Raw genomic sequence first — 144,179 nt, 5'->3', positions numbered from 1 at the left:
GATGCAGAAGCATCAGGCCTTGTAATGCCGGATGATGTTGCGACAACATCATTAGACATAGCAGGGGGGCAAAAAAACACAGTTGACAAAACCACATTGACAGAACATAATCACAAAGTGATAGAAATACAACATTATGCGTTGATAGGTAAGCTTTGGGAGGATATCAGCTGCATGGAACAGGTTGCAAATGATATGTCAACGCGATTGAAGAAGTTAATGCGCAGCGGCGATAGAGATCTGCGTATGCTTAAAAGAGTTATTAAAGAATACGCTGTGGCATCGATGAAATACAGCGATCAGTCAGATGGAACATGGACATTCATAAGGGAAAATTTATTTGCAAAAAAAAAAAAATGACTAGATATGATTGGACGTGGATTTAAATGTGATGAAATTAAGTTATGCTGGCAGAAAATAAAAGCTGATGTAATGAGAAGTTCTGTTGTAATGGGCGTTTTGTCACGCTGTAGGAAATTAAAAGTGAAACGTGCGATAAAGCAGTTATTAAAATTGCGTAAACATAGGGTTACTGGTCGGGTGTTGGGTACACCTGTTAGTGACCATGTTGACAGCGTAGCACATTCATCAGCGCCGGCAATAGAACCCAATCATGCACCAGCAGCAGTTGTTGAACAACTGGGATCACCCATAGTACCCAGGCCACCAACACCTGTTAATAACAATGCGACACACCCTGTTTTTTTAGAATCTATTGATAGATTTGAAAGGCATTACCCCAATTTCAGGGCATCTGAATACCATCATCATTTCAGGTTTGTCAATTTGGACCGGGTAACGTCATTTGTAGACGCTGTGCAGTCAATACACGAGGCTATACAGGCAATGCTCGATGATTATATGCATGAATTGGATCCTCACAACCGCATACAGCTAAGGTTGGACGGTGGTGGACTACATAATGCCATCTATTCACACCGTAAACCGCATGGTTCATTAGACGCCATCGGTTTTTTGAATCAGATAACAAACATGTTGCAAAGTAATGCTGAGGTTTTATTTGATACAGAGTTGAAATTTGTGATCTCTGTTTTCAAGAATCGTGCAGGTGGCGCCCTGACGGGGCGGAGCCTACAGAGGAATCCTCATAGCCTAATAATTGAGAAGCGTCGGCGCCAGTTATTTGATTTTAATAACACCGCTAACAATCTGTGTCTGGCTGCTAGTCTCTGCAAACTCCTGGACAAAGATAATGCAACGGACCACATGATTCATGAGAGGGCTCTAGAGCTTCATAAAGCTTTGAAGCTACTTCTTGATAAAGCGCTCGGCTTTAGCGACATTGCTTTTTTCGAAAAACACTTAAGCGCGAAAATTAAAATACTTTATCACAACAATAATTCTTGCCATTATTTTTGAACAGACAGCCAGTACGATGAAATTCTTTTCATATTATGGCATAATGACCATTTCTACGGTATATTAGATATTAAGGCATTTGTAGGAGCCCATTTTTTCTGTACATATTGCCACACAGCGTATCACCACAGAAATAATCACACTTGCCTTTTCTTTTGTAAAGCATGCCTCAGGCAGGATTGTGTTGATACAGGAGATGCTGCTCTAAGGTGCTCCATATGTAGAGTGTTTTGCAGGTCAACTGTATGTTTAGAGGCGCACAAGCCTCTAGCCTTGTCTCACAAGATACAGTGTCTAAACAAAATCTATTGTGATAAATGTGGCAAGTTTACGACCCCCAAACACAAATGTGACGGAATGATTTGCCCCATTTGCAAGACAGTGGTTGCAGGTTTTGCGGGTCATTTGTGTTACATACAAAACATAAAACCCGCGAAACCCACTAAGAATTACATTTTTTATGATTTTGAGTGCAGTCAAGAAAACAATATTCACGTGCCAAATTACTGTTACGCTCTAACACTAGTGGATGATAAATCCTGGGAGTTTAAGGGTGTTGTTTGTATTGAGGATTTTGTAAAAACATTCATGAGAGCAAAATTTGAGGGGTACACATTCATAGCCCATAATGCCGGTCGTTATGATGCGTACTTTGTTATGCGACAGCTGATTAAGGAGAAATTTAAGATCGATGTGCTGGCTCAGGGTGGTAAACTGTTGTGTGTAACAGTAACAGATTTAAAGATAAGATTGATCGACTCTTTAAATTTTTTGCCCATGCGACTCAGTCGATTACCAAAAGCAATGGGTTTTGAGGGTTCCAAAGGTCATTTTCCACATTTTTTTAACACTGCCGCTAACCAAAATTACATAGGTTCTATGCCCTCAATAGAGTATTTTGGTGTACAATACATGTTAGCTGAAGATCAAGCAGAGTTAACAGAATGGTATAAAAGTGCCAAACAAGTCCCATTCAACTTTCAGGATGAACTCGCACGCTATTGTAAGGAGGATGTCAAAATTTTACAAAAAGCATGTAGCTCTTTCAGAGACGCTGTTATATCTATGATGGAACAAGAATATGTAACAACGAAGAAGAAAGGTATTGTCGTTGCTAAGAGGCACATTGACCCCTTTCAACTGACGACCCTGGCAGCTGTCTGCATGGCGATGTACCGGAGCAAGTTTTTACCAGAAAATACCTTGGCGCTTGTACCGGGGGATAACTATCACAAAACTCAGAAGCGATATTCAACACCGGCCATACAATGGTTGATGTACATAGAACACCAAGAAGGTATAGAAATAAGACACGCTTTACAAAGGGGTGAAAAGAAAGTTGGTAACTATCACCTTGATGGTTACGCCGTGATTAACGGCGTAGCAATGGCGTTTGAATTCCAAGGTTGTTTTTACCATGGCTGTGGTGCATGTTACAACGGCGATGATAAAAACAAACTGACTAAAACGACCTATGGTCAACTGCGACACAAGACGCTAGTGAGAATGAACTTTCTTAAACTATGCGGTTTTCACGTACGTGTCATTTGGGAATGCGAATGGAAAAAAATGGTAGAGTCTGATGCGAGTCTACAATCTTTTCTGAAGGGTAAAGAATTACCCGAACCACTGGACCCCCGAGCAGCGCTTTACGGTGGTCGTACAAACGCCATAAAGCTGTATCACAAAACACAGCCGGATGAACAGATTCACTACTATGATTTTACCAGTCTGTACCCTTTTGTCAACAAAACCAAAATGTACCCAATAAAACACCCACGTATAATCTATCGAAATTTTGGGGATGTTACAAAGTATTTTGGTATTGCCAAAGTAAAAGTGTATCCACCACGGGGTCTTTTCTTTCCTGTTCTACCTGTTAAAATGCGTGGAAAACTGATGTTTCCTTTATGTCGCACATGTGCTGAGTCTGGAAAGACAGAGCCTTGTGTCCATAGCGATGAATGCAGGGCAATCACGGGTACGTGGTGTACTCCTGAGTTAAAACTGGCTGTAGACAAGGGTTACAAAGTGTGTAAAATCTATGAGGTGTGGCAATTTGATGAACGATCTGATGATTTGTTTTCAGGTTACATTAAAATGCATCTTAGGGATAAACAAGAGGCTTCTGGTTATCCCGATTGGTGTAAAGACTCTGAGAAACGCCAGGCGTATATAGACGCCTATCAAAAAAATGAAGGTGTGTCTTTATGACCCGATCACATAGAAATCAACACCGCAAAAAGACAAATTTCAAAATTGTTTTTAAACTCCTTATGGGGAAAGCTTGGTCAACGTAATAACATGCCCAACACATGTCTAGTGTCTGACCCCGACAAGCTTTTTGAATACGCGTTTTTACCGCACTATGAGGTGTCTGCTTTAGACTTTATAGATGATAGTACCGCAATGCTTAATTGGAGATATGCAAAAGATCATTACTCCAAAGCTTCCAATACAAATATATTTATAGCTGTGATTACAACCGAGCATGCTAGGATTGAATTATACAAACTATTGGATCGATTACAAGAACGTTGTCTTTACCACGATACAGATTCTGTGATTTTTGTCAGCAAGCCCGGTGATTGGAATCCACCATTGGGTGATTATCTAGGTGAGCTGACTAGCGAGCTGCCAGCGGGTGCCCATATAACAGAGTTTGTCTCATCAGGCCCCAAATCATATGGATATCGTCTAAACAATGGAAAGACTAGTTTAAAAGTTAAAGGTATAACGCTCAATGTTGATAATGCGCAACACATTAACTTTGAAAGTCTGAAAGACCTGGTCTTAGATTATCCGTTAAACCCCGAAGGTGATGATCAAAAAAAAATTGTGCTCCGTCAACCCGGTATAGTCCGATTTAAAAAGTACTGTCAGATTGAAACGCGCACGCTGCAGAAAACGCAAAAGTGTGTTTACACTAAATGGAGACTTACAGATAACTTCACAACAGTCCCGTTTGGGTATTAGGATGGATGTCCGGTTACAACACCCCTTCTCATATATTTTAGCAGGCCCCTCCAATTCGGGTAAAAGTTATTTTGTGAAAATGTTGCTGGAAAATGCACCTACGCACATATCACATGTGCCTGATAATATTGTTTGGTTTTATGGCTGTTGGCAACCTATGTACGATCAGCTTCTGCGTGATTACCCAAGCATGCGTTTTATAGAGGGTCTACCTGAGACTTTTAACGATGACCAACTTTTTCCCCTTGGTAGGTTTAATTTAGCGGTTGTTGATGATCTGATGGAGTCAGCTAGTAATAATTCTGAGATTGAGAAAGCATTCACAAAGTATGTACACCACAGAAACCTCAGTATCATGTACCTAGTGCAAAATGTCTTTTGCCAAGGTAAAAAGAGCAGGACGATACATCTAAACACAAAATATATGGTCCTTTTAAAAAACCCATGGGATAAATTGCAGGTGACGACGCTGGCTAGACAAATGTACTCCACTAATAGTCGGTTCTTTCTGGATGCATTCCAAAATGCGACATCCACACCGTATGGCTATTTACTGGTTGATTTAAGAACCAATACGCTTGACGAATACTGTTTACGAAGCGGTTTATTTCCACCGGCTGAACCGGTGGCTTATGTCATTAAAAAGAGAAGCTCTAAAAAGCTATAAACGCACAACTTTTAGTCATTTATCATAGTTCTATCAGCCGTGAACATGTCAGCCAGGATAATCCGTAATTGGTTGCTTTTAAAGACGCTAATAAAGGTGACACCGACCCAAAGAAGTGCTATTTTATCCAACGCTTCAAACGATTTGGTGACTGCCATTTGTGAGATATCCCTCAACATACTTAAAGGTAAAATACCATTGTCACAAAGACAGTAGAAGTACCTTAAAAAGAAGCGGGATCTTATTAAATCTCTTTGTAATAAGAAATGCACCATTGGTAGAAAGAAACGTTTGGTGAAACAATCCGGGGGATTTATTGGGTCGTTGCTTGGTTTTGCTATTCCATTAATAACAGGACTTCTGACTAACCGCTGATGGAATACGCTGAGAAAATGTATTTGGTGCCCCAGCGACAGATAGAGCGTTTACAAAACAAACCCAATTCTGATGACATACGTAAAACAGCCACACAAGGTCTAGATGTAGAGATCGTAAACATACTACAGAATAACAATTTATCAGAATATGAAAAGGCAAAACGTTACACAGCCGCTTTGCAGAGGTATCTGGTCCTGAGTAAACAGACTGATGGTGAAATGTCAACTTTAACTCTTTTATCACCTGGTACAAATGTCTTTGATAAAACAATTAACCCTGCACATCCGGATGCTGCCGATGATGTTTATCATGAAATACTGAGTGATGTTAATGCGTGGTATAAAAAAAACTGTGAAATACTATTGAATAAAATGTCACGCTCTAAGCACATAACAAACTGGAATGCTAAAGGCGAGTTTCTGTATAAAGGCACAGCTGTACAGGGTTCCAACATGCTGGATTTAATAAGAAGCATCACACAAAACCATAGCGTGATGAGTCGTAAGATGCCGACTGGCTGGCCTGAATTTATGCGTGCTTTGTCTGAATTAAATGTGCCATCCATATTTGTTAGTAATGCGTCAACTAGAATGTACCTAGACCGTTTAAAAGCAGAGGCGAACGATGACTGTGATGTTGCTGTATCATCGCCCGCGCCACCGCAAAACCTTAAGAAAAGACGTATAAATGTTTTAAGTTCACCCGGCCTAACAACGCCGCATGGCTACTTACTACCTAGGAAAAGAGCCGTAGATCTGTTTCAGGAATCACCGTGGTTGACATTCTAATGTATAACTAATGTTTGTTTGTTTATTTATTTATTTTTGTAAATTTGTGTGCTTATTTTGTACCACAATGTATGTTTTGTATTTTTACTAAATTATGTCAAGAAATCACCATATTTGTAGTTTTTATGCATAGAACGCATAGAACTGTAATAAATGACATATTATAATAATGCATCGGCAATAGATCTGTAAATAAACTTTATGATCTAATAAAATGTATTCATGATTTAGAAAGACCCCGTTTTTTCTTTATTCTAATCAGTTGTCTTTGAAAGAAACTTACAAACATACAACAGCATAAAGATTAAAAACATTGATGTTTATTTTCAAATAATCATAGTTATGACGCATTGTACATAAAATGCATCAAACACACTGGTTATTACAACAAGTTACACAATTCTGAATATATTTATCTGTATAATGACTCAAACAATGGCTTCTTGGCATACGCCTTACAAAGTTTGAAACTAAACGGTCATTACATTTTGTATCATTACTAAACTGTGTCAAGAAATCATCATATTTGTAGTTTTTACACATAAAAAATATAAAGTTAATACAGTATTGACCGCATACATCGCTTGAAAAATCTTTTAACCAACGGTTTTGGTGACAAATACTTTTTGAATTAGAATGTAAAAACTTTATGATATTCTTTGGGAAAATGTCACTGTCCGGCGAGAGACCGTAGGAATCAAAGAAATAACAAATGCCATCTTCATTAAAATAAACAGCCAACCAGTGTTCGCCAGGCTGCCCACTGCTATGCGTGTTGATTACAAATGCACAGAGGTAATACGTCAGTTTATCGGCAGGCAACAGATCACACGGATACGTTCCTTTAAAAATATGCCGTGTGCTTTGCGCAGCGTACAGAATACAGTTTATCTGTAATGTGTTCATTTTTCAGCAGCGTGGTGTTAGTTTATTTCATTTATAGATAATCGTACAGCACATCGCGCCTTTGATTAATCTCGATGATGTTATCATATAGAGCATATATTATCACATTGACTGTCCTGTCCAACGCTTCTGCAAAGCGATATTCAGCACGTAGATTGCCCGTTCTTATCAGGGAGAGGTGTTCTCCACATTCCTGCTCCGGCGACAGATCAAAAGCAAATAGTGTGTAACCTCTGAGGTACTCTTTGCGGTCAATCAGTATACCATTGTCAGATTTCTGCTTATTTGTGATCTGTATGAGTGACATATACTCTCTTACAGCATTACCGTGTTCAAAGTCTGGTTGAAATGGTTTTGCAGGGTGCGGTGTTCCATCCAGATAAAGGGACGCAAAACTTACATTTTTATGTTCAAAGCAAAGGGGATTCCGGTTATGGATTCCTGAAAATGCTTCGTTATCCACAAAGCCGACTATGACGGTTTTCGGCACTTGACCTAAAAATAGATTTTCTAGATTAAATACTCTACTGCCTGCTGGTACCCTGTAGATTTTCATCCCAACGCGGTCAATTGCGTATTTCGCGTTGCCGTTTAGCAGGGCCTGTGCGTGCCCAATCCGCACGGCCGGTGAGACTTGCACTCTTTTCACGAACAGGGACGCCGCTGTGATCTGGATTTTAAAGGCATCCGTGTCAGCCGACATTAAGCAGAATGCGTCTTTGTTTCTGGTTAGTTTAATCTTCAGGTCAACGGCATTTAAAATTAGTTTATGTTGATGAAAAAGGTCGCAGTGAAGCGGTCCTAGCAATTCAACCGTGCGACTCTGCTCTGTCGCACCTGCTCATTTTTTGAACCCCGTATTCGGTCTGTCCAGCACCGTGTTGTTAAATTCTCCAGCCGAATCTTTGTAAAATAATCCTGTTGTGTGCTTTGTTGACAAAGCGTCTGAGCTGTAATTCAATATAGTCTCAATGTACGCGCGGTATGCGTAAAGATTGTTAGATTGTGATATGAGCCTGTCGCCCAAAGTTACATCCACTTGGTTGAATAAAGTCGCTATGGGGTAATTAATAAGTGCAACCCGTGCACCTTGCGGTATCGGTGTGTTATCGGTCCGTACGATCTTGCACGTCACGTACAGCAGCGTGTTGTTCAGATCGTAGTAGTGTTCGCCGCTGGCCGCTATATAAAATAAAAGCGGCGCTGTGTCGGATAATGCCACTAAAGGTTGAACTTCGACGTATATACTTTTCTCTATGCTAGTTTGTGTCAGGGGCACGTCAAAAAGATCCAGCTCTGTTTTTGCGCATTCAACGGACTCATGGTGTATGAAAGACATGTTTAAAAAATATCACCAACGGAGCGCTTCGGCTTTCTCTTCTTCTTGGAGTTGCGTCGTCTCTGGTTTTTATTTAAAAAGGTTATGTCCCAAGGCGGAAGTGCTATCATACACTTCCGTTTTCTTTTAGACACGCCTTTTCTTGTATATATTAGTCCTGAACCATCTTGTTTTGCTTGGTTCGCATCGTGTATCTTATTCATCACGGCCGTTGTGGCTTGTCCAATAACGTCTTTCGCTATATTACGTGCCGCGGTCTTCATATGCGGTTTAGCTAACTCTAAACCTTTCCAGAAAAGAGGAACAGCTTTTCTGAAAAGACTTCGAAAAATGCCGCCTAAACCGCATCCGTACATGTACGCGCTGCCGTGAAAACCTGGTAATCCATTACCGGCCTGCGTTTTATAATATTGCGCGTAGAGATCCGGATTGCCATAATTGTTAACAGCGACCATCCTGTTTAGTTAATAAATTTCGTGTTTGCGACGTCTAAAGTGTAGTTTCACGATCACTTTACCAAACTTAAATGAGATGTTCTTGTTCTGGTCGTTCTTTATCTCTATGGCTACAGTGTCAAAATGCGCTTTGCACAATGGTACGTAATCGGGTTTCTTATATCGTATTGTGACCACCTCGTTGTTATATCCCTTAATTTCAACTGTCAGTATACACATACAGCATATACTGGCCGCCTTTGATGTCGGCACATGGTTTAGAAATCTTAGTTTTAGGTTGTAATCCAAGGATCATCGTCAGTTTATCACCGGCTGTAAGATGATACAGCCGCTTACTATCACATGTTACTACGCGTTCAAGCGGATCGTACACTAGTCTTAATCCGCCATCCAGTTTATGTCGCCCTATTTCCGCGTTGATTACGTCCAGTAGCGCGTCGATTGTTTTATAAAATCCGGGTTTAACGCACACGGCTGCAAATTCCACTACTGGATTGGAAAACATAACATCCTGTGTTATTTGTAAGTTACAATCTTGTATATCCAAGGTATTCCACGTGTGTGGATATTGTATTTCTGTAAGAGCGACTTCCCACTCACCGCTTAAGTTTATCGACTTTGCAAGCTTTGTTGTATAGTTAGAAATCTTATTTTGCGGAAAAGTATCCGCTGAGGCATTGCTGGGTAAGGTTATGTAAAACGATTTGTCATCCATCGCTCGTCTTGTTTAGCGTGCGGCACGTTTTATATATCTTTTATCTCTGATGCGTCAACCCAACTGTTAAATTTTGCGGTGACCGTCTTATGTTTTAAAATCTTTTCCACTTTGTATATTCTATTATAGTTTTTTGGCACGCTTTGTAACTCATCGTGGTAAAAACGGCCGGTAATTTCTTCGCCGCAGAGATCCGTCAACTTATAAAGCGGCTTAACGCCTTTTGTGTTCACATTCTGCATGACAAATATTTCCTCAGAGAAATTTTGTTCATACCCTTTCTGAAATATATCCTTATATTTGGATATGCGTACATGTTCACCGATGTAAAAACATGGTGTAATTTTCTTAGTTCTAAAGTAATCGCCGTACGTCATCTTGAAAATTCTCAAAGCGTTAGAGGGACCCACAGCACACGGTGTACACTTAATCGTTCTATGGTATGTGTTATTATAGCTGTTTATGAAATCTTGTAAGACATCTATATATCTGCACGTGTTCCGCGCTGTGAAATAACGCCACATCCTTGTTTTTAAAGTCCTATTGAAGCATTCTATAATGGCCGCTTTCACTTCATTATTGGTTGTGAAATGATGTATGCCATATTTTTCTTACACTTTTTTAAAGATTTTGTTTACAAACTCTTTACCATTATCAGTTTGCAACTTCTTTGGCACGCAACCCTGTTGGAATATTTTTTCAAAAGCATTAGCGACGGTTGTCGCATTCTTGGATGCTAGACCAGCCGCCCATGCTTTCTTACTGAATATATCGATGATGGTTAATATATATTTAAAACCATCATTGTACTTTGCAATGTCTATGAGCGAGACCAGATCACATTGCCATTGTTGATTTATATCCGATACGCAAATCATGTTCCTTTTATAGGTTTTTCGTGCCGGCTTATGTAATGTGTAAGCGTCTTGTACTTGAAACCATTTTTTAATTTCCGCTCTTTTGAACTTGCCTTTATTCGCCTTATAATATTTATCGACACCGCAATAACTGCCCGGCTTTAATACCGTATAATACGCCTTTTTCATAAGCTTTTTTTGGTTAGCCATTTAATATAAATGCGGTTTGTCTAAGGGTCAGATTCTGTTCTTAATAGCCAATCAATAATCATTTGATATCAGATTTATATCATTTGATATCAGTTTTATATTAAACACAATTAAAAGGGGGCGGGGCTTTAAAGGGGCGGGGCACCTGTCAAAAGTTTGATGAAAGGTGGTTCACTATACTACTCATTGGGGTGGTAAATACAGTATTTTCCCGGTATTCACGGGCCATCAGGATCCACTCGTCAGGTCCAAGGTGGAGAAATAGGCCACTGTCTTCAAGGCTGTTAGAGATTCCTCAATCCTGGGTAGTGGATAAACGTCCTTGTGCGTTACTGTATTCAGCTTGCGGTAATCCACACAAAAACGGAGACTGCCATCCTTCTTTCTTACGATAACGATTGGGGCTGCCCAGGGACTGTGACTCTCCTGGATTACTCCCATCTCTTTTATCTCCGCCAGCATATTTCAAACTAATTGGTACATTGCTGGGTGCAAAGGTCTGTGTCTTTCTTTAATAGGAGGGTTTGTCCCAGTGGGGATGTAATAGTATACATTTTCCGCCAGCCCAAAATCTGAAGGGTGTTGGCTGAAGGTCACTGCGTTACATTGCACCACTTGGAGAACCCCCTTCGCTGTTCCTCCGAGGTATCTATATCCCCAATCTGGATCTCGTTCCACCATGGAATCTCGTCACCAATGGCAGCAGTCAGTTTGGTTATTGCTCCCTGATTTACTGTTGCCATGCTCTCTCCAAGTATGTCATGGAAATCCATCTGTATCACTCGTGCTACGGGATAGAGTTTAAAGAGTCGAATAGGGTAGCTATGTGAGTTGAGGATGCGGACCGGTACTCTTCCTCGCTCCACTTTTGCCAAGGTTTTGGCTATTGCGAATGGTTGTGACCAGTCGGAGTCACTAGTCTCAATCACTGCCTCGTAATCCTTTCCTCCTGGCCCAATTCTGGCCTAGCCCCAAATTACATGTTCAGAGTTCGGTAAGAGCAACACCGGCCATATATCGGCAATCCTAGCCTTTCCGACTTCTCCGAAAGCATTGGTGAACTTCTTATGTCCCTCCAGCAACCGCACCATCTGTTGTAGTACTTCCTGTTCCTTTGGAGCTGCATTTTGCATTTCCACCTTTAGAGCCTCCACCCATTCATCTGGGCAGTTTTTCAGGACATTCATCCCAAGGATCACTGAAGGTAAGTGTTCATTCCAGTCTGTGGTTACTAGACACCCCTGTATTGAAAATTTCATCTGGCCAACCTTCAGGTCCACCTTCCAATAGCCCTGGTATACAATAGGTTGACTGTTACTTGCTAACAGCTGTAACCAGGTGGTGGGTGGTGACACTATTTCTCTTTCGTCCCAATGTCAACAAAACACCAGTAGTTGTATCGTGGTGACCTGTGAGCCAGTATTTAGCAGGGCTGTTATCTCCACGTCATTGACCCGAATCTTCAAACGGGGACACTCACCAACATACGGTGGCCACCATCCTTGTGACACAGGACCTACTGACTTGTTTCCTCCCGAGGGTTGGTCCCTCGCCTCTGGGTCTCGCCGTTTAAATGACCCTGGGGCAATTTCTTTCGATATGACTGGGCTGCTGACAGCCTCGACAGATGGGTCTTCCATCCTGGTCAAACTGATCAGTTGAACGCAACCCCATTTCACATGGGATGCCCCATTGGGGCCTATTCCTTCCTCCACATTCCTGCCACCAGTCCTGCCAATGAGCCCCAGCCTGTTAGAGGCGGATTTCCTTAATTTCTTGCATCATTTCAGTAACTGCATTGGTAAGAGCCCTGATCGGATCTTGCCCTACTTGTACTTGCTGGGTGACCATTTTCTTTTTGATCGCCAAGTCGGGCGTCGTGTATGAGCTGACTTCCTCCAGCTCTCCACTCTCCTCAGATTCTGCGAATGTGTTATTCTCCATGTCCGGGTTCTGGTTCAATCCAAGAATATCCAGAACAGCCTCCTTGAATTCATAGAACGTACACACATGGTTTTGCCGCCTCCACATTCGGAGCTGAGCTCGGGTTGTTTCACCTTGAGTCCCTTCGATAAATAAGTTGATAAGGATCTCATCACCCTGCTCCATTTCTTTGGTCCCACATGCTTTAATGGCCCGCATGGCCTCCTGTAAACCTAGAACGAATTCCCTCAGAGACTCCTGAGGTTGCTGTTTCCTTGCATACAGACGACTCTTGAGATCAGTGATGATCCTGGAGTCGAAGATGCGTTCCAATTTCTTAAAAATGCTTTCTGCTGTTTTCCTCTCCTCTTCCTCCCATGCTTTGGCTTCTCTTAGGGCCGAGCCTTTTAATTGCCCCAACACTATCTGCACTCTCTGTTCTTCCTTTAGTGGATAAAGCTTAAACATCAAGCGCATCTTTCCTTAAAGTCTCTCAAAGTACTTGTCCCCTTTAATGAGTATCTCCCGAGTAGATTGGAAGCCACGAAGCGCCGAAGTAATACGGCATGGTGATAGCAGCTGCCTGTGTCGTTGCCAACTCTTCCACGTTTGGTGACTAATTTGTCGGTGTTAATGACCTCTGTCCAGGTGATGCTGGTAATAATCTTCATCCTGAAAATGATGCAGGATTCTGGGGTTCCGTCATCTTTCCGCAGGAAGTACCTTTCGTATCCTGTTCATGGACGCCAACTTTTGTGTAGCACCTTTTAAGATTTTAATTTTTGTTCCTTAATATGTGTATAGGTATTATTTTGTTACTCCCGTAGTCGTCCCTTTTCTTAAAATCTTCCTTTGCTTAGCGGGAAGGGGAAGTCGGTGAAGGTACTATAAACAAGCTGTAGGTAGTCCCACCAGTACAATCTACTTTATTTATAATAACAGGGTCTACAGATAGCTTGCCGTGCCAATTTGGCAATATCAATATTTCAATCAACTAGTCAGTGCTTTTCTTACAGCAACAAGTACGGATAAATATAAAAAAAAAATAATTTTTATTTTATTGCAACCGCCGATCTCCTCTACTCCATGTCCTAGAAGGGTAGAATGTTTAGATTATCGGCAATAAACGTGTCAACATCTAACAGCCCAAATGGTTACAATCACAATAAGCAATTTAAATAGAAGCAATATTGTAACAAACCAGACCTCTTAGCGGTTTTAACTGTATCTAGATTCAGGTCTATATCAAACCCTATTATCTTTCCCTTAAGGTCTATACTACGCAGTGACTAATGGCCAATACGTTGGTGCACACGAAGTCTCTTATGAGTTCGGATATGAACATGAAATACATGCAGCAGAGTCCTTTTAGGTCCAGGAGTTTTGATCCTAAATAACTACTCTGTATACTTCCTTGGTTAGCTGCAATGTAATCAAGCCCTGTCACTTTTAATATTATGCAAAGCTGAGTAACTCCAGATAAGATGCAGCATCTGGAAACTGATATGGATCTGAAGTTAATTTAGATATATTTGTTTCCCATTATCTGTTGTAAGTCTGCTGAACTGTATCGTGCTAGTATTTCTGACGTGGGGATGAGGAAACTGAGATTAAGGATGTCTCTTTGCTTTAGTTACTGCATATCTCAGGAAAAAGCTTTCTCTAAGTAAAACCAGATTGCAATTCCACAAAGTGGATGACTGATATGGTAAGGACTCTCTAAGTATAAGCTGTAGCAGAAGATAAGTCTATCTTTTTGGACAAAGTCCATTGGTTATCCCTCCCTGCCTTCAGTTATACTTTGCAGCACCAAGCAATATTTTCCCTTTCACAGCTGACAGTCACCTGAATTAAGATTATTCCTCCAATAACGCTGATAGGAAATTTGCATATAGTATTTGGAGGTAATGTGATAAATCTCCTTCTCTGAGATACCTCTGTATAATGAAGTCTAATAAGGTAAGGGGTAAACCCCTACTTGCAAAGGACATTTTCTGACTGCGTCTATATGGATCCACCCCAGTGATTATGGCGCTGGGTGCCCACTCCTCCGTATCCCGTTGTTGCCCACTGCGTCACACCAACAGTTTCCCTCGTTCTCCTCTTATCCCCTCTGTCCTCGCGGCTCCTCTGCCTGCTCTCCTCACGCGCTGTTTGTCCCCCACTGCAGGCTCAGTCTCTGGGGCCACGCACACCTATCGTTCCTGGCCCATTCCCGACTCTGTCCAGCACATTTACCCTCCATGAGGGGTCACAGTTATTGCTGCCAGTCTTTTTCCCTCTGTGAGGGCCACATGAATTATTGTTTTAATAAAATATATCATTTAGGGGTTCTTTATAGTAGACCCACGTGACCTAATGCAGCCAGATATATACACTGCTCAAAAAAATAAAGGGAACACTAAAATAACACATCCTAGATCTGAATGAATAGATTATTCTTATTAAATACTTTGTTCTTTACATAGTTGAATGTGCTGACAACAAAATCACACAAAAATTATCAATGGAAATCAAATTTATTAACCCATGGAGGTCTGGATTTGGAGTCACTTTCAAAATTAAAGTGGAAAAACACACTACAGGCTCATCCAACTTTGATGTAATGTCCTTAAAACAAGTCAAAATGAGGCTCAGTAGTGTGTGTGGCCTCCACGTGCCTGTATGACCTCCCTACAATGCCTGGGTATGCTCCTGATGAGGTGGCGGATGGTCTCCTGAGGGATCTCCTCCTAGACCTGGACTAAAGCATCCGCCAACTCCAGGACAGTCTGTGGTGCAACATAGCATTGGTGGATGGAGCGAGACATGATGTCCCAGATGTGCTAAATTGGATTCAGGTCTGGAGAACAGGCGGGCCAGTCCATAGCATCAATGCCTTTGTCTTGCAGGAACTGCTAACACACTCCAGCCACATGAGGAGGCTACACACACTACTGAGCCTCATTTTGACTTGTTTTAAGGACATTACATCAAAGTTGGATCAGCCTGTAGTGTGTTTTTCCACTTTAATTTTGAGGGTGACTCCAAATCCAGACCTCCATGGGTTAATAAATTTGATTTCCATTGATAATTTTTGTGGGATTTGGTTGTCAGCACATTCAACTATGTAAAGAACAAAGTATTTAATAAGAATATTTCATTCATTCAGACCTAGGATGTGTTATTTTAGTGTTCCCTTTATTTTTTTGTACAGTGTATATATATATATATATATATATATATATATATATATATCCTAACACCAGGGTACTACACCGGGTCAGCACCAGCATGGGAGGGCTACATGAATATAACCATTATAGGGAACTGCTGTCTCAGGTGACTGTAATTATAACCATAACAATAGAATTTTAGCGCAAAAAGGTCATAGATGAGATGAGAAGATTAATAAGCAATCATATTTAATACATATAAAATCTTAAAAACATCCATGGAATTACAAAAATAAAATAAAATAAAGTAAACTAGGTAATAACTGTACACATGCAAATTGTGTGATGATGTTGTACCCTATAGAGGGTATATAGCACAACTCCCAGACACATTCAGCTGCAATTGTGGAAAGATAATAGGACCTGTTCCTATGTATATAGTCCCCTTCTGTATCCAATATTAGCAATAGGATAGTCCTTTGTTAGCAATAGTTACCACAGAAGATCAAGGATGTTTAAGCGGTACAGCACTCCGCAATATTGCAGTTCCTTGGTGCAGTGGAATAACTGTAAAGTTCCTCAATTGAGAAGGTTTACCTCCAGGCAAAGGTCCATAAGGTTCAGTGGGGGACTTGGTTCAGGTCCTCTATCTCCAGATTTTCATAGGTCCAGGGAGTATTGCAGGGGAGCAGCTCACACCAACGCGTTTCGTTGTGGTCACACAACTTTTTCAAGGTGCTAGCTAGGCTGTGAGAAGGGGTTTATATACCCAAACAATATGGCTGCTCATTTGCATACAAGATTGAAATTCATCAACTCATCTCATAATATGACCAAATTCTGACAGACAGGTAAATCCAAATTAAAATCACATACTAGTACATTTAAAACCTACTTCAATTAGTTTAATAATATGATTTTTTCTCTTATTTCATCATATATCAAATGGTCACATGACCGTTTAGTGAATATCTTATGAAGGTCATTTCTAAAACCGGGAGTCATGATCCCTGAAGTTAATTGTATAGATTATTACCAAGAAGTGATTCCATATCTCATTTTTATAATGACCCTTTGGGGTCCCAGAGGCTCTCACCTGAAATAAGTCGACAATTAATCAGCGGTAGGGTAAGGGTGGCGCGAACGGGTCGCGTCCCGTCGCGTCATCTAGAGGCGTCCGATCACGTGTAATGACACGATCGAGTCATCTCCATCACGTCATTAGCGCGCGCCGAGGCGCGCGTGTCATGACGCGGGAGGTGTCATTCTGGTTGCCCAGGCAACGCGTCAGCGCAAGTTCTTTTCTATCTCCGCCAAGCGGCCCAGATATTCTGGTTTGTAGTGTTACATACATTAGTGTCCCCGCATATCTGACAACCATTATGCCAACCACAAAGCTGATATATATAATTTAATGCAGGGATAACAGAGTGTTATATTAGTATCCCGTTATTTTAATATACTTAGAGTACCTGAATCCAAAACTAGTCTAGTATGTTTGTGATTGTTTTAGACCAGACAAAGGATATAAGTTTTAAAAACAAAATATAATATAATAAAAATAATAAAAATAGAGAAATATACTAATCAAGGTGAGTTGTACATATTGGACTGGAATTGATAATGCAAAATCACCGATCTGTATACATTATCACCAGACCGAATATAGTCACAACATATAGAGTCATTTAATACAAAATTAATTCTAAGATTCCCTCTAAGTTTAACATTTCCGACATAAGTATCATATTGTGAGCAGAGAAATTCAAAACTGTAGAAGTGGAAGCAAAAATAAAAGGAAAAAGAAGAAGGGGGGAAAGAAAAAAAAAAAAAAAAGGAGGGGAGGGGGGAAGTGGGAGGTAGGGAAAAAGACAACAGCAAAAGATACATAGTTTAGAGTGTCAAGGGAAGATAATCATAACACTGTATTGAGTTCCACTGTTTCATTTAATCCATTCGGAAATATCGTGTCCAATTAGAACATCCAGTACAACTCTTGTTTGCATAGGGTGTTGTACCTATCCCCTCCCCTCTTTGTTAAATCTACCTGTTCAATTGCTGTTAAATGAAGTGAACTAGGGTCACCACCATGTTGATCTCTAAAGTGTCGAGAGACACTATGTGTGGGGACTTTTCTGATAATATTGCGACGGTGCTCCATGAAGCGGATTTTAATGCTTCTAGTTGTACGTCCCACGTATCTTAAATCACATCCACAGGAGAGGAGATAAATAATATAGGTTAAATTACAATTCATGAAGCTCAAGAGTTCATAATTCTCCCCATCTCTAACGTGGAGTTGTGTCGTTTTCTTGTACATGTGTTTGCAGGTCGTACACCTGGTAGCTCCACATCTAAAGAACCCTTTGGGTTTGGATGTCAGCCAGGTCTCCCCTGTAGACTGTTGGGTAGGAATTTTTTTAATAAAACTTGGAGCAAGTATATTTTTGAGTGATTTATTCTTTTTAAAAATAAATTTTGGTTTTAGCGGTAATTGGTTCCTAAGTAGTTTATCCTGGTTTAAGATACTGAAATTTTTGCAGACGATCTTTTTGATCTGCATACTCTCATTATTGAATGTGGAAATAAAGGCCAAGCTATCTGGTTTATCCTTCAGGTCCATTTCTTCAGTTCCTAATTTATTGGATCTAAGTAAAGTCTCTCTCTCCAAGTTAGAAACTTCTCTAAGAGCTTTCTTCAATGGTGAATGGGGATAACCCCTTTCACCAAAGATCTTCACCATAGAGTCCGCCTGTTCCAAAAATTTAGATTTTTCAGTACAATTACGTCGTAGTCGCATTAATTGGCCCCTTGGAATATTCTTCTTGCAAGGGGGATAGTGGGCGCTCTGGTAGTGCAGGTAGGAATGTGTATCCACCTCTTTGTTGTAATTGGAGGTATAAATTTTGTTGTCCCTAGCTTCTAGAGTCACATCCAGGAAGTTAGTAGTGAGGGGGTGATAAGAATAAGTGAACTGAAGATTGAATTGATTGGAATTCAAATTAGAAACAAATAACTGTGCAGAAGATAAGTCCCCATCCCAAACAATAAAAAGATCGTCGATGTAACGGCCATAGAGGACGAGATTCGCGCCAAAGTCGCCCCCCCCACACATGGGTGTCCTCAAAGAGTCCCATGTAAAGGTTGGCATAACTCGGCGCAAATCTCGTCCCCATGGCCGTCCCCATAACCTGAAGATAATATTTATCCATAAACAAAAAATAATTGTGCTGAAGTATAAAGGAAATAGCATGCTAGATGCTATTTCCTTTATACTTCAGCACAATTATTTTTTGTTTATGGATAAATATTATCTTCAGGTTATGGGGACGGCCAAGGGGACGAGATTTGCGCCGAGTTATGCCAACCTTTACATGGGACTCTTTGAGGACACCCATGTGTGGGGGGGCGACTTTGGCGTGAATCTCGTCCTCTATGGCCGTTACATCGACGATCTTTTTATTGTTTGGGATGGGGACTTATCTTCTGCACAGTTATTTGTTTCTAATTTGAATTCCAATCAATTCAATCTTCAGTTCACTTATTCTTATCACCCCCTCACTACTAACTTCCTGGATGTGACTCTAGAAGCTAGGGACAACAAAATTTATACCTCCAATTACAACAAAGAGGTGGATACACATTCCTACCTGCACTACCAGAGCGCCCACTATCCCCCTTGGAAGAAGAATATTCCAAGGGGCCAATTAATGCGACTACGATGTAATTGTACTGAAAAATCTAAATTTTTGGAACAGGCGGACTCTATGGTGAAGATCTTTGGTGAAAGGGGTTATCCCCATTCACCATTGAAGAAAGCTCTTAGAGAAGTTTCTAACTTGGAGAGAGAGACTTTACTTAGATCCAATAAATTAGGAACTGAAGAAATGGACCTGAAGGATAAACCAGATAGCTTGGCCTTTATTGCCACATTCAATAATGAGAGTATGCAGATCAAAAAGATCGTCTGCAAAAATTTCAGTATCTTAAACCAGGATAAACTACTTAGGAACCAATTACCGCTAAAACCAAAATTTATTTTTAAAAAGAATAAATCACTCAAAAATATACTTGCTCCAAGTTTTATTAAAAAAATTCCTACCCAACAGTCTACAGGGGAGACCTGGCTGACATCCAAACCCAAAGGGTTCTTTAGATGTGGAGCTACCAGGTGTACGACCTGCAAACACATGTACAAGAAAACGACACAACTCCACGTTAGAGATGGGGAGAATTATGAACTCTTGAGCTTCATGAATTGTAATTCAACCTATATTATTTATCTCCTCTCCTGTGGATGTGATTTAAGATACGTGGGACGTACAACTAGAAGCATTAAAATCCGCTTCATGGAGCACCGTCGCAATATTATCAGAAAAGTCCCCACACATAGTGTCTCTCGACACTTTAGAGATCAACATGGTGGTGACCCTAGTTCACTTCATTTAACAGCAATTGAACAGGTAGATTTAACAAAGAGGGGAGGGGATAGATACAACACCCTATGCAAACAAGAGTTGTACTGGATGTTCAATTGGACACGATATTTCCGAATGGATTAAATGAAACTGTGGAACTCAATACAGTGTTATGATTATCTTCCCTTGACACTCTAAACTATGTATCTTTTGCTGTTGTCTTTTTCCCTACCTCCCACTTCCCCCCTCCCCTCCTTTTTTTTTTTTTTTTTTTCCCTTCTTCTTTTTCCTTTTATTTTTGCTTTCACTTCTACAGTTTTGAATTTCTCTGCTCACAATATGATACTTATGTCGGAAATGTTAAACTTAGAGGGAAGCTTAGAATTAATTTTGTAATAAATGACTCTATATGTTGTGACTATATTCGGTCTGGTGATAATGTATACAGATCGGTGATTTTGTATTATCAATTCCAGTCCAATATGTACAACTCACCTTGATTAGTATATTTCTCTATTTTTATTATTTTTATTATATTATATTTTGTTTTTAAAACTTATATCCTTTGTCTGGTCTAAAACAATCACAAACATACTAGACTAGTTTTGGATTCAGGTACTCTAAGTATATTAAAATAACGGGATACTAATATAACACTCTGTTATCCCTGCATTAAATTATATATATCAGCTTTGTGGTTGGCATAATGGTTGTCAGATATGCAGGGACACTAATGTATGTAACACTACAAACCAGAATATCTGGGCCGCTTGGCGTAGATAGAAAAGAACTTGCGCTGACGCGTTGCCTGGGCAACCAGAATGACACCTCCCGCGTCATGACACGCGCGCCTCGGTGCGCGCTAATGACGTGTTGGAGATGACTCGATCGCGTCATTACACGTGATCGGACGCCTCTAGATGACGCGACGGGATGCGACCCGTTCGCGCCACCCTTACCCCACCGCTGATTAATAGTCGACTTATTTCAGGTGAGAGCCTCTGGGACCCCAAAGGGTCATTATAAAAATGAGATATGGAATCACTTCTTGGTAATAATCTATACAATTAACTTCAGGGATCATGACTCCCGGTTTTAGAAATGACCTTCATAAGATATTCACTAAACGGTCATGTGACCATTTGATATATGATGAAATAAGAGAAAAAATCATATTATTAAACTAATTGAAGTAGGTTTTAAATGTACTAGTATGTGATTTTAATTTGGATTTACCTGTCTGTCAGAATTTGGTCATATTATGAGAAGAGTTGATGAATTTCAATCTTGTATGCAAATGAGCAGCCATATTGTTTGGGTATATAAACCCCTTCTCACAGCCTAGCTAGCACCTTGAAAAAGTTGTGTGACCACAACGAAACGCGTTGGTGTGAGCTGCTCCCCTGCAATACTCCCTGGACCTATGAAAATCTGGAGATAGAGGGCCTGAACCAAGTCCCCCACTGAACCTTATGGACCTTTGCCTGGAGGTAAACCTTCTCAATTGAGGAACTTTACAGTTATTCCACTGCACCAAGGAACTGCAATATTGCGGAGTGCTGTACCGCTTAAACATCCTTGATCTTCTGTGGTAACTATTGCTAACAAAGGACTATCCTATTGCTAATATTGGATACAGAAGGGGACTATATACATAGGAACAGGTCCTATTATCTTTCCACAATTGCACCTGAATGTGTCTGGGAGTTGTGCTATATACCCTCTATAGGGTACAACATCATCACAGAATTTGCATGTGTACAGTTATTACCTAGTTTACTTTATTTTATTTTTTTTGTGTAATTCCATGGATGTTTTTAAGATTTTATATGTATTAAATATGATTGCTTATTGATCTTCTCATCTCATCTATGACCTTTTTGCGCTAAAATTCTATTGTTATTGTTGTTTGCGAGGTCTGACCAACCTCTTTCTTTTAGCTGCAGTGTTGAACCTCCCCTAGTTCAGCGCCTTGAGAAAATCACCTTAGGGTGTTTTTCCTTTTTCTTGTAATTATAACCATATAGGGATCTGCTGTCTCAGGTAAGGTGAATATCGCCATATAGGGTCCTGCTGGTTCAGGTAAGGTGATTATAACCTTATAGGGAACTGTTGTCCCAGGTAATGTGATTATAACCATTCAGGGAACTGCTGTCTCAGGTAATGTGATTATAACCATAAAGGGAACTGCTGTCTCAGGTAAGGTGATTATAACCATATAGGGAACTGCTGTCTCAGGTAAGGTGATTTATAACCATATAGGGAACTGCTGTCTCAATTAAGGTGATTCTAACCATATAGGGAACTGCTAAGGTGATTATAACTATATAGGGAACTGTTGTCTCAGGTAAGGTGATTATAATCATATAGGAAACTGCTGTCTAAGGTAAGGTGAGGTTAACGCTTAACATGTGACTTAATGACATTCATTCCCTGGACATTTATTGATGCTACCATCTTCTTCATGAGTAATCTCCATTAAGGAGCACTTAGGACTATGGTTGTTGGTTCCTCCCTACTGCCGCTGATACATTGCTGTTTGCACTATTTTATGAGGATAATATCCTTGGACACAACCATTGGGATGAGAACTCCACAAGTGTATTTTACTAATAATATCTAGCTCAGTACTGTTTCATGAGATTTATGTGACTTTATCTATTTTGAATGATTCATCAATGTTTTTATGTTTATATTTTGTATAATGGTTTAATAAAATCTACTAACATTGACCTCTATTGGTAATTACTATATCTACAGATGCAATCTATATTTTTTCCTTTGAAATTAAAATGCATTGCTTCTTTATGGGGTATATTTACTGCAAATCGTGTTTCTGCCGATGTCAGCCGAGATCAATCTCGGCTGATATCGGCCGTTTGAGGTTGCAACTTTTTGGGAAAAAACACAGTAATTTACTAAACTACCGTGTTTTTTCAATTTGAACTCACCAAAGTCGATGTCTTTCGTTCTGCCAAGCAGTGTTTTATGGGAGAGATTAGCAAAACACTCCAGACATCACACAGTGAAGCCCAGCCGAATCAGTGCATTGCTTCATTGTATACAGTATTTAAATAGTTTAAAAGTTTTTTTTTTAAATTGTGTGGGGTCCCCCCTCCTAAGCATAACCAGCCCCGGGCTCTTTGAGCAGGTCCTGGTTATTAAAATACCTGGGAAAAATTGCACAGGAGTTCCCAGTATTTATACAACCAGCACCGGTCCTGGTTCCAAAACTACAGGGGACAAAAGACGTTTTTAAACCAGCACCGGTCTCCACTAGCCAGGGAGATAATGCCACAGCCGGGGGACAAATTTATGTAGGTCCCTGCGGTCATGGCATTACCCCACAACTAGTCACCACTGGCCGTGGTTCTCTGCGGGGAGTGGGTACCCCCCCAATAAAGGAGTCTCCCCTGTCCAGGCACCCAAGGGCCAGGGATGAAGCCCGGGGCTCTCCTTGCCATCCGAGCGCTGTAAATGGCAGGCTGATAATAACCCATGTGTAAAAAAAAATGTATATTGTCATTTACCTGTGGAACTACAGGTCCCAACAAGCCTATTCTGGTACTTGGAGAACCACAAGTACCAGCATGTGGGGTATTAAAGGACCCACTACTACCTGTAGTTCCACCTGTAAAAGAAATATTACAGTAAAGACAGTACACACTTACCGTGAAAGTACAACTTTAATTACAAATACATGCACACTTACACTCACACATACTTACCTACCTACATCCCAGACTGCCATTGATGTCCACTTGTCCATGTAGAATACCATAGGGTACCTGTAAAAAAAAAATATATACTCACAATATTAAATCTTTTTTTACACATGGGCTATCAGCCTGCCATCCACAGCCCTTGGATGGCAGGGACAGCCCCGGGCTTCATCCCTGGCCCTTGGGTGCCTGGGAGGTCCCCACTCACCCAGGGAACCCACAGGTCTGCAGCAATGTCCAGGATGCCAAGTGCAGCACCAGGCTGCATACTGCTTTCAGGGGTCACTTTGTTGCTGTCACTTGATTGACTGCAGTTGCAAAAGCAGGATTTTGAAAGGGGGATTTCCAAACAATTGGTTACAGACCAATGAAAAAATGGTCTGTAACCAATTAAAGGGAATTCATATATTATCATTTAACTTGCATACTATGGAACCATGTAGTAATTAAAATTAATTCTCTAGCTGCTAGTGCCTAACCCTAACCTCCCCCTTAGTGCCTAAACCCCCTAACCCCCCCAGTGGTGCCTAAACCTAACTCCCCTCCCCACAGCCTAACCCAAACCACCCCCCTCCTGCAGCCTAACCCTAACCTCCCTAGTGGTGTCAAAACCTAACATGCCCTCCCTCCTCCCCTACAGCCAAATTCTAACCCTCCCGGCTATACTTACCTTTGGGATTCCGGCTGTGGGTATTCCGGCGTTGAGATGCTGACCTGTTTGGTATGTGTCTGTATGTGTGTGTGTATGTATATATATATATATATATATATATGTGTGTGTGTATATACAGTATATACACATATATATATATATATATTTCTAGGAATAAAACATAATGGAAAAGGCGCTCATAGTGCACTGTTTATTCAATTTAAAAACAGTAACAGGTCACGGACAAATTGTATAGGTCTCGTACCATATAGCACATGCTGTGGGCTCCTGACGAAGTGTGATACGAAACGCGTTGGGGCGTGGCCTGTCTGACGCACTGTGTCCACCTGTGCAGCTGCTCCCGCTGTCTGATCCAGAGAGGTTTCCCGACGAGTCACGGCTACACCATAGCCGGCGGCGCGGTGTGTGGTCCCGGGTGGCGGCCAGCGGGTATGCAGTTTGTGCCAGTGGATTTTCTTTGAACCATGTGGTAACCAGCCCACAGCGTGTGCAATCCTGCTCCAGGAGTCCGGAGCCTTCATTGGGAAAGTGCTGCGGTATTTATCCTATACCTGTGCTACAAATCAGAGGATTCTGGTGCTTGTAATTTTCTCTACTATTGAGAGAAAAAGTACTGCCAGCACACCTTCTAATCGAACTGATATATATATATATATATATACATACACACGAGCACAGCCACCATCAGTAACCCACCAGCACTCCCCTAAAGACAATCAGCATAGCCACCATCAACCCCACCCCCTTCATAAAGGCACAGCAAGGGCACATCATTCCCCCCCAGCAACCCCCTTCCCAGACAGATACAGTGACAGCATCAACATTCCTCCTCCCCCCATAGGCAGACAGTGTAGCACCATTATTCTCTCCCCCATCTCCCCATAGCCAGGACAGCACATCATTCCCCCCTCCCATATAGACAGACATAACAGTGCCAGCGCTACCCCTGCCATATGTCTCACCTGGCTCTACTCCACAGAGTCACGGAGAGACAGTCATTACCTGGCGCTGGCCGGAACAGTGAAGCAGCTACAAGCAGCGCTGTTACAATGTAGCTACTCCGCTGGCTTCAGCGCCTCTATTGTCTCACAGCACGTGAGAGGAGCTGCAGTGCTCTTCCTGCGTGCCGTGCCATCCTCGCAAAGCGCAGTAAAGTGACTGTGACACTGCGAGGCTGGGCTGTAATAGATTAAAAAAAAACCTTCAGCTCCTCCGCTATAGATCGCGACCAGGGGGGGTTTCCAGTTACTCAGAACCCCCCCCCCCCTGCGTGCGCATATGGACTGTGTTCTCTGGTCCTGGGCTGGATGTCCTCCTTAGGTCCTGCAGATTCTTCTTCAGGTGCTGCAGCATGGGTTCTGGTAGGGTCACTACACTGCTTCTCATGGACTGTCAGCGCTGTCCACCATCCATTCAATGGGGGTCCTTCTGGGGTCCTAAAGCTGGAGGGAAGCTGTATCTGACTCCTGTGGCAGGTTCTTTTGCCACCTCCCACCTTCCGGGTTCTGAGCTCTGATCCTGCTGCCCAGGGGTCACTTCAACCAGGGTCTTGCCGTGGGGATCCTGCATGCGCCATCTGGTTACAAGGGCAGGAATCCTCCTGGGGTCCTTCACTGGCTCCTATCATACTTCCTGCCTGCTCTGTAGGGGTCTTGCAGGGTCTTCTATATCTCAGTACAGCTCTCTTGGACCTTCATCGGTGAGTCTTCCTAAGGGTAATCCAACGGCCTAGCAGCAGCAGCCCTTCATGATCCACCAGCAGCAGCACAGGCAGTCAATCTACAGGCTGGGTCTTGACATGACCGATAACCCCTGCACGTTTCTCCTGTGACTACATTGCTGAATGTCTTACCAGGTAAACTCCCATCTGTCTCACCTGTCTATCCTCTGCTACCTCTTTTTATCCCAATTTCCCTGGGATTCTGGCTCCGCTGCTCTGGTAACTCTGGTATCTCACTGGTCCCAGTTCCTTGGAAAAAGCCAGCCCTGGCTCCTCTGCCTTGTAACCTGCACCTCCAATCAGCTGGGGAGAATTTTCCTAGGTATTTCTGTTGCTGGCTGGCACAGATCCCCTGCCAGATCTTCCTGCATATGCTCAGTAGTGTCCATGAGGGAAGAGTCACATAAGTTCACCTGGCATCCCAATAGGATTGAATGGGTCAAAGTTAAAGTACATATTGAAAAAACTACAGGGGCTTCAGTAACATATATAAGCCCTTGTGTAGTAGTGAAGGGAGTGGTGTTAGCAGGGAGAACACTAACTAACTTTAGAGGTTTAGGTGGTGACCCCACCTAAACACTTCTCTGATGTATAGCTTCTCTGCTGCGTATGGGCTTAACCTCTTTGCTGTGTATAGGCCTTGTCTCTCTGCTTTGTATGGGCCTAGCATCTCTGATGTGTATGAGCCTAGTCTCTCTGCTGTGTACAGGCCTACTCTTTCTGCTGTGTACAGGCCTAGTCTCTCTGCTGTGTATGGGCCTAGTCTCTCTGCTTTGTAAAGGACTAGTCTCTCTGCTGTGTACAGGACTAGTCTCTCTGCTGACTGCTGTGTATGGGCCTAGCCTCTCTGCTGTGTATGGGCCTAGCGTCTCTGTTGTGTATGGGCCTAGCCTCTCTGCTGTGTATGGGCCTAGTCTTTTTGCTGTGCACAGGCCTAGTCTCTCTGCTGTGCACAGGCCTAGTCTCTCTGCTGTGTACGAGCTTAGTCTCTCTGCTGTGTACGGGCCTAGTGTCTCTGCTGTGTATGGCCATAGTTTCTCTTCTGTGTATGGGCCTAATCTCTCTGCTGTGTACAGGCCTAGTCCCTCTGCTGTGTACAGGCCTAGTCTCTCTGCTGTGTACGGACCTAGTCTCTCTGCTGTGTACAGGCCTTGTCTCTCTGCTGTGTACAGGTCTTGTCTCTCTGCTGTGTATGGGCCTAGTCTCTCTGCTATGTACAGGCCCAGTCTCTCTACTGTGTATGGGCCTAGCCGCTCTGATGTGTACGGGCCTAGCCTGTTTGCTGTGTATAGGCCTAGTCTCTCTGCTGTGTAAAGTACTAGTCTCTCTACTGTGTACGGGCCTAGCCTGTTTGCTGTGTATAGGCCTAGTCTCTCTGCTGTGTAAAGTACTAGTCTCTCTGCTGTGTACAGGCCTAGCCTCTTTGCTGTGTACGGGCCTAGCCTGTTTGCTGTGTATAGGCCTAGTCTCTCTGCTGTGTAAAGTACTAGTCTCTCTGCTGTGTACAGGCCTAGCCTCTCTGCTGTGTACGGGCCTAGCCTGTTTGCTGTGTATAGGCCTAGTCTCTCTGCTGTGTAAAGTACTAGTCTCTCTGCTGTGTACAGGCCTAGCCTCTTTGCTGTGTACGGGCCTAGCCTGTTTGCTGTGTATAGGCCTAGTCTCTCTGCTGTGTACGGGCCTAGCCTCTCTGCTGTGTACGGGCCTAGCCTGTTTGCTGTGTATAGGCCTAGTCTCTCTGCTGTGTAAAGTACTAGTTTCTCTGCTGTGTACAGGCCTAGCCTCTCTGCTGTGTACGGGCCTAGCCTGTTTGCTGTGTATAGGCCTATTCTCTCTGCTGTGTACGGGCCTAGCCTCTCTGCTGTGTACGGGCCTAGCCTGTTTGCTGTGTATAGGCCTAGTCTCTCTGCTGTGTAAAGTACTAGTCTCTCTGCTGTGTACAGGCCTAGCCTCTTTGCTGACAAAGAAACAAGAAAAAAGGCTGCACTGTATTTTAGGAGACGATAAAGGGAAGAGAGCCGACGTATGGAATAAAAAGATTTAATTTAATAATGAGATCAATAATACGAAACATATGTGACAGAGAATAAAAAATATATAAAGAGAGAATAATCACACCTTAAAAGTCTCAGATTGTATGGTGTCTCCTGTTATGTAACACAATTGGAGGATAAGATGGTAAATGTCCAAATTCCGCAGACTGTCAGCCGTGACTAAGCTGAGGAGGAGTGCATTGCAGCACAACCAATTCCAGATTGCAGTGTACTCGTGATCATCAGGTATAGTATACAGAAGGTATTACCTCTCCCGTGAGCTGGTCGAAAGCCGGGCATCCCCGGCCGTCAGTCCTGCAATGCCCACAAACACTAAGCAGCGAGGAGATGGAAAGATCACTTTATGAAGTGACTGGCTGTGAGAGCGTATTGTCCGGCGGTGCCTAGTCTCTCTGCTGTATAAAGGACTAGTCTCTCTGCTGTGTACAAGCCTAGCCTCTTTGCAGTGTATGGGCCCAGTCTCTCTGCTGTGTCTAGATCTCTACAAATTTAGGGTAACTTTAGGTAACCCCTGTCTTCATTTATTTATTATTATTATTATTATCATTATTATTATTATTAAACACTAAAACAATGCTTGCCTTATGGTTGTCTACAGCGACATTTATTATATTATAAGACATTACATTCCACTGGCACTTTTCCAAAGTAACACACCCTATCTGCTGACTGGAACGATCATTTTATATGTAACTGTCCTGGCAAGTACACAATAGTTGATGTTTTCTGTTTGCAGCAAAAATATAATTCTGATCATTAAGAGGTTCATTTCTCATAACTCATCATGGACATTTCAGTGACTGCGGTATTGATAATTTTGCTTATCTCCTGCTCATTTATCTACATGACATGGAACACAATGTACAGAAAACGGAACCTTCCTCCTGGTCCGATTCCCATGCCTTTGGTCGGAAGCTTGCTGTATATAAGAAGAGGGGAATTGGCGAAATCCCTTATGAAGGTCAGTTGTTTCAGTTATGTAGAAGCCTAAAACATTATATTACATTTTTACATTATCCCTAGACTGTGAGCTTCTCGGAGCAGGGCTTTCTTCCCTCCTGTTCTCACAGCCCTCTTCTCTTGCACTTCAGTGACAGCTCTCTCCTACTCAGTGACTGTCAATACCTGCATTTCCTCTTGCTCGTGACTGTTCATCTCTTCCAACGGCTGCCCGCTCCCAGTAGTACGCCGATTACTGCTTTGCTTCCTCACATGTCAGCTGTATTGTGTACTGAGAACTGTGGTGCTAATTGTTACCTGTGCTCTGCTTTAGTTTTCTGTAATGTTTAGTTCTGTATACCCTGTATTGTTCTACTGTGTGTTACATGTACGGCACTGTGAAACACTTGTGGTGCCTTATAAATGAAATTTTATACTAATAATATGGATAAATGAAATAATAAGATTAGAATAGGAGCACCAATATACAACAAATAAAGATCACTGCTAATCTCTCTAACCTGTTTTATAGTTCTGGGAGGAATATGGACCAGTGTATACTCTTTACTTTGGCCCGCGACGAGTAGTTGTCTTGAGTGGATATGACGCTGTAAAGGAAGCGCTTGTTGATCGGGCTGAAGATTTTGGTGCTCGAGGTCCTCTACACACCATAGAGGGTTTTACCCAGGGTTATGGTAAGGGAAAAATATTGTTGACTGTAGATGTTAATTCTTATTTGAAATATAAATGATTGGGACCTATGGCCCTCATCAAATTTACAGCACTGAAAATGTTTAAATGGTTCCTTATACAGCAGTCATACTATGGAGTATATTCACTAAGGCGCAATTTTTTTTAGTAGTGGAGATGTTTTTTATCGGCAACATATCCACTTCTAAAAACCTGCACTTTACTAAATATAAACCTAGGTATAGATTGTTTGAGGACTCTTAGGGGGGCATGTACTAAGCAGTGATAAAAGTGGAGTAGTGAGCCGGTGGAGAAGTTGCCCATGGCAACCAATCAGCTGCTCTGTATACTTTTATAGTATGCAAATTATAAATGTTATGTCAATGCTGATAGGTTGCCATGGGCAACTTCTCCATTGGCTCACTTCTCTACTTTTATCACTGCTTACTACATCTTCCCCATAATACCAAAAGAAAAAAAGCAACAAGACTTTGTGACCTATTGTATAGTCACCTGCGGGCATTATGGGGTTTATTTACTAAAGGCCGATTTAATCAACTTCCAACTATTTCAGATAGAATAAAATCAATGTTGGGCTTCCAGGGATAAAACACATATTTACTAACATAAAAAAAAAAAAGTAATCTGTTATTATATGTGTGTTTTATCCTGGAAGCTTAACATCGATAAAGATTTTAATTGACCTAAAATAGATGGAAGTCGATTAAAATTGACCTTTAATCGATATACCCCTCACGTAAAAGGGTAAATTATATTTGTTTGCATCTTTGTCCTGCAGCCTTTTTGCCAATATACACATAATGTATTTTCTTATTTCTCCATGCAATATGGGAGTACAATTTACTTTTCCTCCCCCATTCCCATTCGCTTTCATGTGTAGTATCCTTATTTTGATTTCTGAGAAAATAATGAATTTGCTGTTAAGCTGAATGACATGAGAATATGTTGAGTAACAAAATAACAACAGTGGTCATGATAGTGACTCAAGGTCGTAGGCAAGTACAGTATATAGGGGCTCATTTATCAAGCCTTGGAGAGTGATAAATAGCACAGTGATAAAGTACCAGTCAATCAGCTCCTAACTTCCATGTTGCAGGCTGTGTTTGAAAAATGACAGGAGCTGATTGGCTGGTAAATCACCTTGCTATTTATTACTTTTCAAGGCGTGATAAATCTGGGCATTAGAGTCAATCAGCTATTAGACAACTTCCCTCTCACAGTAGATAGATACTATGTGATTCTCTGGGGAAAAAAATAAATACAGTACAACTTTTACAATGTGTAATGTGCAAGTATTGAGAGCTCCAATAAGTATTTTATACTCAGTGGTGCAAGTAGAAAAAATGTCTTATAGGTACTGTGTGCGCATGCCTAAGGCGCAAGTGTCAAAAAATGGGTGTGGCCAAATGCCACATGGGTGTGGTCAATGAAAATGGGGGCGTGATACACATATGGGGGGAAGGGCAGATACACATATGACAACAGTGCCAGATATACGTTGCCCCACAGTGCCAGATATACATTGCCTCACAGTTCCAGATACACATTGCCCCACAGTGCCAGATACACAAATGCCCCCACTGTGTCAGATATACATTGCCCCTCCAGTGCCAGATACAGAAATGCCCCCACAGTGCCAGATATGCCCCCAGTGCCAGATACAGAAATGTCCCCAGTGCCAGATACACATGTCCCCCAGTGCCAGATATGCCCCCAGTGCCAGATACAGAAATGCCACCACAGTGCCAGATATACATGTCCGCCCAGTGCCAGATATGCCCCCAGTGCCAGATACAGAAATGCCACCACAGTGCCAGATACACATGTTCCCCCAGAGCCAGATATGCCCCCAGTGCCAGATACAGAAATGCCCCCAGTGCCAGATACACATGTCCCCCAGTGCCAGATATGCCCCCAGTGCCAGATACAGAAATGCCACCACAGTGCCAGATACACATGTTCCCCCAGAGCCAGATATGCCCCCAGTGCCAGATACAGAAATGCCCCCAGTGCCAGATACACATGTCCCCCAGTGCCAGATATGCCCCCAGTGCCAGATACAGAAATGCCACCCCAGTGCCAGAAACACATGTCCGCCCAGTGCCAGATATGCTCCCAGTGCCAGATACACATGTCCCCCCAGAGCCAGATATGCCCCAAGTGCCAGAAACACATGTCCCCCCAGTGACAGATATGCCTCCAGCGCCAGAAATGTCCCTAGTGCCAGATACACATGTCCCCACAGAGCCAGATATGCCCCAAGTGCCAGAAACACATGTTCCCCCAGTGACAGATATGTCCCTAGCACCAGAAATGTCCCTAGTGCCAGATACACATGTCCCCACAGTGCCAGATATGCCCCCAATGCCAGGTACACATGCCCTTCCCCCCCCTTCCTCTGCTGCTCACCGCTGCTGCTGCTGTCCTGTGTGTGAGGGGAGGAGAGCGCAGTGTGTGCCTCTCCTGCCCCTCAGTCTCCGGCGGTGGTGCAGGTGTCTACCTTCAATTCTTAAGGGTACGCCATACCCACCCGTACCCGCCCACTTGCACCGCTGTTTATACTGTCTGTCTAAAACAGAGCTCACATATTTGAACTGTTAAATCAGGACAAAATGGCTCAAAATCTACAGGGTTTGACACAGATTGCTGAAGGTGATTGATTGAGACTGATTGAGGTGTCAGTATAAGGAAATTGTATTCGCTCCTGTAATAGAAACAGCTCTTGAACATCATAGACAGAAAGCAAGAAAAGAGTTTCCATGGTCTTTAGTCACATGTCCTCATTTTATTATTTTTTTATGATATTTACGTACAGGTAGTTGTAACTGTAACTGTGAAGCCAAATATAACATTACCTATAATTTTATTTGGTTTAGGTTATCTAGGAAAAATAATGTAATGTCTTTGGGCCATTAGCCTACAGTATTTTCTAATACTAGTGTTATTCTAATTTTGGGTGACGGAGACCCTGCGATGATGCCGGATCTCGGTCATCTTGTCCCCGCCGCTGCCTGTGTCCTGGCACCTGTACTATGTACAGTTCACAGATGCTGGAACACGGTTCATGTGTAGTAGCAGCAGCAATGGTACTGTGCAGGGGTTAAAGGGAGCCGGAACGGGGTGGAACTGCGTTCCGTCAGTTCCACTTGGAGATGGAACGCAATTCCACCTCCTCCGGCTCACCTAACCCGATGTTTGGCCGGCGCCGCTGGAAGATGCTGGGCGCCCTCTGAGATTGTGTTACCAGCGGGCGCCCGGCTCCCTCTCCACAGCAGCAGCTGGAGGCAGGAGCTCAGTACTGAGCTCCAGCTTCTGGCGCTGTCACTGTGCGCTATGGGAAAGACATCATGACATCTCTCCCATAATGCCAAGGAGCGGACGCACAGAGGACTGCAGCGGTCGGACTGCATCGGTCGGACATGGGAGCGGGGCTTGGTGAGTATTGTGATTTTTTTTTTTTTTACAGTGTCATCATTGAGGCCAGTAGATCGATAACTCCCCTGTAGCCTCCTCTACTAGCTGATCCCAATCGGTGTTTTCAAAACAACCCTGCAGACTTAATAAGGCTTCCTCTGGCCAAATCTTAACTTCCCTAGTAACTGGTCGATTCCTCCCTAATACCGACAGATATTTGGGAATTAACCAGAGTGATGAGTGATCCAACTGCCCAAAACGAGGACACAAAAAAACATTTGTATGCATGTTTGACATTAGTATAAACATGATCGAGAGTATTAGCCCCCCGAGTTGGTACCAAAACATTCTGCACAAATTTAGGAAACACAGATTTTAAGTTCGCATTAGATACATCTCTGGCAAGAATAAATGCACAGTCCAGGTGTAGAGTCAGTTGTCTAGAGAAAGAAATGAGCAAGATATCTAATGTCAAGGTGATATTCGTTTGCAGGGGGATAAACTGTACACTGCAGCTACAAAAACCAATGAAAATTCCAGAGGCATATAAAATGGCTTACACCGCATATGCATAAATTCCAGATCAGCAGAATAAAAGGTCTCAATTAGATCCGCATTAGAGCACCATTTATCATGGATATATATGCAAAGACCACCACCTTTTTTCTTGCCAGACTCCAAAGTCCTGTTGACTCTAAACAAAGTCCTATAGGGCATTTCAAAAGGACAATCTGGGTCACTCAGCGCTAGCTAAGTCTCCGTAAATATCAACGAGGAGCAGTTAGCTAATGTCCAGTTACAGGCAATTTTCAGCCTAATCTCATCCAGCTTGTTAGAGAGAGATATCACATTTGCTAAAAATATACTAAACAATGCAGAGTTAAAGGGCTGATACCTCATTCTTGCCAGAAAGCCAGCTCTTTTTCCCCTTTTCTGCTTCCTTATCCTGCGGGGGTGCCGACCCAGCCACAAATGTTGCTGCCAGCTTTGCCTCACTTCCCATTGCCTAGACCCACTATGGCTCCGATATTCTCCTCTCCGCCAGCTGTGGTGATGGAAGCTCTCTCCCTTGGTGCTGCCAGCAGCCACAGGGGGCGCACCTGCCGACGCTCCCCTCAGCACATTCAAAGCACCCGTCTGCCCTCTGGGGTGACAAAACCTCTCTCCCTGGATGCCATGCAAAGCAGGAGCCCCAATTCCATGTGTAGCCACTGCCCAGATGACCCCAGCATCCCAAGGACGCGGTGCCAGAAGCCGGGGATATGGCCGGAGATGCTGTCCAGATGACCCAAACATTGCCATCCATGGACGCGGCACCAGAAGCCGGGAATGTGACTGGGGACGTGACTGGAGACACGGCATTGAACACACCACCAGCAGCTTCCACGGAGACCCCTGCCCTCAGCTCCAGGAGATCCTGCTGTGAGTACTGGATCCTCCCCGCAGCTGACGGACCAGCAGTCAAGGGTGACACCAGCAGCATCAGAATCCGCAGGAGAGGTAACGGTCCATGCTCCCCCCTAGACACGAGCATTGCAGCTGCTGCAGATTGCCGCGCCGCCATTATACAGATGAATAGTGTAAAGCAGCTAAATCTGACAAAAGTAATGAGTGAAATCAAACGGGTCACTTTTTGGGCATTTCAGCATTTACATTAAAGGTCATATTCTGATAAAGAATCTGAAACTTGTATGGGGCAAATTTTGATGGTGCGCCTGATGGTAGAGTCTAAAGGCGCACCAGGTGGGATTGTTGGTTCTAAAGATGCACAAAGTGGGTGCCCCACTCCTTGCACATTCAGATGCACACTTGTGTGTGAAACCCTACTGGTACTGTGGTACACTTACTTGGGGTAACCGACTATAGTGTCTCACTCCTTTGCGGTTGCTTTCTTCAGCTCTGACTTTTTCTTGGGTTTGGCATCCTTAACCAATAATGCCCCCAAATACTTGGGTGCTTAGCACAAGGTACCTGATGGAGGGAACACACATGAACAACAGGTTCAGTGTAATAAAGAAATGTTGGGCGCCAGACCATCTGGTAATGCAAGAACAGGAAAACTTTATTTATACTCATCCATATCCTCCAGCACAGTAAGTGTAATGGTTATAAGCTCTACTTTGCCAACTTCCTCCAGCACAACACTTTCAGCTGATGGTAAATGCTATATATTTTAAGCTTGATGGTTACAAAAGGTTAGGTATAGTTTTCCACTCCAAACGAACACCTCCAGCACAGTCTTACTGGGTAAGCGGTCACCATACCACTAGTCGGGATCCCGGACGTCACAATACCCCCACCGAAAACCTGACTAGCTGCAAAATACTGACACCGGAATTCCGGCGCCAAAGGCTTTCCCTCCTCTATTGGTGTACACGACACCCATAGAGGGAGAATATGTCCTGTGGCGAGCACACTCGGTATATTGACAGTCGGGATCCCGGCAGCCGGCTTTATGTACTGATCACTCTTACTGGGGTAGGGTATAGGGAAGGAGGAACCAGTACATGGAAAAGACAACACATACCTGATGCTGTTGGGTACAGTAGTTCTACAGCATGTCAGTCCAAAAATTACATTATACAGCATACAGGGGACTCCAGATTTGAAGTTCATCGCACTAATCTCAATTCTCAGATTTAATATCAATTTAAACACACATATAGCATAGTAAAAACTCAATTGAGTATCTATATAAGCTGACACTTCAATAAACTCATAAAAGTGCACATAACTGTATTTAAAAGTTCAAAGACAGATTCCAATCATGATCTACAGCAACAGAAATCAGATGGTAATTGTCGGTCAAAGCTTAATTAGCAATCCAGGGTTCCTTTTAACTGCCTTTCAGCTGTAATTAAAAATGTCTTTGAACTTTTAAATACAGTTATGTGCACTTTTATGAGCTTATTGAAGTGTCAGCTTATATACAGTAGATACTCAATTGAGTTTTTACTATGCTATATGTGTGTTTAAATTGATATTAAATCTACGAATTGAATTTTAAACCAGCGCTCCTTATGTTTGTCTCTAGTTTATCAGAGATTTATATATTTATCTTATCCTGACATCCAGTTGTCTTATAGGAGCTGCTATTGGAAGCTATTTATTACATGTATTGACAAAAGATAAAACCCTTTTTTTTTTCGTGTGTTTACAGGTAGATATATTTGCTTTTGTGCGCCCGATCAAATATTCATATACACTCAAGTAACATTGAGTGTATATTGAAAACTATATTTGTAGTAATCTCAATTCTCATAGGAGACTTCCAATGTAGAGAAACATCCCAATACACAGGGACCCTTTTGTCTTCCGTCACCCCACATACAGATGTGTCCACATACACCTTTCTTTTTTCTTGCAATGTATGGCATGGCATGCCATAGACTCAGAGATTTAGCCATGCCTTGTTTTTTTTTTTCTTAATTTGATGCTTTAATACGTTACTTTATACATATTATATTATGGCAAAAAAAATTAATCTATCCACTCTCCACTCGTGGAAAAGCAGCTTGCCCTAGATAGCCATGCTATGTATGGCGTGCTATATTGAGCAAAATAAGAAAGTGGACACATCTGTACACCTTCTTCAGGCATGCTTACATCCTCTATATCCACAGACTCTGCTGCTATTTCATATCCTACTATCCAGGGTACTTTCGTCTGACATGCTGACAACCTTCATCTTATGCAGGCTTAAACCCTTCCACTGCTGGGCTCTTCAACTTAAGTATATGGTTACTTAGGACACTTCAGCAGAACTCTCCTCTAACCTCACTGCCATTTTGCAATGACCCCTCCCTCACTATGGGGCACTTCTTCAGGAGCCATCAACCAGGGATCCAGCATTACACATCAGAAAGACACGCATCCTCTCACAGATGGGCTGTCTCTTCACAGATCTCTCATCTTCCACTATGGCACCAGGCAGCACTCACTATTCTGTAGGCAGGAGGTCACACTGTGCAGAAGTTCTCTCCACTGGACACTCTGTTCTTACTGCAGACATGTAACAGCCAAAAGCACTCCCCCTCTTGTCCTCTGTCAGGGTTATCTTTCTCAGTGCAGATCTCTTAGCTGCTGCACTGCCTCCCTCTATATTTTGGGGGGCACTTTAAAGGGAGCACTTTAACATACATGCATTCTCCTTATGTGTGGGCCCCCTATTACAAGGGCTTTTAACGTCTCTAAAGACAGCAGGGAACATCATACGGGGGCTTTTACTTACTGGACTTTGTCCCTTACATTATCTATGCCCTTGTGGCAGTGCCATGCACCCACCTAATGCCAGGGTACCATGGGACCTCCTTAATCCCGTCCCACGGCCTCAGCTAAAATGTCAATCTCCTAAATGTGGATGTCGGGTACCTGAGCCTTTATAGACTTAGGTCCTCATGTCATGGGCTGCAGCTGCAGATGGGATTTGCTGTAGGGCCATGCCCCCTTGCTGCCCCACAAGGCTACACCCCCTGTGTAGCTAGCTTCATCCTGCCTTCCTGATTATTGACAAGTGATGTCACTGGGAGGTGGGGCTTAATTATGGCATTATTGGGGGAATGGCCCAAACAGGGGTGGAGCTTAAGTCAGCATCAGCTCCTAATTGTGCTTAAGTTGTCCACTGTCTCCTACACTCGGAAAAAATAAAAAGTGCAATATTAAAGGTAACAGACCTTTGTATCAAAAGTGTTAGGAAAAACACAAGGAAAAGGAAGCCAGTGCGGTTTGTGAAAAAAAAGTGGCAAGTATTGTGAAGGCAAAATTATGGCTTTTAGGAAATATAAGCAGACACAAAATAATGAAGACAAAGAGATATATCTTGTTAGACAGAAGGAGACTAAGAAGGTAATCATATGTGCAAAAGCACAAACTGAGAAAAAAATGGCCTAGTCAGTGGGTAATGGAAGCAAAACTTTCTTTATGTATATAAGCAAAAGGAGAAAACCTAAAGGTGGAATAATAGCAATAAAGAAAGAGACTGGAAGTATTGTTGATGGAGACAATATAATAGCAGATCATCTTAATAATTATTTTTGCTCAGTATTCACTACTGAAAGAGAGGGGAAGGGGCCACAGTTAAGTTGCAGGAATATTCAGAAAAATGAAATATGTAAATTTACAGAGGAGAAGGTCCTAACAGATCTCTCACAGCTGAAAGTGGATAAATCAATGGGGCCAGATGGGATACATCCAAGGATACAAAAAGAGCTTAAAGGGGTGCTGGTAGTCATTAGCTACAGGAGTAATTTCAGATGACTGGAAAAGAGCTAATGTAGTCCCACTGCACAAAAGTGGAAGCAAGGAAGAGGCAAGCAACTACCGACCAGTGTGCCTTACATCAGCAGTAGGGAAATTGATGGAAACACTCTTAAAAGAAAGAGTTGTAGATTATCTCAAATCCAGAAATAGACAGGATCCCAAATGGATTCACTGGTGGGAAATGATGTCAAACAAATCTTATTGACTTTTTTGACTGTATGACTAAAGTAATACATAAAAGTGGGGCTGTAGATATAGCTTATCAGACTTCAGTAAGGCTTTTGACACTGTCCCACATCACAGACTGCTAAATAAACTCGAAAGCAAGGAATTAGATACTAAAATGGTTGAAAAGATCTTGGTTGCAGGATAAAAAACAGAGTTGTAGTAAATGGAGTGTAGTCACAGGAAGGAAATGTTACCAGTGGAGTAGCCCAGGGATCTGTACTTGTCTTGGACCAGTGCTTTTTAATATATTTACTGGTGACATTGCAAATGGCATTAAAGGGAAAGTATGCCTTTTTGCAAATTACACAAAGGTAAGCAACAGGGTAGACACACCAGGAGGGGTAAAATAAATGATTGATGATCTACAGTATGTAGACTAGAGGAACGGTTAAGAGCATGCAATTACAGTTTAATGCCAAACAATGCCCAATCATGCACTTGGGTCCCAAAAATCCAAAGGATAAATGTACTATTAATGGCACTATTTTGGAACTGCTGCGGAGGAAAGCGAGTCACTATTTCAGGTGATTTAAAGGTAGGTAAGCAATGTAACAAAGCAGTAAGGAAGGTTAATCAGATTTTTGGTTTCATATGGAGAGGAATCAACAGCAGGAAGAAAGAAGTAATAATAATGCCACTGTATGGGTCATTGGTATGGCCTCATTTAGAATGCTGTGTTCAATTGTGGAGGCCATATCTTCAAAAGTATATCAATACATTAGAGACTGAACAAAGAAAGGCAACTAAAATGGTATATGGCCTACATCACAAGACATACCTAGAAAGACTAAAAAATCTCAATATGTATAGTTTGGAGAAGAGAAGGGAATAGAGAGACATGATAGAAACTTTTAAATATATTAAGTGTTTTAAAAAAGTCCAGGAGGGAAACATTATTCAAATGAAGAGAAGCAATAGGACATGAGGGCATGCACTGAAACTGGAGAGAGGTAGGTTCACGGGAAATGTTAGGAAAAATTACTTTACAGAAGGGTAGTGGACGTGTGGAATAGCCTCCCATTAGAGGTGGTAGAGGCTAAAACAGAACAGCAATTTAAACATGCATGGGATAGACATAATGGGGGGAATTCAATTAGTGGCAAAAACGCGTTTTCACTGTAAAAAGATACAAAATTAAAGTCAATTCAATTGTCCACGAAAAAAAATGTTTTCCCGGTAATTTTAACACAAATTTCAATTCAGCAACCCTGAGCAGGTGATACACTTGGGGAAAATCCCTATTTTAAGTTAAAAATATTATTTGGTTCTAAACCCCTGGGACAACCCCTTGAATTACTTATTAGGCACTTACTGTAGAAGTGTTTAATTATTTTGAATTGGCAAATAATGACGTCATTTTTGGGGTGAAAAAATGCAAATTATGGAAATTAGGGTACAAGGTATGGAACAGGCATATTGTGGTGCTTTATGAGTGGGACAAGTGTTTTTAGACTTGCAGATGGGAGTAATTGGTCCATTTTCATATTTTTTTTTTTAAAGTCCCCTAAAATGACCTAAATATATACTTATACCCATTTTTATGTACCCCAAGTTTCATTTTAGCACTTATTTTGCTGAAAAAATGGCTTTCTATTATTGTTTTACATTTTTTAAAAATGCATATAACAGCTATTTGACCCAATTTAAGTATCAGAAATACATTTATTATAACCAATAATAAACTTTTATACTGTTATCCAATGTTAGTTTAGTTTTTTGGGGGGTATTGACAGATTTTCCCTTCTTTTCAGTTTTCACTTTCAGCACCAATTTTTCTGGCAATCCTGTTTTTGCTCATTTGCATTTGAATAGGGCGAATCCAGCTAAAAAAAAATTGAAAATGGCGAAAACAGCAATCACGGTAAATTGCTGTGATTTTGCAGCTAACTGAATACCCCCCATAATGACATCCTTTCACAGAAATAAGAATCAAAAAAGGTTCAAGGTAAAATTATGGAAAAATGGGCATACTAGATGGGCTAAGTGGTTCTTATCTACCGTCAAATTCTATGTCAAATTCTATGTAACATAGGGGGTAATTCAGACCTGATCATAACATCAAATTTGTTAGCAGTTGGGCAAAACCATGGGGGTTATTCAGTTGTTCGCAGCGCAGCGATCGGGTCGGAACTGCACATGCGCCGTTGTTACTTAGCGATTGCCTCTGCCTGATTGACAGGCAGAGGTGGTCGCTGGGCGGGAGGGGGCGGCATGGCGGCATTCGGCCACCTCTTTCGGGGCATGGTCTGGCCGATGAAGGCATGACCGGACCGTGCAGGGGCAGACTGTAGCGGCTGCGTGATGTCACACGCAGCCACTGCAACCCGAGGCAGTGACGAGTAACTCCCGGCCAGCCACAGGAGCTGCGCTGGCTGGGAGTTACTCTTCAAGTACAAAAGCATCGCCGCTGTGCAATGCTTTTGTACTTGTGCAGGTGGGGGGGCGGACTGACATGCGGGGCGGACTAGCCCTGTGCTGGGCGTCCTGCCGCATGTCTGGGAAGTTTATCATAGCTGTGCTAAGTTTAGCACAGCTACGATCAACTCGGAATAACCCCCCCATGAGCACTGCAGGGTGGGCAGATATAACATGTGCAGAGAGAGTTAGATTTGGGTGGGGTTTGTTCAAATTGAAATCTAAATTGCAGTGTAAAAATAAAGCAGCCAGTATTTACCCTGCACAGAAACAATATAACCCACCCAAATCCTTCTCTCTCTGCACATGTTATATCTGGCATACCTGCAGTGCACATAGGGGCGGGGGGTCATTCCGAGTTGATCGCTCGCTGACTATTTTTGCAGCGCAGCGATCGGTTTGAAAAAATGGCATTTATGCACATGCGTATGGCCCGCAAAGTGCACGCGCAACGTATGGGTACAAAGCTCAGGTTCTAGTGAAGTTTTCCTTTGCACTGGCGGCCGCAAGAAGATTGACAGGAAGGGGGCGTTTCTGGGTGTCAACTGACCGTTTTCACGGAGGGTTTGCAAAAACGCTGGCGTGTCTGAAAAAACGCAGGCGTGGCTGGGCGTCCGCTGGGCGGGTGTGTGAGGTCAAATCCGGACACGAATGGGCTGAAGTGATCGCAAGCGCTCAGTAGGTTCAGGGCTACTCAGAAACTGCACAAACTGTTTTTGTAGAGCTCGGCTGCACATGCGTTTGCACTTCTGCTAAGCTAAAATACACTCCACAGTGGACGGCGGCATAGCGTTTGCACGGCTGATAAAAACTGCTAGCGAGCGATCAACTCGGAATGACCACCTTGGTTTTGCCCAACTGCTAACAAATGTGCTGCTAGGTCTGAATTACCCCCATAATGCCCAACTTTATTAATTCAGTCTTTTATTCTTGTCAACCAGTCTTAGATGGAGAACAACTTAATAATATAGGTGCACATTGGCCCTGATTCATGTTGATAAGTAAAACAAGAAAAGCAAGTAACTTTGTGTCTGGAACAAACAATGAGGGTAATTCCAAGTTGATCGCAGCAGGAATTTTTTTTAGCAGTTGGGCAAAACCATGTGCACTGCAGGGGAGGCAGATATAACATGTGCAGAGAGAGTTAGATTTGGGTGTGGTGTGTTCAATCTGCAATCTAGTTTGCAGTGTAAAAATAAAGCAGCCAGTATTTACCCTGCACAGAAATAAAATAACCCACCCAAATCTAACTCTCTCTGCAAATGTTATATCTGCCCCCCCTGCAGTGCACATGGTTTTGCCCAACTGCTAAAAAATTTCCTGCTGCGATCAACTTGGAATTACCCCCAATGTCTCCATGCAAGGGGACCAATTGCATTTATATTTTTGTGTGCAGGGTAAATACTGGCTGCTTTTGCATATAGCCCACAAGCGTTAGACAACTTTATTTTTACTCTGCAATTTAGATTACAGTTTGAACACACCCCACCCAAATCTAAATCTCTCTGTACATGTTACATTTGCCCCACCTGTAGGTCCACATGGTTTTGCCCAATTCCTTGATTTTTTGTTTGCTTACACTTTTCTGCCATTTTTAAATTGATATAAAACGGGCCTAAGGTAAATGTTATTTCATTTTACTTTTATGTTTATTTAAGATTAATTTACTCCAAAACTTACTTAGAACCGTGCAAACATTTTTGAAAGCCCTCAAGCATAAAAAAATTCTAAAAAAATGAAGCTAATTTTGCTTATCTATATTTAATAGCAAAATAGAGAATCCAAAAATGTTCAATATTTGCCAAATTTAATAAGAGGTTTCGAATGTTTGGATTGCAAACTCCTATCTCACAAACATTTTCTTTTTAAGGACTTAATCACGCCAATGGGGAACGATGGAGACAAATGCGTACGTTCACTGTAAAGACACTCAAAAGCTTTGGTTTTGGAAAGAAAAGTATCGAAGGGAAAATTCAAAAGGAAGCACAGTGTGTGGTGGAAGAATTTAGGAAGTTTCAAGGTACAGTATGACACTAGAAGTGTAACTGCATACTTTAAAGGACAGCCAGTATCTTGCATACTTTTCATGAATCTGCGTTTCATTCAGAAACAAGCTAAGGCCTTTGTTATATTTTGAAACCATTCCATAACTGAATTATTAACCGTTAGTAAAGGCAATAGTCATTTATATGAGATCATAGCTATTGATACTAAGAACCGAAAAGGAGCGCTTCATAAAAATATAACAATTTTAATTAGATACACAGTTAAAAACACAATTTGTTAAAATTATCTAAAGATAGCATAGTATAAACTAGATTCAATAAGATCGTGTGTACACTAGAGATGAGCGGGTTCGGTTTCTTTGAATCCGAACCCGCACGAACTTCACTTTTTTTTCCACGGGTCCGAGCGACTCGGATCTTCCCGCCTTGCTCGGTTAACCCGAGCGCGCCCGAACGTCATCATGACGCTGTCGGATTCTCGCGAGGCTCGGATTCTATCGCGAGACTCGGATTCTATATAAGGAGCCGCGCGTCGCCGCCATTTTCACTCGTGCATTGAGATTGATAGGGAGAGGACGTGTCTGGCGTCCTCTCCATTAGAATAGAGATAGATAGATTAGATAGAGAGAGATTGTGCAGAGTCGCAGACAGAGTTAGTTTACCACAGTCAGTGACCAGTGCAGTTGCTAGTTAACTTTTATTTAATATAATATATCCGTTCACTTCTCTCTGCTATATCCGTTCTCTGCCTGAAAAAAAAAACGATACACAGCACAGTCAGTCACACAGTGTGACTCAGTCTGTGTGCACTCAGCTCAGCCCAGTGTGCTGCACAGTCATCAATGTATAAATTAAAAGCTTATAATTAATTGTGGGGGAGACTGGGGAGCACTGCAGGTTGTTAGCAGGAGCCAGGAGTACAATTATATTAATTAACAGTGCACACTTTTGCTGCAGGAGTGGTGACCAGTGCCTGACCACCAGTATAGTATTGTTGTATACTACTAATATCTCTTTAAATATCAACCAGTCTATATTAGCAGCAGACACAGTACAGTGCGGTAGTTCACGGCTGTGGCTACCTCTGTGTCGGCACACGGCAGGCAGTCCGTCCGACCAGAATTGTATTATTTATTATTATATACCTACCACCTAACCGTGGTTTTTTTTTCATTCTTTATACCGTCATAGTGTCATCCTAATTGTTACGAGTATACTACTATCTCTTTATCAACCAGTGTACAGTGCGGTAGTTCACGGCTGTGGCTACCTCTGTGTCGGCACACGGCAGGCAGTCCGTCCGACCAGAATTGTATTATTTATTATTATATACCTACCACCTAACCGTGGTTTTTTTTTCATTCTTTATACCGTCATAGTGTCATCCTAATTGTTACGAGTATACTACTATCTCTTTATCAACCAGTGTACAGTGCGGTAGTTCACGGCTGTGGCTACCTCTGTGTCGGCACACGGCAGGCAGTCCGTCCGACCAGAATTGTATTATTTATTATTATATACCTACCACCTAACCGTGGTTTTTTTTTCATTCTTTATACCGTCATAGTGTCATCCTAATTGTTACGAGTATACTACTATCTCTTTATCAACCAGTGTACAGTGCGGTAGTTCACGGCTGTGGCTACCTCTGTGTCGGCACACGGCAGGCAGTCCGTCCGACCAGAATTGTATTATTTATTATTATATACCTACCACCTAACCGTGCTTTTTTTTTCATTCTTTATACCATCATAGTGTCATCCTAATTGTTACGAGTATACTACTATCTCTTTATCAACCAGTGTACAGTGCGGTAGTTCACGGCTGTGGCTACCTCTGTGTCGGCACACGGCAGGCAGTCCGTCCGACCAGAATTGTATTATTTATTATTATATACCTACCACCTAACCGTGGTTTTTTTTTCATTCTTTATACCGTCATAGTGTCATCCTAATTGTTACGAGTATACTACTATCTCTTTATAAACCAGTGTACAGTGCGGTAGTTCACGGCTGTGGCTACCTCTGTGTCGGCACACGGCAGGCAGTCCGTCCGACCAGAATTGTATTATTTATTATTATATACCTACCACCTAACCGTGGTTTTTTTTTCATTCTTTATACCGTCATAGTGTCATCCTAATTGTTACGAGTATACTACTATCTCTTTATCAACCAGTGTACAGTGCGGTAGTTCACGGCTGTGGCTACCTCTGTGTCGGCAGTCGGCAGGCAGTCCGTCCATCCATAATTGTATTATAATATATACCACCTAACCGTGGTTTTTTTTTCATTCTTTATACCGTCATAGTCAGTCATACTAGTTGTTACGAGTATACTACTATCTCTTTATCAACCAGTGTACAGTGCGGTAGTTCACGGCTGTGGCTACCTCTGTGTCGGAACTCGGCAGGCAGTCCGTCCATCCATAATTGTATTATTATAATATATACCACCTAACCGTGGTTTTTTTTTCATTCTTTATACCGTCATAGTCAGTCATACTAGTTGTTACGAGTATACTACTATCTCTTTATCAACCAGTGTACAGTGCGGTAGTTCACGGCTGTGGCTACCTCTGTGTCGGAACTCGGCAGGCAGTCCGTCCATCCATAATTGTATTATAATATATACCACCTAACCGTGGTTTTTTTTTCGTTCTTTATACCGTCGTCATACTAGTTGTTACGAGTATACTACTATCTCTTTATCAACCAGTGTACAGTGCGGTAGTTCACGGCTGTGGCTACCTCTGTGTCGGAACTCGGCAGGCAGTCCGTCCATCCATAATTGTATTATTATAATATATACCACCTAACCGTGGTTTTTTTTTCATTCTTTATACCGTCATAGTCAGTCATACTAGTTGTTACGAGTATACTACTATCTCTTTATCAACCAGTGTACAGTGCGGTAGTTCACGGCTGTGGCTACCTCTGTGTCGGAACTCGGCAGGCAGTCCGTCCATCCATAATTGTATTATAATATATACCACCTAACCGTGGTTTTTTTTTCGTTCTTTATACCGTCGTCATACTAGTTGTTACGAGTATACTACTATCTCTTTATCAACCAGTGTACAGTGCGGTAGTTCACGGCTGTGGCTACCTCTGTGTCGGAACTCGGCAGGCAGTCCGTCCATCCATAATTGTATTATAATATATACCACCTAACCGTGGTTTTTTTTTCGTTCTTTATACTGTCGTCATACTAGTTGTTACGAGTATACTACTATCTCTTTATCAACCAGTGTACAGTGCGGTAGTTCACGGCTGTGGCTACCTCTGTGTCGGCACTCGGCAGGCAGTCCGTCCAACCATAATTGTATTATATACCACCTAACCGTGTTTTTTTTTTCATTCTTTATACCGTCGTCATACTAGTTGTTACGAGTATACTACTATCTCTTTATCAACCAGTGTACAGTGCGGTAGTTCACGGCTGTGGCTACCTCTGTGTCGGCACACGGCAGGCAGTCCGTCCGACCAGAATTGTATTATTTATTATTATATACCTACCACCTAACCGTGGTTTTTTTTTCATTCTTTATACCGTCATAGTGTCATCCTAATTGTTACGAGTATACTACTATCTCTTTATCAACCAGTGTACAGTGCGGTAGTTCACGGCTGTGGCTACCTCTGTGTCGGCACACGGCAGGCAGTCCGTCCGACCAGAATTGTATTATTTATTATTATATACCTACCACCTAACCGTGGTTTTTTTTTCATTCTTTATACCGTCATAGTGTCATCCTAATTGTTACGAGTATACTACTATCTCTTTATCAACCAGTGTACAGTGCGGTAGTTCACGGCTGTGGCTACCTCTGTGTCGGCAGTCGGCAGGCAGTCCGTCCATCCATAATTGTATTATAATATATACCACCTAACCGTGGTTTTTTTTTCATTCTTTATACCGTCATAGTCAGTCATACTAGTTGTTACGAGTATACTACTATCTCTTTATCAACCAGTGTACAGTGCGGTAGTTCACGGCTGTGGCTACCTCTGTGTCGGAACTCGGCAGGCAGTCCGTCCATCCATAATTGTATTATTATAATATATACCACCTAACCGTGGTTTTTTTTTCATTCTTTATACCGTCATAGTCAGTCATACTAGTTGTTACGAGTATACTACTATCTCTTTATCAACCAGTGTACAGTGCGGTAGTTCACGGCTGTGGCTACCTCTGTGTCGGAACTCGGCAGGCAGTCCGTCCATCCATAATTGTATTATAATATATACCACCTAACCGTGGTTTTTTTTTCGTTCTTTATACCGTCGTCATACTAGTTGTTACGAGTATACTACTATCTCTTTATCAACCAGTGTACAGTGCGGTAGTTCACGGCTGTGGCTACCTCTGTGTCGGCAGTCGGCAGGCAGTCCGTCCATCCATAATTGTATTATAATATATACCACCTAACCGTGGTTTTTTTTTCATTCTTTATACCGTCATAGTCAGTCATACTAGTTGTTACGAGTATACTACTATCTCTTTATCAACCAGTGTACAGTGCGGTAGTTCACGGCTGTGGCTACCTCTGTGTCGGAACTCGGCAGGCAGTCCGTCCATCCATAATTGTATTATTATAATATATACCACCTAACCGTGGTTTTTTTTTCATTCTTTATACCGTCATAGTCAGTCATACTAGTTGTTACGAGTATACTACTATCTCTTTATCAACCAGTGTACAGTGCGGTAGTTCACGGCTGTGGCTACCTCTGTGTCGGAACTCGGCAGGCAGTCCGTCCATCCATAATTGTATTATAATATATACCACCTAACCGTGGTTTTTTTTTCGTTCTTTATACCGTCGTCATACTAGTTGTTACGAGTATACTACTATCTCTTTATCAACCAGTGTACAGTGCGGTAGTTCACGGCTGTGGCTACCTCTGTGTCGGAACTCGGCAGGCAGTCCGTCCATCCATAATTGTATTATAATATATACCACCTAACCGTGGTTTTTTTTTCGTTCTTTATACCGTCGTCATACTAGTTGTTACGAGTATACTACTATCTCTTTATCAACCAGTGTACAGTGCGGTAGTTCACGGCTGTGGCTACCTCTGTGTCGGCACTCGGCAGGCAGTCCGTCCAACCATAATTGTATTATATACCACCTAACCGTGGTTTTTTTTTCATTCTTTATACCGTCGTCATACTAGTTGTTACGAGTATACTACTATCTCTTTATCAACCAGTGTACAGTGCGGTAGTTCACGGCTGTGGCTACCTCTGTGTCGGCACTCGGCAGGCAGTCCGTCCAACCATAATTGTATTATATACCACCTAACCGTGGTTTTTTTTTCATTCTTTATACCGTCGTCATACTAGTTGTTACGAGTATACTACTATCTCTTTATCAACCAGTGTACAGTGCGGTAGTTCACGGCTGTGGCTACCTCTGTGTCGGCACTCGGCAGCCCGTCCATAATTGTATATACCAGTGACCTAACCGTGGTTTTTTTTTCTTTCTTTATACATACATACTAGTTACGAGTATACTATCTCTTTATCAACCAGTCTATATATTAGCAGCAGACACAGTACAGTGCGGTAGTTCACGGCTGTGGCTACCTCTGTGTCGGCACTCGGCAGCCCGTCCATAATTGTATATACCACCTAACCGTGGTTTTTTTTTTCTTTCTTTATACATACATACTGCAGTGCCACTCCTAGATGGGCCCGGTGTTTGTGTCGGCCACTAGGGTCGCTAATCTTACTCACACAGTCAGCTACCTCATTGCGCCTCTTTTTTTCTTTGCGTCATGTGCTGTTTGGGGAGGGTTTTTTGGAAGGGCCATCCTGCGTGACACTGCAGTGCCACTCCTAGATGGGCCCGGTGTTTGTGTCGGCCACTAGGGTCGCTAATCTTACTCACACAGCTACCTCATTGCGCCTCTTTTTTTCTTTGCGTCATGTGCTGTTTGGGGAGGGTTTTTTGGAAGGGACATCCTGCGTGACACTGCAGTGCCACTCCTAGATGGGCCCGGTGTTTGTGTCGGCCACTAGGGTCGCTTATCTTACTCACACAGCGACCTCGGTGCAAATTTTAGGACTAAAAATAATATTGTGAGGTGTGAGGTATTCAGAATAGACTGAAAATGAGTGTAAATTATGGTTTTTGAGGTTAATAATACTTTGGGATCAAAATGACCCCCAAATTCTATGATTTAAGCTGTTTTTTAGTGTTTTTTGAAAAAAACACCCGAATCCAAAACACACCCGAATCCGACAAAAAAAATTCGGTGAGGTTTTGCCAAAACGCGTTCGAACCCAAAACACGGCCGCGGAACCGAACCCAAAACCAAAACACAAAACCCGAAAAATTTCAGGCGCTCATCTCTAGTGTACACAGTATTTTTCAAGTAATGAACGTTCTCCGGTGAGAGATATTATTTGCAGTTCAGATAATTATTCAGCATTCGCCTGAGTACGCTATGCTACGACCCCCTATATAATAGATGGAATGTTCTCACTCCTGATGGTAACAAGTTAGCAGTCAGCTTTTAGATCATTCCCAGGGCTCGTTGTTTTGCCGCACAGAATCAAAACATTTGGTAGACACTTAAATCACAGCGGTGTACTTAGCTGTACTTCCTTTAGTTAGGTAATCTCAGGGGAGTTCACCCTGGAACAATCGCTGGTAAAGGCTTGATGCAGTGTGATTACCATAACAGGTGGCCACGGATCGACGTCCACTTTAGGGGAAGATTTCCACAGTTTGGCAAGCTGACTCACCACTAAAGCGGGTGATGACCGGAGCTGGTTACCGCAGCAAAGTCCACAAAGGGGGGAGGATGTACTCGGCTTCTGAACGATGACCCCGCCGGCATTGGAGTGTAGACACAACCAGAGTCCCTCAACGCATTTCTCTGCTGTAGTGGGTTAAGTGGTTTCTTCAGGAGGTACATTTATATGAGATCACATAATATAATTACTTATCATATTTCCATTTCTGTTCCAGTTCTTTCCTTAGATCCAACCAAGAAGATTATGGAAGCTTTCTCTAACGTTATTTGTTCCATAATATTTGGAGACCGTTTCGAGTATAAGGATGAAAGGTTCATCAACCTTCTTAACGTCTTAGAGGAATTTTTTCACAGCTTATCCTGTTCGTGGGCACAAGTAAATATTCCAATTACAAGTCCAGTGAACATCAGTTGGCTATTACAGTATATAAACCCTGAATAGCAATTCAATTCACACCTATTGTCCACACACACCACTCCCAAATCTACTGTCTACACACACCACTCCCACACCTATTGTCTGCACACACAACTCCCACACCTATTGTCTATACACACCACTCCCACACCTGTTGTCCACACACCCCACTCCCACACCTATTGTCTATACACACCACTCCCATACCTATTGTCCACACACACACACCACTCCCACATCTGCTGTCTACACACACCACTCCCACACCTATTGTCTATACACATCACTCCCACACCTATTGTCTACACACACCACTCCCACACCTATTGTCTACACACACAACTCCCACACCTATTGTCTGCACACACAACTCCCACACCTATTGTCTGCACAAAACACTCCCACACCTATTGTCTACACAAACTACTCCCACACCTATTGTCTATACACACCCCTCCCATACCTATTGTCAACACACACCACTCCCGCATCTGCTGTCTACACACACCACTCTCACACCTATTGTCTACACACACCACTCCCACACCTATTTTCTATACACATCACTCCCACACCTATTGTCTACACACTACTCCCACACTTATTGTCTAACACACCACTGACACACCTATTGTCTACAAACCCCACTCCCACACCTATTGTCTACAAACACCACTCCCACACCTATTGTCTACACACACCACTCCCACACCTATTGTCTACAAACCCCACTCCCACACCTATTGTCTATGCACACCACTTCCACACCTATTGTCCACACACACCACTCCCACACCTATTGTCTATACACACCACTCACACACCTATTGTCTATACACAGCACTCCCACACCTATTATCTACACGGAATGCAGTTCATTTGCCGGCAGTCATGATCCTGGTGGTCAGGATACCGATACTGTGAATCCCAACTACTGACAATACCGACAGCCAGAATCCTGACTCACAGGGTCTATTCCCAATTGTGGCTGTCCACGACACCCATAGAGTAGGAATAGACCCTGTGGAAAACACAGCGAACCACCAAGCCCGCAGCGAGCTGTAAGGCATTCCTGATTTTACAGTAATGCCCTTCAATAGGGCTCGCTTGCAAGGGCTCTATTATAGGGCATACCTGTAGAATCAGATATTAAAGTAGCGATATGTGAGCAATAAGAAGCATTTACTATGTGATATTATTCAAAAAAATTTTATGGTCAAAATTCACCAGCAAGTCATATGTGTGTGAGTAAATCTGGCTCTGATACTAGCCAATGCCTCCCCAGCCACTGATATCACCACACCTCTTTGTAGGGCTGTCTTTTCATACGGGCTCAATGAGCAGTTTCCCAATGGCCTCAGGAGTACAAGAGCCCTAGTCTGATAACTGAGAGTCCCCTTTTTACAGGAGTACCAGACTTTTGAAAATCACACTTGGGGAACCAGAGATATTCGAATTCAAAGCAGTGGTCCCCATCCAAACCTGTTAATTGCTCTTTTCAGCCATATATCTTGGGTTCTGTCTGACTTAGAGTTTTTCTAAGCATACACTTCAAAAGCTGGGACTGTACCCTTTCCGGGGACACTTAAAGCTTGTCTCTACTATGCTCAGAACAAGAGATAAAAGCCTTCCAGCTGCTGGTCCCTGCTCCAGCTCCACACACCTGGTATGCAGTTTTATTTTTCTTTGGTGGATAATTTGCTCCTGAACTCTGATCCCGAAGTCCCCAGTATCTCCAAAAATGTGGGGTGTTCTAGTTTTTTTTTATACCAGTGGAAGATAAGAAATTTCATTTCAGGAACTAGATATATCTGCAGTCAAGCAAGCTGCCCCCCACCAGAAATGATGAATATTAATCCCACTCCACTATCCATCCCTCCCCTGCTTATTAAACACCCCCTCACCACCCTGGAAGTCATCTACTGGGGCCCCCTCATGCAGCCCAATGCCCCCTTCTACAGTTTTGTGTTCTCCCTCCTGCCCCATCTCCCACCATCTGTGCAGTAAAGGAGTAATTAGCAGAAATTACTGCTCCAGTGTCCTAATTCAGATCTGATTGAAGCAGCAAATTTGTTAGCTAATGGGCAAAACCATGTGCACTGCAGGGGAGGCAGATATAAAAAGTGCAGAGATAGTTAGATCTGGGTGGTTAATTTGTTTCTGTGCAGGGTAAATACTGGCTGCTTTATTTTACACTGCAATTTAGATTTCAGTTTGAACACCACCCCCCCTCAAATCTAACTCTCTCTGCACATGTTATATCTGCTCCCCCTGCAGTGCACATGGTTTTGCTCATTAGATAACAAATTTGCTGCTGCTATCAGATCTGAATTAGGCCTTAGGTCCTACAAGCCGAGTGGAGGAAAAAAACACCCCCTACCACCCATGGGACATCAAAGCTGCTGCAGATTGCAGCCCCCAACCCTACCGCTGGAGGATGCGTAGGGGCCCCAGTGCATTGCTTTGCCCAGGGGCCTACACTGCTGTTAAGATGGCCCTGCCTCAATGGTTTACAGTACATTCAGAATTCTTTTTAAAATGGACATGCTGGATGTAACTAATTTAACTTATAAATTCCTTAATAGGATCTATGAATCCTGTTAGTCAAGTGCCTTGTTCATTATTTTACAGCTCCAGAGCATTCTTCCAGAAGTTATGAAATACATCCCAGGACCTCATAAGAAGGCAATCACCCTCTCAGAAGAAGTGACTGGATTTATTTTAGAGAGAGTGAAGGCCAGCCAAGAGACTCTGGATCCCAGCTCTCCCAGACATTTCATTGACAGCTTCCTCATTAAAATTGAACAGGTACAGTATGTCATTACATAAAATTGGTAAAATTTTTTGGTACAGTAATACACAGGGCTATTTTGGGTCCGGAACGCCATTCCTGAAGCTCTTTCCTAAAATGACATTACCAGGAACGGCGTTCCAGAATGTCTGCAGCCCAACCCTGTCTGCCCTGATACCCCTGCCTGAGCCTGAGGGGAGGAGAGCGCAGCACGCATCTCTCCTTCCCCAACTGCAATTCCATCAACGTTCTTTGCTAAGGCCGATGCCCAATGTTATAGAGGGCATGTAAAATCCAAGAAGCAAAAATTAATAATCAGAAAAAAAAAGAAATTATCTGATGAGAAACGTAAAATTGGCAATATGACATTCACTACACAAAGTGGCAAGGAAAAGCTAAGGCCTTGGCCTATGTTCAAGACTGGTGGCTCAGCTTCTAATGCTTAGCTTGGCTATCCAGCAACCTTGGAGCACCTCTTTTTTTCTTTGCATCATGTGCTGTTTGAGGCCTATTTTTTATATCTACCCTCATTTCTGACACTGCAGTGCCACTCCTAGATGGGCCAGGTGTTTGTGCCATACACTTGTGTCACTTAGCTTAACCATCCAGCAACCTCAGTGCACCTCTTTTTTTCTTTGCATCATGTGCTGTTTGAGTCCTAGTTTTTAAATCTGCCATCTGTCTGACACTGCAGCACCACTCCTAAATGGTAAATGTTAACAGGGAAGACATTAAGTCTGAGGGACTATGCACAGGCCCAAATAATAATATTATGATTTTCTGTGGGTGAACCAACTGATAAAGGGAATAATCCCAAAGTATTAATACCATAGATTATCTAAATTTGGTTGGAGGTGTGCCATTAAGCAAATTGCAACAACTGGTTAGTGGGTTAGAAAAAACCACTAGTGGGCTTAAATCTAAAGAAGGCTTAATGTGTGTCGCACTCTTTTTAGTTTCTGTTTCATTAATAAATAAAAAATTTACTTTTATCATTTTTATTTAAAATAGATTTTACAGTAGGGATGACATAAGGCAATTGATTGTCCGCATGGAAAGAATAATAATTTTTAATGAAAGATATGGAAATATTTACTGGCACTACCTATGCATAAGTATATGGGTAGAGCAATTAAATAATACATAGTAACATAGTAACATAGTATCTAAGGTTGAAAAAAGACAATTGTCCATCGAGTTCAACCTATTCGTGGTCTCCTATGCACGATTATTTTGTATAAAATTTTGACTGATGCTGATGTTTGCAGTTACGTTTTATCCGTCTTTTTTATAATAACCACAGTGCGTGACTATGCTCCGTAACCCTGTATATCCTTATCCATTAGGAATTTATCTAACCCATTCTTAAAGGTGTTGACTGAGTCGGCCATTACAACTCCCTCAGGCAGGGAATTCCAAACACGTATCGTCCTTACCGTAAAAAAGCCTTTACGCCGTATTGTACGGAATCTCCTCTCCTCTAACCTGAGCGAGTGTCCACGAGTTCTCTGTGTTGATCTAACCAAAAACAGGTCCTGCGCAAGATCTGTATATTGTCCCCTTATGTATTTGTAAATGTTGATCATGTCCCCTCTTAATCTCCTATTTTCCAGTGTAAACATGCCTAGTATTGCAAGCCTTTCCTCATATTCCAGCGTCTCCATACCCTTAATTAGTTTGGTCGCCCGCCTTTGAACCTTTTCTAGCTCCAGGATATCCTTTTTGTAGTAAGGTGCCCAGAATTGTACACAGTATTCAAGGTGTGGCCTCACAAGTGATTTATATAACGGGAGTATAATACTCTCGTCCCTAGCATCAATTCCCCATTTTATGCATGCTAATATCATATTAGCCTTCTTTGCTGCAGTCCTACTTTGGGTACTACTGCTTAGTTTGCTATCTATGAGGACACCTAAGTCCTTTTCCAGTACAGAATCCCCTAATTTTACCCCATTTAGTAGGTAGGTGTTATTTTTGTTCTTGTTACCACAGTGCATTACCTTACACTTGTCTGTATTGAAGTGCAGTCTCCATTTCGTTGCCCAAGCTTCTAATTTAACTAAGTCGTTCTGAAGCGACTCAGCATCCCCCTCCGCATTTATAACTTTACACAATTTGGTATCATCTGCAAAAATTGACACCATGCTCTCTAGACCCTCTGTTAGGTCGTTAATTAAAATATTGAACAATTGTGGTCCTAATACTGAGCCTTGCGACACACCACTTAGCACTTCAGTCCAAGTTGAAAAATATCCATTAACCACAACGCGCCGCTCCCTATTATCTAACCAGTTTTTGACCCAAGTGCATATTGTGCTTCCTAGCCCTGATTCTTGTAGCTTGTAGATAAGTCTCATGTGTGGTACAGTGTCAAATGCTTTGGCAAAATCTAAAAAGATTACATCCACCTCTTTACTCTGATCTAGGTTTGCGCTTACTGTTTCATAAAAGCCAAGTAAGCTGGTTTGACAGGATCTGTCCTTCATAAACCAATGTTGATTCCTTTTAATGACCTCATTGACTTAAAGGAACTTCTGAATACTATCTCTTAGAATACCTTCCAATACTTTCCCCACTATAGATGTAAGACTAACTGGTCTATAATTACCTGGTTCAGCTTTACTTCCCTTTTTGAATATAGGCACTACTTCCGCTATACGCCAGTCTTTGGGAACCATACCTGATATTACTGAATCCTTAAAGATCAAAAATAGCGGTTTAGCATTTTCAGAGTGAAGCTCCATTAGAACCCTTGGGTGAATACCATCGGGACCTGGTGACTTATTAATCTTTAAATGTTTTAATCGGTCACAGACTACTTCCTCGCTTAAGTAAGTACCTATCAGTGGGATATTCTCATTATTAAGATTATGTGTTAGTCCCTGAATTGGGTCCTCTCTAGTAAATACTGTTGAAAAAAACAAATTTAGTGTGTCCGCTATGTCATTACCATTTTTGCTTAAGACTCCCAACTTGTCTTTTAAAGGGCCTATACTCTCCTTCTTTAATCTCTTGCTATTGATGTATTTAAAGAATTGTTTGGGATTCGCTTTGCTTTCCTTTGCTACTAGTTTTTCAGTTTCTACTTTAGCTGCTCTTATTTCCTTTTTGCGTATTTTGTTACATTCCTTATAGTGCTGAAATGACTCTGCTTACCCGTCAGATTTGAATTTTTTAAATGCTCGCCTTTTCTTGCCCATAAGTACCTGAGTTAAAGCAAATGAAATATGTATGAAATTTCTACATAGGTTTTAATCATCAAATTCATGAGATCCTTTCACAACTAGATTATGATCTCAGAAAAAAAACTGTTTCCAAACCACTTCCTGCAGAACGTTATTACTGCATCTTCCCTAAGTGGCATTTATGATAATCTGTATGTTCTACAATAACAATGTTGTTATTGCCTACAGTGTATCACACATAGAAACAATAATAACCACCATGTTGTCACCTGTAATGTATCAACAGTGGGACCATTCTCAAAGGCACAGGGAAACATATACTGTACATCCAATTCAACACATACAGATGGGTCCACATTTATCTTGACTTCTTTGCTGCGCCTAGGCACACCATGGTTTATTAACATAAACCCTTCATCTATTGTTCTCAGCTACAATACAATACAGAGAACAATACATGAGGGGATTAAGTCATTACAGCAGTGGATTAAGTTTGACTGACCTGGCTCAGTTAATCATATTAAAGGCCAAGATAAACATGGACCCATCTGTATGTAACAATATTGTTGTTGAAAAGGAATGTTTCCTGTAACCAGGCATAGACAGTAGCTTGAAATCCTGTAACAGATCACTCTCATCAAAGGCATGTACTTCCAATTCAGTGCATATATAAGAAACAGTATGGTTATTGAGAGGGAATGCTTCCCACAATCAAGTAGTTCTCAAGAATATGCACATCCAATTAAACAATATAGTTATTAATAGGTGCTGTTACCTGTAAACAAGCATATAATTTGAAACTCTGTAACAGAGCACTTCTCAAAGGCACACACATCCAATTCAACATATATATAACGCAGTTGTTAATGAGAGGGGATGTACTCCGTAACAAAGTATATACTGTAGCTTGAAACCCTGTCAGAGCATGAACTTGAAGGTATAAAGAATGTTATTTCCAAGTCGGTACATAGATAATAACTTATAACCAATCAGGTCTGATTTTACGCCTATAAATACCTGTTAGTGTCTGTGACATTTCTTGCTTAATGAAAATCTCTTATCTCAATTGTAACTCTGTTGCCAACAACAGGGGTCAGTACATATACACAATCAGGGGCTGATTGGGAACAAAAAGCGGCCCTGGAAAAATTTGTACTAGTGGCCCCACCAGCGGTGTAAGGTCTAGCCATAGGCCATGGCAGCAGCACCCTCTCCCCAAGACTTTCCAGATAGTGGGGATATCCAGCATCAAGGGGAAGTTAAAAGGAAATAAAATTAAATGTTATGAGCACATTATATGATACACCTTTAGAATTTAGGAAACTATATAATTCTTTAGAAACATATATTTTCTTGCTTATTACACCAAATGTATCCCAATCACTATTCACTCAATCTTATATGTCAGCCAAGCAGGCAGACAGAGCATACACTAGATCATCTGCAATCACAGGCTAAGTGGCAAAGTCATTTTCATATATGCAAATTGTTTGGCATCTTATTCATTATGTCTATGAATAGGACCACATGTCCTCAAACAAAACAGGCCCCGTGGGTGCATCGGCCCGCCGGGAATATTTTCTGTAGACCCTATGGCCAATCCGCCTCTGTACACAATCAAGTTTGACTGGATGTCTGTTCAATTCTAAAGGGGAGATTCAAATGTTTGAAAAGTTGGTTGGGCATCTGTTTCTTCCTGTCTATTAGATAGGAAAAAACAGACTCCCAACTGACTTTTCAAACATTTGAATCTCCCCCTAAATGTCTATTCAGTTGTCCCGACATTTATCTTAACACTATTGTTGCCAATCACAGAAATAAATTAGAGACTGATATAAATATAAATCAGTCAAAACCAACAAGTCGTAAACAACAAATAGTGAGAATGTCTGGGTGCAGCCTCTCGTATCTCCAGCACCCGTTACAGGAAAATAACATAAGAAAGAGCACAGCGGGATTATAAAGAGAATAATACTCTCTGATAAAGTGAATGGTTAAATACTATAATTTTTCTTCTGATAGATCTTTGAAAGATGCTCTGGTGTTTATAGGCTGATTCCCCCTTCTACTTTTGTCCCATGTGCCATGAGGCAGTGAATGGGAACAACGAGAGGGGGGAAAACGCCGGCACCAGAACAGAAAGAAAGTTTTCTTTCCAGGCGGACAATCAATTGCCTTACGTCATGCCTACTGTAAAATCTATTTTAAATAACAATAATAAAAGTTACATTTTAATTTATTCATGAAACACAAACTAAATAGAGTGCGCCACACAATAAGCCTTCTTTAGATATAAGCACACTAATGTTTTTTTTCTAACCCCCTAAACACTCCTAGATGGGCCAGGTGTTTGTGCCGCACACTTGTGTAGTTTAGCAAAGTAATCCAGCCACCTCATTGTACCTCTTTTTCTTCTTTGCATGATGTGCTGTTTGGGGCCTAGTTTTCAAAGAAGTGCCATCCTGTCTGACACTGCAGTGCCACTCAAAGTTGGACCAGGTGTTTGTGCAGCACACTTGTGTCGCTTAGCAAAGTCATCCAGCTACTTTGGTGCAACCTTTTGGCCTAAAAACAATTTTGTGAGTTGTGAGGTGTTCAGAATAGACTGGAAATGAGTGGAAATGATGTTATTGAGGTCAATAATACCGTAGGATCAAAATTTCCTCCAAATTCTGTGATTTTAGCTATTTTTATTGTTTTTTTTTTAAATCATCTAGATCCAAAACCAAAACCTAAAAAGGGTGATTTTGGCAAAACCAATCCAGATCCTAAATACGAGCGGGGCTCCATATCGAAAACCAAAACACAAAAAGTGCCCGCAGCACATCTCTAAAGTGTGTATATATATATATATATATATATATACACATATATATATACACACACACACACACACACACACACACACACATCACAGGAAGGAGCGTCTCTCTGCGGATTCTTCAGAAAATGACCACACAGACAAGCATCTGTACTGCTACGTTTCTGTTTATTCAACCATCGTCAGGCTTGTCAAATACAAAAACTTTTTCACCTTTTATAACCAATTATTCACATGTGTTTGTATTGATGAAGTCAGCAGGAAATCAATTGCTGATGACAATTAGGGGCGTTTCATATGAGGTGGATGTTGGTTATAAAAGGTGAAAAAGTCTTTGTATTTGACATGCCTGATGACGGTTGAATAAACCGAAACTTAGCAGTATAGCAGTACAGATGCTTGTCTGTGTGGTCATTTTCTGAAGAATCCGCAGAGTGACGCTCCTTCCTGGGATGTATCTATTTGAATGAAAGTTCAACGTTGACGGCACCTGGTGAGCTGTTTGTACTTTTGATGAGGAGTGCTGAGTATCTACTATTGTTTTATATATATATATATTTATATATACAGTATATATATATATATATATATATATATATATATTAGAGATGTACGGTGGGCACTTTTCATGTTTTGTATTTTGGTTTTGGTTCTAATCCCATTTTCGTTTTTTGGTTTTGGATCTGGATGATTTAAAATAAAAAAACAGCTAAAATCACAGAATTTGGGGGTAATTTTGCTCCTACGGTTTTATTAACCTCAATAACAATCATTTCCACTCATTTCCAGTCTATTCTGAACACCTCATACCTCAAAATATTGTTTTTAGGCCTAAAAGTTGCACCGAGGTGGCTGTATGACTAAGCTAAGCGACTCAAGTGTGCGGCACAAACACCTGGACCATCTAGGAGTGGCACTGCAGTGTCAGACAGGATGGCAGATTTAAAAAATAGGCCCCAAACAGCACATGATGCAACTAAGAAAAAGAGGTGCAATGAGGTAGCTGGATGGCCAAGCTAAGCGACACAAGTGTGTGTCACAAACACCTGGCCCATCTAGGAGTGGCACTGCAGTTACAGACAGGATGGCACAAAAAAACTAGTCCTCAAACAGCACATGATGCAAAGAAGAAAAAGAGGTGCCAGATGGACTTTTCATTGGGCCCTCCACCCACCCTCATGTTGTATAAACAGGACATGCACACTTTAACAAACCAATCATTTCAGCGACGGGGTCTGCCACATGACTGTGGCTGAAATGACTGGTTTTCTTGGGCCCCCACCAAAAGAAGAAGCAATCAATCTCTCCTTGCACAAACTGGCTCTACAGAGGCAAGATGTCCACCTCATCATCATCCTTCGATTCCTCACCCCTTTCACCGTGTACATCCTCCTCACTAAGTATCAAATCGTTACCACTGGAATCCACCATCACAGGTCCCTGTGTACTTTCTGGAGGCAATTGCTGGTAAAGGTCTTCACGGAAGACTTTATGATTCATTTTGATGAACATCATCTTCTCCACATTTAGTGGAAGTAACCTCCTACACCGATCGCTGACAAGGTTACCGGCTGCACTAAACACTCTTTCGGAGTACACACTGGAGGGGGGGCAACTTAGGTAAAATAAAGCCAGTTTGTGCAAGGGCCTCCAAATTGCCTCTTTTTACTGCCAGTATATGTATGGACTTTCGGACATGCCTACTTGGATGCTGTCACTCATATAATCCTCCACCATTCTTTCAATGGTGACAGAATTATATGCAGTGACAGCAGACGACATGTCAGTAATCGTTGGCAGGTCCTTCAGTCTGGACCAGATGTCAGCTTTCACTCCTGAATGCCCTGCATCACCGCCAGCGGGTGGGCTAGGAAATGTTATCCTTTTCCTTGCAGCCCCAGTGGCGGGAGAAATTGAAGGAGGAGCTGTTGACGGGTCACGTACCGCTTGAGTTGACAATTTGCTAACCAGCAGGTCTTTGCACCTCTGCACACTTGTGTCTGCTGGAAAGAGAGGTACAACATAGGCTTTAAACCAAGGATCGAGCACGGTGGCCAAAATGTAGTGCTCTGATTTAAACAGATTGACCACCCTTGAATCCTTGCAAAGCGAATGAAGGGCTCCATCCACAAGTCCCACATACTTTGCGGAATCGCTCAGTCTTAGCTCCTCCTTCAATATATCCAGCTGCTTCTGCAAAAGCCTGATGAGGGGAATGACCTGACTCAAGCTGGCAGTGTCTGAACTGACTTCACGTGTGGCAAGTTCAAAGGGTTGGAGAACCTTGTACAAGACGGAAATCATTCTCCACTGCGCTTGAGTCAGGTGCATTGCACCTCCTTTGCCTATATTGTAGGTGGATGTATAGGTTTGAATGGCCTTTTGCTGCTCCTCCATCCTCTGAAGCATATAGAGTGTTGAATTCCATCTCATTACCACCTCTTGCTTCAGTTGATGGCGGGGCAGGTTCAGGAGTGTTTGCTGGTGCGCCAGTCTTCGGCATGCAGTGGAAGAATGCCGAAAGTGGGCCGAAATATTTTTGGGCCACCGACAGCATCTCCTGAACACCCCTCTCATTTAAAAAAAAAATTATGCACCATTAAATTAATTGTATGTGCAAAACATGGGACATGCTGGAATGTGCCCAGACGTAATGCACGCACAATATTGGTGGCGTTGTCCGAAGTCACAAATCCCCAGGAGAGTCCAATTGGGGTAAGCCATTCTGCGATTATGTTCCTCAGTTTCCATGAGAGGTTGTCAGTGTTAGGTTCCTGGTGCTCAGAACAAGGGAGATGTTGCGTAGTGAGTCCTGAGCACCAGAACGTGACACTGAAATAAGGTGTGGTGTGGAAATAGCCCCTAGCACCCTACCTCCGTTGTTTCACCCATGTGGTCCGTTCACGCCTGAGTGACTATGGTTTCTTGGGCCCACGGCAGACGCGTTTGAAGGGCAGATTAGGTCTGCCCAACTCCGATGCCCCCAGGTCTTAGATTGAGACAAGGCGTGAACCGAGACAGGATAATAACAAGGGGACCTCTAGCTAAAACAAACAGAAGGCTAGGGGCTACTAACAACCCTAAACCTAAATATATGTGCGGCACGCCGCCAAAGGAAAAGAACAAAGGAAATGCTGTCCACTCGCCGACACAATACCGTTGTGTACCGGCGGTGACAGCACAAGCAGAACCCTCTGCAAAAAAACAGAAACAAATTATTACCAAAGAATACTGCGGCCTGAGCCGACGGACGCGGCAAAGCCGCTACTCACAGAACCAGTACAAATACTGGCAAACGGACAGGAAACCCCAATGTAGCCGACACAGACTCTCAGAACTGGAGGACAGGCAGAATCCCAAACGACAGACCGGTGGACACCAAGAAGCCAGATATTCGACCAGGCACAGACAAAGCCACAGGACTTCTGGACAGGAACGCTTCACGGCAGGACACTGAACCGACACTTAGGAACCGACACTCAGGAACCGACACTCAGGAACCAGCTAGACAGACACTGCTAGACAGGAGCTCAGGAACTGGCAGAGACTATCTCAGAACTCAAGAACTCTGGAACCTTGGAAATCTGGAAATTTGGAAATATCACCAGCGTCTGTGAATTGCACTGAGCCAGCATATAACAGAGAGTCTTAATTAATTATGTCGTGCAGCTGCCCTGCTGCACAACTGAGAGGTGCAATCAACAGACAGGTGAGGCTGAACACATGGGAACAAGCTGCAATCACACAGACTCACCACTGGCAGCAAACAAGAATCTTCTTAAACCAGAGCAACGGGAAATCCTGGCCTGCAAGACTACTTAAAAACATAAAATAGGAATGAACCACTACCTGTGGTTCGTAACAGTAACCTCTCTTTAAGGGTGGGCTCCGAATACCCCATGACACACACGGGGAAAAGAAACAGAAGTATAACATAAAGTACATAACCAAAAATTCAAAACAGTTATGAACCACAGCCGTGGCTCATAACATTACCCCCCCTTGAAAAGGGGTCAAAGGACCCCAAAATTCAGACTTTCCAAAACAAGGGATACAAAAAAATCCTGACACACTGGTCTAACAGAAACAAGCTGTGACAACAGCTTGTAACAGTGCCCCCCCCCCCCCTTGACGGTGGCCACTGGACACAAGACAAGGAAAGAAAAATCTTTTTTTTTTCTTTTTTTTTTAACAAGGCAAGAGTCAATAATCATTTATTTTTCTTCTTCTTATTTTTACAAAGTTCTTGAGGTCTGACCAAGGTAATTCCCCAAACATTGTCTGAACTGATGGTACCTCCCAGCAAGGCTGGGTTCAAATCAGAGATTGGTTTCTTAACCTTGGGAGCTGAACTTTCAGGCAAAGTACTAATATTAGAAGAAGAGAGAAAAGCACATCCTGCAGTCAAAACAACGGGCTGAGACTCTTGTGCCGAATTTACAGTATACGGTGGACTCTCAGCATATAACACGGGTGACCTAAAGGAACCTGAACCAATTTATTTGGAACCATATCTCTTAATAACTGCATCACTGAATGCCGGGGGATCCTGAAGAATGGGATCTTCAGCTTTCATTAGGCTGGTCGCCCACTCAAAAGGCTCTCCTCTAAAGGAATATATCAGATAGAGCACAAGGTTCTCTGAAGTGATGCCCAGAAATGGTATAGACAACAAAATGGTGTAATAGTGTTTGTAAAGTGCCAGAAATTGGACTAAGTCCCCATCAAAGATTATAGATGTTGAGATATCAACAGAGTCAGGATCTGCTTCCTTCCCATCTGACTGACTAGAGTGCTTTGCTAGGACCTGGTCACTATTGACCTTACTCGAGGCTGAGACTTTCTGAACCCCACCTGGGGCAGTGACTTTCTGAACCCCACCCGGGGCAGTGGCCTTCGGGAACCCCGCTGGGGCAGTGGCCTTCGGGAACCCCGCTGGGGTCAGCACCTCGGATTCTTTTACTGGGACCGGGCCGTCGGCCTCCCTTTCTGGGGCCGGGCCGTCGGCCTCCCTCTCTGAGTCGATAATTATCGAAACTTCTCCCGGGACTATGACTTCCGGGATTTTTGCTGAAGCTTTAACCTTCAGAACCTCCACTAACGGTATGCCTCTTGAGTCCTTTCCTTGGGAAGCGACCTCTAGACCCTTCTTTGGGGCGGCGTCTCTCGAGACCCCACTTGGGGATATTACTTCAAAGATCCCTTCTGGGGTTTTGCTTCTCGAGTTCCTTTCTAGAACTATGGTTTTAGATACCCTTTCTGGGGTTGCGCTTTTCAAGTCCCTACCTGGGGTAACAGCTTCTGAGACCCCTTCTGGTATTGACACCTGAGCTATAATATTCGATGTCCCTCTGTAACCTAGAGCATCGGGTACCGCTCCAGGACTCTGGGCATCGGGTACCGCTCCAGGACTCTGGGCATCGGGTACCGCTCCAGGACTCTGGGCATCGGGTACCGCTCCAGGACTCTGGGCATCGGGTACCGCTCCAGGACTCTGGGCATCAGGTACCGCTCCAGGACTCCGGGCATCGGGCACCGCTCCAGGGGTTTGCAACTCTGCTTCAACAGGAAAATCAAGAGAGGAGAGAAACATTCTCCTTTGGTTCTTGAATCTATAATGGGGCTCCCTAGCCCAAGGACCCCAATTATATGACAGAGTGCTTTTTAGTGTGGGTTGTGTGACAAGTACCTCTGCCACAGTAGAGACAGGAGTAGGTCTTGTATCCTGACTAAACTTGGCCAGAGGGCAGGACTTGTCGCCACACTTTGGCTTGCGCAACTCACAGGTCTGCAGATAGTGGCCTAAACCCCCACAATATAGGCATAAATCTAAGTTTCTGCGACGCAGACGCTCCTCTTCTGAGAGCCTGGGCCGCAGAAAACTTTCAAACTTTTTCTCTCTAATTAAACCTGAGGATTCACTTGTCACCATACTGTGAACAAGAGTCTCTTTAGAGAATGAACTCTCAACTACTTCTGGCAAAATAAGCAAAATTTTGGTCAGAAGGTTTTGCAGTTGCTTTAAGGATTGCTGCAAAACTTCCAGCTGCTCAGGTTTCAAAGCACTGAAAGCAGAGTTTAGGGCTGAGAGAGACGCCTGCAGGGCTTGCATAGTAGGCATAGGAGGATTTTAAACTAGACAAGACAAGACTAGACACGATTCTAGACACGATTCTAAGACAAGATTCTAGACAAGATTCTTAGACAAGATTCTAGATATGATTCTAGACACGATTCTAGACAAGATTCTTAGACAAGATTCTAGACAAGACAAGACTGGACTGAATTTTTAAACTAGACAAGACAAGACTGGACTGGATTTTTAAACACCGGACTGGATTCTGCACACTGAGTTCTAGACAGGACTGGATTCTAAACACCGGACTGGATTCTGCACACTGAGATCTAGACAGGACTGGATTCTAAACACCGGACTGGATTCTGCACACTGAATTCTAGACAGGACTGGATTCTAAACACCGGACTGGATTCTGCACACTGAATTCTAGACAGGACTGGATTCTTGACAGGACTGGATTCTAGACAAGACACTGGACTGGGCCAAAAAAGAAAAAGCTTTATTTCTTTTTTGTTGTAGTGGCTGGTGATAATGTTAGGTTCCTGGTGCTCAGAACAAGGGAGATGTTGCGTAGTAAGTACTGAGCACCAGAACGTGACACTGACATAAGGTGCGGTGTGGAAATAGCCCCTAGCACCCTACCTCCGTTGTTTCACCCGTGTGGTCCGTTCACGCCTGAGTGACTATGGTTTCTTGGGCCCACGGCAGCCGCGTTTGAAGGGCGGATTAGGTCTGCCAAACTCCGATGCCCCCAGGTCTTAGATTGAGACAAGGCGTGAACCGAGACAGGATAATAACAAGGGGACCTCTAGCTAAAACAAACAGAAGGCTAGGGGCTACTAACAACCCTAAACCTAAATATATGTGCGGCACGCCGCCAAAGGAAAAGAACAAAGGAAATGCTGTCAACTCGCCGACACAATACCGTTGTGTACCGGCGGTGACAGCACAAGCAGAACCCTCTGCAAAACACCAGAAACAAATTATAACCAAAGAATACTGCGGCCTGAGCCGATGGACGCAGCAAAGCCGCTACTCACGGAACCAGTACAAATACTGGCAAACGGACAGGAACCCCCAATGTAGCCGACACAGACTCTCAGAACTGGAGGACAGGCAGAATCCCAAACGACAGACCGGTGGACACCAAGAAGCCAGATATTCGACCAGGCACAGACAAAGCCACAGGACTTCTGGACAGGAACGCTTCACGGCAGGACACGGGACCAGACACTGGAATCGACACAGGAACCGACACTCAGGAACCGACACTCAGGAACCGACACTCAGGAACCGACACTCAGGAACCAGCTAGACAGACACTGCTAGACAGGAGCTCAGGAACTGGCAGAGACTAGCTCAGAACTCAAGAACTCTGGAACCTTGGAAATCTGGAAATTTGGAAATATCACCAGCGTCTGTGAATTGCACTGAGCCAGCATATAACAGAGAGTCTTAATTAATTATGTCGTGCAGCTGCCTGCTGCACAACTGAGAGGTGCAATCAACAGACAGGTGAGGCTGATCACATGGGAACAAGCTGCAATCACACAGACTCACCACTGGCAGCAAACAAGAATCTTCTTAAACCAGAGCAATGGGAAATCCTGGCCTGCAAGACTACTTAAAAACATAAAATAGGAATGAACCACTACCTGTGGTTCATAACAGTCAGCTGTGTGTCTCTTATTTAAAGCAGTGATACATAGCGTAGCCTGCCTAGGAACGAGTTGGCGTTTGCGAGATGCTGCTACTGGTGCCGCTGTGGGAGACCATACATCTACCCAGTGGGCTGTTACAGTCATATAGTCTTTAATCTGCCCTGTTCCACTTGTCCACATGTCCGTGGTTAAGTGGACACTGGATACAACCACATTTTATAGGACACTGGTGACTCTTTTTCTGATGTCTTTGTACATTCTCGGTATCGCCTGCCTTGAGAAGTGGAACCTAGAAAGGACTTGATACCGGGGACACACTATCTCCATCAAAACTTTAAGTGACTCTGAACTAAAGGTGGATTCCCGATGCACATCTAACACCAACTTAGCTGTCAAGGCCTCAGTTATCCGCTTTGCAAAAGGATGACTGCTGTCATATTTCATCTTCCTCACAAATGACTGTTGGACAGTCAATTGCTTACTGGAAGTAGTACAAGTGGTCTTCTGACTTCCCCTCTGGGATGATGATAGACTCCCAGCAGCAACAACAGCAGCGGCAGCAACAGCAGGCATAACACTCAAGGATCCTCCAGAGGAATCACGGTTAAGAGAGGACTCCAGTCTTGACAGTGACATGGCCTGCAGGACTACGGATGTTCCTGACTGAGGAGAAAGTAGACGTTGAGAGAGTTGGTGGTGTGGCTTGCAGGAGCTTGGGTACAGGAGGAAGAAGGGATTTAGGTGTCAGTGGACTGCTTACGCTCTTACCCAAGGTTTCTGAACTTGACACTGACTTCTGATGAATGTGTAACAGGTGACGTATAAGGGAGGATGTTCCTAGGTGGTTAACATCCTTACCCCTACTTATTACAGATTGACAGAGGCAACACACAGCTTGACACCTGTACAGATTTGTGGAGAAATCATTCCACACTGAAGAAGTGGCTTTTTTAGATTGCCCAGGCAACACAATGGGCTTCTTCATCCCAAGGACAACAGGTGTCTACCCCGGTGCCTGACTTAAACAAACCACATCACCATCAGAATCCTCATCATCAACTTCCTCCTCAGCACCTGCAACACCCATATCCTCATCCTGATGTACTTCAACAGTGACATCTTCAAATTGAATATCAGGAACTGGACTGTAGGTGCTCCTTTTATCACTTGCAGGGGACGTGCAAATGATGGAAGGAGTCATCTCTTCCGGTCCAGTGTTGGGAAGGTCAGGCCTCGCAACTGCCGACACATTTGGACTCTCCTTGGGGATTTGTGATACCATCTCAGAGCGCACAGTTCTTTTCTGTGCTCTTTCCAGCTTAACTCTTTTCATTTTTCTAGCGGGAGGATGAGGGCTTCCATCATCATGTGAAGCTGAAACACTAACCATAAACATAGACCAGGGCCTAAGCCGTTCCTTGCCACTCCGTGTCGTAAATGGCATATTGACAAGTTTACGTTTTTCCTCAGACGATTTACTTTTTTTTTTACTGAACTTTGGCTTTTTGGATTTTACATGCCCTCTACTATCACATTGGGCATCGGACTTGGCAGACGACGTTGATGGCATTTCATCATCTATGTTATGGCTAGTGGCAGCAGCTTCAGCACTAGGAGGAAGTGGTTCTTCTTGATCTTTCCCTATTTTCTCTTAAAAATTTTTGTTCTCCATTATTTTTTGGAAGTTATATGAGACAATATGCGGTACAGGAATGACTGGAATTACTGATGACACAGAACACCACCACTGGTCTGATGCAGCCCAACTGGTTGTTATAATTGTTATACTACAGCAGTGGATATATATATAGCAGCAGCGCATATCGTCACTAGAATTACTGATGCAGCATGTTATCAGAAAATACTGGATGAAATTTGCACTCATCAGCCTGGAAGCTGCTCATCGGACGTACTTGGACGTTCCAATATGACAATGATCCAAAACACCAGGCCAAGTCGACCTGTCATTGGCTACAGCAGAATAAAGTGAAGGTTCTGGAGTAGCCATCTCAGTCTCCTGACCTCAATATCATTGAGCCACTCTGGGGAGATCTCAAACATGCAGTTCATGCAAGACAGCCCAAGAATTGACAGGAACTGGAGGCTTTTTGCCAAGACGAATGGGCAGCTTTACCATCTGAGAAAATAAAGAGCCTCATCCACAACTACCACAAAAGACTTCAAGCTGTCATTGATGTTAAAGGGGGCAATACATGGTATTAAGAACTGGGGTATGTAAACTTTTCATCGGGGTCATTTGGGTAGTTTCTGTTGTCATTATGATTTAAAAAGAATAAACACAGTTGTTTGACAATGAATGGCTTCACCCAACCACTAACCATGAGTGAAAGAAAGTTTGTGAGTTATCATTCATATTCGCTGACAAATGGCCAGAAAATCACAAATTCTGCTAGGGTATGTAAACTTATGAGCACAACTGTATATAACAACAGCGTATATCGTAACTGGAATTACTGATGACACAGGACACTACCACTGCTCTGATGCAGCCCAACAGGTTGTTGTTGTTGTTATTATTATTATTATTATAATCCTTTATTTATATGGTGCCACAAGGGTTCCGCAGCGTCCAATTACAGAGTACATATGCACATAATCAAAACAGGAAAACAGTGACTTACAGTTGAAGACAATATGGACAAGTACAGGGTATCTAAGCATATCTACACCAGTAACCAACATAGAGATAAGTTCCAGGTGGCCAAAAAACTGCGGGATCTGGGCAGTTGAGGATTATTAAAGTAAGAAAAGTATAAGCACATGAGGGAAGAGGGACCTACTCGTGAGGGCTTACATTCTAAGGGGAGGGGTAAGCAGACAGGGGGGACACAGATGGGGTACATAGAGAGCGTGGAACAGAGGGTTAGGATGAGATTTGGCTAGGTTTGGTAAAGAAATGGGTCTAAAGAGCCCGTTTGAAGTTTTGTAGAGAAGTGGAGAGTTTAGGGGGAGAGGTAAAGAATTCCAGAGAAAGGGAGCAGCACGTGAAAAATCTTGAATATAGGAGTGGGAGGAAGTAATCAGAAGACAGGAGAGTCGGCGTGCATTAGCAGAGCAAAGAGGACGGGTGGGAGAGTAAAGGAAGATAAGGTCAGAGATGTAAATGGGAGAGGAGTGGGTGTGTGCTTTGCAAGTGAGTGTGAGAAGTTTGAATTGGATTCTGAAAGGGAAAGGAAGCCAGTGAAGGGCCTGTAGGAGAGGGGAGGTAGAAGTAGTGCGTTTGGTGAGGAAGATGAGCCGGGCAGCAGCATTGAGGATAGATTGGAGTGGAGAGAGGTAATTGTCAGGGAGGCCAGGTAGGAGGAGATTACAGTAATCCAGTCTGGAAATAATCAGTGAGTGAATAATAATCTTAGTGGCATCCTGGGTGAGAAAAGGTCTGATTCTGGAAATGTTTTTGAGATGAAAATGACAGGTTTGTGAGAGGTGCTGAATGTGTGGTTTGAAGGAGAGGGAGGAGTCAAGGATTACGCCAAGACAGCGTACTTGGGAGCTAGGGGAGATAGTCATGCAATCAATGGATAATGAGATTGTGGGAGGTGAGGCTGTGCGGGAGGGTGGGAAGATGATCAGCTCAGTCTTAGAGATGTTGAGTTTAAGAAAGTGCTGAGACATCCAGATAGAGATAGCAGAAAGACAGTTTGAGGTACGAGTGAGGAGAGCCGTGGAGAGATCAGGGGAGGAGAGGTAGATTTGAGTGTCATCAGCAAAGAGGTGGTATTGAAAGTTAAAAGAACTAATGAGTTCACCTAAAGAGGATGTATAGAGACAGAAAAGGAGAGGACCAAGAACAGAGCCTTGGGGGACACCAACAGTTAGTGGAAGTGGGGGGAGGTAGCATCATGAGAGGAGACAGAGAAGGAACAATCAGAGAGGTAGGAGGACAGCCAGGATAGGGCAGTATCACGCAGACCAAGAGAGTGAAGGATTTGCAGAAGGAGAGGGTGGTCCACAGTGACAAAAGCAGCAGAGAGATCAAGAAGAATAAGCAGAGAGTAGTGGCCCTTAGATTTGGCTGAATGGAGGTCATTGCAGACTTTTGTGAGGGCAGTTTCAGTGGAGTGGAGAGAACAGAAACCAGACTGGAATGGGTCAAGCAGTGAGTGAGAGGAAAGAAAGGCAGATTATAAACAATACGCTGAAGAAGTTTGGAGGCAAAGGGGAGGAGAGAGATGGGTCGATAGTTGGAGAGAGTGTTAGGATCAAGGGTAGGTTTTTTAACAATAGGGGAGACAAGAGCATGCTTGAAGGCAGAGGGGCCAGTGCCTGATGAGAGGGAGAGATTGAGAAGGTGGGCAAGATGGGAACAGGCAGAAGGAGAGAGGTAGCGGTGGAGGTGGGAGGGGATAGGGTCGAGCGGGGAGGTTGTGGAGGGGGGGTATAGATGAGGGCCATGACTTCCTCACCAGATACATGGGAGAAAGATGTCAGAGTTGGTAATAGGGAAGGGTAGGGGTGGCAAGGGATGGGTGGTGGCTGGTTGCTGGTCTGATGGGATGTGATATCCTGACGTATGGAGTCAATCTTGGATGTGAAATAAGTGGCAAAGTCAAGAGCAGACAATGAGGAAGGGAGAGGAGGTGGTGGTGGGCAGAGGAGGGAGTTAACAGTGGCAAAGAGGCGCCGGGGGTTGGAAGACTGGGTAGAGATGAGGATTTTGAAGTATGATTGTTTAGCGAGGGAAAGGGCAGCACTGAAGGGTGAGAGCATGAATTTGAAATGGAGGAAGTCTGCTTTAGAGCGTGATTTCCTCCACTGTCGCTCGGCAGTACGTGAGCATTTTAGTAGATATCTGGTGCATTTGGTGTACCAGGGTTAAGGTATTGATCTGCGATGGTGAATAGTGGTTGGCGGAGCAACAGAGTCAAGGGCAGAAGTAAGTGATGCATTGTATATGGATGTGGCTTGTTCAGGGCATGTGAGAGAGAGAAGAGGAGAGAGAAGTGAGTCAAACAGGGAGGATAGGGATGAGGTGTCAATAGCCTCAATGTTACGCTTAGTGATGGTAGCCTTAGGAGGCAGAGATGGGGAAGCAGAGATAGATAAGTTGAAAGAGAGCAAGTGGTGGTCAGAGAGGGGAAAGGGGGAATTGGAGAAATCAGAAGTATCACAGCGGTGAGTGAAATCCAGATCCAGTGAGCTCCCGTTCACATGAGAGGGTGAGGTGGTCCACTGGGAGAGACCAAGTGAAGAGGTGAGGTTAAGGAGTTTAGAGGCAGGTGATATTGTGGGGTTATCGATAAGGATGTTGAAATCACCTAGAATAATAGAGGGAATGTCAGAAGAGAGGAAGTGAGGTAGCCAGGAAGCAAAGTTGTCGAGGAATTTGGAGGAAATGCCAGGTGGACGGTAAATGACAGCAACTCGAACATTAGTAGGTTGGTAGAGGCGTATTGCATGGACCTCAAATGTAGAGAATGTAAGAGATGGTTTTGGAGGTATAAGTTGGTATGTGTAGCTTGAGGGTAAAAGGATCCCAACACCACCCCCATGTTGACCCCCGGGTCGGGGGTTTGTGTGAGAATGGGAGGCCCCCAGCAGAGAGATCAGCAGGAGAAGTGGTGTCATGGGGAGTAATCCAGGTTTCTGTAATGGCCAGGAGGTGCACGGAGTTGGAAATGAAAAAGTAATGAGTGGGGGCCAGTTTGTTGCAAACAGATCTGGCATTCCAGCGCTCACAGGATAGGGGGTATGAGTTTGTGGGAGAGATGTGAATGAGATTATCAGGATTGCTGTAGCATTGAGGTAGGTGTAATTTGGAAGGAAGGGTGTAATGATGGTGCTGGGGCCTTGGCTAGAAAGGGAGACTGCATGAGTGAGGCAGGGAGGGAGTGTAGTTTGATACTGGTGGAGGAGAGATGAGGAGACAGGCAGAAGGAGAGAGCAGGGTTGAGTGGTGGGGTATAAATGGTGTGAAGGGGCTGAAGTGAATTGCAATGGGGAGACAGAAGAGGGGAAGGGAGGCAGACAGAGGAGAGGAGAGAGGATGAGATGTAGGAAACTGGGAGAGAGGGCTAGAGGTGGTACAAGGGGACAGAATAAAGGATTAGGAAGACAAGGATTAATGGGGCTTGCCAACCTGGTCATAGTGTGGATGGGGTAAAAAGTGGTAGTAAAATGAGAATAGGAGGAGGAGTGGTGGCTGAATGAGAGAGCCGTGAAGTTTGCAGAAAGAAATACGATTTGCAAGTATTTAAAATGTCGTTAATATCTACAGGTTAACAGTAAGTCAAATATTTGCTGATGTTAGATGGAAAATTACACAGCGATGGCAAACTGCAAGTCAGTGTTACTTCATCAAATATGCTTCTCAATAAAACATTTGTTTTCCAGGTATTTGCAGGGTCAGAGTAAAAGTTGCATTGCAGGTGTTTTGGCAGAAAGTGAATGTATAGTTTCCTGAGTAAGTGAGGATTGGAGAATATTAGGTGTGTACAAACATTTGTAGCTGCAGTCCAAGTATTGGTTGATTGTGATGGTTTATTTGCTTTTGATTGGAGTTTTCAGATGAAAACCTTAGAAATTTTCTCCCTTTGAAATCTTTCTACCCACAATGATTCAGCTACGCTGAGTCAGCTAGACTACACACTAATATAAAGACCAACAAACATGTGTATGTGAGCACATTGATTGATTGGCCCATCACCCATTTGGAGCAATAAAACTTACACAAACAAATGGTGTGTAGGGATGAAACCATCACACATTCCCCAAATAACTAAAATTAAAACTTGATTAAATCTGCTAATAATAATTAATCCACTAGACATACCTATAGCTAAGCATTCATGATATTCATATATGATAATTAGCAGACGCAGTACAGCTTGCTGGTGGTTGTTGTCTCACTAGACATATCTATAGCTAAGCATTCATGATATTCATATATGATAATTAACATACGCAGTACAGCTTGCTGGTGATTTTTGTCCCACTAGACATACCTATAGCTAATTGTTATACTGCAGTAGTGGATATATATAGCAGCAGCATATATCGTCACTGGAATTACTGATGACATAGGGCACTACCAATGCTCTGATGCAGCCCAACATGTTGTTATAATTGTTATACTGCAGCAGTGGATATTTATAGCAGCAGCATCTATCGTCACTGGTTTGCACAACACAGCACCACTTTATACAGCTACACTGGATATATGGCAGCAGAGAACACCAACACTGTGAATGGCTGGACTGATACAGCACAATACACTGACTACACTGGACTGGTCTGTACAACACAGCACCACTTTATAACTACACTGGATATGTCTGCCTGGACTGATACAGCACAATACACTGACTACACTGGACTGGTCTGCACAACACAGCACCACTTTACAGCTACACTGGATATATGGACTGGGCTGAACAGCACAACACTTGCCACCCCACTTTCCCGCCCCAATAAACAGACACTGAGCACACTGAATACACGTCCTTTCACTCTCCGAGACTGGAGTGAAAATGGCCGCGAAGTGCGGCTCCTTATATGGAATCCAAATCCCGCGAGAATCCGACAGCGGAATGATGATGTTTTGCCGCGTTCGGGGTTTCCAAGTCAAGAGGGAAAATCCGAGCCTGGCTCGGCTCCGAACTCAGAATGCAAAGATCGGGGGGGGGGGGGGGGGGGGTCGTTTCTCAGAACCCGCTTATCTCTAATATATATAAATAAAAATGTATGTGTAGAAATAAAGATTACGGCGCTTTGGTGCGGCTTTGTGTTGTCTATACCTTAAATTTAAAATAACCTTTTTATAAAAATAGAGTATAAATAAAAAATAAAAAATAAAAACACTTCTCAATATATTAAATGAGTGGCAGCCTATAATACATACATATGTGCTTGGCATGCACACATAAGGATTTCAAGGAATTGGTGAAAATAAGCGCCCAAGAGTGTAGATGGTATAACAAGGTGAATATAAATGAAGGTATCAAGAGTGGATATATTGCAATCAGTTAAAAAACTTATCTGAAAACCAGAGAAGCTAGATTCGGGCGATGCTTCTTTGACGCTTAATACATGTTGAAAAAAAGAAGAGCAAACATAGTGTGTACTGTTTTTTTTTTGGTAAAATATCAAAATATATCACTGGACAGAAATCATTTAGGCTTAATTAGGGAAACAGCATATTCCCAAGTATGCAATCAATATATAGCCTAGGCAGTGTATATATATATATATATAAAAGATAAATTATTTAATACACGTAATGACATAAAAATACATTGAAATACATAAAATATGAATAGCTGTATGTCATGCGTACAGGATAACAGATTATATCAAGCTTATCTGTCCATAAATAGCTGGAATGCATGCGTACAGAATTCAAAATTATAAAAGGCTTATCTGTCCATAAGAGGAAATGTCAGCAGGTAGTCCCAACGCGTTTCGTCCGTCATCAGTAGTCCTACTGATGACGGACGAAACGCGTTGGGCTACCTGCTGACATTTCCTCTTATGGACAGATAAGCCTTTTATAATTTTGAATTTTGTATGCATGCATTCCAGCTATTTATGGACAGATAAGCTTGATATAATCTGTTATCCTGTACGCATGACATACAGCTATTCATATTTTATGTATTTCAATGTATTTTTATGTCATTACGTGTATTAAATAATTTATCTTTTATATATATATACACTGCCTAGGCTATATATTGATTGCATACTTGGGAATATGCTGTTTCCCTAATTAAGCCTAAATGATTTCTGGCCAGTGATATATTTTGATATTTTACAAAAAAAAAACAGTACACACTATGTTTGCTCTTCTTTTTTTCAACATGTATTAAGCGTCAAAGAAGCATCGCCCGAATCTAGCTTCTCTGGTTTTCAGATAAGTTTTTTAACTGATTGCAATATATCCACTCTTGATACCTTCATTTATATTCTCCTTGTTATACCATCTACACTCTTGGGCGCTTATTTTCACAAATTCCTTAAAAATGTATGTGTGTGTATGTATGTTACAGGATAACTTTGGAATGCCTGGAGCAATTTACACCAAACTTGGTACACATATGACTTACCATCTGGAAAGAAATACTGAGGAGGTAAGACACCCCTAGCACACCTAGGGGTATGGGGGTAGAGGGTGACATGTAAAAATGCATAGTTTTTGGGCATAACTCTGGAGTGCCTGGAGCAATTTACACCAAACTTGACCAAATATGACTTACTATCTTGGAAAAAATACTGTGTGGGTAAGACACCCCTAGCACCCCTAGGGGTGGGGGTGGGTTGATATGTAAAAAGCCATAGTTTTCGGTATAACTCTGGAATGCCTGGAGCAATTTACACACAGGCACACATGAGTAGGGGCAGAGGTACCCATAGGTAGGGGCAGAGGTAACCACAGGTAAGGATAGAGGCACACACGGGTAGGGGCATAGGCTTACAGGTAGGAGTAGAAGCACCCACAGGGAAGGGCACAGGCACACATGGTTGGAGGCAGAGGCATACTTTAGTTTCAAAGCTAAACAAGGAGACCTGGGGATGAAGTCATACTGCTGACGAAACACGTTGGGCCTTCTGCTCCTGAGACCTCCTTATGGACAGATGAGCTCTTTTACTCAATACTCCTGTACGTTTGCATTTTTTACCAATATTGGATTTTCATGGAAAACAGGATGTATCCGATTGCACATACGGACTGATAAGCTTGAACTCTTTATTTATTCTGTACGCTTGTAATTTTACCATTTGTTTTATGTTGTATTAAAATGTGTGAAAAACCTTTAAATTAATCCCTGTTGGTGGATGTTTACCATTGAGGATTTGCTTATCCTTACTAGGTTTTTAGATACAGCCGAAAATTATGGTGTTATAAGTTTTAAAAAACCTGTATGCGTTATGTTATTTCTGTTCTTTTTCTTTTTACATATGTGCATTGGTCATGTGACCGAAGACAGTGTGTGTATCAGATAAGTGATGTCCATACTATATCACTTGGTTCACTCTATACTAATCACATATATATATATATATATATATATATATATATATATATGTATATATTATATAAATCAACACTCCACAATTTATATGGGCCTCAGCTGTTCCCCAAGTGTACAGGGGTGGTAAGTCCCTGAAGAGAATTTTAGATAGAAAAAAATAGAGGGGTTCTAAGTGACCAATGGTGTTTACATTAAATATAGCTAATAAAAGGACAAAAGGGGTCATTCTGACCCGATCGCTTGCTGCAGTTTGTCGCAGTGCAGCGATCAGGTTGGAACTGCGCCGGCACATGGCAGTCGTCGCTCACTAGCGTTTGCCTCCGAGACAGAGGCGGTTGCTGGGCGGGAGGGGCGTTAAGCCGCCGTTTAGAAGCGCAGTCTGGCCGGACCGCTGGGGGGTGGGCCGCAGCGGATGCGTGATGTCTCACGCAGCTGCTGCGGCCAGCCGCAGCGACAAGCAACTCCTGGCCAGCTGCAGGAGCTGCGCTGGATGGGAGTTACTCCTGAAATACAAAAGCATCGCCGCTGTGCGATGCTTTTGTATTTGTGCGGGGGAAGGGGGGGTGGCACTGACATACGGGGCAGACTAGCCCTGTGCTGGGCGTCCCCCCGCATGTCAGGGAAGATGATCATAGCTGTGCTAAATTTAGCACAGCTACGATCAACTCGGAATGACCCCAATACCCAATGTATAAAACAATATATATACAATTTATTATATTAACAGGAGCAATATAAGTTGAATAAAAAATATATTAGAAAAATAACAATATTCACATCTGACACATATTAAAAAAAATTCCAATAAAAAAATTGTTTTTTTTAGAACACAGATAATGTATAAATAGTCAAAACTGTATAGATAAAAGCAGGGCCGTAACTAGGGTGTGTGTGTGTGTGGCCCCCCTAAGGGGGCATGCGCCCCGGGTGTAGGATTTCAGGGGGTGCCAAGGAGTTAGAGGAGCAAGGGTTTTTTTAAACCGTCAGTGCTGTGCTGCTCCAGTGAGACAGCAGACAGCTCCCAGGGAAATGTATCTGACCCATCTGTCTGCCCGCAGCTGGCTCCAACACTGTGCGGGTAATCTTGAGTAGCTGGGATCTCTCCTATGTTGGCTACTGTCTTAAACTCTCTTCTTTGCCATGCAGTGCTGCAAATAGCGTGCGGTGCACCGTACATGCTGTAGAAGTGCACTGTGCTCTCAGTTAGCAGTATCAAGCTTCGCTTTTCCTCCTAGATGGGGGGATTTGGTGTAGCTTATAGTGGGGTGTAGTGCAGTGATGTAGTGTACCATATAGGGTATGTAGTGTAGTAATATATTGCAGTATATAGGGGCATGAAGTACACTAATGTGGTGTAGCATATAAGGGGATGTAGTGTAGCATATTGGGTATGTAGTGCAGTGGATAGGGGCATGTAGTGTAGTGATGTAGTTCAGGATGTAGATGATGTAGTATAGTGATGTAGTGCAGTGGATAGGGAAATGTAGTGCAGTGATGAAGTGTTATAATATAGGCCCTCATTCCGAGTTGTTCGCTCGCTAGTAGATTTTATCAGCATTGCACACGCTAGGCCGCCGCCCTCTGGGAGTGTATCTTATCATAGCAGAATTGCGAACAAAAGATTATCAGAATTGCGAATAGAAAATTCTTAGCAGTTTCTGAGTAGCTCGAGACTTACTCTTACACTGCGATCAGCTCAGCCCATTTTGTTCCTGGTTTGACATCACAAACACACCCTGCGTTCGGCCAGCCACTCCCCCGTTTCTCCAGACACTCCCGCGTTTTTTCCTGGCACACCTGCGTTTTTCCGCATACTCCCAGAAAACAGTCAGTTTCCACCCAGAAACACCCACTTCCTGTCAATCACACTCTGATCACTTCAACGATGAAAATTCTTCATTCGGATGTGAGTAAATATACTAAGTTTTGTGCTAAAATACTTAGCGCATGCGCACTGCGTACCATGCGCATGCGCATTTTTGCCTTAATCGCTCCATTGCGAAAATCGGCAACGAGCGAACAACTCGGAATCACCCCCATAGTGCAATGTTTGGGGACACACAGAGGAGCATGTCCTGTAGTTGAACACACTGGCGGCGCATGTGACGCATTCGGCATTATTATTATTATTATTATTATTATTATTATTTTTATTTTTATTTTTTGAGGGGGGGTAGGGGGGGGGAAATTACTGCCTTGCCCCGGGTTACGAAAATCCTAGTTTCGGCCCTGATTAAAGCATATGTATAAATAAAAGATATATAAATATATATATACATATATATGTGTGTATATATATATATATATATATATATATATATATATTAGAGGTAATCTTGGGTTAGACCAACACATTTTTTCTCAACAGACTTCCTCCCTGTTCTGTAGAGAGGAGGAGAGTCTGAGGGATAAAGGTAAAGAATTCCAGAGAAAGGGAGCAGCACGTTAAAAATCTTGGAGATAGGAGAGTCGGCGTGCATTAGCAGAGCGAAGGGGACGGATGGGAGAGTAAAGGGAGATAAGGTAAGAGTTGTAAATGGGAGTGGAGTGGGTGAGTGCTTTGTAAGTGAGTGTGAGAATTTGAATTGGATTCTGAAAGGGAAGGGGAGCCCATGAAGGGCTTGTAGGAAAGGGGAGGTGGATGTAGTGAATTTGGTGAGGAAGATGAGCCAGGCTACAGCACTGAGGATAGATTGGAGGGGAGAGAGGTAATTGTCAGGGATGCCAGTTAGGAGGAGATTACAGTAATCAAGTCTGGAAATAATCAGTGAGTGAATAATGATCTTAATGGCATCCTGGGTGAGAAACGGTCTGATCCTGGAAATGTTTTTGAGATGAAAATTACAGATTTGTGAGAAGTGCTGAATGTTTGGTTTGAAGGAGAGGGAGGAGTCAAGGATTACACAGAGACAGCGTAATTGGGGGTTAGAGGAGATAGTCATGCCATCAATGGATAGTGAGATTGTGGGAGGTGAGGTTGTGCTGGAGGGTGAAAAGATGATCAGCTCAGTCTTAGACATGTTGAGTTTAAGAAAGAGCTGGGACATCCAGGAAGAGATAGCAGAAAGACAGTTGGAGGTATGAGTGAGGAGAGCCATGGAGAGATCAGGGGAGGAAAGGTATATTTGAGTGTCATCAGCTTAGAGGTGGTATTAGAAGTTAAAAGAACAAATTAGTTCATCTAAAGAGGATGTATAGAGAGAGAAAAGGAAAGGACCAAGAACAGAGCCTTGGGGGAAACCAACAGTTTGTGGAAGTGGGGGGAGGTAGTGTCATAAGGGGAAACAGAGAAGGAATGATCAGAGAGGTAGGATGACAGCCAGCAGAGGGCAGTATCACGCATACCAAGAGATTGAAGGATTTGCAGAAGAAGGTCAGGAATAAGCAGAGAGTAGTGGCCCTTAGATTTGGCTGCATGGAGGTCAATGCAGACTTTTGTGAGGGCTGTTTCAGTGGAGTGGAGTGAACGGAAACCAGACTGGAATTGGTCAAGCAGTGAGAGAGAGGAAAGAAAGGCAGTGAAGCGATTATAGACAATACGCTGAAGAAGTTTGGAGGCAAAAGGGAGGAGAGAGATGGGTCGATAGTTGGAGAGAGTGTTTGGATCAAGGGTAGGTTTTTTAAGAATAGGGGAGACAAGAGCATGCAGAGGAGGTGGGAGGGGATAGGGTCAAGTGGGGAGGTTGTGGGGGGAGGAACGGATGAGGGCCATGACTTTCTCAACATTTACATAGGAGAAAGATGTCAGAGTTGGTAATAGGGAAGGGGAGGGGTGGCAAGGGATGGGTGGTGGCTGTTTGCTGGTCTGGTGGGATGTGATGTCCTGACGTATGGAGTCAATCTTGGATGTAAAATAAGTGGCAAAGTCAAGAGCTGACAATGAGGAAGGGAGAGGAGGAGGGAGTTAACAGTGGCAAAGAGGCGCCGGGTGTTGCAAGACTGGGTAGAGATGATGATTTTGAAGTCTGATTGTTTAAAGAGGGAAAGGGCAGTAGTGAAGGATGAGATCATAAATTTGAAATGGAGGAAGTCTGCCTTAGGGTGTAATTTTCTCCACTGTCACTCAGCAGTACATGAGCATTTTTAAAGATATCTGGTGCATTTGGTGTGCCAGGGTTGAGGTGTTGATCTGCAATGATGAATAGTGGTTGGTGGAGCAACAGAGCCAAGGGCAGAATTAAGAGATGCATTGTATAGGAATGTGGCTTGTTCAGGGCATGGGAGAGAGAGAGAAGGGGAGAGAGAAGTGAGTCAAACAGGGAGGGTAGGGATAAAGTGTCAATAGCCTCAATGTTACGCTTAGTGATGGTAGCCTTAGGAGGGAGAGATGGGGAAGCAGAGGTAGATAAGTTGATAGAGAGCAGGTGGTGGTCATAGATGGGAAAAGGGGAGTTGGAGAAATCAGAAATATCACAGCGGTGATTGAAAACCAGATCCAGTGAGCTCCCGTTCACATGGGAGGGTGAGGTGGTCAACTGGGAGAGACTAAGTGAAGAGGTGAGGTTAAGGAGTTTAGAGTAGAGATGAGCGCCTGAAATTTTTCGGGTTTTGTGTTTTGGTTTTGGGTTCGGTTCCGCGGCCGTGTTTTGGGTTCGACCGCGTTTTGGCAAAACCTCACCGAATTTTTTTTGTCGGATTCGGGTGTGTTTTGGATTTGGGTGTTTTTTTAAAAAAACACTAAAAAACAGCTTAAATCATAGAATTTGGGGGTCAATTTGATCCCATATTATTATTAACCTCAAAAACCATAATTTCCACTCATTTTCAGTCTATTCTGAATACCTCACACCTCACAATATTATTTTTAGTCCTAAAATTTGCACCAAGGTCGCTGGATGACTAAGCTAAGCGACACTAGAGGCCGACACAAACACCTGGCCCATCTAGGAGTGGCACTGCAGTGTCACGCAGGATGTCCCTTCCAAAAAACCCTCCCCAATCAGCACATGACGCAAAGAAAAAAAGAGGCGCAATGAGGTAGCTGACTGTGTGAGTAAGATAAGCGACCCTAGTGGCCGACACAAACACCGGGCCCATTTAGGAGTGGCACTGCAGTGTCACGCAGGATGTCCCTTCCAAAAAACCCTCCCCAATCAGCACATGACGCAAAGAAAAAAAGAGGCGCAATGAGGTAGCTGACTGTGTGAGTAAGATTAGCGACCCTAGTGGCCGACACAAACACCGGGCCCATTTAGGAGTGGCACTGCAGTGTCACGCAGGATGTCCCTTCCAAAAAACCCTCCCCAATCAGCACATGACGCAAAGAAAAAAAGAGGCGCAATGAGGTAGCTGACTGTGTGAGTAAGATTAGCGACCCTAGTGGCCGACACAAACACCGGGACCATTTAGGAGTGGCACTGCAGTGTCACGCAGGATGTCCCTTCCAAAAAACCCTCCCCAATCAGCACATGACGCAAAGAAAAAAAGAGGCGCAATGAGGTAGCTGACTGTGTGAGTAAGATTAGCGACCCTAGTGGCCGACACAAACACCGGGCCCATTTAGGAGTGGCACTGCAGTGTCACGCAGGATGTCCCTTCCAAAAAACCCTCCCCAATCAGCACATGACGCAAAGAAAAAAAGAGGCGCAATGAGGTAGCTGACTGTGTGAGTAAGATTAGCGACCCTAGTGGCCGACACAAACACCGGGCCCATTTAGGAGTGGCACTGCAGTGTCACGCAGGATGTCCCTTCCAAAAAACCCTCCCCAAACAGCACATGACGCAAAGAAAAATAAAAGAAAAAAGAGGTGCAAGATGGAATTGTCCTTGGGCCCTCCCACCCACCCTTATGTTGTATAAACAAAACAGGACATGCACACTTTAACCAACCCATCGTTTCAGTGACAGGGTCTGCCACACGACTGTGACTGATATGACGGGTTGGTTTGGACCCCCCCCAAAAAAGAAGCAATTAATCTCTCCTTGCACAAACTGGCTCTACAGAGGCAAGATGTCCACCTCATCATCACCCTCCGATATATCACCGTGTACATCCCCCTCCTCACAGATTATCAATTCGTCCCCACTGGAATCCACCATCTCAGCTCCCTGTGTACTTTGTGGAGGCAATTGCTGCTGGTCAATGTCTCCGCGGAGGAATTGATTATAATTCATTTTAATGAACATCATCTTCTCCACATTTTCTGGATGTAACCTCGTACGCCGATTGCTGACAAGGTGAGCGGCGGCACTAAACACTCTTTCGGAGTACACACTTGTGGGAGGGCAACTTAGGTAGAATAAAGCCAGTTTGTGCAATGGCCTCCAAATTGCCTCTTTTTCCTGCCAGTATAAGTATGGACTGTGTGACGTGCCTACTTGGATGCGGTCACTCATATAATCCTCCACCATTCTTTCAATGGTGAGAGAATCATATGCAGTGACAGTAGACGACATGTCCGTAATCGTTGTCAGGTCCTTCAGTCCGGACCAGATGTCAGCATCAGCAGTCGCTCCAGACTGCCCTGCATCACCGCCAGCGGGTGGGCTCGGAATTCTGAGCCTTTTCCTCGCACCCCCAGTTGCGGGAGAATGTGAAGGAGGAGATGTTGACAGGTCGCGTTCCGCTTGACTTGACAATTTTCTCACCAGCAGGTCTTTCAACCCCAGCAGACTTGTGTCTGCCGGAAAGAGAGATCCAAGGTAGGCTTTAAATCTAGGATCGAGCACGGTGGCCAAAATGTAGTGCTCTGATTTCAACAGATTGACCACCCGTGAATCCTTGTTAAGCGAATTAAGGGCTCCATCCACAAGTCCCACATGCCTAGCGGAATCGCTCCGTGTTAGCTCCTCCTTCAATGTCTCCAGCTTCTTCTGCAAAAGCCTGATGAGGGGAATGACCTGACTCAGGCTGGCAGTGTCTGAACTGACTTCACGTGTGGCAAGTTCAAAGGGCATCAGAACCTTGCACAACGTTGAAATCATTCTCCACTGCGCTTGAGACAGGTGCATTCCACCTCCTATATCGTGCTCAATTGTATAGGCTTGAATGGCCTTTTGCTGCTCCTCCAACCTCTGAAGCATATAGAGGGTTGAATTCCACCTCGTTACCACTTCTTGCTTCAGATGATGGCAGGGCAGGTTCAGTAGTTTTTGGTGGTGCTCCAGTCTTCTGTACGTGGTGCCTGTACGCCGAAAGTGTCCCGCAATTTTTCTGGCCACCGACAGCATCTCTTGCACGCCCCTGTCGTTTTTTAAATAATTCTGCACCACCAAATTCAAGGTATGTGCAAAACATGGGACGTGCTGGAATTTGCCCATATTTAATGCACACACAATATTGCTGGCGTTGTCCGATGCCACAAATCCACAGGAGAGTCCAATTGGGGTAAGCCATTCCGCGATGATCTTCCTCAGTTGCCGTAAGAGGTTTTCAGCTGTGTGCGTATTCTGGAAACCGGTGATACAAAGCGTAGCCTGCCTAGGAAAGAGTTGGCGTTTGCGAGATGCTGCTACTGGTGCCGCCGCTGCTGTTCTTGCGGCGGGAGTCCATACATCTACCCAGTGGGCTGTCACAGTCATATAGTCCTGACCCTGCCCTGCTCCACTTGTCCACATGTCCGTGGTTAAGTGGACATTGGGTACAGCTGCATTTTTTAGGACACTGGTGACTCTTTTTCTGAGGTCTGTGTAAATTTTCGGTATCGCCTGCCTAGAGAAATGGAACCTAGATGGTATTTGGTACCGGGGACACAGTACCTCCAACAAGTCTCTAGTTGGCTCTGCAGTAATGATGGATACCGGAACCACGGTTCTCACCACCCAGGATGCCAAGGCCTCAGTTATCCGCTTTGCAGTAGGATGACTGCTGTGATATTTCATCTTCCTCGCAAAGGACTGTTGGACAGTCAATTGCTTGGTGGAAGTAGTAAAAGTGGTCTTACGACTTCCCCTCTGGGATGACCATCGACTCCCAGCAGCAACAACAGCAGCGCCAGCAGCAGTAGGCGTTACACGCAAGGATGCATCGGAGGAATCCCAGGCAGGAGAGGACTCGTCAGAATTGCCAGTGACATTGCCTGCAGGACTATTGGCATTCCTGGGGAAGGAGGAAATTGACACTGAGGGAGTTGGTGGGGTGGTTTGCGTGAGCTTGGTTACAAGAGGAAGGGATTTACTGGTCAGTGGACTGCTTCCGCTGTCACCCAAAGTTTTTGAACTTGTCACTGACTTATTATGAATGCGCTGCAGGTGACGTATAAGGGAGGATGTTCCGTGGTGGTTAACGTCCTTACCCCTACTTATTACAGCTTGACAAAGGGAACACACGGCTTGACACCTGTTGTCCGCATTTCTGTTGAAATAGTTCCACACCGAAGAGCTGATTTTTTTGGTATTTTCACCAGGCATGTCAACGGCCATATTCCTCCCATGGACAACAGGTGTCTCCCCGGGTGCCTGACTTAAACAAACCACCTCACCATCAGAATCCTCCTGGTCAATTTCCTCCCCAGCGCCAGCAACACCCATATCCTCCTCATCCTGGTGTACTTCAACACTGACATCTTCAATCTGACTATCAGGAACTGGACTGCGGGTGCTCCTTCCAGCACTTGCAGGGGGCGTGCAAATGGTGGAAGGCGCATGCTCTTCACGTCCAGTGTTGGGAAGGTCAGGCATCGCAACCGACACAATTGGACTCTCCTTGTGGATTTGGGATTTCGAAGAACGCACAGTTCTTTGCGGTGCTACTGCTTTTGCCAGCTTGAGTCTTTTAATTTTTCTAGCGAGAGGCTGAGTGCCTCCATCCTCATGTGAAGCTGAACCACTAGCCATGAACATAGGCCAGGGCCTCAGCCGTTCCTTGCCACTCCGTGTGGTAAATGGCATATTGGCAAGTTTACGCTTCTCCTCCGACAATTTTATTTTAGGTTTTGGAGTCCTTTTTTTACTGATATTTGGTGTTTTGGATTTGACATGCTCTGTACTATGACATTGGGCATCGGCCTTGGCAGACGACGTTGCTGGCATTTCATCGTCTCGGCCATGACTAGTGGCAGCAGCTTCAGCACGAGGTGGAAGTGGATCTTGATCTTTCCCTAATTTTGGAACCTCAACATTTTTGTTCTCCATATTTTAATAGGCACAACTAAAAGGCACCTCAGGTAAACAATGGAGATGGATGGATACTAGTATACAATTATGGACGGACTGCCGAGTGCCGACACAGAGGTAGCTACAGCCGTGAACTACCGTACTGTGTCTGCTGCTAATATAGACTGGTTGATAAAGAGATGTCGTGGTATGTATGTATGAAGAAGAAAGAAAAAAAAAACACGGTTAGGTGGTATACAATTATGGACGGACTGCCGAGTGCCGACACAGAGGTAGCCACAGCCGTGAACTACCGTACTGTACTGTGTCTGCTGCTAATATAGACTGGTTGATAAAGAGATGTTGTAGTATGTATGTATGAAGAAGAAAGAAAAAAAAACCACGGGTAGGTGGTATACAATTATGGACGGACTGCCGAGTGCCGACACAGAGGTAGCCACAGCCGTGAACTACCGTACTGTACTGTGTCTGCTGCTAATATAGACTGGTTGATAAAGAGATGTAGTAGTATGTATGTATAAAGAAGAAAGAAAAAAAAACCACGGGTAGGTGGTATACAATTATGGACGGACTGCCGAGTGCCGACACAGAGGTAGCCACAGCCGTCAACTACCGTACTGTACTGTGTCTGCTGCTAATATAGACTGGTTGATAAAGAGATGTCGTAGTATGTATGTATGAAGAAGAAAGAAAAAAAAACCACGGTTAGGTGGTATACAATTATGGACGGACTGCCGAGTGCCGACACAGAGGTAGCCACAGCCGTGAACTACCATACTGTACTGTGTCTGCTGCTAATATAGACTGGTTGATAAAGAGATGTCGTAGTATGTATGTATAAAGAAGAAAGAAAAAAAAACCACGGTTAGGTGGTATACAATTATGGACGGACTGCCGAGTGCCGACACAGAGGTAGCCACAGCCGTGAACTACCGTACTGTACTGTGTCTGCTGCTAATATAGACTGGTTGATAAAGAGATGTCGTAGTATGTATGTATGAAGAAGAAAGAAAAAAAAACCACGGTTAGGTGGTATACAATTATGGACGGACTGCCGAGTGCCGACACAGAGGTAGCCACAGCCGTGAACTACCGTACTGTACTGTGTCTGCTGCTAATATAGACTGGTTGATAAAGAGATGTCGTAGTATGTATGTATAAAGAAGAAGGAAAAAAAACCACGGTTAGGTGGTATACAATTATGGACGGACTGCCGAGTGCCGACACAGAGGTAGCCACAGCCGTGAACTACCGTACTGTACTGTGTCTGCTGCTAATATAGACTGGTTGATAAAGAGATGTAGTAGTATGTATGTATAAAGAAGAAAGAAAAAAAAACCACGGGTAGGTGGTATACAATTATGGATGGACTGCCGAGTGCCGACACAGAGGTAGCTACAGCCGTGAACTACCGTACTGTGTCTGCTGCGACTGGATGATAAATAATGATATAAAAAATATATATATATCACTACTGCAGCCGGACAGGTATATATATTATATAATGACGGACCTGCTGGACACTGTCTGTCAGCAGAATGAGTTTTTTATAGAATAAAAAAAAAACACCACACAAGTGAAGTCACACGACGAGTGTTTAACTTTTTCAGGCAATCACAATATAGTATACTACTAACTATACTGGTGGTCAGTGTGGTCAGGTCACTGGTCAGTCACACTGGCAGTGGCACTCCTGCAGCAAAAGTGTGCACTGTTTAATTTTAATATAATATGTACTCCTGGCTCCTGCTATAACCTATAACTGGCACTGCAGTGCTCCCCAGTCTCCCCCACAATTATAAGCTGTGTGAGCTGAGCACAGTCAGATATATAATATATACATAGATGATGCAGCACACTGGGCTGAGCAGTGCACACAGATATGGTATGTGACTGTCTTGTACTCCTGGCTCCTGCTATAACCTATAACTGGCACTGCAGTGCTCCCCAGTCTCCCCCACAATTATAAGCTGTGTGAGCTGAGCACAGTCAGATATATAATATATATATAGATGATGCAGGCATGCAGCACACTGGGCTGAGCAGTGCACACAGATATGGTATGTGACTGAGTCACTGTGTGTACCGTTTTTTTCAGGCAGAGAACGGATATATTAAATAAAACAACTGCACTGCTGGTGGTCACTGTGGTCAGTCACTAAACTCTGCACTCTCTTCTACAGTATCAGCCTCAGGTCAATCTCTCTCTCTCTCTCCTAATCTAAATGGAGAGGACGCCAGCCACGTCCTCTCCCTATCAATCTCAATGCACGTGTGAAAATGGCGGCGACGCGCGGCTCCTTATATAGAATCCGAGTCTCGCGAGAATCCGACAGCGTCATGATGACGTTCGGGCGCGCTCGGGTTAACCGAGCAAGGCGGGAAGATCCGAGTCGCTCGGACCCGTGAAAAAAAACATGAAGTTCGTGCGGGTTCGGATTCAGAGAAACCGAACCCGCTCATCTCTAGTTTAGAGGCAGGTTATTTTGTGGGGTTATTGAAAGGGATGTTGAAATCCCCTAGGATAATGGAGGGAATGTCAGAAGAGAGGAAGTGAGGAAGCCAGGAAGCAATGTTGTCGAGGAATTTTGAGGAAATGCCAGGTGGATGGTACATGACAGCAACTTGAAGAATAGTAGGTTGGTAGAGGCGTATTGCATGGACCTCAAATGTAGAGAATGTAAGGGATGGTTCTGGAGGTATAAGTTGGTATGTGTAGCTTGAGGGTAAATTGATATATGTACAGCACATGCTGAATACTGTTTGGGGAACTCAGAACTTATTGATGTCTTTGCAGGAGAGGAATCACCCCGATACAGAGTTCAATATTAGGAACCTATTAGTAACAACCCACAACCTGTTTTTTGCGGGAATTGAAACTGTGAGCACTACCATGCGCTGTGCACTACTTATCTTACTAAGATACCCAGAGATACAAGGTAAGTACAGTAGGTGGTGAAGCTATAAAGGGAAGTTAAAGAGCAATTGTCAATACACACTGTTTCTATTATTTAAAACTAAATAAAACTAAACATTACAGTAAGTTTCAATAAAATACACAGAAATGTGGCTATACTGTATATGCTCTCTTTGTATTTTGATTATCAGAAATTCACTGGTAAGTAACGGATCTGTTACATTCAGTGCAGGTTTGATGCTGCTTATTGTGGACAGTAGTCTTAAATAAATGGTGCAGTTACTCACCAGTGAATTCCGCAAGGAGGTATATACTGAGTTAGTATGAGACCATAACAGGCTTGACAATGAAGAGGTATGGGTACTGAAGGCTGAGATGGCCAACAAGCATATTGTACCAAAACAAGTGCCAGGCTCAGGAGCACCAGAGAATGGTAATGTGAACTCAGGGGCTTTCTCTGCCATCTGCGGCACAGTTTCTTGTGATTACTTTGAGACTTGTTTGGCACAGAGATTCCATCTTACCATCAATAACCACCTGTTACTGACTCCTCCTACAGCATTATAAGAGCTTAAGGGGTCTATGTACACTACTAAGCCTTGGAGAGAGTTAAAATGGACAAATACAAAGTACCGATCAATCAGCTCCTAACTGACAAGTCACATACAAACGACATTTGGGAGCTGGTTGGTTGGTACTTGAGCTCCATCCACTTTATGTCTCTCAAAGACTTATTACATAGGCTCCTAAGTATGTGACCAAAAAGTTCCTACACTTGCACCTGGAACCTCTTAGATCTGGGTATGTCTGTGTTTATGCTGCTGCAGCACCTCCTGGATGGTGATTGTTTATTTCCACTAACTAATTATGGTTCAATTCCACTTTGTTTGCAAGCAGAGGGTAAGCTCAGAAACAATGCAACCAACTCAGTACAGCCAGAGAAGAAGGCTATCCTGAGTTTGGACCAACTCAGGACCACCGATCCATGAGCGTGATCCCATTGAATAAACTTAAAATTCAACATTTTTGTTATATTGAGTGGCTGGAGGATCTTCAGTTCATATTACCATTCATGAAAATATCTTTGCTTATTGCCAATTTTGTGCTTTTTTTTTTCTTTTACATCATCCACTGTAAATCCAATTGAGATTATTTTTTTATTAATTCATTAAAATCCACCATTAACTAAATTATTTAATTTTAGGCCAAGTTAATATTATTTTTTTACTCTACCTTTGCACATGTCCTGTTAACTCAGATAAACTGGGTTTAAAACACCTATTGATATTTATTTTAAAGATAAACTTCATGAAGAGATTGATCGAGTGATTGGAAGAGATCGACTACCAAATATGGATGACCGGATCCAAATGCATTATACACAGGCTGTGATTCATGAGGTTCAAAGGTTTGGGGACATTGTTCCTATGAATGTGCCACATATGGTTACAAAGGACACCCAGTTTAGAGGATACCTTATTCCCAAGGTATGGTCTGAGCCTCACATTGTTTATTTACTCTGCAGCCACATTTTACTGTATGTCCTTATAGCAAAGAGACATGCAAGGTGATTCAAAATGAATGAAGAAATTAATACTGTATATTACTCGAAGAAGCCATCCAGTCAGTACAAATTTTAGAAGTTATGAATACCTGAGAGAGTCATAGGTTTTAAATATTGGTTCCGAGAAGATATTTCCATCTGAAAATATAGCTACCTTTTTTGCCATGGTCTAATGATTGCCTAACCAGTGGCCACAGGCATACCACCTGAACTTTACTTGGGCATGACCTAGTGCCAAATTATAAAGGGGCCATGGGCATATTTCCGGATTATTACACAATAATGGTCTCCCCAGGCCTAGGTGTTCCCACATGCCCCTTATAATCAATCAGACCCCTAAAAATGCCATCCATCTTTATGTCCAATATTGTTCCCAATCAACACCCTTCAACCCCCCCCCATCCCCACAAAAACGCATCTTAACTTACTGTACCTAGTGAATGCAATCCTGCGGTCATACCTGCCTCCATTTCTTAGCTTCCTTCAGTCCTTTGCCGTGCAGATGTTGGTGGATCTTTCATATCTGAAAAGCAGTGTCACTATCAGGGACTAGGCACTGTTGGTAAAGCCATCACTAGACATTTTAATGTCTTGGGTGAGAGAGGACACTAGAGCCACCCCTCCTTGTTGATGGCTGTTCAATGCTCATGAGGCAATGGGTTAGAATGGTCATCAGAAGTAGGTTTGCAATGTTTAGCAACCATTACAAAACCTGGCATCAATTGGTAAAACTATTTCCATCGAGCTGGGAACTTTGATGGTTGCTGACCAGTGAGTTCTAATTTACTGTACATCCCTAGTACGCAGGGCCATCTTAATGTTTAGGCACATAGGGCAGCTGCACAGCGCACCACGGTCTAGGAACATTTGAGCAAGGGCAGGCTGGTGCCTCCAAACCTTTCTGGGTGGCAGATAGAGAATGCTGTCCAGCCCACCTGATTGTAAATTTCACACAATCAGAGTGGCCAGGCAGCGTTCTCTACCTGCATCCCAGCCTGCAGCCAGACAGGGAATTGCTGTCAGCATGCTGATTAGTGGATGGCTGGAGCTATACACCAATCAGAATGCTGATAGCCATTCAATGTAAGGAAGACAGCGTAAGACTATATAAAGCTATTAAGTAATTTTAAAAGCATCAGGTCAGTGTGTAGACAAATGTATCATATTACCAGATCAATATATCTCAAAATTAAAGATTTAAGGCTCTGTTTATAATAGTAATAAAGCCTTATTCTCTGGCATTTTTTACAGAAGAAAAAGCAGAAATAGAAGAGGAATTGCCAGATCTCTCCTGTTTTGCTTCACCTTATTCCCACAGTGCCTTCTGCCCCTATCACGCTTTCTGGCTCTCTCGCACATGCGCAGTAGGCCTCTTGAAGCACCCATTCTGCACATGGATGTAATCATGGTACTGGCGGTCGGAATCCCGCTGGTCAGTATACTGATGCTGGAATCCCGACTCAGTCAGTATACCGATGGCGGAATCCCAACCTTTGGAAATCCTGACAGTCGGCATGCTTACTAACAGGGAAGATTCCCACTTGTGTGGAATCTTCGACCAGGGCCCCGAATCCCCCCATGAGGGGGAATAAATAAGTGTGGCAAGTGAGTCCGCGAGGGGACACGTTGCGCTTGCCATCGGAATCCCGACCATCTGGATCCCAGTGTCGGTATTGTGACCACCGGAATCTGACCATCGGGATCCCATACTGATACCAGTGTGTCTACTGTTTTAGGCATGTGCAATGCGAATTCACACAAGATACATTATTCAGTCCACCATAGTACTCTGTAGCAGCCCCTTACTGAATTTTAATTTTAAATTGTAGTTAAGAAACCCCATACATTGAATAAATGACTCTAGGTTATAGTTATTAATATAATTTTCCTTCAGGACACAGATATCTACCCTCTGCTCTGTACCGTTCACCGTGATCCCAAATATTTCTCTACTCCGTACAAATTCAACCCCAACAACTTCTTGGATGACAATGGCGAGTTCAAAAAGAATGAAGCCTGGATGGCTTTCTCTGCAGGTAAATTTCTCCATAACAATCAGAGACTCTGGTTTAGCAATGTGAAAAAAGAAAGACACCATCCAGATAACTTCCATCCACCTAATGTCTGAATTGTAATATGGTCAGAACTTCAATTCAATCACTTTATTAAGTTTTGGCTAATGCACAGCTGGGATCATTTCTTAAAACAAACAAAGAAAATTGGCCTATCATCTGCATGTATAGAAATAAGAAATTGTCAGTGCATTTAATAATTTTGAAAATAACAGTTTTAATTATCAAAATATACAGTACAGTAGCGCTTCATGCCTCAGTGATGTCACTGTTTCCGATAGAAATGATAAACTGAATAGAGGCACAACCCAGAAAACGGTTCTCTCCATATCTAAAATCTATATTTGTTGTTGTCCCCAAGCTATTGTATTGTGAGACATTGGGCCTGATTCAGGGATTTGTGCTAATCCTATTGCAACTGCGTCTTTGTACGTAGATACTGTGTAAATCCAAGTGGCTGCATACAAAGATGCATCGGTCGTAATTCAGTCAATTATCGGCCTTCTGAATAACCCTATGGCTACTCAAAGTTACAGACGCTGTAGCAGTGGAGTAGAAAGAGAGGAGGGGCCAGTGTGCAATCTCCTTCAGGGCCCCCTCCTCTCTAGACAGCAGAGGTGTGTGTGTGTGTGTGTGTGTGTGTGTGTGTGTGTGTGTGTTTGTTTGTGTGTGATTGTGTATGGTATGATTTAATGCCATTTTCCTGGTGACTTTGCAGAGCTGCCACTGTGGGACTCCGAAAGGGTAAGTAGTACAGAAGAAATGGGTGCAGTGTGTGCGGTGTGAGCTTTCCTGGAATCCAGGGGCCCATGTGTACTACACACATTGCACCCATTATAGATACGCCATTGTGCTGTCGCCAGTGAAACTGAATACAAGGACGTACAGTAGTCGCTGATTCTGACACTATTATAACTTGGTCAACACACCCACATTTTTCTAGCTATCCCCCGTTACCACCCATAAATAGCCCCTAAATGTCAATCAGCATGTGTCTAAATCCTCTCTGCGAGTGACACCGCAGAGGCATTGGGAAGCGTGCACTGTGTAACTCAGATGTGTGCAAATAATAAAAATAAAATACAGGCAACTGCATATAAATCCCAATAGCGTACATCTTTGAATCACTGATCACTAGAATAAGATTGACAGGAGAGCTCTGAAACAGATAAATGCATTTTTCAGAATAGAAGAGAAACAGCCACGACTACTGCAAAACAAGTTCTGCAAGTGGATTTACTAATGCCTTAAACAAACCTAACAATTATTATAAAAATATATTTTTTCATTCGCTTAATAGTTGCAGTAAATAAATACAAACGAAAACAAAGAAAGAAGACTATAGTAGTAGAGTTCAGTAGCGCCAGATATGGTTGTCAGCAAATGGATGAGACTGACACCTGGAGATAAACAAACTTTGCAGTGGATTGGGTATGAAATGCCGGCTGTCGGAGTGGGGTGTAGTACGGGTGACCGGTGGTCTCCTGACCGCCGGTCACCTTACCGACGCCGGGATCCCGGCAGCATACCGACGCCGGGATCCCGGCAGGGAGGGGCGAGTGCAGCAAGCCCCTTGCGGGCTCGCTGCGCTCGCCACGCTGCGGGCTCGGTGGCGACCTGCGGTCCCCACGGGATCTATTCCCACTCTATGGGTGTCGTGGACACCCACAAGTGGAAATAGTCCCTGTTGGTCGGCATGCCGACCATCGGGATAGTGAGCCATCGGGCTCATGGAGGAGGTCATGTGACTGTCGGTCAGCCGACCGGCGGTCACATGACTACCACCCGTCGGAGTGCTGGCGGTAATGAGACCGACAACGGCATCCCAACAGTTGAAATCCCGGCAGGGAATGGCAAGTGCTCTAACCCTCCCGTTACCCTACCCTAACCCTCCCTTTAAGGTGCCTAACCCCCCTGCAGCCTACCCCTAATCCTCCCCATTGGTGCCTAACCTTAAGCCCCCCTCCCCACACTCTAAACCTAACCCTCATGCCCTTACACCCTAACCCTAAATCTCCCGGGGGGGGGGGGGGGTACCTAAACCCATCCCCAGCTTAGTATTTACCCGGTCTATTGTGTGTATGATCAGGATCCCATCTGTCTGGATTCCGGCATTGGTGCTTTGTCCCCCTTCAGGATTCCGGTGTCTGGCTTGCGCTGTGTGTTGGGATTCCGCCACCGGTGTCTTGTGCGCTGTGATTCCAACTTTCAGGATATTAACCGTATCCCTTTGCAATGTACTGTAGATTATTAGCCAATGGTTTTATTCTTATGATATCCATATAGTTATTACGTTTACACTATTAAACCAATGAGTTCCAAGTCCAGGAATTAACAGGGTCACACACCAATCAAACTGTTTTGCTGATGATATATATATAAGATAATTTAACGACAAATTAGTGCTGCAATTTAATTTGAGACCAAATCAACACCAATCAAATATATTATAGAATTTAATTTATTATTTTACATATTCCATTTAAATTGAAACATACTTATTTGTTACAGGAAAACGGATCTGCCCAGGGGAGAGCCTGGCTCGAATGGAACTTTTCATTTTCCTTACCACCATTTTGCAGAACTTTAAACTGATTTCAAAGACTGAATTCACAGATTCTGATATTGCTCCAAGAATGGCTGGGTTCTTAAATGCCCCTATCAAATATGAGCTATCATTTGTACCTCGTTAGAGATGATGTCCTTGTAACATTCTCTTAAATTATTGATAAATTTATTATCAATGTAAAGCTTTATAGACCCAAATACAGTATCCAAGATTTCTGTAAATTCAATATTTATGTACAACTCAGATTTGTACAGGTCTGCGCATATGTGGAAGCCAAACTGCGCAAATCTGGTCTAGTGGCGTTGATTGCAGTGCCCCAAAAGCTTCAGCATGATTGAAATCCTGCAGAAGTTTGTGGGCAGGTTTGCCAAGCATTCCAGAAAATGGAGGCAAGTTTGCCCTGTTTTCTGGGCATGCTGAAAATGGGGCTGCCTCCTTGTTAGCAGCTTCCCTGACCTTGGCAGTGTCAATTGGCCAGACTTTCTGAGGCTGACTCAGAAGTCCAATGGTTGCACAGTTGATCCAGTGCTGTGCCTTTGGATACAGCAGTGGATCACAGAAGTCTGCAGTGGGTGTCTTTTTACGTAAGATGTCTCCTGTGGCTTTTACATAATTTTGTACAGCTGCTGCATACAAAGGCGCAGTGGTGCTAACACTTGCATACAACCATGGATCAGGCCCTTCATTTTCAAGAAGAGTATGCTTCAGCAATGTACAGGTTTCACCTAGGAGCTGAATATTGACTGTAATAATATAATTGCCACTCAAGACACTGGTATCCTCACACCCATCAGAAAACATGGCCACATGGGCCATAACTAAGAGTAATAAAGAGGAAAAGCTGTAGTACTGTTTAAACTGTGTATAGTCACATATAGTGTTATATTTTATCTTTTATTCATAATCCATCACACGGGTTCTGTAGAACTGTACAAGTAGAATACAACTGTAAATATGTTACAGAAGTAAAGACCAAAAGAGACAAGAAAACATTTCATATACAGTAGATACATGATAAAATGTTGTAATTGTGTTAACAAAATAATGTACCTGGTGATAAGCAATAGCGGTGAATATTTCTGATAGTAAAAGTATGGGATATTGTACGGGATCCGGTCTGAAGGTCGACACTATCTAGGTCGACAATGTTTAGGTCGACCAGTATAGATCGACAGTCACTAGGTCGACAGGGATGGAAGGTTGACAGGGTTTCTAGGTCGACATGTGGTAGGTCGACAGGTCAAAAGGTCGACATGAGGGTGTGTGCTTTTTTTTGAAAGTAGAGGATTGCCTTCTGGGTTTTGGGCATCACACTCGGAAATCCCATCAGCTCCTTTATGATTATACAACTTGAATTGATCTTTGTGGATTAGTTTTGACCGACTACCATCTTCTCTTGCTACTTCAGACCAGGGTGCCACGGTGATGATATACGGTTCAGGTTCCCACTTGGGGTCCAACTTGCTCCATGGGCGATTATTTCTTTTGAGAACTCAGCATCCTACAGATCATCATTGGCATTCTTGTCGTAATTGCACTTTTGGCGTTTTCGCAGTACATCCATGCATTGATCGACTATCTCTTTGGCTTCTTTCAACCTTGCATGATGCTCGTGTACCCAAGATGTTTCTGGACCCGGGGTATGCGTGTCGTCTCCAGAAACATCAAATTGGAGGTCAGCCAGAAGTCGTCCTGGTCGCCCAAATAGCAGATAATATGGAAAGTAGCCAGTCGACCCATGGCATGTGTTGTTATAGATGAAGATTAATTCTGCCAGCACGGTAGGCCAGTCCAGTCTCTGGACCTGGGGTATGTCTCGCAGCATATTAATTAGGGTCTTGTTCATGCGTTCACAGACTTCATTACTTTGTGGGTGGTAGGTGGTTCGTAGCTTTTTACACCCTTACAGGTCACATTATTCACTGAAAAGTTGTGCTTCAAAAGACAGTCCTTGGTCCGTGAGCATGCTGAGTGGGTACCAGTAGGGCCGGACAAATGCCATCCAAAAGATGTCGGCTGTGGTCTTGGCTGAAAAGTCCCGGACAGGTAATGCCACCGCAAATTTTGGATAGTGATCAATGATGGTGAGAGCGTAGTTTAAGCCGTTGCTGCTAGGTTCCAGCTTTACATGGTCTATCGACACAATTTCTATCAGTCGTGTACTGACAATTGGATGGAGGGGGGCTTTTTGCCTGGGCCTTGGCGGTTGCTGTGTTTTGCAATTCACGCAATCTTTGCACCATCTCTCCACATCCTGTCGTAGGTTGTGCCAATAGAAGCATTTGCAGAGATTGATCTCAGTCTTTTGTCCACCGAAATGGCCAGATTAGTTGCGATAAGCTTCCAAGATCAGGTCGACCTCCTGTTGGGGCACTACAATCTGTTGTGTTGGAAAATAGGTTCTCAGATAAGTACTATATCAGACAAGCAGGCCGTCATATAGATCCAGTCAGTCCCTCTGCCTCCACAACTGGAGCAACTCTGCTGGGGCTGTTTCTATTTCTGCTCTTGACAGTCTTTGGTGAGTAGCCATGTAGATCTCCATTCTTCATAGTTAAAGGCACTCTTCTTGCCACAGGATCCACTCACTTACCTTTCTTGGCATAAGGGTATCTACAGTAGCTGATGCTACCATTGGTTGCTCTGGAGGATGATGGCACCATGCTCTGAAATCTGAGATTAACCCCAGTTCTTGTGAATCCACTTCCTCTGACCTTCCCTCTGGTCCTGGGAGTCAAGACAAGGCATTGGCATTGCCGTTGCAACGGCCACTTCAAGACTCTGTTTGGAACTGGAAGTTGGCCAGTCGAGATGCCCACCGCTGTTCCAATGCTCCCAGCCAGGAAGTTGCCTGATGAACAAGGGGATTGCAATCAGTGATGGCTATGAATGGAGTCGCAATGAGGTAGACAAGGAACTTCTCCATCATGGCCCAGACTAGCGCCAAGAATTCAAGCTTGAAGGAACTGTAGTTTGCATAATTTCTTTTGGTTCCTCGAAGACTTCTACTCGTGTATACAATGACGCGTTCTTGACCTTCCTGGTTTTGAGCGAGTACAGCTCCGAGACCTTGTTTGCTCGCATCATTGTAGAGCCAGAACGGGCTGGTGTAATATGGACAGGCTAAAAGGGGCACTTCAGTCAGAACTTCTTTCAATTTCTTAAAGGCAGCTTGGCGGTTGGCATTCCACTTGATGGGTATCTGTTTGGTATACCCTTCCTTAGGTATCCCTCACAGCAGTTCTGTTAAAGGGGCAGCTATCTTGGCAAAGTCTTGTATGAATCTTTGGTAGTACCCGACGAATCCCAGGAAACGGCGGATGTCTTTTACCATCTACGGGTGGGCCATTTGTCTACTGCCTCTGTTTTCTTGGGATCGGGTGTCACTCCATTGGCACTTACAACATGTCCTAGGTAGTGGACTTGTGGCTTCATAAGGTGACATTTGGATGGTTTGAGTTTTAGGCTATACTTCATTAGCTGTTGGAACACTTCCTGTAGGTGATGAAGGTGGTCAGCATAGGTTTTTGGAGAATATAATCACATCGTCGAGGTAGAGAAGGACTATCTCTAAGTTCTTGTGTCCTAAGCAATACTCCATCATCTGCTGAAAGGTTACTGCAGCATTACAGAGGCCGAAGGGCATGCGTGTAAATCTATAGAGGCCCATGGGTGTAGTAAAAGCGATCTTTTCTATTTCACTGTCAGCCATCCAAACCTGCCATTAACCGCTAGTCAAATCCAGTGTTGAGAAGTATTTAGCTTACTTAAGGGCGGTTAGGGATTCCTCTTGTCGGGGTAAGGGATACGCATCTCAATGAGTGATGTTATTCAGCTTCTGGTAATCTACACAGAAGTGTAACTGTCAATCATTTTTTCGGACCGAGACCATTGGAGCAGCCCATTGACTATGGCTCTCACAAATAACCCCACTTATTTTCATGTCCACCAACATCCTCTGAACAGGCTGGTACAATACCGGTGCTAGTGGCCGATGTCTCTCTTTGATGGGAAGTACGTCCTTTGTGAGGATTAGGTGCTGGATCTTCGTGACAAAACCTAGATCAGCTGGAGTTTTGCTGAATGCCTCTTTGTGTTCTCTTACTATCTCGAAAACCCGTGCTTTTGTTCCTCTGTTGTCTCTGCATCCCCAATCTGCACGTCATCCCACCATTCTTCCGTCGGGCCAACTTCGGTTTCACTACAGACAACTGCGCTACGCTGCTCGACCTGGGGTCATGGGTGCAACACATCTTGAAATTATGTCGACCATAATCTTGCTAATGGTTGGTTGCGGTAGAGCTTTACGGGATGGTTATGGGGGTTCATGACTCGCACGGGGACCCTTCCGTCTTTTACCAATACTAAGGCACTAACGAACCACTGCATCACTTTCCCCACAGGATTGTCTCTGAATTTGGTTGCAATTTCACTGGTCTTCTTTCCGTGAGACAGACTTTACCAACTTCCCATGTAGCTCATACAAAGCGCTGATGCCCCTGCAACACCTTAAGCATCTTCTGGAGAACCCACTGACCTTGCAAGGTGGTGTTTGTCAGTTCTCCCCTTAGTGTTGCTACCAACTCATTTGGGCACTGTTTCAGTATATTCATCCTGAAAATGATGGGTGGCACTGTTGTCTACTTGTTTCTGTTACTAAACAGCCCTGCCTGGGTAATGATGTCTTCCCAATCTTCACATCAGCTTCCCAATACCCGACACATGAAATTTCGAAACCATTGCTGGCTATGAGCTGGAGCCAAGAGGGGGAGGTAACAAAAGGGGGTCATTGTCCCAATTTTTCAAAGAGTGGCTAACTGTATTGTCATAATTTGCGATCCAGTTTCTAGCTTAGACACTGGTTTGCAAATTACATCCATTGATGATAACAGGGATTGCTGGGCACAGTCCAATGCATTAGGGAATCCATTCTGCCGGGTCCAGCTCTATTCTATCTGGTTTCCCCAAGGCCATGGCCTCGGGGCATTGGAGTTTAAATGATCTGCATCCATGCATTGTCTTTCCACATGACCGGATTCCCTGCATCGTCTGCAAATGGGGTGTCCCTGCCCGTCAAATTGATCGGTGTGTCTCCGTCCAGATCCCCTTGGTGGGTTCCACCACTACCCCGCTGATCTATTCCTCTCTGATCTCCCCCCAGGTTAGCTCATAGCAGACATCTGCCGGCTAGACATCTTTTGCATCTCCCGCTGCATTTCGTCCATCCCTACCATCAATTCTTCCAGTTGTTGTTTCAATGTATGTATAGGATCGGTATTCGGGATCTGACCTCTTTTGATCACTGTGTCCTTCCTCTGTCCCAGTTTTTCTGTAGCCAGTGCTATGGCTCCCTGTGAGCCTGTGCACTCTCGAAATTCTAGTAATTCAGGAAATTCTTCTTCCTGATTGATGTTGGTGCCTATTACTATAATGGCTGCTTCTTTAAAGTCCCGGAATGTTTGGCCTGGCATCTGCCTCTTTAATAAGCGTAGCTGTGTATGGACACCTTCACCTAGTGCTCCTTCAAAGAATTGGGTGGTGAGCACTTCATCTGATTTTTGTACCTCTTCTTTGTCGATCACCTGTAAAATTCTGTGAAGGTGTTCCCCTTGGACTTCGGGGCATCCCGCTATACCTCGGCATCCAAGGTGCTCTGAAATAATATGGTAACATTATTGGGATACTTTGTACTGCTGGGGCTTGAATCTATACTGGTCCTCCCCCTGCATTGTCACTGACTGGCAGGTTTCCCACTGCTGGGTGTTCTTATGACATTCTTGCTTATGGTTTTGATCCTGTTTGTGATGCCAAATTGTACTCCCTGAGAATAAATGTGTTGTCGTATGTACGGTTACTAACCGGGGATGTATGTGGGTTGAGATGTTCCACCTCTCTTCTTCTTGGGAGACAGGTTTAGTTTGGAGCTTTTGGGGATCACCATCCTCCATAGAGCAAGCAGGAATTACTGAAGGACTCAGAATTGGTTAGTGTGATATAGCCGATAAGATAAGCGGCACTTGGTAAAATAAATGACAGACCACAAAACAATATTACGATTTTGTATTAAAAAGTAATTTCTGTAGTACAATTATCAGAGTCACAACATAATGTAATACCACAATAATAATACATTCAACAGATATACGTATACTGTACCTGGGTTCAAGGTTGATACACTTTGGTAAATGTCCCATTCAGAGGCTATATTTATATATGCATATATAATTAGTTGATGCACACACATTGCCGCGGTTTCCAAAGAAGCCTTTACTAGTGGCCAACACATAATTAATGTGACACAGTCAATAGTTTATTTTCCCCTCCAGAAATGTAGTTAAGTCAGTATGAGAAAAGAGCGACAATCCTAGTTGAACCACAGGGTGGGGCTAGATGCTCACTGAGTTCCTTCAGACAGTTAGGCAAGTGTCCTTCTTATGATGAACAGGTAACTTTTGATTACTGGGAACTGTAACTTTAAACTATACTTCTTACTTGTAGTTCAGTGTCCTAAGATGAGGCAGGGTACATGAGGTAAATGAGTCTCACTTTTTAACCCTTTGTGACCCAGATGAATCAAGAGGCTGTATCATTTGCTTATGCTCCGGATAGAGCATCAAGTCCTATTAACCCCTTTACAGTTCCTGGGGGTATTCCTTGGGGGTTATAAATACCCTATACCATAATTTATATTACAATATACACCCATGAGCCATAACATTAAAACCACTTGCATAATATTGTGCAGGTTCCCTTTGTGCTTTCAAAACAGCTCTAACCCACCAAGAGATGGACTACACAGAACCTATGAAGGTGTCCTGTGGTATCTGAAACCAAGACATCTGCAGCAAATCATTTAAGTCCTGTTAGTAGGAAGGTGGGGCCTCCATGGCTCAAATTTGCTTTTCCTGCAAATCCTGCAGATGTTCAATTAGATTAAGATCTGGGGAAATTTAGAGATCAAGTCAACACCTTGTACTCTTTGTCGTGTTCCTTAAACCATACCTGAGCAATTTTGCAGGGTGCATTATCCTGCTGAAAGAGGTCACTACCATTCATGGATACCATTGACATGAAGGGGTGTACAGTTGACTTGGTCTTCAACAATGTTTACTTAGGTGGTACATGTTAAAGTATCATCCACATAAATGCCAGGACCCATTTCCCAGCAGAATATTGTCCAGGGCAACACACTGCCTCAGCCGGCTTACCTTCTTCCCATAGTACATTCTGGTGCATCTCTTCCCCATCAAAACAATGCACATGCACCGGGCTGCCCACATGAAGTAAAAGAAAAATTGATGCATCAGACCAGGCCACATTCTTCCATGGTCCAGTTTTGATGCTCACTTTCTCACTGTCTTTAAAGTTGCAACTCAAGACAATGATGTCCTCACTGCCACCAGGAAACATGGCAACATGGGGCCATAACTAAAAGTAATAAAGAGGAAATGCTATCTAACGTTTATACTGTGTTTAGTCACATATCATATTATATTTATCTTTATCTTTCATGTCCTTCTGTATCCAAACCACACTGTATATGACCTGCACTGTTACCCCACTGTCTCCAACCTGCACTGTAACCCGCATTGTATCCGACCCACTGTTTTCAATCTGCACTGTATCCTTTTCGATATCCAGGCCGCACTGTAACCTGCACAGTATCTGACCCACACTATATCAAATCTGCACTGTATCCAACTCTCAATGTAACCAGCACTGTATCCAACCCACACTGTGTCTGACCTGCACTGTGTGTCCCGCACTGTAATTCAATCAATATTTAACTGTGTCATCAGTGGCCCTCAGGAGGGATTGGGCATGGAGAAGAGACATATGCTTGGGACATGTGCACTTGTGTATGGGGAATCCATGTCTGCTGTTGCTATTTTACACAAGGTATGGTTTTTTTCTTTGGTGTTTGTTAACTACTACTACTTTTGAGTAATGATATTGCACACAGGATTCTTAGTAAATTTCTGTGTTTGATTATTTTCAGTTGAAAGTACTTGCGAGTTGGTTTGAGTGGGTACTTATTGCCAATCCATTACTAAATTGCCTGTTTGTTTGTGCTGCTCTTTGTTGCTTAGTTTAGCCAGCCAGCCATTGGCCTATGTTTTTGAACAGTATAGTAAGCTTTGAGGTGGTCAAAATTAACTGGAAATTAATGTTATCAATGTTAATAATACTGTAGGCCCAAATTATGTGATTTTAGCATTTTTATACATTTTTGGAGAAAAAAAAATACAGATACAAAACCAAAACCAGAATACATGAGAGCATTTTTGGCAAAACCAAAACACAAATTTAATGCAGATCCAAAACACGGGGGTCGGTGCACATCTCTACTTTAGATCATCCACTGTTAGGTAATTTATAAAAGCTGAAACACATGACAAGTGCTATTTATGAAATGTGAGACTATGGGCAAATTTCAGACATACCCAACTGTTTGCACTTCAAAGTCTAAATCAAGCCTCAGCTTGTCTCCGTATCAAAACAAATATGGAGGTTGCTGGATTTGGGACACTGTTTCTGATCTTCAGTATAACTTTCTTGGTGACTCTATGGATGAGACAAAGACAAAAATCTGGGACCCCCCCAGGTCCACGACCCCTGCCTCTCCTGGGAAACATCCTGCAGATTGATTTCAAGAACATTGTGAATGAGTTTGTTCAGGTCAGTTACAGTTTACCTTTGTTTAAAATAGAGATGAGCGGGTTCGGTTTCTTTGAATCCGAACCCGCACGAACTTCACTTTTTTTTTCACGGGTCCGAGCGACTCGGATCTTCCCGCCTTGCTCGGTTAACCCGAGCGCGCCCGAACGTCATCATGACGCTGTCGGATTCTCGCGAGACTCGGATTCTATATAAGGAGCCGCGCGTCGCCGCCATTTTCACACGTGCATTGAGATTGATAGGGAGAGGACGTGGCTGGCGTCCTCTCCATTAGAATAGATTAGAAGAGAGAGAGAGAGAGAGAGATTGTGCAGACAGAGTTTACCACAGTGACCAGTGCAGTTGTTGTTAAGTTAACTTTTATTTAATATATCCGTTCTCTGCTATATCCGTTCTCTGCCTGAAAAAAACGATACACAGCAGTCACACAGTGTGACTCAGTCTGTGTGCACTCAGCTCAGCCCAGTGTGCTGCACATCAATGTATAAAAGCTTATAATAATTGTGGGGGAGACTGGGGAGCACTGCAGGTTGTTATAGCAGGAGCCAGGAGTACATAATATTATATTAATTTAAAATTAAACAGTGCACACTTTTGCTGCAGGAGTGCCACTGCCAGTGTGACTAGTGGTGACCAGTGCCTGACCACCAGTATAGTAGTATATTGTTGTATACTATCTCTTTATCAACCAGTCTATATTAGCAGCAGACACAGTACAGTGCGGTAGTTCACGGCTGTGGCTACCTCTGTGTCGGCAGTCGGCACTCGGCAGGCAGTCCGTCCATCCATAATTGTATAATTATATACCACCTAACCGTGGTATTTTTTTTTCTTTCTTTATACCGTCGTCATAGTCATACTAGTTGTTACGAGTATACTACTATCTCTTTATCAACCAGTGTACAGTGCGGTAGTTCACGGCTGTGGCTACCTCTGTGTCGGCAGTCGGCAGGCAGTCCGTCCATCCATAATTGTATTATTATAATATATACCACCTAACCGTGGTTTTTTTTTCATTCTTTATACCGTCATAGTGTCATACTAGTTGTTACGAGTATACTACTATCTCTTTATCAACCAGTGTACAGAGCGGTAGTTCACGGCTGTGGCTACCTCTGTGTCGGCAGTCGGCAGGCAGTCCGTCCATCCATAATTGTATTATAATATATACCACCTAACCGTGGTTTTTTTTTCATTCTTTATACCGTCATAGTGTCATACTAGTTGTTACGAGTATACTACTATCTCTTTATCAACCAGTGTACAGTGCGGTAGTTCACGGCTGTGGCTACCTCTGTGTCGGCAGTCGGCAGGCAGTCCGTCCATCCATAATTGTATTATAATATATACCACCTAACCGTGGTTTTTTTTTCATTCTTTATACCGTCATAGTCAGTCATACTAGTTGTTACGAGTATACTACTATCTCTTTATCAACCAGTGTACAGTGCGGTAGTTCACGGCTGTGGCTACCTCTGTGTCGGCACTCGGCAGGCAGTCCGTCCATCCATAATTGTATTATAATATATACCACCTAACCGTGGTTTTTTTTTCATTCTTTATACCGTCATAGTCAGTCATACTAGTTGTTACGAGTATACTACTATCTCTTTATCAACCAGTGTACAGTGCGGTAGTTCACGGCTGTGGCTACCTCTGTGTCGGCACTCGGCAGCCCGTCCATAATTGTATATACCAGTGACCTAACCGTGGTTTTTTTTTCTTTCTTTATACATACATACTAGTTACGAGTATACTATCTCTTTATCAACCAGTCTATATATTAGCAGCAGACACAGTACAGTGCGGTAGTTCACGGCTGTGGCTACCTCTGTGTCGGCACTCGGCAGCCCGTCCATAATTGTATATACCACCTAACCGTGGTTTTTTTTTCTTTCTTTATACATACATACTAGTTACGAGTATACTATCTCTTTATCAACCAGTCTATATATTAGCAGCAGACACAGTACAGTGCGGTAGTTCACGGCTGTGGCTACCTCTGTGTCGGCACTCGGCAGCCCGTCCATAATTGTATATACCAGTGACCTAACCGTGGTTTTTTTTTCTTTCTTTATACATACATACTAGTTACGAGTATACTATCTCTTTATCAACCAGTCTATATATTAGCAGCAGACACAGTACAGTGCGGTAGTTCACGGCTGTGGCTACCTCTGTGTCGGCACTCGGCAGCCCGTCCATAATTGTATATACCAGTGACCTAACCGTGGTTTTTTTTTCTTTCTTTATACATACATACTAGTTACGAGTATACTATCTCTTTATCAACCAGTCTATATATTAGCAGCAGACACAGTACAGTGCGGTAGTTCACGGCTGTGGCTACCTCTGTGTCGGCACTCGGCAGCCCGTCCATAATTGTATATACCACCTAACCGTGGTTTTTTTTTCTTTCTTTATACATACATACTAGTTACGAGTATACTATCTCTTTATCAACCAGTCTATATATTAGCAGCAGACACAGTACAGTGCGGTAGTTCACGGCTGTGGCTACCTCTGTGTCGGCACTCGGCAGCCCGTCCATAATTGTATACTAGTATCCAATCCATCCATCTCCATTGTTTACCTGAGGTGCCTTTTAGTTGTGCCTATTAAAATATGGAGAACAAAAATGCAACTCCTAGATGGGCCCGGTGTTTGTGTCGGCCACTAGGGTCGCTAATCTTACTCACACAGCTACCTCATTGCGCCTCTTTTTTTCTTTGCGTCATGTGCTGTTTGGGGAGGGTTTTTTGGAAGGGACATCCTGCGTGACACTGCAGTGCCACTCCTAGATGGGCCCGGTGTTTGTGTCGGCCACTAGGGTCGCTTATCTTACTCACACAGCGACCTCGGTGCAAATTTTAGGACTAAAAATAATATTGTGAGGTGTGAGGTATTCAGAATAGACTGAAAATGAGTGTAAATTATGGTTTTTGAGGTTAATAATACTTTGGGATCAAAATGACCCCCAAATTCTATGATTTAAGCTGTTTTTTAGTGTTTTTGGAAAAAAACACCCGAATCCAAAACACACCCGAATCCGACAAAAATAATTCGGTGAGGTTTTGCCAAAACGCGTTCGAACCCAAAACACGGCCGCGGAACCGAACCCAAAACCAAAACACAAAACCCGAAAAATTTCAGGCGCTCATCTCTAGTTCAAAAGAGACCATCAATATAAATGTTCCTATACTGTTTAAGGATAATCTAATATGACCACATATCAATAAATCCACAGCACAATCCAAGGGAATGTTACAGTGAAATTTTAGACTAAGCAATTGTGGCATTGTAAAGTGAACAAAGTTTGCTGTCCTCTTGTCACATTATAATCTGTTTTATAAAATGCAGCATAAATCATCTGTAATATGTGTAAAGTGTATTATTGCTTTGCTTGTTAAAAGCCTGCATATGTGTGTGTGTGTGTGTGTGCGTGCGTGCGTGCGTGCGTGCGAGCGTCTGTGTGTGTACCTGTGTAGTGTTAGCCTTATACCGTATATATATATATATATATATATATATATATATATTTATAGACAGGTACATTGTGGCGGCACTCGAATAGTCTGCTTCAGTGGCTAAGGAAAATGTTTATTTATTGGAGCAACATGTTTCTAGGAAAATCCCTGTCCTCAGGCCCTGAGAAAGGGGAGGTTCCCCGAAACATGTTGCCTCAGTAAACGGACTTTTCCTTAGCCACTGAAGCAGACTGTTTGAGTGGCGCCGCAATGTACCTGTCTGTATAGGGATTCCACTTGAGTTAACCAGGAGGGCACCTCAGCAAATTGAATCTATTACTACTATTGGAGTGCCGGATATAATGCATGTATATATATATATACAAACAAATCTAGAAAACCACAGCACTCGCCACCCCAGAAGCGGGGTGCAATATCTGCACTCACCACTCATAGGGTGGGGTGCATGCAGCCCATGGCCACCAACCCAAATATATACAGACAGAAAGTTCAGCACTCACCATAGCAAGCTCACTTATCCTCACAACATCAATAAATAAATGATGGGGGTTTAGTTAGTGAATTGGCCAATGCACAGAAGCCTGCATACCGCTCGCCAAGGTACCCCACCTTCATGCAGGTCCTACACTATCACAAAGTCTCAAAAATTAAAACCTATGCATGGCAGATACACATTAAACCTAGTGGGCATGTGTGCAGTATATTATGTGTGATACAGTTGCCAGGTTTCTGAGTGATTGACAGGAAGAGGGCGTTTCTGGGTGTCAACTGACCATTTTCAGGGAGTGTTCGGAAAAACGCAGTGGTGGCTGGGCGAACGCAGGGCGTGTTTGTGAAGTCAAATCAGGAACTAAATGGTCTGAAGTGATCGCAAGCGCCGAGTAGGTCTGAAGCTACTCTGAAACTGCACAAAATATTTTTGGACCCGCTCTCCGATCCCTTCGTTCGCACTTCTGCTAAGCTAAAATACACTCCCAGTGGGCGGCGGCTTTGCGTTTGCATAGCTGCTAAAAACTGATAGCGAACGATCAACTCGGAATGACCACCAATGTCTTGCTGCCAGTCCACCTGCCCCCTCCGGCATCAACAATCCCCACTCCCTAGCCGCGCCGCAGGTGGAAAAAAAGCTGCTGCGGCAACCAGCATAGATGTGTATGAAAGCGGCGCAGCGGAAGACTTTCATAGGCCTCCCTGCACCGCATACTCTCTGAACCCCGGAGCCTCCTCTGCGTGTGATGTCACAGAAGTGCCTCCCCGCCACAACCGCGCCCAGATCCCCAGAGGCCCTGACTCCGCAACACAGCACCTGGGCTGCCGGCCTTGAAGCCCCGAGATGGTTAATGTAGCGGATAGAGTGCGTGATATCGCGGAGGGTAATGTCTGGACGCTGAATCAATGTAAAAGGTGACAGTGCAGCGCAGTACAGTGGGTGTGCAGTCAGGGCCGTTGCTAGAGTGTTCGGCGCCCCCCTGCAAACTATAAATTTGCACCCTCGCATACTTTACAAACGCACAGCGCACATAATGACCCCTGTAGTAGAGACACTTACACATATAATGCCCCCTGAACCAGTGACGCTTACACATGTCACGCCCCCCCCCCTGTACCAGTGACGCTTACACACGTAATGCCCCCTCTACCAGTACCGCTTACACACGTAACGCCCCCTGTACCAGTGACACTTACACACGTAACGCCCCCTGTGCCAGTGCCGCTTAGACACGTAATGCCTCCTGTACCAGAGACGCTTACACACGTAATGCCCCCTCTACCAGTACTGCTTACACACATAACGCCCCCCTCTACCAGTACCGCTTACATACGTAACGCCCCCTGTGCCAGTGCCACTTACACACATAACGCCTCCTGTACCAGTGACGCTTACACACATAACGCCCCCTGTACCAGTGACGCTTACACACGTAACGCCCCCTGTACCATGACGCTTACACACATTATACAGACAGTCACACATACACACACACACACACACACACACACACACACACACACATATATATACAAACACACACACACTGCACAGCACTTTCACCTTTTATATTGATTCAGCCAGTCACTCAGTTCTGCCAGCCAGTCTCTATTGTTATCACCAGTGTCCCAACGCGCCGCATTACAGGGAAGTAGACGCACTACATAAACGACAGCTCCCAGCAGCCCTTAGCGCCGCAGCATTCCACCCCTTAGGGCTGCTGGGACCTGTAGTTTATTGCGTACATCTTCTTCCCTGTAATGCGGCGCGTTGGGACACCGGCGCAAACAATAGTGACTGCCTGCTGTGCAAGTCTCCAGGAGAGCCACTGCCAAAGGGAGGACAGCAGCTTAGCTGCTGACAGGAGGAGAAGCATTACCCGCCCCTCCCCCACTCACAGTACCTCCGAGCCCCATCCGTGTCACCCCCACACTCCCCCTCCAGCACACGCGATAGCTCCGGACCCCCTCTTCCACCCGCAGCGACGCCGCACCACCGCAGCCACCCCTCCCCCACCTGGGGCAACCCCGCAACTGCTCCTTCCCCACCTGAAGCGGGTCCGGACCACCACCCACAGCACCCACGCACCCTCCCCCACTTGCGGCCCCACCACAACCGCCCCTCCCGTGGCACCCCAGGATCCCATCCGCCTCTTCCCCGCACCCCCTACTTCCCCAACCAAAGCACATACTAGGTGATTCACCAGGCCCTGCGTGCGCTGTTCACGCCGTTGCAAGGGGCTACGACCCCTTAACCATTGCACGCCCTTTGTCCATGCAATATTTAACCACTCACACAATTATGATTGGATGTAATACTCCATATAATAAAAATATTCCACGCCACAAGGGTGTGCAAGGGTTAAGGGGGCGTAGCCCCTTACGACGGTGTGAAGAGCGCCCGTAGGGCACGATGAATCACCTAGTATATATATTTAGTATACAGGTTGAGTATCCCTTATCCAAGATTCGAAATCATAAATTTTTGGTTCCCCTACTGAGATAATGACACATATACATATATATTATATTATATATCTATATAATATATCTATATACACACATAATATATAATATATATGTCATTATCTCAGTAGGGGACCCAAAAATTTGGGATTTTGGATAAGGGATACTCAACATATATATTCTGTGTAATAAATATATATATATATATATATATATATAAATATAGGGGGGCACCAATATATATCTTGCCTCCGGGCGACTGGGACAAACTTACGCCACTGGGTGGTGCAGAATATGGTGGGGGGGTGCAGTGTATATAGGGGGTGTGTTAGAGTGTGGGTGAATGTGTGCGTGTGTGTTCACCTGAATGGAGCTCTGTTGGGCAGCCTCCAGTGTCTGCTGGTGGCATCATAGAGGTGTATAGCAGTGTTAGCTCTATATATATATATATGTTTTGTTTAGTTTGGTGTGTTTCACTTGCAGCATAGCACCTTGAGGAAAACGTCGGTGTAACTACTATGCCTGTTTGATGTATTTGTTGTGACCATTACACGTTTGGCTTTTTTTCAAAATCACGGAGTGCCGCCTGGTTCTTCTTGCAGTACGGACAGGAGCAGTAATCCTAACCAGAGAACCATATCCTTCATATATATATATATATATATATATATATACTAAAACAAATTGCAGCGTCACTCCAGGGCTTTGAAAAAATCTTAGTGTATTTATTGAATCACAGTTGAGAGAGAGAGAGAGAGAGAGAGAGAGAGAGAGAGAGAGAGAGAGCTCTTTCCTCATGTGCTTATCCTTTCTTTAACAATCTTCAACTGCACCAAATCCAGCATTCTGCTACCTGATACATATTCCAGTGTCATCTGCTGATGTAACTTTGTTTGTTTACACTGTACTTGTCCTACACTGTCATCAATTGTAAGTTGCTGTATTCTTGTTTGATTATTTGTTTATGTACTCTGTAATAGGGCGCACACATATACACACACACACACACACACACACACACACACACACACACACACTGCATCCGGTCTCTATTCACAGCGCTTCACTTTTTCCACATTTTGTTAGGTTACAGCCTTATTTCAAAATAGGATAAATTCATTTTTGTGCTCAAAATTCTACACACAATACCCTATAATGTCAACATGCAAAAAGTTTCTATGAGATTTTTGCAAGTTTATTAAAAATAAAAAAGCTTAGAAATCACATGTACATAAGTATTCACAGCCTTTGCTATAAAGCTCAAAATTAAGCTCAGGTGCTTCAGCGTCCTTGAGATGTTCCTACAGCTTAATTTGAGTTCACCTGTGGTAAATTCAGTTGATTGGACATGATTTGGAAAGGCATACCCCTGTCTAAATAAGGTTTACTTGACAATGCATGTCTGAGCACAAACCAAGCATAACATCAAAGGAATTGTCTGTTGACCTCCGAAACAGGATTGTCTTAAGGCACAAATCTGGGGAAGGGTACAGAAAAATATTTGCTGCTTTGAAGGTCCCTATGAGCACAGTGGCCTCCATCATCTATAAATGGAAGAAGTTTGGAACCACCAGGACTCTCCCTAGAGCTGGCCGACTATCTAAACTGAACGATCGGGGGAGAAGGGCCCTAGTCAGGGAGGTGACCAAGAACCCGATGGTCACTCTGTCAGAGATACAGCATTCCTCTGTGGAGAGAGGAGAACCTTCCAGAAGGACAGCCATCTCTGCAGCAATCCACCAATCAGGCCTGTATGGTAGAGTGGCCAGACGGAAGCCATTTCTTAGTTAAAGCACATGGCAGCCCACCTGGAGTTTGCCAAAATGCACCTGAAGGACTCTCAGACCATGAGAAACAAAATTATATGGTCTGATGAGACAAAGATTGAACTCTTTGGCGTGAATGCCAGGCATCATGTTTGGAGGAAACCAGGAACCGGTCATCACCAAGTCAATACCATCCCTACAGTGAAGCATGGTGGTGGCAGCATTATGCTGTTAGTGGCAGGAACTGGAAGACTAGTCAGGACAAAGGAAATATAAATGTAGCAATGTACAGAGACATCCTGGATGAAAACCTGCTCCAGAGCACTCTTGACCTCAGACTGGGGCGATGATTCATATATCAGCAGGACAATGACCCTAAGCACACAGCCAAGATATCAAAGGAGTGGCTTCAGGACAACTCTGTGAATGTCCTTGAGTGGCCCAGCCAAAGCCCAGACTTGAACTGTGGAGAGATCTAAAAATGGCTGTGCACAGATGCTTCCCATCCAAGCTGATGGAACTTGAGAGGTGCTGCAAAGGGGAATGGGCGAAACTGCCCAAAGATAGGTATGCCAAGCCTCTGGCTTCATATTCAAAAAACCTTGATGCTGTAATTGCTGCCAAAGGTGCATCAACAAGGTATTAAGCAAAGGCTGTGAATATTTATGTACATGTGATTTCTTAGTTTTTTATTCTTAATAAATTAGCAAAAATTTAAAAAAAACTTTTTTCACATTGTCATTATGGGGTATTGTATGTAGAATTTTGACGAAAAATGAATTGATTACATTTTAGAATAAGGCTGTAACATAGCAAAATGTGGAAAAAGTGAAGTGCTATGAATACTTTTCGAATGCACTATATATGTAAATACTATAATGAAACAAATCTGCATTTCTCTCTCAACTGTCCCTGCCTTTTCCACGTAACTCTCCCCCAGTCCCTATAAACTCCAACCCACCCTCTGTCCCACCCAGTCCCTATCTACCCCTACCCCCTCTTTCTCTATAGTCCCTATCTACTCCAACCCTTAAGTCCTCTATCTTTTCTCCCCCAGTCCCTATATGCCCCTACCCCACTCTCCACACAGCTCCCCCCAGTCCCAATCTGGTTCTACCCCCATCTGGCCTTTCCCCCACTCTCTCTTTTCACAGCCCCCTCTCTCCGTATGCATCAAGTGTGAAACAGATTGATATGGTTAGGACTGGAGGCTGTAACATCTCCCTACACTATCTCTTTAACTTTTGGGGTCATTTGTTCAATGGGGCAGCCTCTAGTGGCTGCCGGTGCTCCTAACCGAAGTGAGGAACAGCCTTAACCTTTTTTTATATAGGATGCTGCCACAGTTTCTGTTCACAACTGTATGGATATCTAAAAAAAACCCCATCTGCTGTTTCCCAGATGCAGTGTCATATCTATAATGGGTGCAGAGTGTACTCAGAGCCGGATTAACAATGGGGATGGTGAAGCTTCAGCTCCAGGCCCCCCCCATGAAAATAGGCCCAGACAGCAATGGTAGACATCGGTGACAAGAACATTTTTTTTTCTGTTACCATCAGTGGCCGTTTAAAGAACCATCTACCATCTCCCTCGCACCCCGGCCTCCACCCCACCTAGTGCCCATATGCACTACAGCGGCACCATCTCCGTGCCATCAGTGCAGTAATATGCGCACTAACCATGCGCCTTTGCCGGATCTAGTGCTACTGCTAGACTGTCCGCGGGCCGGAAACAAAACAGGAGGAGGCGGACCAGCCTCTTCCCGCCATTCGTGTTTCCTCCCGGTCCTCTGCTGCCTCCTCCCTGACCGGCCTCGGCGTTGGGATCTGCTGCAGCCGGCGCCACTGAATAACGGGCTTGCTTTTGCCGAAGTTACAGAGCCGGGTGCAGGAGAAAAGAGGGAAGAAGGAGGTACTTAATGATGCCACCTGAATGAGAGGGGGTACAGTGATGCCTGTACTGGGGGAGGAATTCAGTGATAGTTGTAATGGAAGGGGAGGGGGTACAGTGATGCCTGTACTGGGGGGATTCAGTGATAGCTATACTGGAGGCGGAGGGGGTACAGTGATGCCTGTACTGGGGAGGAATTCAGTGATGGCTGTACTGGAGGGGGAGGGAGTACAGTGATGCCTGTACTAGGGGGGGGTTCTGGAGTGCTTGTCTGTCTATTTTCAACCCTCTCACACACTTCTCCCCTCTCACTATGTCTCCCCTTTCTCTCTCTTCTCTCTTTCTGTGCCCCCCCCCCTCATCTCACTGTCTCCCTCTTCATTTATCTCTTTCTCTCTCTCTCTGTTTCTTCCCCCTCCCCTCTTTCTCACTCTATCCCCCTTCTCTGTATATGTGTGTGTCTCCCACCATTCTCTCTTCTCTCTCTCTCTCTCTCTCTCTCTCTCTGTCTCTCTCTGTCTCAGTGTTTCTTTCTCTCTCTGTCTCTACCTTCTCTCTCCACTCCCTCTCCCACCCCCATCTCCCACTTCTCAGTGTCTTTCTCCCCTTCTCTATCTCTGGGTCTGTCTCTCCCCCCTTCTTCTCTCTTTTTTTCTCATCTGTCCCCCTTATCTATCTATCTATCTATCTATCTATCTATCTATCTATCTATCTATCTATCTATCTCTCTTTCTCCAACTTATCTCTCTCTCTCTCTCTCTCTCTCTCTCTCTCTCTCCCATTCTATCTCTCTGTCACCCCTTCTCTCTATCTGTGTCACCCCTTCTTTCTGTCTCCACCCTCTCTTTCTCTCTGTCTGTCTCCACCCTTTCCTCCCTTTCTATCTCCCTATCTCTCCCCTCTCTACCTTTCTGTGCCCCCTTCCCCCCCCTCTCTCTCTCTCTCTCTCCCTCCTCCACCTCCTTCTCTCTCTCGCTCTCTCTCTCTCCTCTCACTTTCTCTCTCTCTCCCCCCCCCTCCCTTAAGCTAATGTAAGTATGCCACACAGGGTTAGGCTTAGGCTGCTGGAGGGGAGGTTAGGGTTAGGCACTAGGGTGAAGGTTAGTGTTAGGCTGTGGGGAAGGTTAGGCTTAGGCTTCATGAGGGGAGTTTTAGGGTTAGACTGCACATACACACATACGGACTTACAGGAGCACTTATCGACGTAGAGAGGCACATACGGACATACAGGAGCACATAAAGACATAGAGGAACATGTACGGACATACAGGAGCACATACGGATGTAGAGGGGCACATACAGGCATACAGGGGCACATACAGACGTTGAGGAACACGTACGAACGTAGAGGAACACGTACGGATGTAGAGGAGCACGTACGGATGTAGAGGAGCACGTACGGACGTAGAGGAGCACGTACGGATGTAGAGGAGCACATACAGATATAGGCACATATGGACATAGAGGAGCACATACAGACATAGGCACATATGGACATAGAGGAGCACATATGGACATAGAGGAGCACATACAGACATAGGCACATATGGACATAGAGGAGCACATACAGACATAGGCACATATGGACATAGAGGAGCACATACAGACATAGGCACATATGGACATAGAGGAGCACATACAGACATAGGCACATATGGACATAGAGGAGCACATACAGACATAGGCACATACAGACATAGGAACATATGGACATAGAGGAGCACATGCAGACATAGGCACATATGGACATAGAGGAGCACATACAGACATAGGCACATATGGACATAGAGGAGCACATATGCTCCAAATTCTACATTGCCACTGGAATAACTTTACACCCCTGGATGCTGCCCTACAACACAGAACACATCCCCACAACACTAGTCACACCAACACAGCACTGGTCACACTTTCTGTGGTGGCACACAATAGGCCCTTCAGCAATTTCAGCTCCAGGCCCATGTGGACCTTAATCTGGCAATGAGTGTACTGTATGTGCTGGGGACCACACCTCACCCTCTGCACCCATAATCTTTAATACTTAGTTCCAGCATCAGCAGCACTGCACAAAGCACCAGGAGAATGGTGAGGCAGCCATTTACCTTGTGATTTGCATATGTGCAGTAGAATCTGTAATAGCATTGCTGGCTAGAAGGAATGGGGAAACCTGTACTGGTGTGTTCTTTAAAATCAATGTATATGGGGTTACTGCATATGAATGCTCAATGTTGATAGTTAAGTAAAAAAGATATAAAAGTAGGCCCATAAACTATTAATAATCAAACTCTATTACACATTTGGTCTGATCCCGTGGTGGATGCAGTCGTGTCTTTATACTAATGCAGCATCCAATTTGTAAAGAGCTGAGACAACCACTTGCTGCATCTTAAGACAGTATATTTCAATCTGCTTTGTTTTTAAATTCTCAACAGGAGTGTCAGAAAGCCCAGGCACTATAGTATTTGCTGGCACCATATTTGCACCAATTCTCCATAATCCAGACTCGAAGGGATACATTGACTAAACATTGATTTTAATCAATCTCAAGTCAATTAAAATCAATCTTAATAGATTTTTGCTACCAGGGTTGAAACACAAATTTACTAACAGATGATTTTTATATTTATTTTTAAATGTTAGTACATGTGTGTTTTAGCCCTGGAAGCCCAATATCGATTAAGAGCGATTTAAATCAAATTGAGATTGATTAAAATCGACCTTTAGTAAATATACCCCTTGGTTTTTTTTTATTCCTGTTTGATTTCCTTCACTCAGTATAAAATGAGTATGGACCTCCATGTTTTGGTTTTAATTCTAGATTCGGTTCTTAACCTGTCCTTGTGTTTTGGCTTTGGATCTGGATTTCATTATGTAAGTTTTTTGCGCTTTTTGTCCCTACATTATTAATATCATTAACAATAATATCTTGTTTTATAATGTCAATGGCTTCACCAATAATGTGAAAGGCTGTAGCAAGCTGTATATTTAAAATTAGTGAAAGAGCAGCAGAACAAGAACACAGTAGTTTACTGTATTACAAGATACAACTATGATACAGAGCACTGGCTGATTGGATGGTCAGTAGAGAGGTACTGTAGATATCCCAAGATGCACCTCACCAAGAAGTGAAATGGATTGAATAAGATAACACGTAATTCATGTGTGACAAGGAGATGGATAACACCAGCAATAATAGAAAGTGGACATAACCCAAAAGTGAAATGGTTTGAGAAAAATGGCTTATGTCATTCTCAGTATTGTACAATATGTATGATATGGAGATGGATAACACTAGCAGTAATAGAAAGTGGACATAACCCAAAAGTGAAATGGTTTGAGAAAAATGGCTTATGTCATTCTCAGTATTATACAATATGTATGATATGGAGATGGATAACACTAGCAGAAATGGAAGCCAAGTTATTTAATAATAGTAGATAAACCAAGGTTGGCTGCACCCAGAGGTGATGTTCAGTACTGTACATTTAGCTTCATAAAACACATGGTGCGGGATGCAGGGGCAGATTGTCCATGGGGCTCACCAGGCAGAATCCTGGTAGGGTGATGTGTCTGTGGGGCCTGTTATATATATATATGCTATACAGTAAGTTATACCTCTTGTACTTCCCACTTCTACAAAATTTTACAGGGCCACTTTTAATTCCCAATACACCCCTGGTCTCAGACACAACTGCAACAAAAGACGTAAGGAAGGACGCAATGGCGTACAATAAGGCCCTGTGACAGAGGATCCAACCTCACTCAACAGACCTCACCCCCTCATCAGACCGCACCCCCATTAGTGCTGCTTCCACAAATTTCCTGGGCTGGTTTTCCTTCCAAATACGTCCCTGGAGGGATGTAATGAAGTTCGAGTTTGGCTGCTGTGTGGGATAGATGCCGGCCGACCTCAGACTTTTCTTTAAATGGGCAATCATGTACAAGGCTTGGTTTAGGCTTGTACATGATATATCCTTTAATAAAATGTCCATGCTCGCTCAGCATCCTGCATGTCCACTGAACTCGGACTTGGGTGTAGTATGTTATGCCGGTGGTCGGGATCCCGGTGCCTAGCATACCGGTGCTGGGATCTCGACCGCCGGCATGCCGGCAGCTGGACGAGTGCAAATGAGCCCCTTGCGGGCTCACTGTGCTCGCCATGATGCGGGCGCGGTGGCTCGCGTTATTCTTCCTCCAGGCAGGACGTGGACGCCCAAGAGGGACAATAGTTGTCTGTATGCCGGGTGTCAGGATTCTGGCGCCGGTATACTGAGCACCGGGATCCCATCAGCCGGCATACTTAATACCATCCTCGGACTTCATTACATCCCAGATGTTGATGGCTATCATTTTTTTTATATATTTATTTATTGTTTTTCACATTAGGCAAAATATTCCATATACAATACATACAAACATATCTTCTTTTTGGGATACCTTTTAAATTATATTTTTAGCTACATTGCATAAAAAACATATCCATTATATATTCTTGCTATTAATTTGAACCATCTTAACTTACTAAACGCAAGATATTAACTTCCAATATACTTTACTTTTCTTCGAGTATCCTTCTCTTATTCATTAAACATAACTCAAAAACACAAAAACATCAAGCAACATAACCATTCTTTAAACTCACAATACCTAACAAAAATGATGAAAAAATAATGTGTCTGAATTTCAGCATTTGTGACATTTCCCTGTTTCCTCCGGTATCATATATTTGCGTAGTCCTTGAGCAATATAAGCTCTAGTATCGTACATATATAAGAGGTCTATTCTTGAAGCAGTGAAAAGAGTGGAGAAGTGAGCCTGTGAGGAAGTTGCCCTTTGCAACCAATCAGCTACTCTGTACAATTGTATAGTATGAAAATTATAAATGTAACTTAAGTGCTGATTGGTTGCCATGGACAACTTCTCCACTGGTATACTGCTTCACAATTTTTACTGTTTCATGAATACACCCCTGAATTTATTGCACCAATAATTTCTGGTACTAATAAGATCAGATATCTCGGTAATACTCAGACAATCACTAGCCCATTTATTTATCATTCTTTTCCAAATTTTTCCCATATACAGTAAGTACTTCCAATACTAAAATCTTATTTTATATGGCACAGATTTTGTTACTGATAATACTATCAGCAGTATATCAGGATCTTTCATCAAATCCTGGGGTGATAAAAATGAATAAATATAATGACATACTGTAACTGTAAATACTTATAAAAATATTTATTCTGTATTCCAAACTTATTAGTAATCTCTTGGAATGATAATAATCTTCCTCCTGGATCAAAAACATATCTGATGTTATTAATTTCTTTTAGATTCCATTGTTGAAATACACAATTAACCAATGCCTGTTTAAAACAATGATTTCCACAAATCTTTATATATTTAGAGAATTTTGGATTTCCCTGTACTAATTTATTAATAGCCTATCACAACAGATATGGATCCCAAAATAATATATTTATCATTAATTATGGAGGAAGAAATTATTTTGTAGTATGAATTAACGCCCTAAGCGACTATGGAGCTACCATATCTTGTTAAAGCTAAAAGTTTATATACTGTATGTTGATTTATCCAATAACCAGTTAGCTACTGTATATATTAGAAATGAACTGTATGAGAAAAACCTAGTACAGTATATCAGGTATTGCAAGCCCTCCCTCCAGCCGCTTCATCTTTAATTAAGTCATACTGTAGATATATGAAGATTTATACCTACCAATAAGAACTTTGAGAAAAGCTTTGTACATAAAGCAATATCTATTTTTGACATTTTAACAGGAAACATTTGAATTATATAAGATAATTAAGGAAATACAGTATTACACTTTTTATCACTACTGCTCATCCTAATAATGATATTGATAAAGCTTCCAGTATTCCATCTGAGTTTCAATATTTCTATTTGCCGGTATATACTGTAGTTAGTCTTATGTATATCTTTGAATAGAAAGGTAACATACAGTATATACCTAAATATTTTAGTTTATGTGAGACTACTTGAAAAGGTGATATTATTTAAGTGCCTCTGTGTTAAAAGAAGAAAAGTCAATGGGAGGAGATCAGATTTAATATATTAAATTTATATCCCATAAAATAACCAAAGTTATTGATTATTTGGAATGCAGCAGAAATAGTACAAATTGGATTAGAAATAAAATAATATAATCTATAAATATTGCCACTTTTAATTCCATTTGATTCATTTTAATCCCTTGAAAATCCTTAGAAGCCTGGAAGGCCAACGCCAAGGGCTCAATAGCTACAGCAAATAATACTGGTAAGACTGGGCATCCTTGGCATGTACCACTTTGATTCTGTGTCTCTTCTGTCGAATATTTATTACATGCAATTGTAGAAGAAGGTGCCAAATATAACTTAGAAAGCAAGTAAATAATCTCTTCTGGAAAATGAAATCTACTTAATGATGTAGTAGGTACCAACCTGATATCTCTATCATTGTTGAAAACTCGACTATCTACCCTACCCCACAAGCTCGCTGTCTAGGTGTCATCCTTGACTCTGATATGTCCTTTGTTCCCCACATTCAATCTGTCTCAAGATCATGTTACATGCATCTAAAAAACATGTCCAAAATAAGACCATACCTTACACAAGACATTGCTAAAACTCTAATCCACGCTCTCATTATCTCCCGCATTGATTATTGCAATAGTCTCCTAACTGGTCTTCCCAAAACAAGACTCTCACCACTACAATCCATTCTGAATGCAGCGGCAAGGCTTATCTTCCTCGCTAGACGTTCATCGTCTGCAGATCGACTCTGTCAGTCCCTCCATTGGTTACCTGTACTCTACCGCATTCAATATAAAATACTTTTACTCACACACAAGGCCATTAACCAAACTACACCAACGTACATCACTTCGCTTATCTCAAAATATCTCCCAACCCGACCTCTTCGCTCTTCACAAGACCTGCATCTCTCATCCACACTCATTACTCGCTCCCACTCACGGTTGCAGGACTTTCATCGGGCTGCACCCACTCTGTGGAATGCCCTACCACGCACAATAAGACTCTCCTCTAGTCTCCAAACCTTCAAGCGTTCCCTGAAAACTCACCTCTTTAGGCAAGCGTATCAAATTCCTGAACCGCCCACATAACTTTCATAAACCTTCCTATCAAATTGCAACCACTCTGTACAGTTCACACACATCCTCACATGTCTTCTCATTCTATGCAATAGATAGCACCTTTCCTTGTGTACACATGCCTATTTCCCTATAGATTGTAAGCTTGCGAGCAGGGCCTTCCTACCTCTATGACTGTTTATCAGCCAGTTTGTTATTGTTACTTCAAATTGTAAAGCGCAACGGAATTTGCTGCGTTATATAAAAAACTGTTAATAAATAAATAATAAATAAATAAAAGAGCCCATGATATTAAGTCAAAAGCTTTTTTAGCATCTACTGAAAGTATGACTTCTGGATCTATTCTCCCAGAATCCAATATCCACTGCCCTATTGTCAATACATTACTCCATATAATACTTACATATTGTCTCCCTTGAATAAACCTGGTCTGGTCCATTTTCTATTATACTGGGAAGGACTAAATGAATTCTTTCCATTAACATTTTTGTCAATATTTTATAGTCTACATTTAGTAAAGAAATTGGTTATTATGAACCTGATTATTCTAGATTTTTTTCCTGGTTTAGAAATAATTTTATAATAGCAACATTTAAAAGTTTTGAAATCATATGTATAGTTATAATATTATTAAATACTGCAGGAGTATAACTTATTTTGGGAAGCAGTATTTTATAATATTCTCCTGACTGTCTGGTCCTGGTGCTGTCATAGATTTCAATCTTGAGATAACCGTCTGTGCTTCTTTGATGGCAATTGGGGCATATAAATGTGTGATATTTTATCCCAAAACTCATGAGGATGCTGACCTTATTGAGATTGAGGAAGATGACCATTGTTAGGGCTAAAACACACTACCCGGCTTTTGCCGGCCGGGAAAAAGCCGGACGGCTTTTTCCCGTGCCGGCATTGTAGTTAACAGTGTGAGGGCTAGGGTCCCTTCACACTGCACGGCCCCGGCCCGGCTGCCGGGTTGCAGCCGGGTCTCACCACTGGAAGGTCCGGCGGCCGCCGGGCCGTCTTTGCAGCCAGTGAACCGTGTGTGTGAAGGGGAGCTTTCACACACAACGTTTTTTCTGAAGCCGTGTCTGATGCTGCGCATGCGCACAGCATTACACACGGCTCAAAGCCGTCCTGTGTGCGAGACTCTGCCGGTTTCTCCCGGATGGCAAAAAGCCGGACAAAGTTTGTCCGGCTTTTTGTCATCCGGGAGAAACCGGCCAGTGTGTTACAGCCCTTAGGCTAACGTCTAATCCTACCTAGTACAAGACCCTCCACCCAAAAAAATTGATATTCTAAAATCCTATAATGAATTTTCTGCCATAGCTTTCTCTCTGCCTCCAACACATAACAGACGTGTTACTTTCTAGAAATAAGCTGTGTACCCCCAGCACTGTTTAATGCCAAACATATTGTTTTCTGAAGATTAGCAATCTGCCACGGCTATGACCCTGTCACTCTGTTATATACCAGATGTGTTTTCTTTTTAAATGAACAGTCTGCCACTATAATGCCTCGGTTGTTATGATGAATGCCAAATGGCTTTTTCTCACCATTTCACTTTTTATTTCCCATTTTATTAAGGGACCTTCATTTTGCCCATTTTAATGTTTCATACTGATGCTACATATGCTGTACATTAATGCCCGGAAACTTTATCCATGGTGGGAAAGAACGGTTGCATTTGCTATCTGCCTTTATATCTTGAGGTTCCCTCCCTCCAATACACAGGTTAGGTTGATTCTACCATTAAGCTGACATGGGCCATTTGAGAATGAGATTGCAACTTTTGAAAAAAAATCACTGTAATTTTCTAAACTACCGTGTTTTTTCAATTAAAGTTTTCCATTGTCGATGTCAATCATATTTTCAGGCAGTGTTTTACAGAGTTTAGTAAAACACTGCCGGACATGATACAATGAAGCCCGACCGCATCAGTAAGATCTGTGCAGGGCTTCATTGTGTACAGTATTTAACTAGATAAAAATGTAAAAAAAATTGTGTGGGGTATACACTCCTGAATATAACCAGTCCAGGGCTCTTTGTGCCGGTCCTGGTCGTTAAAATACTGGGGAAAAATTGCGCAGGGGTTCCCAGTATTTTAAAAACCAGCAGTGGGCTCTTGGACCAGTCCTGGTTCCAAAACTATGGGGGGAAAGGATGTAGATGTCCCCAGTATTTTTTAAACCAGCACCGGGCTCCACTAGTCATGGAGATAATGCCACAGCCGGGAGACACATTTATATAAGTCCCTGCAGCCGTGGCATTAAATCCTCAACTAGTTACTCCTGGCTGGGGTTCCCTGGGAGAGTGGGGACCCCACAAATAAAGGGTTCTCCCCCTCCAGGTACCCAAGTGCAAGGGATGAAACCTGGGGCTATGGCCACCACCTCTGGGCTGTGGATGGCGACTTCATAGCTTGTTTGTGTAAAAAAAAATATATATTGTCTTTTGTTGTGGAATTACAAGTTCCAGCAAGCCTCCCCTGCATGCTGGTACTTGGAGAATCACAAAGGGCCATCATTAAAGGGCCAGCTGGCAACTGTAGTTCCACAACTAAATACATTTTCCAATAAAGACATTACACAAACACTGTGAATGTAAAAGTTTATTAAAACACACTTACCTACTGTCCCACAGAGCCCCTCGGTCCCCTTGTCAAGAAGAAGCTATAGGGTACCGATTAAAAAATATATACACTCACATATTTCCAGTGTAGATCGGTCCTCTTCAGTCCATGTAGGGTTAAAAAAGAAAAAAACACATCAACCTGAACACATGGATCCCCTTTTCCCAAATGCTGGGTCCCCTCATGACTTCTGTCACTTGGAGACCTGCCAGCCAATCAGGGAGCGCCACATCATAGCGCTCTCCTGATTGGATGTGCGCTCCCGGCCTGCCAATCAAGCGGAGCGCATAGTCTACAATGAGGGGGAAAAAAAATCCACATTGTAGTTTATGGTGGGAACCTGCGGTCTACAGCAGACTGCACAGTTAATTGAGGTCACCCACAAGAGTGACCTCAATTAACCTTGTGGTCTGCGTTTGTTTTACAGATAATCTCTGTTTAATACTATGCTTAGCTTTCTTGGTCCCTTTCTGGAATTACATTTTACCAACATTTGCAACCCTACTTTGCAATGGTTGTTCATGGGAATGATTGCTTAATGTTTATGAGCACTCACTCTGTTTTTATATAGATACTGGGGATGGTAGGCTAATTAGGCAGCATAAAGGGCAATTGAGTCCAAAATAGGAAGCATAAAAATAAGGTTCTCTATGCAGAAGTAACTGGTAGTTGGATACCTCGGTGGTTATTGAGCAGTCTGACCGAGAAGCTGTAGGCTGCAATTAGTAGAAAACTCTGTGATATGATGAATTGGCCGGCAACCCAGTGCTCAGCCAGTTGATCAAGCAGACCAAGAGCGCAGGTGTAGGGTGACTGTTATCACCTCCTTGCATGGAGAATAGTGAAGTTAGCAGTACAGGAAGTGGGAAGGGAGGGTACCATCAGTCTGACAACCAGAGTCAAGGTCGTGCTGGACACCAGTGTGCAGACTTCATCATGGCTGTCTTCCCAGGTAGGTGCAAGGTAGGCATGTATGCCTATGCATTTCAATGTTCATCTTAGCATATTTGACAAAGACATTAAATATCACTTTACTGATTTATACGAATCACAGTTAGGAAGCTTTGGTTTACAAACTCTCATAAATCCTTCCTGGAATAAATGCCAGAGAAAGAGGTGGTTGTGTCAGACAAAAAGCCTCCAACTTCAGGCCTGTGTTAAAGCTGGGAAAGGTTGGATCTCATCCTTTAGTTTTAGGACCAAATCAAAATGGGGCACACATTTCCAAGTGTGATTAAAAATTTTAATTCAACATATTCAACAGATGTAAATAATAAGACAGCTGTTTAAACATATTTTCTTTTCTGTTGTTATTATTATTTAGCTGCTCTCCTGTTAAAATACGACCTGATTTTCAAAAATGACATTTTAAAATATTCTCATGCTACCTCTGTTCTGATTACTGATATGGGGCCAAATGTAATAGAATGAGAGTTTCAAAAAGTGAGAGATTTGGTAAGGTTTTGATGTTTTTTTTAAAGTGGCAATCATTTACACAGCAAGGTCAATCTGGTTTTGCAGTGTAAATGATTGCCACTTTAAAAAAAACCTGAAAGACCTTACCAAATCTCTCACTTTCTGAAACTCTCACTCTATTACATTTGGCCCATGGTGTACTACTTAGGTTCTCCTTTTTGTTTCTTCAGCTCGGCTCTCGGTATGGCCCTGTTTCCATGGTGTACCTGGCCCAGAAGCCAGTAGTCGTATTGAATGGGTATGATGTGGTGAGAGAGGCATTTGTAGAAAATTGAGATGTTTTCAGTGATCGTGGAAAAACAGCTATTGCAGAGCTTGCTTTCAAGGGATATGGTGAGATACAATTGTGCATTAATGCTTAGTTCATGTTAGTTAAAGAAGAACTAAAAGCCAAGAAAATAGGGTAATAGGTTTGTTCTGGAAAAAAAAAGAAAAAAAAAAAGAAAAACTAAATAAATAAATAAAATAAAAAATGTCTTGAAATCATAAACATTAGTAGCATAAACATTATATTTATATAAAAAACAACAAATGTAATATTCACATGAACAATACCTGGTGTACTGTAATATGCATAAAACAAAAGGACCATACAAAGATCCTTTCATTTATCCATTTTTTTGTTTTTTTATTCTTATTAGTTTATACAGGAGGCCTACTGTAATAGCTGCCAAAGTGTTGGGGATTTATTAAATATTTAAGAATTTTATATTATTTTGTGATAAACGCTGTTTAAAATTGTATTTAGCCTTATTTGTTTAGTTGGTGAGTGATTTTAGATTTAGATTTATCCAGGGGTGTAACTAGGACTTTGTGTGCCCCATAGGAATATTTTGAAGGATCCCCCAATTCTTCAAGAGCAGAGGTGGCCAAAAGGTAGATCGCGATCAACTGGTAGCTCACGGAGTATCCGTCGGTAGATCGCGACAAACTTAACAGAAAATAACTGTAAGGAGCCTGCCACCGCTGCTTTTTTTCACAGTTCCTGGGGATTGCAGGAATCTGTAAAGGGTGGAGGATCTGCACAGAGAGGATTATTGTACAGGGGCTATTATGCAGGGGACTGGAAGGGGGGTATCTGCAAAGTGGGGGATTTGGTAACAATGTTCTGACCATCGAAGGTCTGATGGTCCTACCATTAATATTTGTTCCAATGTTTAGATTTTTTTTTAAATAAAATTGTATTGGATATATTTTAAATAGGTGTTCTTATCCTAATTCAATGAAAAAAGCCGACAATTTCTGAGCAGTTGTTTGAAAAAATATTAGCCAGTTAAGTAGTTAAGCCTCTGGGCTCAATATCTGCAGCATCCCCTGCACCATCATCATGCGTATGGGAGCACCACCCACTGTTTTTCGGTCCATATAGGCAAATATCATTATTATTTTCAGCATTGGGTCTATCGGCAACTGGTGTCCAGTCTTCATCCACACAAACAAGCAGTCTGCCTACATGCTGATGACACTCCCATGACGGTCCCACGAGACGCATATGTTTTATGCATCCATATGGTAGCCATCCAGTTGCCACCCAAAAAAGCCAATTTCCTTAGATAAAGAGAAACAGCCACACACAGAGCAAATCATCTGCATTCTTGTTCTCTTCATGTTTGAATGCATGGTGCACCGCATTCACAGTACAGTATGTAATTGTTTTCTTACGCAGTCTGCTGATTATTGTTGCAGTTTTGGCTTTATATTCAATTCAGAATCAGATCCTGTGTGCCTGATTCAGAGGTAGACGCAATGCCGATGTTTGAGCAGTTGAGTTATTATTTACTACTGCACATGCACGAGTAGTCCTGAAAACCCCTACGGTGCATATGCTCCCCTGAGTGTATGCAGAGCATGCTGTTGCATATGAAGGTTCTGGCTTTAGACACAGTGAGGCAAAAACATGGCTCTTCTTAGGTGATGACTGGGAGCTGGACTGAAGTGTGCACGTGAGAGGGGTGTGCGGTGTGGTGCCTGCTTCTGTGCAGGTGTAGACTTCCAATTTACCTCACCTCGCAGCCTCTTACCTTCAGGCCACATTACTCCGAATGAACCTGGAACCTCAACTGGACCAGGACACGATGATCTAGGAGGAAGGAGATGATGTGAGTGCCATTCCTCCTGAATGCAGATCGAAACGCCCACCAGAATGTAGCAGTTCTCAATCGGGATCTTCGAATTTAAGTGATGGTCATCACCAGAACTCTTGGCCTCAGACCCCGGATTATCACCTACTGGTAGTTGCACACCAGGTTAAAATTCATCTTTAAACCGGAGTGTAAGATCCGCTTTCCACCCAGAAGGAAGGCGGAAAGGGACAAACACAAAGACAAGATGGACGTAGTTGTTGCTCACCAATGCTAATCTTGTACACCCTCTGATTCTCCTCTTACAGGTCTCTGTGAGGAAATAGACACCACACCCATGCAGGGACAAATCTTAACCAAGTGTACTAGCTTTATTAACAGAGCCCTCAAACTAACTCTTGTGTATGTGGTGCGGCAAAAACTCTACGTATAAACATATCAAATGAACTTTGCCCTGCATGGAAACAGCCTACATTACACCACTACTGTACATGCTTTAGTAATATTTTGTCCCAAATAATACCTACCTATCTTGTGATAGCCAGCCCTTCCTTTTCCTGGCTGTCATGGCTATGTGAGGGGCAATTATATATAATGTGGGCGCCAGACAGCCCTCCACGTGATGAAAACAGATTACTACTATATGTGTGGAGCTGGGCCACTCCTCTACACAGGGAAACTACTAAATACAGTGGAGTAGTGGTAGCCGCAGAGATTTCCCACCTCCTCACACTACTTTATTGGGGTTACTGGCCAAAACATTTCAGGGGCTCAAGCTGTTGCTTGCCTAAATGATGGGCACAATATTGATCTGGGCCTAATAAGCAGATTACCTTATTAGTTTCAAGGCTCAGTCACTTTTGGCCTGCCTAGCTGAGGGGTAACGGGTAGAGTGACCTGGGCCAACTACCCAGATCACTCTTATTATGGGGCTCAGGCCTTTGAGCCTGCCTACTTTAGACACTTCTTGGTGACCTGGGCCTAGTGCCCAAAGTCACCTTATACACCTAAGGGCCGCACTTGAACTGGCAAGGCTTTGTGCCCTCAAATGTGTCCACAATCCTAATTCCTAAAATTAGCCCACAAACCTAGTGCCTGCCTACCACACAACAGGCTTTAGCATGAATTTGGTCACAGGCCTAGTGCCCATCTGCCCTGATGGACTAGGGAGAAAGGGGTGACAGGAAGGCCTCACAGTGCCTACCTGTACTGTTGGGAGGGGCAACAGGGGGAACTTCATTAGCTCTTTAACTTCCCACCCATGGTATACCCTCTAATCCTCAGCTTCTTTCTTCTGCTGCTGGCCTGTCCTGGAAAAACAGCGCTGCCGCCTCTTCTCTGCATCCAGCCGGTGCTTCCTATCTTCTTTCTTGAGTCCAACATTTTCTGGCCTCTTCTGCGGCAACTGGAGCTCTTCTCCCCCACATATTCTTTGTTCCAGCACCACCCAACGACCTCTGCCACTGCTCCCCAACAGCGTCTAACATCACATGCTGGGGGCGGGGTCAGCCATAGTGCGGCAAGCTCCGATTGGCTTGAAGCAGCCACTTTCTGATGGCTGCAGCGCCGCGAGCCATTATTGGTTCACAGGAGGTGTCGACTTTGAAAGCCCACGGCCGGCACTTCCTATTGGCTGCAAAATTGGTGTTGCTTCCTCCATGGTGCTCCCCATTGCCACTTCCAGTCCGATGCTGGGAAACAATAGGTGGTCCCAGCATTGGACGCCCACCACTGCTGCCCTACCAGTGATGGAATCAGACACATGATTCCAGTGCTGTCCTCTGCTGTGTCCCACAGGGAACACAGGTCCCCTGCATGCTGCTGCTATCCTGGTGCTGGGAACAGACATGCTGTCACAGGACCAGTATCCATTGAGCATGTCTCCACACAAGAATAGGCCACATCATGGTCATGTTATAAGAGTGCCATGGGCCTCTCAGTGAACATGGCTGTGTTCTCAGATGTGGAGGCCATGTTTAGCAGGAGTACAGTAGACACTGTGCGAGCCATAGGCTAATGAAAGGGTTAATGGTGAACACGATAGTGCATCAGTGTTTAATGTTAGAAACCACTGGTGGATCTGCACTGTCCACCGGCATTGAAAGTGGGTGTCACAGTACATGCCCTCTCCGGAACACTCTAGTACACAAGTGCAAGGCTGAAACAAGGATTTGCATATTGCCATACCAGCAACTCTGCAAAATATTGAAACCATGCATGCATTACTGTCCACTCTGAATCCGGCCCTATATCTTTAGAATGGAAGAGCGGATTTCAGCTTGTTACATGATATGCAGTATTTGGTAATGGAACAAATAGATGTAAGAGAGATTCTCTAAATGCCCATTACTCTTCTACAAACAGGAATTATATTCAGTAGTGGAGATCGGTGGAAGCAGATGAGGCGGTTCTCGCTCAGTACCTTGAGGCAATTTGGAATGGGGAAAAAAAGTTTGGAGGCCCGAGTACAGGAGGAGACCAAGTGTCTAGCAGAGGAATTCCAGAAGAAAGGAGGTTAGTCACATATTACTGAACCTACTTGTATACTGAATAGTTGTAATCCATTTAGATGTATATAGGCTATGTACATTTTCATTTTAAGAGGTTGTAGTCTACCCTACGCCACACTGGGCCATTTAATATGCTGGATAAAAGAAAAACACAAGAAAAGAGACTTACACCTAAAGATTTCCCTTAGTGTCTAAATATTGTATGTTAATATACATTGCTTTTGTTATAATTGTAGTGTTTATGTTAGTAGTAGCAGCAAATATCCTTGGAGACCCTTCATCCTTTACTAAAATCAATGTGCAGCACAATATAACATTATGCCATAAAAATAGTACATAATACATGTTGAGTATCCCTTATCCAAAATGCTTGGGACCAGAGGTATTTTGGATATCGGATTTTTCCGTATTTTGGAATAATTGCATACCATAATGAGATATCATGGTGATGGGACCTAAATCTAAGCACATAATGCATTTATGTTACATATACACCTTATACACACAGCCTGAAGGTCATTTTAGCCAATATTTTTATAACTTTGTGCATTAAACAAAGTGTATCTACATTCACACAATTCATTTATGTTTCATATACACCTTATACACACACAGCCTGAAGGTCATTTAATACAATATTTGTAATAATTTTGTGTATTAAACAAAGTTTGTGTACATTGAGCCATCAAAAAACAAAGGTTTCACTATCTCACTCTCACTCAAAAAAGTCCGTATTTCGGAATATTCTGTATTTCGGAATATTTGGATATGGGATACTCAACCTGTGATGGTAAATAAAATAATAGTTAGAACCATTAAAGTTGAAGTTACAGTATATCTGTCTTTTTTGTACACATCTGTATATAGCTTTTGGTTTTTATAATTATTTATTTATTGATTGATTGATTCAGAATTTGTTTAGAGAGCAAACAAATTAAATAGTGACTGTACAGAAGTGCAGTGCATTGTTGTGCAGAAAAACAACATAATACACATTAAACAAAAATAACAGGATGCATATTTTTATGGACTGGGAAAAATAGCATAGGGAGCATACATTGTGAAGGAAACATGTGCAGAGATCTGACATGAAAGTGAGTTCCTTAGGTAGAAAGTAGCATGGTTGAAGTTTTGAGAATAGGAAATCATTGAGGAATGAGTGGAGCTGTAAACAAGGTAAAGATGTAGGAAGCGGATAAGTATTTCATGGCCTTATAGGGTAGGGTGAAAATGTTGAAATGTATACTATTTTTTAGGGCACAGGGAGTATTGTAGTGTCTGGCAAAGGTGGGAGGTTTGCACAGAGTGATTAGAGAGGCATACATTTTGGTCCTGTGTGCAACAGTGACAGGGAACCTCATGCTGTGGTTTTCCCTGTTATACTGTGATCAACCTGCTATAGGGCGTCATTCCGAGTTGTTCGCTAGCTGTTTTCATTTGTTGCGCAGCGATCAGGCAAAAAAACGGCACTTCTGCGCATGCGTATGTGGCGCAATGCGCACGCGCGTCGTACTATTACAATGAAAGATGTAGTTTCACACAAGGTCTAGCGAAGCTTTTCAGTCGCACTACTGGCCGCGGAGTGATCGATAGAAAGTGGGCGTTTCTGGGTGTCAACTGACCATTTTCAGGGAGTGTTCGATTAAACGCAGTCGTGCCAGGAAAAACGCAGGTGTGGCTGGGCGAACGCAGGGAATGTTTGTGACGTCATAACAGGAACTGAACGGTCTGAAGTGATCGCAAGCTAGGAGTAGGTCTGAAGCTACTCCGAAACTGCACAAAATTATTTTGTAGTCTCTCTGCAATCCTTTTGTTCACACGTCTGCTAAGCTAAAATACACTCCCAGTGGGAGGCGGCATAGTGTTTGCACGGCTGCTAAAAACTGCTAGCAAGCGAACAACTCGGAATGACCACCATAGTGTAGTCCTGGCTTATGAGTCAGCCACAGCAATGAGTGCTTGTGTCTTGTTCACTTTTTGAAATTCTTTATTCGTTTATTATGGGAGTGGGGATTTATTTTTTATTATATTAAAATGCCAGGCATCATTAAGTTGATAATGATGACCAGCACACATAGCTTTCAGGTGTGCCTTAATTTCCTTTGTTCTATAATTGTGTCCCAGAATTGTCACCTTTCTCTCAATTATAATAATAGGATGATAATGATAATATTACATACATATTTCAGGGGAACCATTTGATCCCACCTTCCTCCTAAGTCTGGCAGTCTCCAATGTTATCTGTTCTATTGTCTTCGATGAACGTTTTGACTATGAAGATAAGGAATTTCTGTCCATGTTGGAACTCTTACAAGAGGCTTTCAGAATTGTAACCTCAACTTGGGCTCAGGTAGGCAAACATTTAAAGTAGCAGTAGAATAGATTGCAAAAAGAGTTCTTATTAGCATTTACTTTTATGGGTCTGGGACTGAGGGTCGACAGCACAAAGGTCGACACACCTTAGGATGACGCCAATTGGTCGACACACCTTAGGTCGACGTGGGCAAAAGGTCGACATGGACAAAAGGTCGACATGGAAAAAGGTCGACATGAGTTTTTTTATGTTTTTTTGGTGTCGTTTTCTTCGTAGAGTGACCGGGAACCCCAATTAGTGCACCGCGTCCCCTCGCATGGCTCGCTTCGCTCGCCATGCTTCGGGCATGTTGCCTTCGCTCCGCTACCGCTTCGCTCGGCACACTTTACCGTTCCAATCGTAGTCCATGTGGATCGTTAAGTATGAAAAGGTTCAAAAAAATAAAAAAATCGTGAAAAACTCATGTCGACCTTTTTCCATGTCGACCTTGTTCCTGTCGACCTTTTGTCCATGTCGACATTTTGTTCATGTCGACCTAAGGTGTGTCGACCAATTGGCGTCGACCTAAGGTGTGTCGACCTTTGTGCTGTCGACCTGGAGTCCGGATACCTACTTTTATAGTGCCCGCATATTTCATTGTGGTTATATAAAACATTGTGGTTATATAAAACTAGATTGTGCAACAGAGAAAGATGTAAGAATACCTTGTTCACAAGCTTATAATTTATAGGGTAATAGAAATGTGATGCATACAATATGTACTGTATTACAAATTGGTCCATCCAGGCTGCAGAATTTTTTGGTGGGCTATATGATCCAGTAACACAGCAGTGTTGAAGGAGATAAAGTGTGTTATTTCATACTGTATGTACTGATTTAAAAAAAAAAATTTCCTTTGCAATAAGGGTGTGCATCACTGCTGATCCAAGAAAGCCCTGTCAGTTATGAATTGTTAGGGTATGCTGCACTTTTTAGAACCGGTAATGGCAGCACTTCTATGGCTACCAGAGAATGTGGGCACTTGTAGAGCTACAAACCCAGGGCCTTATTCAGATCTGATCGCAGCAGCACATTTGTTAGCTAATAGGCAAAACCATGTGCACTGCAGGGGAGGCAAATATAACATATGGTGCAGACAGAGTTAGATTTAGGTGGGTCATTTTGTTTCTGCGCAGGGTAAATACTTTTAAGAACCAAATAAGGGTAAATACTGGCTGCCTTAATTTTATACTGCAATTTAGATTTCAGTCTGAACACACCCCACCCAAATGTAACTCTCTCTGCACATGTTATATCTGCCCCCCCCCCCTTACTGCACATGGTTTTGCTCATAAGCTAACAAATTTGCTGCTGCGAACAGATCTGAATTAGGCCCCATGTGCATTACAGGGGTGCAGATATAATATGTGCAGAGAGAGTTAGATTTGGGTGGGGTGTGTTCAAACTGAAATCTAAATTGCAGTGTAAAATTAAAGCAGCCAGTATTTACCCTGCACAAAAGCAATAAAACCCACTGAAATGTAACTCTCTCTGCATATTATATCTGCCCCCTCTGCAGTGCATATGGTTTTGCCCATTAGCTTGCAAATTTGCTGCTGCGATCAGCTCTGAATTACCCCCTCAGCTGGGACCCATGGAAATGCTGTATATAAAAACATGCAGAACACGTGAAAGAATATTTTCTTGAATAATCACCTATTTTCTTAATAACTGCACTGCACTGTAGAAAAAAACAACATAACCCTGCGCAATAAAGGGTAACATATGTATAATGTATAATTCAGGTGCACAGTCTGGAACCTGATCCTTAGAGGAGCAGGTGGGCCCCCGGGCACACACAGAAGGTAGAGGAGGAAGAAAAGTTGGGCCGAGTGGTTACTCTATAGGAGGGCCCTGCAAAGTTTGTGTTTTAAGAACAATTTGCAGTTTACATGTTTTAAACATGTGAGCTACACGGTTGTTATATTTTAACCAGTTGTAAATCAGCAAAAGCATCACTTTTGATGCTTACAAAATCAGAGTTTCATCAAATTCCAAAGGGATACCATAGTTTTTATGTAGTTTTTCAGCTCTAAGATTGCCCAATAAAATATTCATCTTGGATGTGTACTGTAGTTTGCCCATGATTATTGCTACTTTAAAGGGGATCCAGTCAGGATCCCAATGGTCAGGATCCATGCAGTCAAAAAATTGATGCCAGAATGCCGGCACCAGAATCCCGAATGAGATCATAATCTCGATGCTTGCATCCCAACAACCGGGATCCCGAATGAGTGACTGCCGGCCCACTGGAAAGTTAAGCCACGGGGATGGGGGGCGAGGTTCAGATTTAGGTTGTGGGGGTAGGTTTAGGCTGTGGGAAGGGGAGTTAGGTTAAGGCTGTGGGGAGGGGGGGTTAGATTTAGGCATACCCAGGGAGGGTTAGGCTACGGGGGGTGGTGGTAGGTTTAGGCTCCTGGAAGGGGGGTTAGGTTTACACACCACCAGGGAGGGTTCGATTTAGGCTCCGGGGATAGAGGAATGTTAGATTAAGGCTGCAGTAAGGGAGGGTTAGGGGGTTAGGGTGGAGGGTTATCATACTGACCCATCCCCTGTCTAAATTCTAACCATCGTGATGCCACGGTTGGTATTCTGACCGCCGGCATTTTGTCCTCAGTCCCTCCAAAGGTAGCACATGTGGACTCACTGGACCTGCAAATAAACTGAGCACATCAAGTCCTTATTGATTTTATTATCATTTATCTCTAAAGCACAAACATATTACACAGCGCTCAAGAGATAATTTGTAATCATTTACACAAGTCTCTGTTCAATGTCTGAATTCTCTGCAACCATAAAGAAACTGATATGTTATTCCTAACTGTATGCATTATATCCTATGAGAGGAAACATGCCGACAATGGGAGAACACATGAAGTGAACTTCACATAGATAGTTAGAATAAAGCCCAGCATTGCCAAGCAGTGCTAACCACTGTGCTCTGGTTAAGCTTTTTTTTTTTTTTTCATCATTTTATTTAAAGAAAGGAAGAAAGGAGTAGAGAAAAAATAATATAAGGGAAAAAAATTAAATAAATCTAAAAATAAAATAATGCTTAAGCTTTTAGCGGTTGTAATGTTGGTAAAGCAGTGCAGTCTTATATTTATATTTATTTTTATTCTTATCACCATTTTTTATTATTTATTTTTTTGTTTTATTTTTTGTTTTAAAAGAATAATGCAGTGAAAGGAACCTGTTTAGGAAGGTGGACATGTGTTTGCCGCTCAACAACAAGTGTTCCATTTCCGGCCTTATCCGGTTTTAACTATTTACTTATTTATTACCAGTTATTTATATAGCGCACACATATTCCACAGCACTTTACAGAGAGTATTTGGCCATTCACATCAGTTCCTGCCCAAGTGGAGCTTACAATCTATATTCCCTACCACAAGTACATGCACACACATTCACGCTAATGTTAATTTGTAGGGAGCAAATTAACCTACCAGTATATTTTTGGACTGTGGGAGGAAACCGGAGTACCTGGAGGAAACCCACGCATGCACAGGGAGAATATACAAACTCCACACAGTTTGGGCCATGGTGGAAATGGAACCCATGACCTCAGCGCTGTGAGGCAGTAATGCTAACCATTACACCATTATAACAATAAAGTTTTACTATATAAAGAGACAAAGCAAAAGCTGCGTTCATCCTTAAAAAAGCATCCTGGCGATGTGAAACGCATTGGAGATACCAGCAGTCATGGAGAGCCACACCGAAATCGGCACCGCAAAAGAAGGACGCCGTGAGCCGCAACCGGAAGTTCCGCTCCGTTATGCCAGCATTGCTGAGATAAGAAAACTACCGTCAAGTCGTAGGGTAAGATAGGGACAGCCACACCTCACACTAGAGTGGTTACTCCTCAGAGAGACTGCACTGCTTTACCAACATCACAGCCGCTAAAAAGAGCTTAAGCATTATTTTTTTATTTATATTTATTTAATTTTTTTCCCTTACAATATTTTTTCTCTACTCCTTTCTGTATTCTATCTTCATTAATTGTAGTTGTGTCTGCCCACATTTTACCCTTCTGCCCAATATGTAAACACACTTAGCGCTCGTTATCAGCTTATGCTGAACCAAACACCCATTTGACATTATTAACTGAGCTGCTTAAGACACTTTCAAGTGCAGCACGCTATCATTTCGTTCTACATTTTATATAAAATTACTTTTGTAGATTGATATTCAATCTTAAATCTGAGAAATAGAAAAGTAAGTAGTGCAAACAAAAAATATAAGAAAAAAATTAGCATGCAAAATACACCTTTGAGAGCCAACTGTTTCTTCCTGTAACTGAAATCTGATTCTGTAAGGCATGGAAACAAATCTATACAGTATAGTACCTGAAATGGTTCCATGGGCAGTTTCCATAATTGCAGCACACAACCACCAGGAGTCCCATCAATCTTTATATAAATAGTGGAAAATGGGTACTTGAACAGGTGACCCCTAATTATTATATTATATATTTATGAGTTGTTGAAGCAACAGGGCCTCATTTACAAATTTGTATGTACAGTACCCGACAAAATGTCTTGGTTGTACACCAAACTGCTTAGATTATCAAAATGTATACTGTTTCCTTTTTAAAAAAAAGCACATTCATTATCTGCTCTTGGTAGACATCACTACAGATCAGAGTTGCCTTGATGTGGTAGATGTTATAATCTGTAGAGGCTTGCTATGCAAACGTATATAATGGGCAATATGCGTAGCTATCAAGTGTATATAAACGGGCAATATGCGGAGTATCAGGTGATTTGTTTATTAAGAGACCTCTACACAAAATGCGCAGGCACCCACTAAGGCTTGAGGAGAGGAAATTTCGTACTCAGCTCAGGAAGGGATTATTCACAGTTAGGGCAATACGAATATGGAATTCACTGCCAGAGAAGGTTGTAATGGCAGACTCGGTCAAAGCGTTTAAAAATGGGTTAGATTCATTTCTTACAGAAAAAGATACAGTAGCCTTTAACCAGAATAGAATAGGTAATATAATATACTGTATTTCAGGTTGAACTCGATGCACTACTGCCTCTTTTCAACCTCACCAACTACTGTATGTTACTATGTAAACATCATCACAAAAGACTTACATTAATAATGGGAATGAGTGGATTTATAGATACTGTTTTTAATAAATTTTCATGCATTTATTATATTACAGCTTGACTACATTATGAATCCACTGTGAAATAACAAAACTATTTTTTTGCTGTAACACACGCTTTGCTTTTCTGCATTATTTTATACTGATGATCAACTTAGTATTGCGCCTTGTAACATATTAAAATGATGTATTTCACACATTGTTAGAAATGTTATTTCTTGTCTTTTTGTTTTTAGATCTTTGACTTGGCACCAAAACTCCTAATGCATTTCCCGGGTTCTCACCACAAAGTGTTCAAAATTTTTGACAAACTGAAAGAGTATGTGATAGGAAAGGTGAAAATACATGAAAGAACATTAGATAAAAACTGTCCCAGAGATTTCATTGACTGCTTTCTCATAAAGATGGGTCAGGTACGTTGTGGAAACCTCCGTATGAAATTTAAATGTTTCGGTTGCAACCTCCTTTATGAGTGATGTAAAAAGTAATCATTTTAACTTCAGAAAGGTTGTTTTTGTAAACTTACTGTGGGTCAAATAACAATGTAATGGTTTTACATCTGCCTATTAATAATCTGAAAAACATACAAACCAGTAAATTTATCAAGCTTCAGTTCATCTGCAAATTTAAAAAAAATATAAAATTAGTGGATTAACCATTTTTTTTAACCCTCACCAACCACTGTCTGGGTGTGAGAAGAGTTGCAGGGCTATTGTTAGGCATGGCGGCTCTCGCCAGTGCCCAACCGTTGCTAAGCAACGGTTCCGGCGCTTCACGGCCGCCACGCCTCCTCCTGTTCCCCGCACGGCACCTGGCAACACCGGGACGCCGTGCGTGCTGAGCTGCCGGGTCCATAGCAACGGGGACGCCACAGGCGGACCGCTTTCCCCATTGCTATCCAATTAATCAAGCACCTGTCAGCGTGTGGTCATGCAGCAGGGCAGCTGCACGACATTTTATAATTAGGTTCTCTGCAGCCACTGGTACAGAGACCTGCTATATAGACAGCTTCCTGTGAGCTGTTCTTGCTCTGGAGAAATTCCCTGTCTGGTGTTCTGTGGTCTGGTCTACCTTGTTCCTGTGGTGCTGACTCCTGGGGTCCTTCCAGCCTTCCTGTTGGTGGAAACCTGTGTCTTCAGATCTCGAGGTTCCTGCTCACCTGTGGTTGTTCCACGATGTTGTGAGTAGCGGCCTTGGCCGTAGAGTTTCCATTATATTCTTTTGCTGGTGTTTTTGCAGAGGTGCTCCACCAGAGCTGTCCTCCCCGGAACACGACGGTGCCATGTAGGGGTGAACAGTGTTACCTTTGTTGCCTTTTCCATTGGCGGCCGTGCCGCACATACATTTAGTTTTTTAGTTCGGCAGTAACCCCTAGCTCTGAGTTTTGTTTAGTTAGAGGTCCCCTTGTTTCCATCCAGTCTCAGTTTGCGCCTTGTCTCATTTGAAGACCGGGGGGCATCGGAGTTGGGCAGACCTAATCCGCCCTTCAAACGCAGCTGCCGTGGGCCCAAGAACACATAGTCTCGCAGGCGTAGACTGACCATGTGGGTGGAACAACGGAGTTAGGGTCCTAGGGGTACTGCTTTACTTTGTCCTGAATATCAGCATCACGTTCCTGTGCTCGAAACTTACCTACTCAAAATCTTACGTTTGGAGCACAGAGAACGTAACAGCTATATGGATTCTCCTTGGTGGAGGCACATTTTCTTTATGGAATCGCCTAAGGAATACAGCCCCTTGCTATCTGGCCTAAGGTTGGTTGTGCACTATGGTGGGTGGATGGAGGAAGAGGGTGTGATAAACAATATTTTTACCCCTTTACCTTTGGTTGTGGCAGCACTAGTGCTGGGTGACATGTGGGGGAGGTACACCTTTTATTTTTAAAATAATAATAAAACCGAGATATATGCAGCTATTTAAGGGGCCACTACTTGATACTAGTTTTGCAGTATTTTTAAACCATTGGGCATCAACAGAAGTTTAGCTTAGAAAGTGAATCTGACCTTTAGTAAATTCACTATTTTTGAGAGGTAAACTGCCAATGATCCATTTCAGGTTAATTCAGATTCAAAGCATCAATAAATACAACACTTACTTAACACTGCTCTGTGGGCCTAATTCAGACCTGATCGCATCAGCAAATTTGTTCTCTAATGGGCAAAACTATTTGCACTGCAGGTGGGGCACATAAAACATGTGCAGAGAGAGTTAGATTTGGGTGGGTTATATTGTTTCCGTGCAGGGTAAATACTGGCTGCTTTATTTTTACACTATAATGTAGATTTCAGTTTGAATACACCGCACCAAATCTAATTCTCTCTGCACATGTTACATCTGCCCCACCAGCAGTGCACATGGTTTTGACCATTAGAGAACAATTTTGCTGATGCGATCAGGTCTGAATTAGGACCTATATGTCTTAAAAGTGCATGATCCACCATTTTTTTTATCAGAACAATATGTATAATACTTATATATGTGTATGGCATGTTGGCAAATGTACCGTAAATTGGCATAAGTCATAGGCCGGAATGTTCTAACATCATAATACAGTAAAACCTCAGAAAAATGTTGTTTTTGGAGGTTTGACAGCATTTCCCATTTGTACAAAGTGAAACTATCAGGATCTTGTACACAGTAGAACTAGAGATGAGCGGGTTCGGTTCCTCGGAATCCGAACCCGCCCGAACTTCATGTTTTTTTTCACGGGTCCGAGCGACTCGGATCTTCCCGCCTTGCTCGGTTAACCCGAGCGCGCCCGAACGTCATCATGACGCTGTCGGATTCTCGCGAGACTCGGATTCTATATAAGGAGCCGCGCGTCGCCGCCATTTTCACACGTGCATTGAGATTGATAGGGAGAGGACGTGGCTGGCGTCCTCTCCATTTAGATTAGAAGAGAGAGAGTGAGATTGATTTGAGACAGAGACACTTGATTTACTGGAGCTTAGGAGTACTGTAGAGAGTGCAGAGTTTAGTAGTGACTGACCACAGTGACCACCAGACAGTGCAGTTTTATTTAATATAATCCGTTCTCTGCCTGAAAAAAACGATACACAGTGACTCAGTCACATACCATATCTGTGTGCACTGCTCAGCCCAGTGTGCTGCATCATCTATGTATATATCTGACTGTGCTCACACAGCTTATAATTGTGGGGGAGACTGGGGAGCAGTGCCAGTTATAGGTTATAGCAGGAGCCAGGAGTACATATTATTAAAATTAAACAGTGCACACTTTTGCTGCAGGAGTGCCACTGCCAGTGTGACTGACCAGTGACCTGACCACACTGACCACCAGTATAGTTAGTAGTATACTATATTGTGATTGCCTGAAAAAGTTAAACACTCGTCGTGTGACTTGTGTGGTGTTTTTTTTTTTATTCTATAAAAAACTCATTCTGCTGACAGACAGTGTCCAACAGGTCCGTCATTATATAATATATACCTGTCCGGCTGCAGTAGTGATATATATATATTTTTTATATCATTATTTATCATCCAGTCGCAGCAGACACAGTACGGTAGTTCACGGCTGTAGCTACCTCTGTGTCGGCACTCGGCAGTCCATCCATAATTGTATACCACCTACCCGTGGTTTTTTTTTCTTTCTTCTTTATACATACATACTACATCTCTTTATCAACCAGTCTATATTAGCAGCAGACACAGTACGGTAGTCCACGGCTGTAGCTACCTCTGTGTCGGCACTCGGCAGTCCATCCATAAGTGTATACCACCTACCCGTGTTTTTTTTTTCTTTCTTCTTTATACATACATACTACATCTCTTTATCAACCAGTCTATATTAGCAGCAGACACAGTACAGTACGGTAGTCCACGGCTGTAGCTACCTCTGTGTCGGCACTCGGCAGTCCGTCCATAATTGTATACCACCTACCCGTGGTTTTTTTTTCTTTCTTCTTTATACATACATACTACATCTCTTTATCAACCAGTCTATATTAGCAGCAGACACAGTACAGTAGTCCACGGCTGTAGCTACCTCTGTGTCGGCACTCTGCAGTCCATCCATAATTGTATACCACCTACCCGTGGTTTTTTTTTCTTTCTTCTTTATACATACATACTACATCTCTTTATCAACCAGTCTATATTAGCAGCAGACACAGTACAGTACGGTAGTCCACGGCTGTAGCTACCTCTGTGTCGGCACTCGGCAGTCCGTCCATAATTGTATACCACCTACCCGTGGTTTTTTTTTCTTTCTTCTTTATACATACATACTACATCTCTTTATCAACCAGTCTATATTAGCAGCAGACACAGTACAGTAGTCCACGGCTGTAGCTACCTCTGTGTCGGCACTCGGCAGTCCATCCATAATTGTATACCACCTACCCGTGGTTTTTCTTTCTTTCTTCTTTATACATACATACTACATCTCTTTATCAACCAGTCTATATTAGCAGCAGACACAGTACAGTAGTCCACGGCTGTAGCTACCTCTGTGTCGGCACTCGGCAGTCCATCCATAATTGTATACCACCTACCCGTGGTTTTTTTTTCTTTCTTCTTTATACATACATACTACATCTCTTTATCAACCAGTCTATATTAGCAGCAGACACAGTACAGTAGTCCACGGCTGTAGCTACCTCTGTGTCGGCACTCGGCAGTCCATCCATAATTGTATACCACCTACCCGTGGTTTTTTTTTCTTTCTTCTTTATACATACATACTACATCTCTTTATCAACCAGTCTATATTAGCAGCAGACACAGTACAGTACGGTAGTCCACGGCTGTAGCTACCTCTGTGTCGGCACTCGGCAGTCCGTCCATAATTGTATACCACCTACCCGTGGTTTTTTTTTTTCTTCTTTATACATACTACATCTCATTATCATCCAGTCTATATTAGCAGCAGACACAGTACAGTACGGTAGTCCACAGCTGTAGCTACCTCTGTGTCGGCACTCGGCAGTCCGTCCATAATTGTATACCACCTACCCGTGGTTTTTTTTTTTTTCTTTCTTCTTTATACATACTACATCTCATTATCAACCAGTCTATATTAGCAGCAGACACAGTACGGTAGTCCACGGCTGTAGCTACCTCTGTGTCGGCACTCGGCAGTCCATCCATAATTGTATACCACCTACCCGTGGTTTTTTTTTTCTTTCTTCTTTATACATACTACATCTCATTATCAACCAGTCTATATTAGCAGCAGACACAGTACGGTAGTCCACGGCTGTAGCTACCTCTGTGTCGGCACTCGGCAGTCCATCCATAATTGTATTCCACCTACCCGTGGTTTTTCTTTCTTTCTTCTTTATACATACATACAACATCTCATTATCATCCAGTCTATATTAGCAGCAGACACAGTACAGTACAATAGTCCACGGCTGTAGCTACCTCTGTGTCGGCACTCGGCAGTCCATCCATAATTGTATACTAGTATCCATCCATCTCCATTGTTTACCTGAGGTGCCTTTTAGTTGTGCCTATTAAAATATGGAGAACAAAAATGTTGAGGTTCCAAAATTAGGGAAAGATCAAGATCCACTTCCACCTCGTGCTGAAGCTGCTGCCACTAGTCATGGCCGAGACGATGAAATGCCAGCAACGTCGTCTGCCAAGGCCGATGCCCAATGTCATAGTACAGAGCATGTCAAATCCAAAACACCAAATATCAGTAAAAAAAGGACTCCAAAACCTAAAATAAAATTGTCGGAGGAGAAGCGTAAACTTGCCAATATGCCATTTACCACACGGAGTGGCAAGGAACGGCTGAGGCCCTGGCCTATGTTCATGGCTAGTGGTTCAGCTTCACATGAGGATGGAAGCACTCAGCCTCTCGCTAGAAAACTGAAAAGACTCAAGCTGGCAAAAGCACCGCAAAGAACTGTGCGTTCTTCGAAATCCCAAATCCACAAGGAGAGTCCAATTGTGTCGGTTGCGATGCCTGACCTTCCCAACACTGGACGTGAAGATCATGCGCCTTCCACCATTTGCACGCCCCCTGCAAGTGCTGGAAGGAGCACCCGCAGTCCAGTTCCTGATAGTCAGATTGAAGATGTCAGTGTTGAAGTACACCAGGATGAGGAGGATATGGGTGTTGCTGGCGCTGGGGAGGAAATTGACCAGGAGGATTCTGATGGTGAGGTGGTTTGTTTAAGTCAGGCACCCGGGGAGACACCTGTTGTCCGTGGGAGGAATATGGCCGTTGACATGCCTGGTGAAAATACCAAAAAAATCAGCTCTTCGGTGTGGAAGTATTTCACCAGAAATGCGGACAACATTTGTCAAGCCGTGTGTTGCCTTTGTCAAGCTGTAATAAGTAGGGGTAAGGACGTTAACCACCTCGGAACATCCTCCCTTATACGTCACCTGCAGCGCATTCATAATAAGTCAGTGACAAGTTCAAAAACTTTGGGCGACAGCGGAAGCAGTCCACTGACCAGTAAATCCCTTCCTCTTGTAACCAAGCTCACGCAAACCACCCCACCAACTCCCTCGGTGTCAATTTCCTCCTTCCCCAGGAATGCCAATAGTCCTGCAGGCCATGTCACTGGCAATTCTGACGAGTCCTCTCCTGCCTGGGATTCCTCCGATGCATCCTTGCGTGTAACGCCTACTGCTGCTGGCGCTGCTGTTGTTGCTGCTGGGAGTCGATGGTCATCCCAGAGGGGAAGTCGTAAGCCCACTTGTACTACTTCCAGTAAGCAATTGACTGTCCAACAGTCCTTTGCGAGGAAGATTAAATATCACAGCAGTCATCCTGCTGCAAAGCGGATAACTGAGGCCTTGACAACTATGTTGGTGTTAGACGTGCGTCCGGTATCCGCCGTTAGTTCACAGGGAACTAGACAATTTATTGAGGCAGTGTGCCCCCGTTACCAAATACCATCTAGGTTCCACTTCTGTAGG

The 144,179-nt window shown here is 43.1% G+C and overlaps 1 protein-coding gene across 1 annotated transcript; it reads left to right on the top strand.

Annotated features, from left to right (window-relative positions):
- The first annotated feature begins 29,056 nt into the window (after nucleotides 1–29,056).
- LOC134949276 (cytochrome P450 2G1-like) lies at nucleotides 29,057–132,084 on the top strand. The gene is made up of 12 exons (XM_063937772.1): nucleotides 29,057–29,294; nucleotides 29,805–29,967; nucleotides 43,170–43,319; nucleotides 50,287–50,447; nucleotides 53,121–53,297; nucleotides 88,870–89,011; nucleotides 90,289–90,476; nucleotides 92,448–92,589; nucleotides 95,137–103,873; nucleotides 125,387–125,549; nucleotides 129,662–129,811; nucleotides 131,997–132,084. Exons 1-9 carry the CDS (start codon nucleotides 29,118–29,120, stop codon nucleotides 95,316–95,318), a joined length of 1,482 nt encoding a protein of 493 aa, XP_063793842.1. The 5' UTR covers nucleotides 29,057–29,117; the 3' UTR covers nucleotides 95,319–103,873; nucleotides 125,387–125,549; nucleotides 129,662–129,811; nucleotides 131,997–132,084.
- Nucleotides 132,085–144,179: the final 12,095 nt, after the last annotated feature.

This window comes from Pseudophryne corroboree, chromosome 8, assembly GCF_028390025.1.
Source record: "Pseudophryne corroboree isolate aPseCor3 chromosome 8, aPseCor3.hap2, whole genome shotgun sequence".
Lineage (NCBI taxonomy): Eukaryota > Metazoa > Chordata > Amphibia > Anura > Myobatrachidae > Pseudophryne > Pseudophryne corroboree.
Note: the sequence above shows the minus strand (reverse complement) of the source record. Positions and strands in the feature narration are given on the sequence as shown.

Coding starts and splice junctions, on each gene's coding strand:
- LOC134949276 (XM_063937772.1), top strand. CDS start 29,118: ATGGACATTTCAGTGACTGCGGTATTGATAATTTTGCTTATCTCCTGC. Junction 29,968..43,169: donor GGGTTTTACCCAGGGTTATG/GTAAGGGAAAAA, acceptor TTTCTTTTTAAG/GACTTAATCACGCCAATGGG. Junction 50,448..53,120: donor TATCCTGTTCGTGGGCACAA/GTAAATATTCCA, acceptor ATTATTTTACAG/CTCCAGAGCATTCTTCCAGA.